Source organism: Convolutriloba macropyga, chromosome 6 (genome assembly GCF_964194025.1).
Source record: "Convolutriloba macropyga chromosome 6, txConMacr16.3, whole genome shotgun sequence".
Classification (NCBI taxonomy): Eukaryota; Metazoa; Xenacoelomorpha; order Acoela; family Convolutidae; genus Convolutriloba; species Convolutriloba macropyga.
Window position 1 is genome coordinate 73644616 of NC_134473.1, and position 144179 is coordinate 73788794.

General features: G+C 35.9%; 2 protein-coding genes across 5 annotated transcripts; both read left to right on the plus strand.

The window, feature by feature from the left end:
• The first annotated feature begins 39772 nt into the window (after positions 1–39772).
• LOC142340605 (solute carrier family 41 member 3-like) lies at positions 39773–110001 on the plus strand. The gene is made up of 12 exons (XM_075391292.1): positions 39773–39915; positions 40093–40287; positions 69397–69590; positions 74014–74193; positions 78696–78847; positions 81152–81368; positions 89215–89286; positions 96770–96917; positions 97539–97817; positions 99907–100178; positions 103308–103490; positions 109663–110001. The coding sequence occupies exons 2-12, from the start codon at positions 40134–40136 to the stop codon at positions 109843–109845; spliced, it is 2034 nt and encodes a 677-aa protein (XP_075247407.1). The 5' UTR covers positions 39773–39915; positions 40093–40133; the 3' UTR covers positions 109846–110001.
• LOC142340604 (solute carrier family 49 member A3-like) lies at positions 44534–55878 on the plus strand. Of its 4 annotated transcripts, none has more exons than XM_075391288.1 (12): positions 44536–45403; positions 45695–45889; positions 49158–49277; positions 49904–50062; positions 50490–50706; positions 50944–51023; positions 51091–51228; positions 51914–52030; positions 52639–52791; positions 54338–54495; positions 55037–55152; positions 55637–55878. In XM_075391288.1, the coding sequence occupies exons 2-12, from the start codon at positions 45749–45751 to the stop codon at positions 55771–55773; spliced, it is 1536 nt and encodes a 511-aa protein (XP_075247403.1). In that variant the 5' UTR covers positions 44536–45403; positions 45695–45748; the 3' UTR covers positions 55774–55878. The 4 variants fall into 4 exon arrangements, with proteins under 4 accessions (XP_075247406.1, XP_075247403.1, XP_075247404.1 ...); XM_075391289.1 differs by having other exon boundaries at positions 44550–45403; positions 45703–45889; XM_075391290.1 differs by having other exon boundaries at positions 44550–45400; positions 45703–45889.
• Positions 110002–144179: the final 34178 nt, after the last annotated feature.

Here is a 144179-nt window from a genome sequence, read left to right on the forward strand (position 1 = left end):
AGCATTGTGTTAATCCATTCGATAAGTCAGATAAAAAAATTAAAATTTGGTGGTCGTCATAAATAGCGATAAATAGTAAATAAGGTTTATTTCATTTGATATCAACTGGTGGAGATTGTAAGGCTTAAAAGAAAAGCTCATGTAGAAATTGTTAACGTATTTGTGGTAGGTTTCCACTAAAATTAACAAATTTGGAAGATGAATACAATAAATAAGATTACTATAAGTTTAAAGTGAAATTGAGCTGGAAATGTGCCATGAATGAGTGACAATTTAATTAATATGCAACGAAATGAAATGAACGGAATTAAAACTGGAAATGTGTCACAAATTAATGAATATGCAAAGGAACGAACTTAAATTTAAAGATTCACAATAAGTTTGAGATTTAGATAGCTAGTCTGAATCAAAGACTTTTAAATTTTTCGATTTTCTGCCTCAAATACGGACATGCTAACTTCCCGTTTATATTCCAAATAATCGTAATCTGGAGGAGAAGTGGTCTTGGGTCTATTCTCGGATCTTGCGTCTCTCTCGGATTTTTTCAAGTAAGTGGTTTTTTCGTACAGTACTTAATTGCCATACGCTTCACCGTGAGAGTATACACTTTTACCGTGAGATGGATTTCGCTTTGCAAAATGCGCATTAGTTTGTATATATGATTTGGCGGCGCTGAATAAAAGAGAATGAAGCAACTGATTTTGAATTAAGAACTAAGAAGAATAAAAATGAAGTGGTAGTAAACAAATGGAATCAGGTCAACAGACGTGTCAGATCACAAAGTGTGAAAAACTAATCAACTGATTAAAAAGCAACTTGAAGCGGGAAATTTTAACTCTTGACTAATGGTGAAATAAGAACGACGGACTAACCGGAATACGAACTAAATTATAAAATCGTTTCAAATTTTAATGACGTCTTCTTCGGGCGTCTGTTCTTCTGATCTGCTAAGACCCAAGCTCGCAGATCAGGAAGTTATACAGTTCCGATGATTGGCGATTAATATTTCTTCGGGAATTTGCTCAGCAGTTGATTGAACGGTTTCCACCAGGTTTGGTCGCCAAACAATTCCCACGTCACCTGCTCTACGTGGTTTTTTTGGTGATGACAAAGTTTCTGTGTCTTTAGAGGGGTGCTTAAACCCATAGGATGATGGGCTTCGACGGTTTTGACCTTAAAACCGTTTTCTTTGCTTATGACTATGAAGTCGACCGAACATGTTGCAACGCTGACGCTGGGGCATTCGGAGAGGGGATTATGAGTTCGCTTGGCGAATCCGGGTTAGTTACTTCTTGTTGATTTTGAAGTGCAGAAAATTTCGGCAGTTTGAGGATGCGGACTCGCTTGTGTTTCATATTCTCATCACCTTTCAGTTTTCAGGTGTGTTCCTTAATATGACTTTGGATCCGTTCCTCGACTAATTTTTCGCAATTACGCGGTCCTCGACGGTCATGATACACTTTTTGGTTTGTCTGGCTCTCTTTTTGAGTACCGATTTTTGCAATATTGCTTTTGCGGACAGTCACGATCGCTTTCCCCGGTTTTTTTATTGTGGAACTTCTCGGGCTAACTTTCGGGATATGTGATCCAAGTGCCAGCACTTCGTACAATCCTTCTAGATTTTTCTTTGACATGCTTTTCCACTGCATTTTACGGGATAGCTTCACTTGCACCAGGCGTTCCAATAGGGTTATTGGTCTGCACAGCGCGGTACGAAAACAATCTTGATTTGAGATCCGTGCTGTTCCGCTCTCGGTCATTAGTGCCTCTGGTTGCTGTTGTCATCACTTTCTCGAACTCGATATGGCTACTGTAGAAATTCTTCCACTTATCATCGGAAAGGACGCTTTCGGGTGTGACGGCGTCTGCATCTAAGTAACAGTTTATAGTTTTCTCGTAAGAGAGATTAGACAATTTAGGTGTAGTACAAATTACGTTCAGCAGGGTATTAAGTTTTCCACCAAAGTGTGCTTCAAAGGGCGAAATCTTCGTTGTTTTCTGTTTACATATTTGAAGTTGGCGATTAATGATCTTTAGTGCATGCTTTCTGTAGAACGAATTTGTAGCCGATTTTTTTCGTTGATAAATTTGGGTCTTCTGAATTTTCTGTATTAGTCTTTCTACCAGTTCAATAGCTCGATGATTGTTGATAGGAGCTTCAAAAATTTCAATTTTAATCTTGCAACAGAAAGTCTGTACTTGATGTCCCACAAGACATTTTGCTTGATCCAAACGAATGGAACGTGGTGTTTCTTGATTTTCAATATCCATGTCCAAAAAACTTTGTACATTAGGACATTTGTTTTTTGAAATATGCACGCAGTGTGGAATTCAGAAAAATGATCTATTGCTGCGAGGAAGTATGTTTTATGCCCTTTTTCTTCAAAGATAGCTCCACCAAAATCAATTTGTGTTTCCTGGTTCTGATAAGCACACGGTATATGAGAGTAAAATTGCTTAGCGGGAATTTTTGATTTAAGGTTTTTACCAATTGTTGTGCAGGGTTTACATTCAGCTGATCTGACGATCAATTTGTTATTCATGTAAAGCCACCAGCAATGTGTAGTCATACATATCTTTCCCCAGGTACCTGGTTGGCTTGCATGAAGATCATCGATAAGCGTTTCCCGCAAACCATTTGGTATTGCTATCTTTTCGTCTATGCAGACGCAATCGGAACGCACATGAAGATCCCGCCAAAACAGATCAACACACGGGTTTAATTTCTTTATTCTGTCTTCATTATTGGTGAGAATGCAGTCATGCACCTCTTTAAGGACAGCATCTTTACTCGTTAGGGACGCTATCAACGACTTGCTAAAAACTTTCCCTATTATATTGTCGAGGGATGTATTTGCGGACTAGGTATGTGCTGATGTTTGAGGACGCCGTTAGAAGTATTGGTGTAGTATGTGTAAAGGGTGGATTTGCTGTGCGGGAAGAGTATCCAGAACGATTTCTTGAAATTCGTTTTTTGGGAGGCATAATGATTTGATTTATTGAGTTTGAAATCGTTTGTTCAGAATTTTGAAGAAAGTTGAGATGTGGTTTCGAAACATTTTTAGTTGATTGATTTTGAGAGAGGGATTGGGCAAAAAGCACTTATTTTAGTCTTGGCGATTGAGTTATGAAAATAAGCTTTGAATGTTTATTAATTAGCGCGATATTAGATTGAACAGAATTGCGTTTCTCGCCTCGCGGTGATCATTACCTTCTGAGTTTTGCGTGAAAGCTTAGAGTGAGATTTATTTTGTTTACCGAGTGTGGTGTTAATTGGTATTTGCGACGCGGGGTAGGCATACTTAGAATTGTTTGCATTATAAATGGCATTTGTCAATGGATTTCTTTTATAGGAGATAATTGAAATTCATGTGTGTATAAGTGAGTGTTAAATGTGCTAACTGTATTTGTTGAATTCATGATATGTTCACTCTTAGTTGTGATTCGCGATGCGAGACGAGTCACAAATCGGTTTCTATTAATTCTTTTCTAGGCAGCTACAATGATTTTGTCTGTTGAGTTTGAATTAACTTGTTCAACATTTTGATGAAAAATGAGGTTTGGTTTGAAAACAATTTTAGTTGAGTGATATTGAGAGTTAGATTGGGCAAAAGTCATAGATTTTGTTCTTGGTGATTGATTCTTCAAAATATGCTTGGAATGTCTTTTAATCTGCGGGGAAATTAGGTTTAAAAAATTGCGTTTCTCGCCCCACGAAATACTTCACATTCTGACTTTGGAGAGAATGCTTGAAGTGAGATGTATTTTGTTTAGCGAGTGCGGTGTTAATTGCCATTTGCGACGCGGGGTAGGCATATATAGAAATTTCTGCATTACTTTGGTATTTGTCAAAGGATTTTTTTTGCAGGAATAAACCAAAATTCATGTGTGTAAAAATGAGTGTTAATTGTGCTAACTGTGTTTATTGAATTCATGACGTGTTTACTATTAGTTGTGATTTGCGGTGCGGAATCATGTGTTTCAGCAAATTGTGTAAATTACAAGGTAAAAGTCTATCTACTCAACGAGTCAGGCGGCTGTTGTAGGACTTATTTGATCGATTTCCTTTCAAGATCAAAAAGGGCGCTCTGTGATCTGTGATAACTTTTTATTGCTTATCATACAAAAAGTTGTTAATTTATTCAATAGACCAAACTGCACTTAGTAGTTTCTGTTTACTGACGCTGTATCTCTCTTTACAAGAGTTCAGTAATTTAGAACTAAAAGCGATCGGTTTCCGCCCGCCCACTGTTAATTGTTCAAGGGCAACGCCGAGCCCGGATTGGGCAGCATCACATTTTACTCGCATTTCAAGTTGCGGGTTGTAAAGACAATTTTCAGTTGCATTTGCAATGCGTTTTGTTATTTCAAAAAAAAAGAGTTTTTTTATTCAGTCCAAATCAATGTAGTAGATTTTTTCAATAATGGGCGTAACGGATGACTTATTTGGGCAAGATTCGGAAAAAATTTGCTTATGTAGTGCACTGAACCAAGAAAAGTACCGAGTTTCTTCACTGTTTTTAGTGCTCCAATTGACAAAATTGCAGATGTTTTACTTTCGATAGGCAATATACCCCATTCTGAGGTATGATAACTAAGCCACTCAAATTTTAAATTAGCAAAATGGAGTTTGAAAGATTAATTCTATGGTTTTCTGCTGATCCTTGCTTTCAATTAGAATATCGTCGAGGAAGCAATATGTAACTTTTAGTCCTATAAAGCAAAATTCATGGCCTTTGAATTTCTGATGGCATAGCTTTGAGACCATAAAATGCAGTTTGATATCTGTAGGTGCCTATCATATCACAGCTTGTTATATTGAAATTACAATCATCAGCTGTATCAGGGTCTAAACTTAACTGGCTGTACTCATTATTAACATCTAATGTAGAAAAAAGTGTGGTCCTTTTTGACGCAGGATCACTAATTTGTTGAGATAGGAATTTGAGTAGCGTATATACGTTCGGTATTTGATACTTGTTTTTGTGAATAGTTTTGTTGATTAATTTTGAATCAATTGCAATTTTTGTTGACTGGTGTTTTTCAACAGTGACTACAGTTGGTGAAATGAAATATTGGTTAGGGCATTTTTTATGTTTTTATACATTTTTCGACCAGCATTTTTTAATTCGTTATTAACTTTATCTTGTAAAATTTTTGGTTTGCGTCTCCCTTTTTGATGTCGATGTGAATAATTTTTGTGAACTTTAGATTTTGCAGCGTAATTTTTTCATTGTCCAATTCGAATTATTAGACCGGGAAATTAAAAGGCTATCTGTTCTTTAGAATTCGGAATATGGTGAGATGTTGTTAATTTGATTACCTTCTTCTGAGGAAGATTGTGTAACTGTAAGTCTTAACTGATCAAAAAGAACGCAGCCGAGGACGTCGCAGCTGTAGTTTGCCATCCGTTGCTAGTTTTTGATGCTTGGATTCTATCCTCAATCAGGATTGGTTCGTCTGAGAAGGTCTGCAATTGAGATTTTTTGTTTTTTCGTACACAGATTGCAAGCGGACTGATGTTAATCACTCGGGTCGCCAGTGACAGATATAAAACGATACATGCACTTCCGGAGTTGACAAGTAGAGTTGTGCAAATTTTACCAACTTTCCTGGGCGTGTTCTGGGGTTCCATTTTCTCGAGATCATTATGAATTGTAGCCAACATCTTATCATCGCCTCTACTGTAGTCAGATTCGTAAAATTTTTATAATTGCAGGACGTTAACGGAGTCCTCAGGATGGGTTCTTCATCTATGGTAATAACTGACCTTCCCTTTGGGTTGTGGGGTTTCTGTTTTTTTTGTTTAAGACTTTAGCGAAAAGGTTTAGCAAACCACCGTATTTGCAAGTTTTACCTTCTAAGATGCATTTGTCCCCGTGATTAGTGAGCCAATTTTCCCCACAATTTGAACAATAGAGAGGAAGGTGGATGCCTTGCTATTGAAAACTGTTCGAAAGTGATCAATTAGAAAAGCGGGTGCTGGGTGGATTTTGAATTGCATTTACGCTGGCCGGAAGGAGAATCTTGTTGTGTTGTTGAGTTTTAAGCTCATTTGGCATTTCGATTTTCATGTATATTGCTAACTTTATCGCTTTTCGCGGCTATACTGTTTGTTTGAGGAGTTCTTTTTGGATTTCGATTTCAATTAGAATGGTGATGAAACCTTCTCTGATCAGGGTTTTTTCTTTTTCTCAAAATTACAATTTTTGGCCAATTCCATTAGTTTTCCAGAGAAATGCTCAACGTTTTCGCCCACCAGTCGCTTTTTGATGAGATGAGGAAGACGTGTCTGTCAAAAGTGATATTTTTCGGTTTGATGAACGCGTCTTCTACAATTTTGCCGAATTTGGCCGTTTTTGGAGTGTCGATCATGATGTCAGGATTTTTGCAGTTAAGAATTGTGCATCCCTCTACGCCAATGCTCAGGTAGAGAAGGAAGACTTGTTTTTTGATCCGCAAGTGGCCAAGGTTAATCTCTGCACATTATCCCAAATTCAAAAAATTTTTCGCATTTTTCTTCTGCCAATTCATCTTTTGTTGTGCATTTCGGACATTGTGTTCCCGCTCTGATTGCGCTTAAATTCCAGTAAATTGCTTGTATATTGGTTCCAGTGGAAGCTCTACAATTTCGACTTTCGGGCCGAGAAATGTATCGAATAGGATGCTTTCTTCAGCAAACACGGCCAGTTCAAACTCTACCCTCCAATTCTCCAACCGATGGGGGTGGGTTGGGTGCAGGCTTATAAAAGAAGGCGTCGATTCCTAGTGGGAATTTTTTTGTTTGCTGGCTGCGCTTTGTCGTATTTCACTTAATTGGAGTCCGCCATGCGAGTAAACACTAATACTTTGATGTTGATTTCGCTGGTTGAAATATGTTTTTAATTTTGACTTGATTTTGCGGAGCGAATCAAAGAGAACGAAGCAACTGATTTTGAATTAAGAAATAAGTAGAATAAAAAGTGAAGTGATTGTCATTAAATGGGATCAGGTGAACAGACGTGTCCGATCGCGAGGCGGGAAAAACTAATCAACTGATTAAAAAGCAACATGAAGCGGGAAACGTAAAATAATGTCTAGAGACGAAATAAGAACTATGGACAAATCAAAAAATGAATTAATTTAAAACATCGTCTTAATTTGTACTGCACTAAATATTGTGAAAAATTAATAATAAATATACAGCTATCACACGTATGTTGGCCAATTTTTTCTTCATTTGTTTTCTCGTATGGAAGAGGTCTGTGTTGAGCGTGTTTCTCGCCGCTTTTGTGCCAAATTTGGCAATGTCGTTAATCCCGACTGTGACTTCAGGGACTCCGAGCACTCTGAAAGCCGTAGTTTTTGGAGAAGTGCGGGTCACTGCGCTTCAAGGAGCAAGGGAATCCCACAAACTTCGAAGATCTTTCTTAGATCGCTTTGTCACCTTCCTCAATAATTTCGGCTCCAACGATTTATCTGTGCAGGTAATCGAATTGGTGAGTTTTGGCTGTAACAAATATCTGGATACTGATTTGTTATTATAAACCCTATACCGTTGTTCTGCGTCTACTAGGCTGCGTGTAATGGCCTCTTCAATTATGATGTCGCTTCTTTCTGCCGAGACCCATCCCTCGCCATTCAAATAATCTGCTACTGGAACTGTATATGCGTCTCAATAATGATTATCAATTGGTTCATATGTTAAATTTGTTGAGTTTGGAGTTTTATTTACGTTACTAGTGGTGTTTTGGTTTCCTGCCAAAATGTGCTTGGAAAGGTTTTACGTTTGTTTTCTTTTGCTTACAAATGCGTAATTGATACACTATTGATTTTATTGATTCTTTTCTTGTGAATGTGTTGGATATATTTGCTAGTTTCATACAACCTAAGCACCGTTAAATAGAATGTATCAATCGATCTACTAATCCGATAGCTCGGTGGTCCTTTGCAGGTGCAGTTAATGCGTTTTTATTATGTTTGGAAAACTTTAACTATATTTCTTTCTAAACATTGAGATTGATCTAAATGCTTTTTTCGTGGTGCTCCATGAATTATATTGTACTCAGCAAAAATTTTTACATTGTTGAGACCGTTGGTTTTGTCGAAAAAGTCTACTGTTGGATATTTTGAGAAACGATCTATACAATCCAGAGAATATATATCTTGATCTCTTTCATTCGTAACCGGTCCTCCCACAATCTATTTGTTTTTCTTCATTAAGTTGAGAACAATTTTCATGTCGTTTCAATTTTGATGCAGGGATTACCGGTTTAAATTTCTGCCTATATCCGAATAGGGTCTATTGTTGGCTGCCTTATTCAATATCTCGCGATGCATGTAGGCCAAAAACAGTACTGGTCAAAGTAAATCTTTCTCCATTCTCCTGGATTGGTTAGGCGGAGGGAATCCCGAACTGTTTCCTATATCCACTTTGGATTCGCTACTTCTTCATCGATGCAAACACACTCCGACCGTACGTGCAGGTTGCGCCAGAATGAGTGCATACAGGAGTTAAAATCCTTGCACCGTTAGTCATCGTTCTGTAAGATTCAGTCAGGTAAATCTTTGAGGACAGCACTTTTTGCTGTGAGGACCACCTGGAAGCCTTTGATGAAAAATTGAGTCAAGTCATTCCCAAACACTTCTTTTTTAAGAGTTCAGAATTGGGAGTCGTTTATCCCTCGTTCGAAGAACGGGTTGTATTTACATTTTAATTTGGGTTGGATTGGAATTTCACTACATTTTAATTTCGATTTGCGGAAGAAGTCTCAGGTCACAAATATTGTTGCTCATATTAAGTTTCTATCTATGGATTTGTGCAGCGTTTGCGGAGAGAGAAATCAGCAACAGTTTTGTAGGAAAATTCAGGGTTAAAAGCTATTCAGAACTTTTTGTGTGCTGAGTATTAGTGGAACGAGGGGAATGCGCCTAGTTTACTGCATTAATGAGCTGTGATTGACAATTGGGTGGTGTGGAGTTTATATAAATTGCTTCAATCGCGTCACATATACGGGTAATTGTTGCAACCGGAAGTTCCTCCTCATTTAGGTCACCCAAATTATGAGACGAATATTATATGATTTATTAGATCAATATTGTTTTGTAATTGACAGTAAAGCTCTATGATCGGTAATGACAGTAAAATATTTCCCAATTATATAATTTTTGAAATATTACTCAGCAAAGACTACCCCCAAGAGATTTAGTTCATTGTTCATTGACACTATATCGTTCCTCATTGCTGTTAAGGAAACGTGATCCTATTGTATGCCAGTTTGTTGGTGATCGTTGTTCTAATGCAACATCTGAACTTGGGCAAGATAAATCGCATTTTTTTCCAGTTGTGGATTGTATTACGTTTTTTTGTTTGTAATTGCTACCATTTTCTAATGTGTTGATTTTTTTCATTATTCCATTCAAATTTCGTGTTCTTTTTTAAACGAGGACGTGGTGGATAAACTGGTTGTGACATTTTTGGAGTGGGTTTTCCCAAATAATGTACTGGGCCTCAGAATGAACGTAACTGTTTAAGATTTTAAGGTAGATTTACAATTCCTGAACTTTTTGGTTCTAATGGGGAGATGCCTGATTGATTAATTTTTTAGCCATTCTTTGCAAAGTGACACCTAAGTAAGTTTATTCTAAGGTTATCGTCGCCAATTTTTTATTACATTGATAGAATAACTTTGGAAGTTCCTCTTTAGTTCCCCGATTAAAAACAAGTTTATCATCAAGGAAGCAACGTTTCCTCTTAAATCTAACTGGAGTATATTCTATCACGTTTTGAAATGCCACTGGAATGTCATTCAGAACGTATAAACCGATTAAAAAAACCTCTATGTACCTGTACATTTGCCACCTATTATATCAAAGTTGAAATGGCGAGACGTTACTGGGTCGAAATTCCGTTGATTGTAAGTGTTTTTCATGTCAAGTGTTTTAAAGTATGCAGTCTTATTTGATGCGTTCTCATTTATGTTTGTTCGATAGTCTCTATTAGATTTTCAGTAATAGTCATCTGGTATTCCTTTTTATAAATAGACTTATTTAGTGTTTTGGAATCCAATGCAAGTTTTTTAGTTTCATATCGTTTCACAGTAATGACAATAGGAGATCAGTATTTAGTAATGGTTGAAGGTTAACTGGTACTCGTCGGCGTTTCTTGTGACGGATGTTTTTATGAAATGTCGAATTGAGAGTTTGTTTGCGATACTTAACGATAAGGGAGATCAGGGCAGGAAAATCAAGTGCTAATTGTTGCTTTTTTGCACTGAATTTTGATTAACATTTATTAATAGTTTCGATTGATTTACAGAGAGTCCTAGCTGAAAAAAAATATCACGTAGAGTGATTGGTCGATGATACTACGACTGTTACTTTAAAATTTTTAGCCGACGAGTCGTTGCATTTTACTGTAGTGTTGATGGCGCCAACTATCTTGATTACAACAATTGAGGATGTTTTTAAGTCTTGAATTCCTGACGGCTCTAAACACTAGTTTTACTTGTTGTTCATAACCACTGCAAATCGCGAGATTTTCATGGATAATTGTGCAGACGCTGCCGGGATCCACTAATGTTGTCGTCTCAATGTTGCCGAAATGTAAATGTACAATGATTTGTTTTACCTCCCCAAAGTTGACGTTCAAGGTAATCAGTCGCAGTCTGCATCGTAGAGATTGTGCTTCTTAGCACGCTTTTGATTTGATTGACTTATTAACCTACCGATGGTGACGTTCCTTCTGTACTGGTTTCATTTTTTATATCTTCTACATTGTTGAATCTAGGTTTTGTTTCATAGTGTTCTTTTGGTTTGGGCTTTTTGCGAAGTGATTTTTGAAAACACACTTTTTGTTTGCAAGCTTCTCATTGTGCTGGACAACTTTGGGCATAGCCAGAAGAGCACGTATAGCAGCAGCAAGGACATTGAATGGATTTGTATTTATTTGGATTAGTCGTGGGGTTGTTCCACGTTTTATGAATGTTGTTAGCCGACGGGTTAACGTTTGAACTGGACATCGTTTAGGCAGAGGTTTTCGAAATTATGTATTGATATTGTCAACTCTTTTTTGCATTAATGTCTAGTTCTAACGCTTTCTTAGCAGATTGTGAAGGTAGATTTACTTTATACGGATTGCGTTGCGTAGAATGTTGATTATATTCCTTTTTTCACAATGATTGTTCACTTCAGAATGATTCGCTTCTTTCCCATCAGAGTGGGAGTTTCCAAATGGGTTCAAACCCAACAAGGGTACTTTCTTTTGGTGGCGATTGCACCATTTGATACTCTGTTTGGTAGGTTATCAATTGTAACTCTAATGCTGCCTAATTCTGACGAACTGGATTCGGGGCAAAAATCCGTATTTAGATGTGACACTTGAGGTCTCTGCTCATTGAAATAGTAGTGGAAAGCTGACGCAAATTCACACAGAGAATTTACCTTGGAGAGCTGCTAAGCTTCCACTTAAAAATATTTTGCCCCCAAGAGTTAAAGTTCATAAAGTTAGAGTTGTTCCTGGACACTATATCGTTCTTCAATGCTGTTAAGGAAACGTGATGATATTGTATGCCAGTCTGTTGGTGATTGTTGTTCCAATGCAACACGTAAACCTGCGCAAGATAAATCGCATTCGAAACGGGTTTCTAGATGTGGAAAATAATAAGTTTTTTGGGTTTAATTGCTCTTTTTAATGTGTTGTTTCTATTTCATTATTCCCTTCAAGTTTGGTGTTCTTTTTTAAAAAAGTGCGTGGTGGATAAATTAGTTGTAACATTTTTGGAGTGGGTTTTCCCAAATAATGTACTGGGCCTCAGAATGAACGTAACTGTTTAAGATTTTAAGGTATATTTACAATTCCTGAACTTTTTGGTTCTAATGGGAAGATGCCTGATTGATTAATTTTATAGCCATTCATGTCAGAGTGCACCTAAGTAAGGTAATTCTAAGGTTATTCTGGTCGCGTTTTTTATTACATTGATAGATTAACTTTAGATGTTCCTCTTTAGTTCCTCGACTAACAACAATTATACCACCAAGGAAACAACTTGTCTTCTTAAATCCAACTGGAGTTTAATCCATTACATTTTGGAATGCTGCCGGCATGTCAATGAGACCGTATAAAGTGATAACAAATTACTTTCGATTGACTAACAGAGATTCCTAGCTGAAAGAAAATATCACGTACAATGATTGTTCGATGTCCGTTTTCTACGACTGTTACTTAACATTTTTAGCCGACCAGTCGTTGCATTATATTCTAGTGTTGATGACGCCAACGATCTTGATTACATCAATTGAGGATGTTTTTAAGTCTTGAAGTCCTGACAGCTCTAAACACTAGTTATTCTTGTTGTTCAGAACCACTGCAAATCGCAAGTTTTTCTTGGATAATTGTGCAGACGCTGCCGGGATCCACTAATGTTGTCGTCTAAATGTTGCCGAAATGTGAATGTACAATGACTTGTTTTAATTCCCTAAAGTTAAAGTTCTACGTAATCAGTCGTCTTCTGCATCGTAGAGATTGTCTTTTTTAGCATACTTTTGATTTTGTTGACTTGTTAACCTGATAACCTACCGATAGTGACGTTCCTACTGTACCGGTTTCAGATTTTATATCTTCTACGTTGTTGACTCTAAGTTTTGTTTCATAGGGTTTTGGTTTGGGCTTTTTGCGAAGTGATTGTTAATAATAACACACCTTTTGTTTGCACGCTTCTCATTGTGCTGGACACTTTTGGCGATAGCCAGAAGAGCATGTATAGCAGCAGTGAGGACAGGGGGTTGGTTTGTATTTATTTGAACTAGTCGTGGGGTTGTTTCACGCTGTATGGATGTTGTTAGCCGACTCGTTAATGTTTGAACTGGACATCGTTTAGGCAGAAGTTCCCGAAATTTTGCATTAATGTCTAATTCTAACGCTTTCTTAGGGGATAGTGGAGGTAGATTTACTTTATCCGGATTGCGTTGCGTAGAATGTCGATATAAATTCCGTTTTGAGCAATGACTGCTAACTTCAGAATGATTGGCTTCTTTTTCATTGGAGTGGGAGTTTTCCAAATGGGTTCAAATCCAACAAAGGTACTTTCTTTTGGTGCTGATAGCACCATATGATACTCTGTTTGTTAGGTTATCAATTGTATTTCTAATGCTGCCTAATTTTGATGAACTGGATTTGAGGCACAAATCCGTATTTAGATGTGGCACTTGAGATCTCTGTTTTTTGAAATAGAATTGTAAAGCTGACGCGAATTCACGCTGAGAATATGCCTTGGAGAGCTGCTAAGTTCCTCTTCGAATTATTATGCAGTCAAAATAGAATTAAAAGAACAACTGAACTTAGGATTAAGAAGAGAGTGAATTGTTAAAAAAAAAGGGTGGCATGATCAATTTTTCATCCTTTTTGGACGGAGGTAGTATATCCTCAGGTGAATAACTTACATTCACCAATATATCACACCTCAGTGAATTGATGTCAATTAATTTGGTGCAGAATTTCCTAATATACCACAGGCAGGTTCGCTCAATTGAATCAAGCCTTGAACTTTAAAAATTAGGTATTTCTGGAAATTAAAATTTTTCCAGCGCTAATTCCTTTGGGAAGTTTTAGCGAACTTTTTTTAGTTGTTTGTTTGGATCAGTTTTCATTCGTAACGCATTGGGTGAGTTCAGTTTTTTTTACTAGTAATTGATTTGTTTTTGGCTTGGAGTATTTCATCATCAGTGAAAAATTTAAAATTGCAAATTGTAAACATTTTTAAACTTTCTTATTTTGAAGTATTGAATCTTTGAACCTTTTGTTCACTTCCATCACTTAAACAGGAACATGTGCTTTTTTTAGCTTCCAGTGCTAATCAATGATATATTTTCAGTTTTTCTAAACCATTTCATTTTCAATTTCAAATTTAATGATCTTTCGTTTTGTTTTTTTAATTTTTACGATCCGCATTCTCCACATTCTAGCATGTATCTTGTTGCATGGTATTTCATTTAATATGAAGCACCAATAAAAATTTGCCGAATTTCTGGATAAAAATTTTGACAGACTCACGTTTCTGCTAGTGTTCTTGGGGACTCAGTTTTGGCATTAAACATTTTTTGCCGATGCGTATTTGTTTGTTTTTTGTCTTCTTTCATTGATTAACTTATATCTGCAGAAGTGTGAACACATTTTGTGCATGATATCTCCAATAAGTTATTTATCTATATATACAGCTTCCATTTCGATTATGTCAAGTTCCGATTAAGTCAAGGCTCAAACATTTCCCGAGATGTCCGCAATTGTAAATTCTACCAAGGTTTTTATTCTAATCTGCTGAGGTAGTGTTATTTTTAACACACAAATTATAAAAGATCGGCTGCAAATGAAGTTCTTTGTGAAGTTTCGGCGCTTCTAGTTGATGACTGGGTTTTCGTTTGCCTTATCCAAATTTCACTCTCACTGACAAGTGTCAAAAATTGAACCAAGGTGGCAGCAGTTTACTACTGAAACTTGTACCACAATAGTGCATATGAAATATGCACCGAACATGGTGTAAAGTGTTTCAGTTTTTTTGGTGCTTATAATGTACACTTATTACGGTCTTTTTAAACAAATTTTTGAACTCTTGCAATCTGCGTGGTCTCCATTATCAAATAATCTTGGTTTATATTGATCTAAAATTTCAATGTTTGCTGATTATTTCTTATTGCCAATCTTAATGTTTTCTCCCATCTCTGACGTTTCTTTCTCTCTCCCTCCGCATTTTAACTCTCGTTTTTTTAAAATCCTCGGGTTAATGAACTGGGCTCAAGTACCCTACTGTTGGATGACATTGCTTACGAAAAGACTCCCCTCTCATTGGGTGAGTTCAATAAAAAGTCGGGCTTGTTTCTCATTCATCTAAAGACTGATTCAGCTCAACACAAGCATCTAGGAAACGTTATATTCACATCGCGTCCCGCACAATCGGGTCGCTGATTAACGGACAAGTTCAACTAATTGCGCGCCAAAACAGCATATTAGCTGATACTCGTATGATGACAACAGAAAGTGACTGAACTGCTCTGTCGAAGGCAATGGATTGTCCCACTGACTGATAATTTCTGCTATCAGCTAACAACGACATGCGCAGTAAGGCCCTCTTCAGAGTCCTCGACAGACCACCCAAAGCTTCGATTGCCAGAGGGACGAACAAAATTCCTTGTTGAGCACAGCTATTTTCATAATGAGCATATTTTCGATCTTCAGCAGCTTCAATTGCATAGTCAGACTTCTCTGCCGCATGATAAATAATGTTCGGTTGCAGAGAGGAAGTCACGGTTATGTCTAGAGCTGCAGATTGGCCTAATTACGTTATTTGTCATCCCGATAAATGAATTCAATTATTACCCCATCTGTCCCCTCCCGACTGAAGGCCTAGGTTGACAAACACAGGTAAAAAACTAAGTCGGAGCCCAACGTTTTTTATGTGTTCGATAAAGAAAACTCGTTTGGACCAACAACAAATTGATGCTCTTCTCAATTCCTAACGCCAAAGAGAAAGCAACATTCCGGTAATGTTGGGAGTCACCGGCCACCCATGACATTAATGAAAATGATTAGTGATACACCTGCACGAATGGAGCCAATGCCGACAATGTGCCGGTCTCCGATATCGATACTGCATCTCCAACTGATCCACGCATCGGACGCACTGATAGAAGTCTCGAAACTAATCCCAACATAGCAGAAAGCGTCAGAATTGATGGTGAAAAATACTATGATTACTAAAACATTTCATTGAATTCTTATTTTTTCTAACTGTTTGTAACCAGCAAATACATTGTACTTATTCCCTAAATGATAAATATTCAGTAATAGTCCTTTGGTTATATTGTAAATTATTTTCAAGTACGCTGTAGTGCTTTGTCATCAAAGAATGGCAATGTCAAAAAACGAAAATTGTGTAGTAAAAACTTTCTTTTTTATACACACTGCCTGCAGTTTGTGAGATAAGATGCTAGAAGTTTAACAAGTTCGTCAACTATACCAAAATAATACAGCTTTTTAAAATACTTTTTATGTGCGAAATGGTTTAAAAAAACTCGCATTAGCGATATAATTTGTTCAAGAATGTTCAAATACACGGTAGCCTATCCCTTCTCAGAAAAACATAATTGCATTCATTGCAACTGAGTTTTCACATTTTGTTATAATTTGTCGAAGAAAAATCTTTTCCTTTGCTTTTGAAAAGCAGCAAAACAGGATAATCAGCCTGTAAGAAGTGACATCAAATTCGGCTCCTTCTTTCAAAAAGCATCTGATTTAGTCAATCATGCGAAAACTTGAGTAGCACCTTTTGTAAGGATGATTTAGAAAAATTAGATCAATTCAAAAAACTATTAGCGCGGTTTTTTCAAAATGATATTGCCAATGCTATCAAGGTCTTATTTTTGTTAGGAATAGGTCCAACGGTATAATTTTGGTAAACAAAATTTCAAATACATGTTGCAAAAGTTTAGAAACTAATTGTCCAAAGGTAAAGTTTCGCCGTTTGAAGGAGAGGTAACTTTGTGCTGTTACATAGGCTCTCGAAAATTTCCCGTTTGAAAACAAAGGGATCCATGTTACTGGGTTTTTGAATTTCAGTTTCATGTCTTTGAACGTTTTTGGGCACTCAAATAGTTGCTTTCTCGTCTCTCTGTTTTGTTTTAAGCATTTTTATGAAGCTTACGGGTCATTTGAGGCCTGAAATGGTGCATGTTGTGCCGCAATCTTTTGTAGTTTGTGTTGTGTGTTTTTCATTTAGCCAATTGCACAGTTGATGGGCTGATAATTTTTTGTTGCTGAAACAGTATTGGTTAAAAAAAATTTCGACTATCAAATCATTGAGACACTAAAAATGGGTTTTTGTGGAGACAAATTTTTCGTTAGGAGCAACTGGTGACACAATTCACTAAATATGACCATAGTTTGGACGGATAGGTGAGCTAATTAGGCTTAATTTTGCTTAGCCTGCCGATCTTTAATGGGTATTTAACGAAACATTAAGTAATTTGTTCCGGATAAATACAACGAGCAAAACCCAATTGTCTAATGCAAGTTAATCAAGCACTCAAGAATAGCATTTTCATATTAATAACTCACATAAATTAAAATTAAAACACACGCAAAAATTAAATCTCCTGAAATTATGACAGATGAGTAATTTTTGCTCTCAGTCGTTTAATATCCCAAAAAGCCGTGCGCATCATGTTCTCAGTCCAAATTTAGGAAGTTATATAAAGCGCCGTATTGATGCGACAAAGTTGGAACCATTTTGGTAATCTTTTCCAAAAGTAGGTAATCTGACTGTACAAAAATATTGTTTAGCATTTTGTGTTTCCAAATTTTTCAATAAGAAGTGAGCACCCCTCCACGACTTTTTTGCTTTTCATGTCTGTGGTGGTTTGATCATTTCTTTAGACATGATAATCGGATTAAATGAGTCCGTCGTGGGGCAATTCGGTTGGCAGCTATATTTCTGTGATAAAAAAAAATGTCAAATTTTTTGTCTAAATTATCATTCGCGTCTAAAATGACCAGACTTCAAGCGCTCGAGTTCAAAATCTTAAATTTGTTTTGAGTTGGTCAACGGAAATGTTTGGATTCATGGCTATCAATCATTTGCCGATGTTAGTTTGAGGCGTCGTTCTCTCTCCTGACATCGACGCTACTTCACTTTTGACATCGCGGCAGAAACACACTTAGAAGAATCATTGAAGGCTTCTCTTGCAAGAATTTTGTGCAATCAGCAAGAGTTAAGGCAACATTTGGAGAGCTAAACCGAACAGCCGCGGAGTTTACGCCGGTATTCAATGACGTTGTTTTCGAGAAAAAAAACAGGGCCACTGATGTTGGCCCAATCTTTTTTGGGGAAAAAACCCTCTGAGAGCGCAAACTCTATTTTACGTTGCTAGAATAACTTCTAAGCTATCAAAGGACCCAAACCACGCTATTTTATCTCACCTAGTTGTGTGTTTATTATAACTTATATGGCGCAATAGAATCCAATTTTCTCCAATTTTCTTTTTTTTGTTTAAATAAAGCTTAGTATGTTAATTATAAAAAACTTGGGTTGTATTTTTTTACGGTCGAACGCAGGATATTTAAGGCATCTATTGCTACTTGATAACCATCATTGTTCTTGTAAATAAGGCAAATTGCGCAGTTGCTTGACATTTACAGTGTAAATATAGATCTAAATCTCATTATTCATTTAACCCATCGGGAACGATTAACAATGATGTGTATGAAGATATTTATCTTAAAATTTGTCTTTACCAGTTTGTTTAGATAGTTCAACCGATTTGTATTTAGAATCATTAAAAGTGTTTAAAAAGCAATTGGCGCTGGGCTGGACTATAATTGGCTCGTTTCCTGTTTTTAATTAGTTTCATTTTAGTGAAATTTTTTTTTAGTCAGCATTAGTATCATCAATAACGGAAGCTTTTTTATATTCAGTAGGGGATTGAACAAAGTGTATTGCTAAAGATCTTGACAAAAGCAACAAAATCTTGAATTCGATTTGGTGGGGGAAAGCAAAAGAGAATCAATGGCCAGCAAAATTCCAACAGACACTGTTAAGCAGTTGATTGGAAGGCAACTGATCAAACCTGTTTAGAAAAAACAAGTTGAACTTGACAAGTTAATCTCAAGACTCCTCAACAAGTTCGGAGGCTACCTGACACAACACGAGTCAATGACAGCAGGAAAAAAGTTCTTATCAATACTTGATTGAGAGTTCCGACACTTCAGAAGACAACAGTTTTCAACGGAGGTTATTGTTAAGACCAAAGTGTTTCTGAAATTTTGATGTTGACACCTATTGTTACAAGAACAATATTTTTGGTATGCTTAGTTGACAAGTTACCACATCTACTTGGTGGCGCATTAGTTGTCGTTTTTCGGTAATATAAGATGCGATTCGACAGTTTCAGAAGATAACGACTCAATTGAGTACGAATTGTTACCATTGGAAAAAATTCGCGATCAGAAAATATAGGTACACAGACGTCTGCAACAACTAGAATAAGAGCAGCAATTATGTTTAAAACTTTAGCAAAAAGAGCACAAATGATGTCTGTAGCAATGTGAACGAGAACTCAAAAATGAACGAAGCAAAGTTAAGCAGAGGAACAGCAGTAACAGCTCCTGATTGAAGTGAAAGAAAGAAACTCAAGGTCACCGCAATCTCCCGTAGAAGTAGAAACCATTCGATCCAGCTGGAAACATAACAATGCAGAAAACTGGGTAAAATAAATATCCGCTAATGTAACTTACAATCCACCACTGTCACCAAATTTGTACATAGATACTCCAAAGATACTCAATAAAGAAAAATGAGACAAACTCTTCAGTTTTTATTGGAATGCTTATACAGTGTTCACAATATGTGAATATGACTTCTCAGTTCCAATTTGGGGGATAGGATAAGAACAAAGACTAGAAACATCAAAGGCAGTAAGCGTGATAGTTCAGCAAACAGAAATCTTTTAACATAAAGTTCAGCCCCACAGACCAACAACATATGAAAGCAGAAACCGTTGTCAGTACCGTGCACAACACTCGCAACAGATCAGCTGAGAGCCGGAGTAAAAGCACGTTGAAACAAACCCTAAATCTTTTGTCGACCAGTATTGCGAACTGGTTCCAGTTGATTGCTGATTATTTCAGAGTGGTCGGCTGTCTTTGATGCTGATGTGTGTCAGAAACAGATCAACGCTATTGATGAGATGGAGTGCGCAAAAACCAATCTGATGGGTCTTTTAAAAGCAACAATACCTTGTTGGGCAGTTTTCAAACTGTTCGGTGATTTGTCATCTGATTTGAGAGAAATAAAATGCAAGTCTTTAAACCAACTCTAATTCAAAAGGGAATGTACACATTTGCACTTATGGCCTCACAGCCTTACACCGAATCAATTTTCTAAATGAGAAGAGAACGCAGGTGCTCTTCTCATGCCAAAAACCAAACGTTGCCATGCTCTTGGGGAGTCTTTAAAACGGCTCTCTGTTTTTTGGTAACATCATACATGTACTGGATTATATACTGGAACTACTTCGAGAAACATTAAAACGAAAGAAAAAAGGTAACTAGAAACTATTTTTCAAATGTGGAAACTGTAACATATTGAATAAAATAAAAATCAATTGAACTCTTAAACGGCTGAAAACCCTCGATGTCAACCTAAGCTCTGTTCTACTACTAGTACTTCTACGTGGGGCCGAAAATTTGGCTTATGTCTATTTGATCTAGCCAATTGTCTTATGAACAGCGTGTTCATTCGAGCAAACACTGACCTAAATGTGTTCGGACTGGCTAAAAGCTGACAAACATTGGCTGGTGTGGCCAACACCCTATATTTGGGCAGTCTGATCCCCTTGTCAGTTACTCATCTTTTTCTGGCCAAACCCAATTTTTACTCGCGTACCTCATCCCGTGGAGAAATGTTGTGTTTAATTAAGACCAACCGTAATAGAGATGTATTTTTGCATAGTTGACCAGTTCATTGACAACTATGGCAGTATAAAAACTTTACCGGAAAAATTATTGGAATTTGCAATGTTTCCCAAATGGATGCATCGTGTAGAGAAACGGATTTTGAGCTCACATCTAGGTTACCGAGAACGCTTGAAAACATGTTGAAAATCATGATCTTCATTTCTAACTGTCGATAAAGAGGTGCGATTGACGTTTCAGTAAACAAAAAACAAAAGAAAAAGATGATACCAACAGAAGCAGGTGAATATAAAGTATCAAATCGAAACTAAAACCGTTGATGTCAATCTAAGTTCTGTTCTACTGCTTACTTCTACTTCGGATCAAAAATTTGGCTTATGTCTATTTGATCTAGCCAATTGTCTTTTGAACAGCCTGTTCAGTCGACCAAACACTGACCTAGATTTGTTTGGACTGGCTAAAAACTGACAAAATCTGGCTGGTGTGGCCGACACCCTATATTTGGGCAGTCTGATCCCCCTGTCAGTTACTCATCTTTGTCTGGCCAAACCAGTTTTCACTCGCGTACCTCATCCCGTGGAGAAATGTTTTGCTTAATTATGACCAACCATAACAGAGAACTTTTTGGGCATAGTTGACCAGTTCGTTGACATCTTTGGCAGTATTAGAAAACTTAGTAAGAAACAAGTTTAATAATGTTCCCTATAATTAAACTACTGTTTTAAATCGATTATTTTGAAATGCAACAACACTAGTTGTCGTTTGCCTGTTGCAGTTTACCTAGCACAAACCATTTTTTGACAATATTCAGATAAAGCTTCATTAGGGATTTAATACTTTCAGAGTTTGCAGTCATCAAATATCTAAATTTGCAGTCAACTATTTGATAAATGAGAACTAATAAACATAACTTTTTGGAGAACCCGAATTCAAAAAAGAAAAAAAGAAGCAGTCCAAACCTTTTGCATTTTTTTGAGGAGCAGTTGCGCTCACAAGGATCACGTTCAATATGTGCTTAGTTCACAAGTCGAAAGATTGAAAAATGTTGTACTCATTATACAACTTTTCTGTTGAAACTCCGTTTGATCAGTTTATGTTGCTACACGTCTTGTTCCCGATCCCAATGAGCGCCGAGAGAACCAATATTTGTCTTTAAATCCATTACTTTGAAGATCCGGAGCGTTTCTAACTATCTGGCAAAACAGTGGCGGAGCAAGCAAGAAATGTTTTTATTTCAAATTTTCTATACTGTCGGTTCTTTTTACTATAGATTTCAACATGAGTAATATAGTTTTTTCTACTTCAAACTTCGTTTTTCATTTTTTTGAATTCATTGACAATTGAACTCAAGATTGTTGAAAGACCATTGTACAATTTTGTAAGATGCTTGACTTTTTTTCTCTTGTCGAGAAATGACTATGAATTTTGTTATATTCCAGCCTCTTATTACTGACAGCACATGTTATTGGCAGCCTGTGCCCTATTAGCTTTTTGTTCTGTGATATCAGTTGCCGTGATCAAGGACTATCAGAAGCCTATTCTAGGTTGTTGCACTACTTTACCGAAAGAATTATTGAAATTTGCAAATTGATCCCAAATCGATGGTTTAATCAATAAAAAATTTTTGAAGAAAAGTTCACTTACCGATCAATATTTATTTAATACTTTTTAGATGCTTCCACACCTGTAATTGGGCATTTTCAATATCCCTTTCGCGTGTTGAATAATCCGCACAATGCTTTTATTCTGGCCGCCTTTACTCTGGCCGTTTTTTTGTCTTTTTAATCCGAAATCTGGCCCCCAAACAAAACAAATCTGAAATTGAAAATTACAGCATTGTGTAGAAAAATGGATTTTGGGCTCAAATCTAGATTACTTCAATTAGACTTCTACAACTTAGCTGTCATGTTGAAATCTATGATCTTTGTTTCTAACTGTCAATAAAGCGGGGCGATTGACGTTTTAGAAAACGAAAAACAAAACAAAAAGATGACACAAACAGAAGCAGGTGAAATAAAGTACCAAATCCAAACTATTACCGTTGATGTCAATCTAAGTTCTGTTCTACTGCTACTATTACCTCTACGTCGAATCAAAAATTTGGCGTATGCCTATTTGATATAGCCAACCGTATTATGAACAGCCTGTTCAATCAGGAAAACGCTGACGTAAATTTGCTTGGGTTGGCTAAAAACTGACAAAGTCTGGCTGGTGTGGCCGACATTCTATATTTGGGCAGTCTGATGCCCCTCTCAGTTGGTCAGGTTTGCCTGGCCCAAACTTGTTTTCACTCGCGTATCTCATCCTGTGGAGAAATGTTTTTGTTTGTTGAGAACATTTTTAATAGAGAAAATTTTGTACTTACTTGAGCAGTTCTTTGAAAATTTTGGCCGTATTAGAACGCTTTGCATGAAAAAAGTTAAATTTTGTTCTCGAGAAATAAACTGTTGTTTTAAATCGAATATTTTGAAATGCGACAATATTAGTTGTCGTTTGCCTGTTGCGCTTTACCTAGCTCCAACCAGTTTTTCGACAATTTTTAGAATTACAATCTAATACTTTCAGAGTTTGCAGTCATCGGATACCTACATTTGCAGTCAACTATTTTATGTACGACAACTAAAAAACGTATCTTTTAGGGTAACCCAAAATTCAATTAGAAAAAGTGAAGCCTTCAAATTTTTTGCGTTTCATTTGACGAGCAGTTGCGCTTCCAGAAATCACGTTCATTATGAGTTTACTAAACAAGTCGATGGATTGAAAAATGTTGTACGCATTATATAATTTTTTTGGAACTTTATTTGACAAATTTGTCTTGTTACACGTCATGTTTCCGATTCCAATTAGCGCCGAGAGAATCAACATTTGTTTTTAAATCCATTACTCTGAAGATCCAGAGGGTTTCTAACCTTCTGGCAAAACAGCGGCTAATCAAGCAAGATCTGTTTTATACTATATTTTATACACTGTCGTGACTTTTTTAATGTAAATTTTAACATATGTAATATATTTTTTCTACTTCAGTCCTCGCTGTTCACTTTTTAAGAATTATGGAAAATTTCACTCAAGAATGTTGCAAGAACCTTTTACTTAGTGTAAGATGCCTGAGTTTTTTTCTCTTGTCAAGCATTGACTATGAATTCATTTTATTTTGCAGCTTCTTATTACATTACATAGGGCACATGTTTTTGGCAGCCTGCGCCCTACTACGTTTTTTGTTTTTTGAAATCAGTTGCAGCGATCAAGGGCAATCAAAAGCCATTTCTAGGTAGTTGCACTATTTTGCAGAAGGAATTACTGAAATTTGCAATGGTTCCTAAAACGATGGTTTAATCAATAAAAATCGTTAAAATCTTCAGTTCTTTTACAGGAAAGTTCAATCAATCTTTTTTGGACGCTTTTAAAACTTTATTTGGTGTTTTTCAAATTTCACGTGGCGTTCTAAATAGTCCGCATAGTGCTTTCAGTCTTGCCGTCATGTTATTTGGTCTTTTTAGTCTTAAACCTGGCTCCCAAACAAAACAAATCTGCATGAGATTGAAAATTATAGCATCATGTAGCAAAATGGTTTTTTTGGCTCAAATCTAGATTACCGAGAACCCTTGAAGTCCAACCGACTTCTTCAACTAGGCTTCAAGTTGAAATTCATGATCTTCATTTCTAACTGTCAATAAAGCGGGCGGGGGTTATGAGATCAATGACTTTAGAAAACAAAAAAATAACAAAACAAAAACATGACATAAACAGAAGCAGGTGAATATAAACCACCAAAATTCAGACTAAACAGAACCGACAATAACCCTCTCAGACAAACGGAACTCATCTTCAACTACATATCTAGGACTTACACTGACTTTGGACAGTTTTTGAACAAAACAACTGTGAAGAACATATACTGAATTTTCTTTGAGAAACATTACAACGAAAGGAAAAATGTAACTCAAAACTAATTTTCAGATGTCTAAACTGTAAACTACTGCATAAATTAAAATTCAATTTAATTGTAAAACGGTGAAAAGCGTTGATGTCGAACTATATTCTCTTCTACTACTAAAACAACTACTACCACTAACTCGGGTCGAAATTTTGGCTTATATCTATTTGATCTAGCCAATTGTCTTAAGAGCAGCCTGTTCAATCGGGGAAACACTTCCTTATGTTCGGGTGGGCTGGCTAGAGATTGACAAAGTCTGTCTGGTGTGGCCTGCACCTAATATTTGGTCAGTCTGCTCCCTCTGTCAGTTACTCGAGTTTTTCTGGCCCAAGTCTGTCTTCACTCGCGTACCCCATCCTGCGAACAAGGTTTGTTTAATAGGATCACCCATTATAGGAAAATTGTTTGCATATTTGACCAGTTCCTTGACAAGTTTGGCTGTATTAGGGCGCTTAGTAAGAAACTAGTTATATTTTGTTCACTCTCAGATCATATCCATTTTTTTGAAATTTAAAAACGTTTATTACCAGTATGCATAGCTCCGACCTTTTTTAAAAAACTTTTTCAGATTAGGGTTCATTAACAATTTAGTACTCAGTTATCAAATTTCTACCTTTGCAGTCATTAAATTTCTATCTTTGCATTCGACTAGTTTTTAAATGAGAGCTAATGAACATAACATTTGAAAAACCTGAACTCAAAATAGAAAAATGAAGTTCTCCCAAACTTTTGCATTTTAATTGAGGAGCAGTTCCGTTTACCAGGATCAACCTCATAATGAGTTTACTAGATAAGTCAAACAATTGATATGTGTTCTGTTCATTATAGGAAATTTCTCTTGAAGTTTTCTTTCACCAATTTTAACTTGTTGCACGTCATGATCCCGTTTCCAATGAGCACGCAAAGAGTCAATACTTGTCCCTATAATCCATTCTCTTAAGATCTTGACTGTTTCTAACCCTAAGGCACAACAGCGGCAACTCTAGCAAGATCTGGTTTTTTGTATTTTTTTCTATACACAAACTCCTGTCTTTTTTAGATAAAGATTTAACATATAAATAAATTATATTTCTTTCTACATCAAACTTTGCTTTTCTTTTTTGTTAGTTCATAAAAAAATTCCACTAAGGAATTACTCAAGATCGTCGTACACGAGTGTAAGATGCTTGACTTCTTTTTTGTCGAGTAATGACTCCAAATTTTTTAAATTGCCCTGCTTCTTATTACAGAAAACGCATGTAATTGGCAGCATAGCTGTGCCATACTGCGTTTTTTGTTCTGTGACAAAAATTACAACAATCAGTTGCAATCAATGCCATTTCTGACTTATCGCACTACTTTAGCCAAGGAGTTTTTGAAATTCGTAATGATCTTTAAAGCTTCGGTTTAATTTAGAGTCAATAATCGTCTTAAAATCCAGTACTCTTTAAGAATTTGACTGTATTTATGCCTACAGCGGCAACTCTAGCGAGATTCGGTGTCTGTTAATCTTTTTTTCTATTTACAAAGATCTGTCTTTTTATAAGATAAATTTTGACATATACAATAATAATAATATATTATAATTCTTCCTACATCAAACTTTGCTTATATTTATTTTTAGTTCATCAACAATTCCACTCCAAAATTCTTCAAGATCATCGTACATAAGTACAACACTGACTATGTCTTTTTTGTCGAGTAATGACTACAACCTATTTAATTTTCCCAGCTACTTATTACAGACAACCCAGCTTCTTATTACAGGCAACACATGTTATTGGCAGCGTTACTTTTTTGCACTGATGCAAACACAGCAAAAAATTTGACCTTTTCCTTCAAATATAAAGAAAAAATCAAATGTCTATCACAAACTCTAACAATATTCAACTAGAAAGCCACGAGCATTTCAAGCTAAATCAACAAACTGATCCTTCATTACCATCCCTAACGGAATGGGTTCAACTGAAAAAGGAAACTTCATACAAATTATATCTTGACTTGCATCAAAGATTACAAAAAGACTTCTCCAACTTAGGCTTCATGTTGAAATTCATGATCTTTTATTCTTTCTGTCGATAAAGCGGGGGGTCATAATTTCAGTAAGACTTTAGAAAACAATATAAAACAAAAACAAAAACATAATATAAACAGAAGCAGTTGAATATAAACCACCAAAATCCAAACTAAAGAGAACTGAAAATAACCCTCTCAGATTAACGGAACTGCTCTCAAAGGATACATCAAAGATTACAAAAAAGAGAAATTGATTGAAAATGCTCCTTACTTATCAGTGACAACTGCAGGACAAAACATTGGAACAGTCATCCACTGAAGGGGAGTGCACAACCAACCATGAATCAAAATCTCAAAAAAACAGGTTTTTTTCAGGGAAGGTGAGAGATTTTTAGTTAAACCCCCCAAACAAAAACAATCAAATTTGGTTCTTGATAGCAGCATCTATGATAAATTAGAAAGTGATGCAACAATACCACTGGACACAGCTATCCATGCATACCGTGGGTCAACCACCAAAGAAAAAATAAAAGTTGTCGAAGGCAAAAAACTTAAAGCTTGATTCACGGTGGATTGTGCCTTCGCTTCATCCCTTGTATTGGATGAGTGCTCCAGTGTTTTCTCCTGCAGTTGTCGCTGATAAGTAACAAACACTGTTACTCATCTAGACGAATCAAACACTTTTTTAAAATTACGAAAAAGCTTTAATGATATATTAGATGACCTGTTCAGCCTCTAAAAGACAACTTCGAACCTGATGTGTTTGTAGTCTTGGAGGTTATATCGTTCAACGAAACCGACTACAATAGAGCACAAAACGAATTAATTAATGAGGTTAATGCTGCATTTAAAGAAAGATTGGAATTTCTTGGTGAAAATTTTGTATTTCTCAAGATGAAAGAACTAATACGCTCAATTCCGTCCTTCAACCCATCGATCAACCATTATAATATCCTCTATCATGACAATGTACATTTGAATTTCAATCATGGCCTTTCCTTAATAATTATCTTCTAATGTTTTTACTTCAGACATCTACTGGCATTTGTGATACTAATAAATTCACCAACAGGAGCTATAAAATGAATAATTGATTCCAAAAATGCGAGGAGCAGTACTGGCCTAATACCAGTAGAAACCCTAACGTTAACTTAAATAATCTCTACTGTTGCCAACTATGTTAGTACTGATGAATTTATAAACCTAATCAATTGTAATTTCTGTTGTGGTGACTGAATTGGGTCTGAAGTGTTGGATAAACTTAATGTTTTCTAACACGATATGTTTAATTATTTTAGGAAAAATGTTGTTGAGTTCTCAAGTGACTTCCTCTTTTCCCAGGTCACTTAACTCAATAGCAATTCGTACCAGATTTGGTAGGAGATAAAGTCAAGGAGCAAGAATTAATCTTTGATATCACTAGGATTTTCTGTCAAAAACTTTTTTTTTGGTTATACATTAATAGTATCTGGCTAATTGTTTTGAGGTCAGGATTTTTTGAAACCAAGCCTGGGCCAATTAAATCAATCGAGGACATATTCCTTGGTTGCCAAATTTAATCAGACAATTTAAAATTTCTTCATTGAAATTTACGGAGCTTAACAAGAAAACAACTTAATTTAAAACGCCTAATGAGTGATGTTAATGCTAATTGCATTTATGGTCTATCCGAAAGATGGCTAGATACAAATATGGACACTGACTTGATGAGCCCGAAAAAAAACTGTCTTGTTTTTCGCTGTGATCAGGTGAGTTCAAAGGGGGGAGGTGTATTGTTAATTGCTCCTAGGAAGTTTAACCCAAAACTACGCGTTAATCTAGCCTTGAAAAGTACTCTTTTTGATAATCAGTGGATCAAAATAACTTGTCCAAATAAATATTTCATGTAATTCAAAAAAAACGTCATTACGAAGAATTTCTATTGTAGTCTGCTAGATGAATTGATAGAGCAATTACTGATAAAAAACAATAATTATGATGGGAGACTATAATATCAATTATTTGGACAACAAATAAAATCAGAATTTAGAAACAATAATTCAACCGTATGATCTAAATGTGACTAATAAGTATCAGGCAACTAGAATTGAGGATGAATCGAACTCACTTATAAATTTCATTATTATTGAGGAAAACGAACCCCTTCTTTATTGTGAAATTTTTGACTCACCAATACAAACAGATCATTTTGCTTAATTAATTGTTCATGCCCAAACATTTAGCAAGAACAAAGTAACTAAAAAACAAATTTATGATAAACCGAATTACAGCACAATAAATATTAAAAGTTCTATCAAGTAATTAAATTGGGAAACAATTTTCAGTTTTGCAGTTCCAAGTGAAATGCTAGGTTCATTTGAGCAAAAACTTGTACAGCAAATAGTCCATCGTGCGCTACTCAAGACAATTTTTTTAAGAAACCACAAATCACAGTTTTCCGTTGCAAGTCGATTTATTTCAAAAAACACACGTAGCAAAAAACTACTTAGAGAGCAATACCTCAATTCAGAGTTTCTACACGAATTTTTCAAATTAAAAGCCGAAGTGTGCGCTGGCTATGAAAAAGATTTTGAGAAATTTCATAATCTGCTAATTGAAAGCTCAACCTCAGAACGCAAGAAATGAAATTGATCAATGAATAAGAAACTCCGTGAAAACGACATCTACGGTATACTCTTTTAAAAACTCTTTCAATGAAATTATTACAAAAAGAAACTAAAATAGCCAACCTACTTTATTTAAAACTCAGTACGTTAGGAAATTTTTTTAAAAGTAGGAACTATACTGTCGATCTGCCTATGGTGAGTAAAAAAACACCTTTCCTTTAAGTTTGTTACTAAAATTGAATGTATTAAAGCGCTTTTTGCTCTTGGAAAGTATAAGCCGATGGTTGCTTCTACCATTCCCTCATGGGCATTGCAAGATGCAGCTAGTCAACCAGCTGCGCCTATATTTTTTCTATTGAATGAATTTATGAAAAGAAAAATTCCCTGGCTGAACTTAAAGAAGCCAACATCACTCTACGTTTTAAAAAAGGAAAACTTGATGTTCCTATAAACTATGAACCAATTTCATTAACACCAGCATTAGCAAAAGTTTTGAACCTCTTATTAAACAGCAAAATGATGAATATGTTCATAAGAATGGCTTGCTTTCTAAAACACATTTTGGTTTCAAAAAAAATTTTCCACAACAGATGCGCTTGGTTATTGAACAGAAAAATTCAATGCAACAAAATCGAGAAAAGAAATTACTGCAGCGGAATTTTTAGATCTATCAAAAGCTTTTGACTCCATTAATCACGAGCACATTAAACAAAAGCGTTCCACTTTTGAATTTTCAATACCTGATCAAAATCTAATTAGGAGCTATCTTTCAAACAGAACACAAAGATTCATAATCAATAATGTTGAACCAGATTGGGTTGAAAAGGCTCAAGAAGTTCCAAAGGAAACAGTTTTAGGTCCTCTCTTGTTCAATCTATATGTTAATGATATCAACAATTGTTTGTCATGTGAAGCAGTACCATACGCAGATGACACAGTCCTATTAAGCTCTCAATATGAAGTTCTCAAATGCAAAGATTTGCCTAAGAAAACGTTAATAAATGTAAACAATTTATTAAATTACATCACATCAAGATTAATCAGGATAAAACAGAGTTTTTTATTTTCGGTAGCTATATTCCTCAAGACGAAACAACATTAAAAATTGGAGACGAATTGATAACATCGAAAGCAGGAATCAAATGTCTCCGTTTTCATATTGACAATTAACACAAATATCAAAAACAAGTAAAAATTCTTTTGTCAAAAATGGCTCAGGGCATTAAATGCCTCTATGCACTAAGGAACGTATTTCCCACTGTATAGAAAAAACTATTTTGAACTCTTTTATTCTCAGTCATGTTCAATATTCTTCTATATTACTTGCAGCTATCAATAAAAATCTCAAAGAAACTCTAGAAAAGCAGTAGAATTGGGCCATCAAAGCTTGTTTTCAAAGACAAAAGTTTGCCTCGTCCTAAGATATGAAAATGAATATTGGTATACTATCTATTTAGCTGCTTTTTGGTTGCAGGGTTGCCACTTACTGTCATAGCATCATGAATAAAAAGAAGCATGCTTTCTCAAGTTCAGCTTTGAATTTAGCAGCTGCAAGTTTTAATATAAACGTGCGAGCTCAGAAAATTTTTACTGAGACAATTTCAGTGCATGAAAAAAAAAGTGTTATTAAAAGAGGTATTCTGCAGCACAATTCTATTGCAACAAATAATCTGTCAATATTATGCAGTCTTATGAAGAAGAAATATACGCAGTTTTTCCTTAATGAAAAGAAGAAGGACCCGATGAAAACCCAACATGGTTCAATTAATTGGAAACATTTTAAGTTAAATTAAATTTCTTTGTTTTATATTGAATTTACGTTACTGTCGTCCCTCCCCGCCAATACAAGTGATTTCTGCATTCTGTCGAAATTTTTATTATTATAAATTATTAGTTTTCTGTGTTTATAATTATCAAGTTTCTAACCTGTAAATTTTGACTGAAATTGACAACAATTTACAGATATTAGGAGAAATAGTGTTCCTTTTTTACTGTGTCCTACGTTTTTTTTGTTCCATGACATCAGTTGCAACAATCAACTGCTATCAACCGCATTTCTATCTTATCGCACTACTTTACCGAAGGAACTTTGGAAAGTCGTACTGGTCCCTAAATCTTCGTTTTAACTTTAAAAAACTTTAAAAGTCCTTTACTTCTCATTCTGAAAATTGAAGCCAATGAATAATTTTTATTGGATAGTTCGACATGTCTGGCCAATAATCCATCCCGGGCCGAGGAATTTGGCCAAAATTATGTAAGATCAGCGGCAACTGGCGTTGATAAGTCGGAAAATTCACCGCAGTTTTCTTACATAATTTTGCGTTGAATGCGTTGAATTTAAAGACAAAAATTCAACGCATCCAGTGCAAATTTATGTAAGAAATGGTGGTGAATTTTCCAACTTGTCAACGCTAGTTGCCGCTGATCTTACATATTTAGCGTTGAATTTAGCGTTGATCTTACATATTTAGCGTTGAATTTAGCGTAGATCCTACATATTTATGCGTTGAATTTAGCGTTGATCTTACAGAAAATCAACGCGTAGAACTCTGGGTATGGGACTCGAACTACTGACCTCCTGTTTACTTGTCGCCTCTTCTACCATTGCGCCACCGTACCTTGGTTTCCATAAGAGCCGCAATCCTTATAAAGTGTAGATCTTACATATTTTGCGTTGAATTTAGCGTAGATCTTACAAATTTTGCGTTGATTTTAGCGTAGACCTTTTATATTTTGCATTGAATTTAGCGTAGAACTTGCATATATTTCGTTGAATTTAGCCTAGATCTTACATATTTTTCATTGAATTTAGCCTAGATCTTACATAATTTCAACGTATTCAACGCTTTTATCGTGTGAGAAGAACTGAGAAAAATTTAAAATTTTTTTAAATTTTGAAAAAAAATTGATTTCCTAAAATGGTCTGAAATTGTTTTTGCACCGTAAGAGAGCAAACTGTTATTTTTTGCTGACTTCATTTTTCTCAGTTGTGCAGTATAGGGGTCGAAACAGTAAAAAATATTAATTTTTCGAAAAAAAAACTTGAAAAGCTTTTGAAATCATAAAATGGTCTGAAATGGAATTCAAAAAAATCAACCTTAAATTTGTAAGATCCAAGCCAAAATTCTACGCAAGGTATGTAAGATTGGTGTTGAAAGCGTTGAATTCATGTAAGATCTACGCTTAATTCAACGCTAATTGTGTAAGATCTACGCTACAATTCAACGCTAAATTTGTAAGATCTACGCCAAAATTCAACGCAAAATATGTAAGATTGGCGTTGAAAATATGTAAGATCTACGCTAAACTCAACGCTAAATATGTAAGATCTACGCAAAAGTTCAACGCTAAATATGTAAGATCTACGCCAAAATTCAACGCAAAATTATGTAAGATTGGCGTTGAATGCGTTGAATTTATGTAAGATCTACGCTCAAGCGTAGATCTTATATATATTCAACGCATTCAACGCCAATCTTACATAATTTTGCGTTTTTTAGCGTTGACACCTCGGCCCAGGATACAACGGTCTTTTTTGTCTGTTCAATACCCCACCGTTGCGCTAAAAGTATGGCTTAGGTGTCTTTGACCTAGCCATTTGTCTTAAGAATAGTCTGTTAACTCTAGCGAACACTGACTTAAGTTTGTTTGGTCCGGGCCATGGTTGTCAAAGTCTGACTGGTGTGGCCAATACCCAATTAACGGCCAGTCTGGTCCCCCTGTTCGTTACTCAATTATGTCTGGCTAATACCCTCAGTCGCGGACCTCATCCTGGGAACAAATTTTGTGCAAAATTTAACCAATTCATCGTTGGCTGTATTATAACTCTTCGTGAGACATAAGTTAACTGATGTTTGGCGGTACATGTCTAATGTTTTAAAATGTGGCAACGTTAGTTATCAATGTGGTTAGCGGCTATCACCAACGTTTCTTTTTTACTCCGGTCATGTTTTATTATCAAATTTAAACGCTCAGAGCTTGCAGTCAACAATTTCCTACATTTGTACTCAACTATTTCATACATGAGAACCAATAACGATAACATTTGGAGACCCGGAACTCAAATCAGAAAACAAGAAGCACCCGAAAACTTCAATTGAGGTGTAGTTACAGTAACCTGGAGCACGTTCAGTATTTATGACTATTGTAGTCAAACAATTGAAAAATTTTCTTCTTGAATTTTTGTTAGACCAATTTTTAATTGTTACACGTCATGGTTTGGCTCGTTTCCAATGAGCACCGACAGATTGAAATCCAGTACTCTCAAAATCCTTGGGTCGTTCGAAAAATTTTAGCACGCACCTATCGATTGAAACGACACAACGAGGAAAACAACACAAACATCTTTGTGAATCGCTCCCTGTCGAAAGAAGAGCAACAGAAGAAAAAAGATTGTCTCACAAAAAGGTGGAAACTGATCTCCGAAGAGAATTACGACAAGACAAAATTCAGAATTATAAATCTAAAGTTCAACGGTAACGAAATCTCGACAAAAAACGATTCCCACGGCTATGACTAAATATTCTAAAGTCAGACAATATAACATTCCTCGCATTTAACAATCGGAGCCTATTGAGTCGTGAGAGAAGGACTACATTTGCTAACCACATAAATCTACTTCTCACTCACTTTCTTTATGATTACAGAAACTTGGCTTTACAGCAATATTCTAGACGGAACTATTTCTACCAAGCTTCACAACTTAGCGATCAGGAAGAAACCCCAGTCACGGGAAATCAAAACATGGAGGTGTTTTGATTGGCGTACGTTCTGATCTGGTATCAGAACAAATTTTTTGGATGGTATACCTGCAGGTATGCTCGTAGCTTGTATAGTCACAATGGGAGAACACCGTGTTCTTTTAGTCTGCTTATACCATCCGCCCAATGATAGCCCTTATTTCATGGCACACTCCCCTTTGAATATTTTGTTTGAAGACGTTCTCAAATATTCATCTCAGGTTACTTCTATTATTATCTATGGTGACTTCAATTTAGCTGACATTGATTGGAAAGTCTACTCCTCCGCTACTCCAGACAACCAAGCTTTTATTGACCTCATGATGGATAACGATTTGATACAGATAATCGACTTTCCTACTGCAGCATCGGGTATCCTAGATCTTATTTTTATCAGCAAAGACCTCTATGTATCCTCCTGCAAAGTCGGTGATGGATCGATTAACTTGCTCTCTAATCATTTCAGTATTTAAACTCAACTATCAATTCCCAATTTTGTCATTATACATGCGACCTGGAAAACCAAATGCTAGCTTTAGTTATTGCAACGCCGATTTTGTTAAACTCAATGCCCTCATAGTAACTAAACCATTCTCAGGAATTTGTTGGAGCAAAGTAAATGTTCTAATTGAACACTGGTATAATTCGATAAGATTAGTCATATTCCAGACAGTTCCACGGAGAAAAAGGCACAGATCTCAATTATCACCGTGGGTAATCTAAACTACTTCGAATCTGATCAAAAAACTTTATACTGTAAAACGTAATCAGCCTGGTAACTACGAGAAGATTAAATTGATGCAAAGATCTTGCCAACCAATTGTCGAACAAGATCGTGCTACTTTTGAAAGTCGGCTAGCAAATACAATATCTGCAAGCAAGCTTTTCAAGTACTTTCGAACTTTCGAGTCAACATGTATTCCTGCTTCTGTCTCTTATATAAATGAAATTGCCACTGATTCGAAGTCGCTATTTTGTTGCTGTTTGTTCTCCAAATTCTTCGCATCTACATTTATTGTATCTAGCGATTTTGTACTTGTGGAGGAGGTCGAAGTTGAAAACCCGTTGCTTGATTTCGACGTATCTCAAAGTAAAATTCGTTGTATATGTGAAAATCTTGATGCTACGAAAGCTGTGGGCCCAGACGGGATACCTCCAATCAATTTTAAAACGCGTGCTAAAACTATCAGCAAGTCCATGGCATCAGTGTTCTACAAAATAAAGCAAACGGGTGTTTTTCCTGTATGCTGGAAAAACTCTATTGTCAGTCCAACTTTTAAAAAAGGTTCTAAGGCGAATGTCCAAAACTACAGGCAAATATCACTCCTTTATTATCTCGAAAATTTTCGACCGAACTTTGTTTGATTCTCTTTATTGATACGCATCACCCTATTTCAGTGATTCTCAATGCGGATTCCGGAAGCAACGCTCTTGTATCACTCAACTACTAATATACCTTGAAAAAATCTACAATTCTCTAGATTCTGACGACGACATTCACGTCATTTACGCTGACTACGAAAAAGTTTTCGACAATGTCGATCATGGGATTTTGTTACAAAAACTATATAAAATTGGGATTCGTGGCAGAGTTTTTAAATTGCTGCAATCATACTTAGCGAACAGAACTCAACGTGTGCGAATTACCGGAACCTTTTCCGAAGAAATTCCAGTTACCAGTGGGGTCCCACAAGGCTCAATCCTCGTCAGCCTTCTCCTTCTTCTTTATATAAATGATTTGCCTCTCAACTGCAAGAATTGCCAGCCCCTGCTCTGCGCCGACGATGCGAAATTCATCTCAATCAACAGCTCCTCATTGCTCTTTCAGCTGGACTTATCATGAATTAAAAAGTGGAGTGATCATAACAAACTACCACCTAACGTTAAGAAATGCACCTATCTTGACTTCGGCAATACCACCAAGGCGTTTTTCTTTTCAAGCAACGAGATACAAAAACATATTGTGCAAAATGACTTGGGCTTGTTGATATCCCGAGATCTTAAATGGGCTGATCACATTAGAGCAGCATGTAATAAATCGATAGGTGTTTTATGCCTCTTGAAAAGGAGCTCGCCCCTTCTATAGTGATCCATAATGTATGACATGCTCATAAATTACATATTAAGCGCATAATTCGAAATTTTCATAAACAAAAAGGAGAACAAAAAGAGATGGTTACTAATAGTAAACCGGATTTTAACAATATAGAGAAAGCATCATAAATAATGATGGGAATCATCATAGAATTTAATCTTGACGGGACACGTCAAGGAATGTTTGTTCATGATGGGATTCGTCAAAGCAGGTAAACCTGTTATCTGTTAATTTAACTAACAGGGACCCATGCGGTAGAAAATAAATATGAGAAAATCCCACGGAGATTAACGAAAATGGGTAAAAATAACCTAAGATTAATTAACCATTGATAGGACTGAAACCAAAGAACATATTCAAACCTAAACCTTACACAGTCGAGCTGCCTCTCTTTAATTGCTTTACATCTCTCATCTTCACAAATCTTCTAATATTTACAAGCAATTGATCTAATTTTATATTAAACTGATTGAACTTTTACATTTGCTCCATTAAATTCAAGTCTGAAACTTGGAAAATTTTCCTCAGTAACTCCGAGGTTTAAAGTGCTTAGGAATAACATCCAACCCAAACCGTAACCGTTGACAGTGCACGGATATTACACTGGCGACAGAGATGGGATTACACTGGCCTCCTGGTGACAAGCCGCAATTAGCTTTGTTGAGTTAAATGAGATGCAACACAGAATCGAGGAACAACAAAAGAAGATTGACAACAGCGAAATGCTGGGAACAGCCGGGGCTCGGCTCGAAGAGGAGCTCCGGCAGTTAAAACTTGAAAGTCAAAGATTAGGTGATCAATTGCTGGAGACCCAACGGCAACTTGAATACGCTGGGAATCAGCGGGAGTCCTGCAGGTGGAAACATTGAAGAAAGAGTTGGAGGAGGTTACAAATGTAGCCGAAACAAAAACAAGGGAATGTATCGCTCTGGTGGACGAGCGGGAGTGCTTAGCTCGGGAGTTGGAGAATGACGAGATAGACAATAGAAAGCTGAGGGGTAGAGTAAAAACAGAGCAAACCTCAAAGAAGGTCATACAGAGGAGGCTGGAGGCGATCAATGCGCAGAGCCCGTTCAGTCGACCTCCAAACTTTTATGAACTTATATTCCTGCCACAGGGGGCCACAACCAGTACTATCCAGAAACATTTCAAAACGTTAGCAATGCCTTGTCATCCGGACAAGGGTGGTCGTGTGGACATGATCAAAATCATTCTTCAAGCAAAGAAAATTATGGAAGACGAAGAGGCCCGTAATATCTATGACAAGTACGGCATTGAAAAAGCACAAGAATATATGAACTCGAAAATAGACATTTGAAACTCTTGCTTTGTGAGTGAGTGGAACACTCACATTTTTCTAAGAGGGAGGCAGTATAGTGAACCATAATGTATGACATGCTCATAAATTACATATTAAGCGTATAATTCGAAATTTTCATAAACAAAAAGGAGAACAAAAAGAGATGGTTACTAATAGTAAACCGGATTTTAACAATATAGAGAAAGCATCATAAATAATGATGGGAATCATCATAGAATTTAATCTTGACGGGACACGTCAAGGAATGTTTGTTCATGACGGGATTCGTCAAAGCAGGTAAACCTGTTATCTGTTAGTTTAACTAACAGGGACCCATGCGGTAGAAAATAACTATGAGAAAGTCCCACGGAGATTAACGAAAATGGGTAAAAATAACCTAAGATTAATTAACCATTGATAGGACTGAAACCAAAGAACTTATTCAAACCTAAACCTTACACAATCGAGCTGCCTCTCTTAAATTGCTTTACATCTCTCATCTTCACAAATCTTCTAATATTTACAAGCAATTGATCTAATTTTGTATTAAACTGATTGAACTTTTACATTTGCTCCATTAAATTCAAGTCTGAAACTTGGAAAATTTTCCTCAGTAACTCCGAGGTTTAAAGTGCTTAGGAATAACATCCAACCCAAACCGTAACCGTTGACAGTGCACGGATATTACACTTCTTACCATGTCTGTTAAATTGAATCTTTTCAAATCCATGATTATTCCTGTTCTTATTTACGGCAGTAGTTGCTGGTATGCCAATATCGACAATTTGAAATCATTAGAAAAAGTCCAGAAACGGGCTCTTAAATGGGTTTGCTCGGACCGAAACAGTACTTACAAAGAGCTCCTGTTAATAGCTGGAATACTTCCCCTGTGATTATACATGCAATTACAAGATCTGGTCACTCTATCCAAATGTATGACGGGATATTTTGATATCGATTTTAATCCATACCTTTGTTTGAGGAATTGCACTCGTGACATCCGATCTTCACACGACGTTAGATTTGACCACTGCAAACCACGTAAAAGCCAAAGCGAGCAGAGCTTTTTCCGTACCGGTGCCCTTATCGACAGACTGCCAGCAACGATCGACATCAATAACCCCACTGGCCTAAAACAACGACTACTACGTGTTCTCTGGACTTCTTCAATGCAAATTACAACGAACTTGTCAGTGCGATGTGGAGAGTGTAATTTGCCATCATTCACCATCACGAAAGTAAAAGGGAGACGATCCCCGTGCCAGCAGATGAAGATATCTCCTGGCCGAATCCCAATTACTACTACTACTACTACTACTGTTTCTAACCTTGCGGCACAACAATGGCGACTCTAGTAATGGGAAGAGCTCTTATTTTTTATTTGAGCTCTTATTTTTACTTTAATGGTTTCTTCTGAGAATATAACGTAAGCTATAAAAAATGCGGATCTATTCTGTTACCCCCAGTGTTTTCTACGCCCCCAGTTACAAATTATATGTTGTTATATAGCACGTTACTAAAAAATAGCACTTGCACATGGGGTGTAAAAGATAAAGCCTTCTGAGCTGGGGAGGGGGCAAACAGCATAGATCCAAAAATGCTATGGTTTCGTCTCTTTAGGAAAATTTGATTGAGTCTGGCTAATTTCATTTATTTTGGCGTTGCCTATTTCACCCATGCTTTTTTCAAGCAAAATATTAAAAGGTTGAGTAACTGCTATCAATTTCATTAGTTTTGGCGTTGCCAATTTCACCCATGCTTTTTTCAAACAAAATATTAAAAGTGTTGATTTAATGCTCTTGTAACGTCAAACGTTTGTATGCACAGACAATATTTTGTCTGTGCATACATAAACCTTAAAATACAACCAAATCCACTCGTAACAAAATGGTTGCGCAGTACCAGAAAAAAGCGAAAAGTGCACGCTGAGTTTCCCGGATGTCTCCTTATCAAAAGAGAGTGGTCATCCATCGCAAAATTCTTTGCTGCATCGCTATTTCAGTTGATATCAAGATTTGAAGAAATGTTTACAAAAATTTAGAATTTTGGAGAGGCTTCCGAATCGTAAAATATAAAGCAAAATCAGTGTTTAAGATGCATTTGATGTAACGTAGAGCCGACTGAGGAAATGTGACAAAGATATCCTCCATTGAGCACATAGGTAGTAGCAATCGATAGGTTGTAATAAACTACAATAAATTATGCAACCAAATGAGCGCTTCAATTTCTGCCCGACAAGAAAACGGATAGCCAAGCTCGAATGTCGGCCTGTAACCATGCTACTACATTTTTCATGCCATGTTATTTTTTCAAAAGTTTGTTTCTGTTGACATTCACTGCTACTGTTTTGTTGATTGAGAAACCCTGTATTAATTCGTTTGGTTACTGAAGAGTTGACGCCCTTAATTTCATGACTCATTTTATTTCACAGATTCCAGGATCATTTCCTGTGATCACGGAGTAGTAAATAAATGATAATGAAGTTACGACTTATTAGTGGCGTCTGTAAATTTGTCTTTAATTCGACTGAATCTTATCAGATAGGTCAAGTGTGGGGGGTGTTTCTTTATTTGCAAGTAACTTTGCGTTATTATATTGATATATACGTGCGTTGTTCTTGGTTCAACTAAATCATTTTGCACCGAAGGTAAGATTTACTATTAAAATATTTTGGTGTTGATATTTTAGTAGTAGATTAAATTTTATTTAGCAGTTGATTTTTTTATTTAGTAGTTGATTAAATTTTCAGAGTAGTTAAATGTTAAGGAATTCAATTCAGCAAAAACAGCTTTGGAGTTTTTCATTGGTATGTTTATTTCTTATACTACTTCCGAAGTAATTTCTCTCGGCCTCAGAATAAACTCTTGGTTATTAATTTTGATAAACAATTTGCGGTTTTACTGTTGCATTAATTTCTCTGCTTAATTCCGTTTCAATATCATAAATTGCAAAATGAACTTAGTGAGACTTGTTTTTCATTTAGCCCCTTTGCTGGCTAATTGGAGACATTGCTATTCCTCATTAATGACAGAAGACTCTCGTGGCGTGGGTACTGAGCTACCTGAAATTTCAGGAGGGAGCACCATGGCAGGTTTTGAAGCGGTATCCTGCGACGATGGTTCGCAAGATGACATCGACAATAACAACATCAATGACGTAAATCAATGGAGCCGCAACAGTGAGTCAATCCATATTAAACAATTTATATTGGTTGAACGATGGTAGATTAGCCTTAAAGCTATTTCAAGACGTTTAATATTTCAATAAGATCGTGCGGGCAAAGTCGTATCCTTCTGATAGATCGTCCATTATAAGAATTATATAAAAGTATCTAATATCATTTTCACATAAGCAGAAAAGGGTTTATTTTTAATTGCTTTCAAAACAAATCTAATGCAATCATTATAGTGTGTGTCCTTTTCAATGGAAAATTTTAACCAGACAATTTTTGTTCTAGAATATTCTTTGGTGGTTTCAGCTATTTTACTTTTCGATTGCTTTTTTTACGCTTGACTACTCGTATGCTTAATTAATGGATTCATGAGAAATTAAGTAGCAATTCGATTGGCAAACACCAAATGCTCCAGCTTTTGGTGTTTGTTATTAATTAATATTAATTGACAGACAATTTTTAAAATAAGGGAGATGATGGCAAAATCGATCGCGACACTGCCTTTCTAAGCGATCTGATGTTCTTTTGAATGACCAATCAATCTCAAATAATTGATTGTTTGAAATCAATTAGCAATTGCTTTTTTGTTTTTCCGCAATATATCCCCTACCTGAATCTTGCAGAGAAGTGCAATTTAATTTAGACTCATTTGTATTGTAATTCAGGCAAGTTTTGTGCAGTTTGAATTATACAACAAGGTTTCTCCTTAGCACCCTCAATTCTCTTTTGGTGACAGATAAAGTGATTTTTAGTAACATTTGAATTGTTTTTTATTTGAATGAGAATTTCGATTTTCCTTGCAACCCAACCAATTGTTTATATAAGAATCGATTAAACAGCACTCTTGTCGTTGCCTCATTTTGTTTCTGAGTTGTTTCTTTCTTGCCGTCGAAAGTTGCTTGTCTCAAGTTAACACAGAAGTTAGTTTTTTTATTCTGAAAAATTTACTATTTGCATTCGGTATGGTAATGAATGGTTATTGCCCTCGAACGAAGTTTGAAGCAATTGTTGTAAACGTTTTTTCGCTTTACCGATTTGACATTTCGAGTGACCTTGACTTTTTTGTTTTGCGCGATTTCAATTTCTCTCCCTCAGAATTTTAAGCAGCTGCACTCAATTGGCGGCAGTTTACTACTAAAAGTCAAATTAAAAGTGCGCCAAAATTGGTATCATTTTTCACTTTAACTTTTTTTAGTGGTTATAATGGTATATAATAACCTCTAATGACGTCATGACGTCATTTGAAGCCCCTAAGCGATTTTATTTACCCCCCCCCCCCCCTCCGACTGAAGCAGGCTGCAATAGTTGTTGGCTCCCACTAGTTGTTGGCGAGCAATTCTTCCGACGTTAGTCGGTTATGTCTAGTATGAAGTTGTTGTCATGTAAAAAATATTTGACAAATTATATTAGAAATTAGTTACTTTTCGCATTCATCGTGTATTTTTGGTTTGCAGCAAAAGTTACAATTGTTTGAGTTGGTTTTGAAATCAAGCGTAAGTTTTAAAAATAGATTGGACTAGTTTTGATAATGGACAGAGCCTCCTGATTTATCTGTTAATTAGCAATACAACTATTGCTTTGTTGCACCTTCAATTCTATGTGCTTTTTAATTATCACTTGAATACGGCAGTCAGTAAACAAAAAGTAGAGTTCAATTGCTCTCAGTTGAGTTGCTTATGAGTTAATTGACCTTAAGAATATTATTCTAACTCGAGATTGTGATTTTAGTACCAAAATATTGTATAACGAGTATTCCGACCCCCAACATTTGAGAGCTCGTTGGAAGTAAGTCAGTTGTATTGAAAGTTTATATTTTTAAATTTTTTGATCGTGTCCATTGAGTCCAGATGGATCTACGGTTTATTTTGTATATCTATGAAATACAGCCTAATGAAATAAATGACAATTTTTAAATGCTCATGAGCCAGCTCAAGAATAAGCAATTATCGTAAACGTTTTTTGTCTTTTTTAAATGTAAACTTTTCGCATGACCGTGTTAACTTTTTCTTAGTAATTCTTCCTCTGTCGTTTGGTCTTCAAGAACGGGATAAACCCGAGGACATTGAATGTCTGAGCAAATCGGCTAGAGGATTAGTAGCATCGGGTATGGTTCACCGCAGCTGCTTAGCGGGAAGAATTTCCCAAGGTACGAAGAGCAATTTTGATTTTTTATAGATTTAGGAATCTTTCGGTCCCCTCTATTCTCCTGGCCCGCTTGATCTATCTGGAACCGTAAAAGGCAATCCCTGCCCTTTCGTTCTATAGCAGTTAGTCAGCGGTTGTTGGTTAGTTATAAAGTTTGTGGGATTGTTCATTTCACAGGTATCTTCTCAAAATTATAATCATTTTTTTTGTCAGGATAGTGATGAAACATTAAAAAACAAATCGAGTTTCCAGTTTCTGAGTTTATTTGAAGGGGCTTCAAATGACAGAATATTTTCCTCTAGAATAATTTTTGACTTCTCAAGTAACTTTTTCACGCACTTCTAGATTGAGTGATTTCAATTGCTCTCACTCCAAAATAAAGTTTGTTGTTCAATCAAAACCGATTGTTAGAGACTCGAAAACAAGTCCCTGATGGCCGAGTGGTTATACCTCCATCGAGGCAAAGGAATCGGACTCAGGAGGTCGGGGTTCGAATTCTACCGTCTACTGATGTTTTGGTACGCATAAAGAAAAGTTTATCGAGGCTACAGCCCTTGAAGTAAATTGGGCCGCCTGCCAAATTTGTTGCCTTTTGTCTCTTTTTGTTCATATCTGTACTACTTAGGTAGTGTACACTCTCGGAGGTTCCATGGGGTAAATTTATACCTAATTTGCTGTTTTTGATTTTAACGACTTATTTACGACTAATTCAATGACTTCAGGACTAATTTTCAACTTTTCTTAATTTTTTCATTTGTGTTTGTTTTAGTATATGCTCTGTTGACTGTCAATAGGTGTTCCGTCTATTGTTGTTTTTGTGTCTGCTCTCTTGGCTTTTGAAGTCTGTTTTTTTAATGAGACTAATGCTCAGGTTTTTAATGATTCTTTGTGTTGTAATTCAGGACTTGACATGCTGTTTTTTGTCGTAATATCTTTGTTATAACCATATGATGTCACGATCAGCTCCATTTTTTTCTACTAATTTGATCAATATTGACTGAATTGCATGCGTTATTTGTGAATTTCCGTTTTTAGTGGAGCTAGTTTTTGTTCATTCGCTTGATAAAATGTTCGACCAGTGTGACTTACCTCACTCTCAAAAATTACTTTTCCTCACTTTAAAAATGATTCTTTTAACTTCAGTTCAGAGAAATAAGGTCAACTGAGAGTGTGTCAATCTAATTTCAGGTTATTTGAGAGCAGCAAGTAGAAGCAGCAATATGTTTTAAAGATTCTTTTTAAAATAACCTCTCAACTAATTATTAAAATGAAGAGCAATTTCTTCCGGTTTTTAAGAGTGTAGATCTAGGACGCTACGTGGCCTTTGTACAAGAATTTGTGCTATGCTGGATTTTTTTGTAGCATTTGTACAAAAGACATTGGAATAATTGATATCAAAATGTTTATTGCTGTTTTGATTTTTATGAAGGCATTTTATTGTGTAAGGTTCAGCACAATATGGTTTAAATTAAAATTTAAACCATATTGTTCCTGTCACATTTTTGAGAAAAGGAATCCAAAGTTGGGAGCAAGAAAGTGAGATAAGGAAATTAAAAATTTAACATTTATCTCATCTCAATGTTGAATAGATTTTTTAAAATTTTGATTGAATACGGAAAATTTTGGCGTTTTAGCGTGAACCTTGACAGTTAAGATCATCAGCTTGAATGAACAGTCTGAGAACAAAGTGCTTTAACTTATTTAAAAAAATTGTTAATTGCTCGTGAACGAAGTTCTTAGAAATTATTGAAAACGTGTTGCTCTTTTTATGCAAATTTTTCGCTTGACCGTTTTTGCGCTTTTCTAAAACATTCTTTGATTTCTCAAGTGACTTTTTTACGCTTTCGTTCTTCATTTTTGAGTGATCGCTATTGCTCTCACTCCGAAATGAAGCTTGTTGCTAAAATAAAAACGATTGCTGCTTAGCAACCAACAGGGGCGGTTATCCGGGTTTTTCCACCCGCATGTCGTTCGAGAGCAATTCTTCCGACAAGTCGGTTTATGTTTGTGTCGTGGGTTTTGGCAAACTCGGGCAAACCTTGCGATGTATTGGTTTTTAACGGGAATTTTTGCTACAATTTAGCATTCCAAGGTGTATTACGTATATGAAAACATTGTTGATTGCAAAGGAGGTGCATGCATGTCTCAACAAGAATAAAATAAACGCCTTTTATGTATCTGAAATTGAAAGCGTTGCTTTGCTGTTTTTGCTTTTTTTTCTTTTAAACGCGTTGCTATTTTGGAACGAAACGTCTGCGGAAAAAACTGCATCTATAGAAAAATAAACCTCTTTTATTTAATACGTCAGTATTCATGCAGTGTTGCTTGTGTGTGTTGGCTTCATTGTTTACGTCGCCACAATAAGTAAAATGTGTTATGTATCTTGTCTTGAATTTAGAATTATAGTCTTATTTTGTTTTCTCTGTTTGAGCACAACTAGCCTTAGAAGCAAACATCACTTAACTTTAATGTCAATGAAATACTAAATTGAGTTCTCTTTAGACGTAACTTAGACCTTATTTAGCCTCTTATATTGTTTGAGAACGTTTCAGTTTATTTTACGCGATGAAACTATCGTTTCGTTAATGACCATTATTTGCAGAGTTCTCAAAGCATAGTTTTGAACTGGTGAACGTATCAACATTTGATCATAATATTTGTACCTAATGTGACCAGTTCTTCTCTAGAAATCATCGCTAATATTAGCATCGAGTAGAACATTTCGTAAGCCTGCTTGAATTTGAAGTCCATTCTTTGACTTGATTACTGACTTTTATTTAGCGAATGATACGGTGTGTATGTTTGTCCTAACAGTTTGCACATAATAATAATAAATATATGCGGTGACACATACTAACTATTTGCTCTTAATCGAATTCAGTTATTGCGTTGTAATTTTGTTACGACGATATTGGTTATTGTTTAACCTTGGAGTTCTTGTGTGTGAGTGTCCCCTGGAACGAGTAATATTGGAGTAGTTGGAACTGTTTCCTTGTTTTCCTATAATTGTACTTTTTTTGCTTTTTAACGACCTTGAGATCAAATTCCTTGGATCGTTCGCTTTTGTGTATGTGTGTGTTATAACTATGAGGTGTATAGCGTACTGGGGGTTTGGGGGGGGGGGGGGGCACAGACGGAAGAGATCCAATTCCATAATTGTAACAACTGCGCCAACTCTTATTGGACTACGCAAAAGATTATCAAAACATTTTTATATTCTCTCAAATTTGTGAGAAAAAAAAGATTTTCAAGGTGAAGAAGGAAACAGTTCCCTAGACTTCGGGCGTCAGTGTGACCTTTTAACCTCCAAAACGTGCAACGGATGCCTTTGAAACGTCGCAATTCAGTCTCATCGTCAGATTCCTCGCTGGCGCCTAACTCGACTGTTCCATCGGTTGTTCTGTCCAATAACAGTGACCCTAACTTGTCTGCCTCGTTGGGCACCATGAACCGCACTTCACAGGTTCCTAAAAGTCCTAGAAACCACACTGCTATTTTTATTTTGTATGCATTATCGACTATTCGCGGTACCCTAAATGCCTTCAGTGCTAACTTTGAGTGTCATTCTGTTCTGAGGCGTTCGCTGAGTGATTTTTTCACCATTCTTTTGGGTTGCACGCAAGCCGTTAATCCCCGAGCTTGTTTTATATAGCTATATAAAACGAAGCAAAAATATAACAAAACAAAGCAGTGAATGCCATTTACTGAACGAATTTATTATTATTATTATTATTATCATCATGACATTTTGCTTTGTTTTATATAGCAAATTGTCCTGATGATAATAATAAAAAATAATAATTTCGTTCAGTGAATGGTATCTGAAGAGGATAGTCAGTGAGCACCGTGAAGCTTTTTAACAACTGCCAGTCAAAATATAGTACAACAAAACTGCTACAGGTCAACACATAGCAAATCCAGAATTACAAAACATTTTATGTTAAGCAATTTTAAACAATCATCAAACGGTAAGGTCGAAAATGAGTTTTTCTAGAATCTTTTTTTCTTGTAGATGAAACAACGGAGTAGGATGATGTAGGATGAACGTAGAATGAAATAACTAAGGACAAACTAATTCTGATATAAAAGTGAGGATATGAAAAACAAATGGTTGGGACGTGAAGAATTACAAGAGTCCAGTAATTTTTATTACCGGGAATCCGCTCATCCTTTTTTAACGTCTCTTTCCCATGTTTCCTGCCTGGCCCATTCGACGGGATGTAGCCAGGTCCGACAAGAATCAAAGAGAAGTTAGAAAACATTTGACATGAAGATACAATAAATAAAGGCGATTTAAAAGAGGTGTTATGTAATATTGAGTATCAAAGAAGAGAATCTTTTAAATTGATTATAGTAATGATTTCAGTAAGAATCTTCGGTGTCGGTCAGAGTGCTGAACAGGATCTTTTTTGGTTTTGTGTTTCAATTTGAAAACATTAAAAGTTTCAAATTTTCATAAACTGCACATTGTTTAACTTTTTAATTGTTCTCGTAGAGAAGCAGTTATTGTAGACGTGTTTTTTATGCAAAATTTTCGCTTGACCTTTTTGACTTTTACGACCTTGACTTTTTACGTTTCGCATGATCTAAAATTCTTTCTCGATCACAATTCAAAGCAGCTGAACTCGATTGGTGGTAATTTATTACTAAAAGTCAAATGAAAACTGGTGCCATTTTTCACTTTAAATCTTAATAGTGGTATATGTTAACCTCTAATGTGGTTATTTGAAGCCCACTATTGATTTTCTGAGTCCCATTTAGCCCCCCCCCCCCCCCCCCCGACTGAAGGCTGCAATTGATTAGAGCTCCCACTAGTCGTTCGAGAGCAGCTCTTCCGACATTTAGTGGGTTATGTTTGTTGATGAATTGCTGCAAATTTTTAGAAAAAGATATCGATGGCGTTGTTTGTATCGATCCAGAATTTTTTTGGTAGTCATGGTTATGAAAGCGACAAAAGTCTCTCTCTCGTCGAAATCAAAATAAGAGAAATGCGGAAGTATCGAAAGTGGTCAAATCAGTTTTATCAATTGGTAAAAAAAATCTGTAAAAAAAATCTTACTGCAATAGTCCCATGGACTGAATATTGACAGATTCAAAAACTTTCTCATCGTCTCATTCCAAGAGCGTTTTAAGCAAAAAATGTTGTCAGTGTCTCTCCATTATAAAAATCTTACTTTGTAGTTTGGTTATTTTAAAATCAATAGCAAATTGATAAGAATACAGAACGTACAAAAATTTTTTTTTTTGAAGTTTACCAGACAATGAGCATAATCCAGCTAAACCATGAACTTCGATTATTAGTTTTTATCGGGATGATGTCTGTATATCTCCTGATGTATATGTATATTTTTTGATTTATAGCCAGATGGCTAAATTAACAATGCTTGACGTATTCAAAATTTAGATTCCCTTTTAATTTTGACGTGAAAATTACTAACTATTAAAAGAAATTTAAATTAGTTGAGTGAAGTTTTGTTTGCAAAGTTTAACCGTAGACGCTATGATATTGTTTTTGATTGCGAAGACTTTCTACAAATTGCACGACAGCTATTCGACAGCAAGCACAACAAAAATTTGTAAATTATTGAAGTGTTGAACTATTCAGCAGGTTTCTTCGAGATAAATGTTTTTGCAAAACTAGAAGACACCCGTGAGAACTCTGGCAACTTTGAACTTTATTAAAAGTATGTTAATTTTTCGGCATCTCGATTTTAGAAAATTTCAAAGCCAATGTCTACAGTTGATTCTATAGTCAATGTTTATGATCTATTTACTGTAAATTTGAAGTATCGAAATGCAGACAAAGAGGTCGCTGGATAATGTAATCTCAATATCTCAATATAATTCATTTGCAGATCTGCTTGACTATCAAAAAATTGCTATGCACTCTACTCTTTTTCATTTATTAAAATAAACAAGTAACTACTCTAACATTATTAATTTTTTTAAATCAGTATAATTTACTTAGTGTGCCATTTTCGTTTTTTTCAGAGGTCAATGTTTATTCAAAATATTTTGGTTGCCGAGAACATTAAAACTCAGCTCAAAATCTTGATAATATTTTGATAAGGTTATCAGAATGGCCGTTGAGCACCATTTATTTCATTTCAGGAAACATAGTACTTTTTTTTAAAAAAAAAATTGATGCATAGATTTTTAAATTAGAATAATTAACAGTAAAGGCCATTTTGAAATCTTAAATAACACAATTTTATTATTCAGAAATTTTACCTCAATGTCTATGTGGTAACAGCTCCAATCAAAGATCAAACATGTAATTTGGAGGCAAGATAATGAAAACTGAAGTTACCTTCCATGATAAGTTTTGTGTTAAAATGTTGAGAGTTTTTGATAAAAATTAGTAGTTTTTTCAGCTTAGTTTTTCTTAATTATTTCATTTAAAATTATATGCACGTATTTTAAAAATTGCGCGAAGTTTTACCTTGGAATAGAGAAATTTTTTGGTTTGAGCAGAGCTCTCTTAGTTTATGTCGATTTTTCCGCGTAAAACCTTAGATGTGAAAAATTATAAAATCAAAAGTGCTCAAATAGTTTGGCGAAAGTAGGTTGAATCTGAGCAAAATGTCCAAAATTGGGCCCAAAAGTGCCGATTTTCTCAGGTTTAAAAACTAACCTCTACCGACTAAGAATATTGATAAAAATAAGATCGAGAAGTGTCATTAGAATGCAGACAATCAGTAGAGTATTGACTGAGGGCTGGACCCTTTCAGAGCGATCTCCTTGGGGTCGACAGAGATGGTGGTCCGGTGTCTAGTGGGGAGTTCAAACAGTACAAGAGACGATGGATCCTACTCTCAATAGTCTTCTTCCTCAATTACACAAACGCCACTGTACGCATTGCATCATACACTTTTAGTAATCAGTTCAACTAGGATATGGTACATTTATTTTTTTTACTTAATTAATTAATTGTGGTTTCTGCGTAATCGCAGCGGAACAGCATTAGGCCTACAGTAGCCTGTTTTCAGCTGCCCTTTTTCTTATTATTCCCCACATTGCAGACTATTCTTTCTATGAGCAGCATTGCTCTTTTTTTGGTGACTATGGCCACTTTTTTCGTCTGAAACTTTCACGTGGTACCATCATTGCAGCCAACATTGAACAGGCTATGGTCAACCTGAAGCTATGGTTAAGAGGTGGTTAAGAGATTTATCGTATTATTGTTCCTAAATTGCGTATTAATATGCAGCAAGTGTTGGAAACTAACTAAATATTAGATCGGATTGAAGGCGACTCATTTGTTTCCTCGTTTCATTTAGCGTACATTTTTAACGCCTGTTTGGAGCAAACTTTCGAGCGTGTGGTTCAAAACCATTAGTTGCCCATTTGTACATTTTTTGATATGCCTTGTCCCAAAATTTGCAAGCATGAGGATAAAATCTGTGTAGCCCAAGCGACCCATATTTTTTGAAATTTTGATTTTTTTCTGGTCAAATTTTGGGTGGTTTGGTTGCAGATGTGGATCTGCTTCGCTCCAGTGGCTGACTCGACTGCCTCCTACTTCGGAGTCTCTCTCTCCTGGGTCAACATGCTCACCGCAATTTACTTCATCATATTCATTCCGTTCAACTTCGTCGGCACTTACATGGCCGAGAGATTCGGACTGAAACCTCTCGTAAGCACCTAGACTTTATTCCACGAGTAACATAGAATATTAGTGTGTAGCTTTATGATGCACAAAAGAGTCAATTTCTTATGAATTTTGAAATGCAAGACCGAGTTTGAGCTAAAGTGGAGAACGAAAATTTGGTCTAAGTTCTAGAAGCACTCGGCTAGACTATCACGGCTCATTGCTTCTCTTTTTTACATCTGAAATTGATTTTAAGACTGTCTTTTGGGTGTTAAATAATACGGACAAAATTTTAGGGGAAATTGTAATAAAAAATCTTTTTATCTCAAAATTTTGTAGACGATTTTGTAAGGTAAAATGTGGATCATGTTTTTGGAAAAATTATCGAGAAGCGTTCATTTACACAATAAATGAAAAATTAAAAGGACTCAAATTCTAATGCCCCCTCGCCAAATTGACTGTGCTTATTTAGATGATCTCAGCAGCTTTGATCAACATGATCGGAGGTCTGTTGAGGGTGCTGGCCATCTATCTGTTTGACGATATCCAAACTCAGTTTATAGTTCTCTTCATTGGCCAGTCTATAACTGCAGTTGCCCAGGCCTTTATTCTAATCCAGCCGACTAAGCTGGCTGCGTATTGGTTCGCACCGGATGAGAGAACTATCGCAAATGCAGCGGGAACTATAGGTTCGAAGCCTTCTTTGATCTATTTCGTGGTTTGTCTTAACTCCAACCTCGATTACGAAGAAAGACAAAGTTTTTTCGAATATTTGTTTCAAGCTTTCGAAGGAAAATCAACGTGATTTATTGTAATTAATAATAATTAATTTTAATGAGGCTATTGAGAACTTGTTTAAAATATGTGAGGACTTGTTGGAAAGCAATTGAATGCGCTTAAGAATTCTTGATTGGTTCGTTTTTTAGCCAATGAGTTTGGTCTTATGGTCGCGTTCCTGGCAACACCTTTCATTGTCAACAACGATCCGTCCAACGTCGAAAAAATGGTTCGTTGTTTTTCCTATAATTTGTACGTCTCAATTTCCAAAAGATTGGACAGCCTTTATTGTTCAGGTGCTAGTTTGGAGTCTTCCAAGTGTAATTCCGTCAGTTATCTGTCTGGTCTTTGTCAGGACAGGAAGTTATCCACCGATTCCTCCTTCGCCCAGTGGAGCAGTTGCTTCTATGGGGTTCAAGGACAGTATGAAACAAGTACGTTGTTCCATTGTCAAGGCGCTGGCAAATGACCAAATTGTCCAAATCTTATAACCCTTAAATTTTAACTTAATCTTTTCAGAGTTGAAGTGTCATGCTGGAGTCATCAATGACCAGGCGTGTTTTCGATTAGCATAATTTTTTTGAAAAATATTAAATCATCTGCATTAGACGCGTTAGTTTTCAGCTTAATTTATGGCTGCGCTTTTTATACGAATTACCGAGTGCCGTAAAGTTTGGGGGCAGCTTATAGGAGTTCTGCATAACTATATGTAATCATAACTTTGTGACGCACTGGTTTTTGCTGACTTTAATGTGACGGCTTTGAAGACGTTCATATGTTGTGTGCAAAATATATTAGATTCAGTAGTCTTAGCAACATTCTGTAATAACAGTCCAGATAGTATGTACGGTTAGAAGGCCAGTTGAGTTTCTAGTTTCAGTTGGGCTTGCGTATAACTGTAAGCGAGCATCAGTTGATTCGCTTCTCAGCATTATTTTTTGGCTTTCCATGTGCAAAATTTGAGCATGCAAATAAACATTCATCGTCGTCTGATCAATGGTGACTTCATTCTGACATCTCAATCCGTGAAAATGTCATCACCAAATTGCGGGACACATTTTTGCATGGAAAGGGCATTGTCTGGGCCATGATTGCTTAATTATATGTTTTGGTGTGTAGTGTCTAAAGAGTAAGCAGTTCTGGTACCTGATGTTGTCTTTTGGCACTGGACTGGCAGCCTTCAGTACTCTCATATCTCTCCTGGAACAAGTGCTCTGCGTCAACGGATACACCGACGTTTGTTCATCTTCTTTCATTTTGCTCTTATTTCACAACCAATTTTACTACTTTTTTTTAAAAAAAAGTGCTTTCTTAAATGCACTGTAGTTTTGTTTTAGAAAACGAGGCTGAAATATTCAGCAGGCGGATTTTGTTTAAAAAAGAATGCCATGTCCATATCGAAGAGAAAATGTATGGCGATTCGTCGGAAACGCCGGAGAATTTGTGTAGAACTTTATAATGAATGTAATATATTTTCACTTTTATAAGGCCTGATTTTTTCTAGGACTGTGCAGGATTTAAGTAACATTTTGTATGAAGAGGAAAAGCAGTTGATTTAATTGAACTGAAAATTGAAATTTAATGAACGATGACATTGAGAGCATTAGATTTTAATTTTTTTTAAATCTTCATGAGAACATTTTATGCTCGCATTATAGGCCATTTTTTACTAATGTAAGGTCAAATTTTTAGTTAAGTAATTTAATGATTTTAGAATTTTACATAATGTTATATTCTTAACTTTACATTGCCTCTTTTACCATTTGCATTTTATTCTTATGTGTATCGGAGGAAATTAACAATGTTCTTTTTTGAAGTTTTGACTCTTTTCTCAAACTTTGTAGACGTTTTCGGGGATCACATCTACTGTAGCTATTGGCTCTGGTTGTATCGGAGCGGCTATATTTGGAACCATAGCCGACAACACAAAGAAGTTCGACTTCATCTACAAAGTGTGCTATCTACTCGCCTGTCTGGGTATTGCTCTTTTTGCATGGGTTAGGGTTTTGCTTAACTTCCTGCTCCAATTTGAGACTGATGTTTCTTGACCTGGTGGAACATTATTTTTCAGTTTCTCAGATTTATAGGTTTTGTTTTTGTTCGTCGTGTTCATGGCTTCCTAATTGTCCTTGATCAAAAATGCCCAAGGGATTTACTGACCATTTTTCCTCTTTGCAGATTGGTTTGCGCTCCCTATTGGAATCTAAAAATGGAGTCAATGAGACCTAGATTCATTCGATTAGATTTTGGATTGCTCTGAAACTATTTTTGAAAATTTTGTTTGAATCGGTTTGGCTACTATCATAGAATAGCGATCAGGATATGGCTGGGTCATTTTTCGCTCGTGTTTTATTAGTATAACAAATGAGGTCATCATTTTTATGCTCTATGACAAAAAAAATGGTTATACAGTATGCAACTAAGTTTCGTCGAATATATGCAGTTTGCTAAATATTGTAATTTCGTCCTCAAAAACGGGATAAACAGGTAGCGCCCAGAGGGTATTAAGGGCTCTTAGAGCCTTACACCTTTTACCAGTCACTAAGAAGCGATTCACCAAGACTTTTGTGGAGACAATCTCAAGTGTTAAGGGCTGTTCTTAATCTTAAACTTTCGATCCCGCTCAGGCACCCCCTCCCACTCACCCCCACCCCACTCACCCCCCCCCCCCCCCTCCATCTCAGAATCCCAGCACGCCTCCACTCCACTCCACCCGGTGTTTTTACCCCTCTTGTCCACTCCGCTCACCACCCCAGGCTAGCATCTCTCCCAAGCTATGTATTAAAAAGCCAACCGCTCGCTGGTCGTTTGAGAGAAATTCGCCCGACGTTAGTTGGTTATGTTTTATCATTTTTTTTAAAAAAAAAACGAGCATTAAGCTTATAATTTTTGCTGAATTGTAGATTGATTTTTACTACGTTGTAAACTGAGAGTAGAATGAATTAACAGACCTAGATGCTTTAGATTGATCTTTTAATTGCTCTGAATTGAAGTTTGTAGAAATTATATTAGTCCTTCGAGTCTTTTTGTGCGTGTATTCCAATTTTTTGTCTGACTATCTGAATTTTTTTGTCCACAGTCCTCAAAAACGGTCTAAACAGGTAAAGCCGGGGGCACTACATGACTGAGGAGTTGTCTAAAGGAGTTACGCATGTCAGCTGACCTCTAAGCTGCAGCTAGCCACTGACGAAGCCAACCCTCGCCTGTCGTTTGAGAGCAGTTTGTTGGTTATGTTATTTCCAACTGTGACTGAGCGTTTTTCAACTTTTCTTTGCGTTTGTTCACCTGACGTTGTATTGTTACGTATGTTTTGTTCTAAAAAGATTGATGAATTAATTATCGAAAGTTATATCGGGCACCAAGTTCACCAGCAAAGTTGGGGCTATGGTAGCTCTCATCTCAATTTAAGCGGAATGAAGTTGTTTTGAATGAAGGGTTTTTAAGTCCCTAACAGTTTGTTCCACCAGGAATTGAAACATCAGATCTAATGATTTTAACTGAAGGCTCATTATTGATCTGAAGGAAACATGGATTGTTTCACAGGCTGCCTCCAAAAGTGACAATGAAGTATTTATTCTGCTGGGTGTGGGATGGTTCGGCTTTTTTGGCCTTGTTCTCTTCCCTCTGGCACTTGAACTGTCGGTCGAGTGCACGTACCCAGTGTCCGAATCTGCAAGCTCCGGAATCGTCATCCTAGCTGGGTAATTCAACTATCATCGGATACAATTTTTAAAATCTTTTCCAAGAACCAGGAATCATTGATGAACGAGTCTAGAACAGGTTGCTCTTATTTTCCACAACCTTAAAATGCTTGCAATCAATTCATTGTTGCAATTGAGAGATATTCGTGAAGTCGAGGAGATAATAGGTGAATGCTATTAATGATCGGCCATATAGATGACTAAGTGTGGCTTGATAGACGTTGATTGATAAGGGAGAATAACGCAACAGCTAATACTTTCAATGCAACCGTAAGCTTATTTTTGCATTCTGGAAACCATAGTACTGGCGTTCATCTATTAGAAGAGTCCAGAAGATTGTCAAAGTCGAAATCGCTACATCTCAAAAAAAACAAAGACCAAAAGAAAGCTGTCTCTCTAAACGATCTAGGTTAACCAGAACAATCGCATCATCTCAAAGCATGAAAAAATCAAGTCATCACTTGCGACACATTAGCAAAGTGCAACCCTAAGTCCAAGATTATTTCATACTGAGGAACGGTTGTTGTTGTTGTTTATTTAGTCAGCTGATTGGGATAGTGATGCTTGTGGGATTACCAATGTTGGGTCAGGACTTGACTTCGTATCAGAATGATATTCAAGTGTGTGCTGAAGGAGTTGACAAAAAAGACCTATGGAGTAATTTTTCATAATTCTTTCGGCTAAGGATGGTAGATGATTAATTGCTCTCAAACACAAACTTAACCTTTAATCGTTAATCTAATCGATAAATTTTATCGATTTCTGTTTTTTATCGTTAGCATCGTAGGCAGGGTAATCGATCAGCTGTTATCGTTTGAGAACAATTTGTCCGGCGCCTAAAATGATTTTATTCTGATTATATGGTGTTTTAAAGCGCAATTGTGCGGGCTAGGTCACCTAAACACTATTTATAGAAATTGCTTAGTGAGTAAAGAGATTAAGAAATTCGAGACTATGTTCAAAAAAAGGCCCGTTTAAAATGCCAAACGCATTATTATTCTGAATTTTTTGATAAGAATAACAGCAGCAAATGAATTTAATCGACGTTGATAGCCATCGCCTTCAGTCAAAGTCGCCGAGTAGTTGAGGTTCTAGTGAGAGTTTCTAGCCGCACTTTTGTAACCGGAAGCCATTGTTTCAGTTGCGAACTTGGTATTGTCGGCGTTCACATGTCTTGTCGGAGTTTTCACTGTTGTCTTTTTCAACTCTCCCGACAAGAGAATCAAAACGGAGGCCGCAGCTGCGTCAGTACTCTCATCTTCTGCAAACAACTGCTGAAAACTCATTTTCCTTAATTTATCTGTATTTTTCTTCAATTTCTTAGTTATGACCGTCTATTTCCTGTTTTAGTTCACGTTCTTAAATTCAATGTTGATTATTCGAGTGTTTTTATAATGTTTCTTAGTTAAAGAGGTGTGACCGATAGTATTTCAAACATTGTACCTTTTGTGTACCGGTGGCCAGAATTCATAAATTCATAGAGTTGAGAAAGAATTCCCTAAACAATAGTTCTTGGATACGACTTTGCCCGATCGCGCTAAATGAAAACGGTTGCGTAGAAACTGTGCAAGTGATAATACAGAATATACATGCACTTCTAAGCATGTGACCCGCCCGTCTTGTTGGAAAACAAATCAAACCTTGTCACTTTAGACCAGGTAACTCTGTAAAAACTCTATTAATTACGGCCGGGATCACGATGTCGGAACTTGAATCCGAGTGTAATTTTTTATTACACAGGGGTCCGGTTATTTGCAGCCAGTTTTTGAGCCCATTATGGAATCTTTCAATATGAAAGGTTCAAGTATCATTTTAAGTTGAAGCAATCTGTATTATCAATTGCTTCTACATGAATTTGGGTGCAAGTATGGGAGCTCTGGTTATCTTGTCACAAGATTTTGCTAACATTTGCGGATCTCAATTTTTTTTCCGTGGAGCAGTACTTCAATGTTACCTACACTGTCATTTTTGGTCTAGCTCTAACTATGGGAGAAATAGTGCTTATTGCGGACATTTTGTGCCATAGAAATATTGTTAAGCGTTCGACAAAGGTAAATTATTTGGCGATAACCAATTGTATTAAAAGAGATTGTGATGCTGTAATCTACTATGAGTGGTGGACTAAACGAGAAAATGATAATCAATTTGTCAATAATTCCAAATGGTAAGTAGTTGCGCTCGACCGAATTTTGACGCAATTGTTTTCTTTAATTTTGAACAAAATTGAAGAACGGAGATAGAGTAGGGGTTTTGTTTGTGCGGCTTTCTCAAAGCAGTGTTTTTAGCTCTAGTTCCAAAGTTTTCGTACAAAGTGATTTTTCTCGTAATTGTGCAACTGGGAGTATTTCTGAACGGTGGCGGTCAAGCAAGCCGATAGGCAAGCAAGCGGAATTTTGAAAATGAGGTCAAGTAAGCCGAAAAATTTTGGGATACCCGTATTTTAAGTGGCCCCTGGCGGGCCGGTGGGCGCGATTCGCGCGCGTCGTGGCTTCGCCGCGATAACCGGCCCGCTATTTCCGGATTACATCCCACAGCGGATGAGAGGCATGGCCATGGACAGCGGTCCGCTGAGGCTCGTACCCACTAGATGTCTAAAAATTGACGTATTTTTGTTTCTTTGGTGCATTGGAATACATAATGCATTATACTATGCGAAGTATTGATTGTAACGCTAACAATGTATTATTTCTGATAGATTACATAACTATTACATAACTTTCGGCTTAATTTTACTTCGGCTTCCTATGCATTCGCCTTTCTGACCATTTCAAGATTAAATTAGATATTCAGATGCTAATTTTGCTGTTTCAGACGCTTTTCCAGAGGTTTTTGAATTCTTTTTAAGTTTGTACTGTCTACGGGGAGTTAATACCATTAGTATTTATAGTGGGTATAGTAATCGTGTTTTCATCAATATCAAATTTAAGTAGTTTTTACCAAATGAAATTCAATTTATAATGTCTTCTGTCTATTTCTCTTGCTCTTAGTGCTTTTTAGGAAGTATTTTGTGTTCAACTACTAGTTAGGAACTAATTGACGGGTCATTTTTACAAGAGGAGAGAATTGTATGTTTGACAGGCTAGTCTTCGATGAACTAAGTGAACAAATTTGTAGGCGGTTTTTTGCTTTCTCCCTCTTTAAAGTGTTTTGGATATTTAGTTCTCCAATCTTTTCTTTCATTTCTTGATCTAGTTGTGTATCCTCCTCAGATTTTTTGTAGCGTTTGGCAAGTGATTTACTGAACAAAAACTGACTTGGTTTGACAATGCTCGACCCCCGCCCCCAAGGCTCACCGCACCACTCCGCTCACCCCCCCCCCCCCCCATTGCTCGCATACCCAAGACCCAGCTGGCTACTACCGAAGCCAACGGCTCACCGGTTGTTTGAGCGCACTTCTCCCTATGTTTGTTGATTATGTTGCTTATTTTTAATTGCTTTCGAACGAAGTTTGAAGCAATTTTTGTAAGCGTGTATATCCTTTTCAAAATTTTTACACGAACGATTTCTTCTAGAACATTCCTTCGATTTCACTTCTCGAATGGCTTTGCGTTTTCAAGTCTTTTTGATTTCAAGTGCAAGCATTCAGAAATCCAGTCTGTTGATATAATAAAAGAGAGTGAGATGAAAGTTTATAGCACTTTTAGCCTAGTGGTTACTGTCCAGGACGCTTCGTTGGGAGGTTGAGAGTTTAAGCCCCTTCCTAGTTGGATGTTTTTGCATTATTGAAGTTTCTGTAGCCTGTGCACCTTTCTAAATTGAATGATTTGCAAGTCGTTCAAGAGCAATTCGTCCATCGTTAGTCGGCTTGTTTCCTCAGTCAAATTGTATGGTAAAATGGAGTAAATTGACCGTTGATTTGTTTCACTTCCAGTATAAGTCAGGTTTTACTTCGAGTCGGTTATAACGTGGCTTCGTTTCTCAGGATTTAAAGACTGCTGCAGCGCGTGAAAACAAGTGTTTAGGTCAATCAAAAGATAGATGTAGAAATGATTTTCAAAACTGTCTGCTCAGATATATTTTGTGAGAATAAGAGTGAGATTGCAAAAGATTTAATGCTCTTTTTTGTGATTGTCAGAATAGTTTTTCGTGTACAATTGTTTCTTTCTGTTGATAGATTTTTTTGGGTTTGACCACTAAAAAGACGATACAAATTTTAACCGTCTGGTTTTACCCAATTAAAACAAGTACTTCTGATTTTTTAAATCCTTGTCTATAATTTTGTTCTTGGTATTTATTTTTGTTTTGTCAGTTTATCGGTATGAAATGATTTATTTTTATTTCGCTTTTTATGTAATAAATCAATGATTATACAGATCGTGTAGCACAAAATCTCTGGAGGGAAAATGATTTGAAGTTGCTACTTGTTGAGACTTGAAAACATAGCATTTCCGAATTTATTATTGCTCGTTTCTTTATTTTTGACTGCTTTTTTCCAATTCATTAGTGGAATTAAGTCATTTAAGTGAGTATTTGGCTGTGTCCTCAAGCAAATTTTTGAATCTTCTGGCTAGGATTTTTTGCCAATGTTTACGTCGACCATTTTTGATTTTCTGACGACAGTTTGGTCATTGACTTTCTGCGTTTTGCCAGATCTAATTTCTTCTCTCATTCACAATCTCAGACAGCTGAACTCAGGCGGCGGCAATTTAGTAAAAGTCAAAATGAAAGTGCGGCAAACATGGTTTCATTTTCTTAACTTGAATCATTATATTTGTGTAATTTAATACACCCCAAAAGTCATCCCCATTCCCCGCCAGATGCAGGAGTCAATAGAATCGAGACCCCCGCCAACATTGCGAGGACAGGTCGTTAGTAATTTTTAATTGTTAATCTTTTTTCTATATGTATTCTTTTTTAATAGCCGCGAAGCAATAGCGGCTATTATTGGGGACATCGTGTTTTTTACAATCCAAGAAATAGATTATATTGGTGCTCTGTCTTTTTTATTTTTGGAAGATGTTTTCATACCTTTCATGACTTTTGAGCTTTCAAAACGGGTTAAACAGGTAAAACTCAGCGGGCATCAAGTTTCATTAGAAACCCTTAGCCAGCCGTGTCAAGTAGTCCTTCAGGTACTGAGAGTGGTGAAGCTACTGGGAATGCCGTAATTCAAGGTTAAAAGGTCATTTCTAGGAGTTTTTGAGCTCAAAATGCTGCAATTTTTTGCATTTTTTTGTCGTTTTTCGGATTTTTGTTGGACCAGTCTGAAATTGAACCAGTCCGGAATGTTGGACCAGTTTGAAATGAAGTTCATGAAGGTCTTTTGCAAGACGTGATTACTTTTTATGGCCATCTTAAGAGCTATATGTATTGCTACTCCATAAACAGGGTAATTTATACTAATTTTTACAATTTTTAAGTTTTTTAAAATGTTTGTCATATTTTGAGCTGTTTCAACCCGTGGTGTCAAGAAACCTTCTCTGTGGTTTTATAATAGGTTATTGAATATTCGTCAGTGGTAATGGAATGGTTTTCAACATCCAAATTTCACTTATCTATTTTTTTCAATAAAGTTTCTGTTATTTATTGCTATTATTCAAGTTTCCAGACCCAGGGGGCAAGCAACTTCATCTAGGATTTGCTGATAGTTCACTGAAATGTTTTTATTGGCCCTTGATTGGTTTTCAACATATTAATATCAAAATTTTTTACCAATTTTTTAAATAAAACTTCCAATATTTTTCAAATTTTTGAAAATTTTTCATTTTTTTTTTGGTTTAACTAACCTGAACGGCCAAGGGATCTCCTCTAGTTTTTGAGAAAATGTTACTGCATAGTTTATAGAGGCAATGGGGAATGTGTTTCAAGATTTGAATGTCAAAAATTTTTGCAATTTTCAAAAATTTCTGAATCTGGCCGACGAAACTTTTCAAATGTTGCAGACGGGTTACAGTCAGAACTCCAAAGACAAAAAATGGTTTAGAACATAATTTCGAAAGTGGTTTTCCAGCCCTAATTTCGGAAGTTTTCTTTAAATTTTCACTTATCTGTTTTTTTTGAAGCATTTGTCATATTTCTCGAGTTCATCTACCTTTAGTGGCAAATTCATCTCTTTCAATGCTTTTGCGTGAGTTATTGAGTATATTGAGTTGTGTCATATATGCCCTTCAAGTTAAAAACTTGAGTTTTAGCAATTCTTTTTTTGTTTAGTTTGATTATTTTAGTTTCTCAACTTTTTGAGATAATTTTGTTTGTGCTTTGGCCGGCATTGTTCAATTGATCTGCTGGTCAGGTACAGTTTTTCTAAGTTTTTGAATCAATTCTTTGAATCAATTTACTACAGGACTTGTCCTGCTATGTTTTGTTAATTCGTCGTCTCCATCGATGATTCTTGCGACCTGACTTCTTGGAATTGACCTTTTCAATGACTTCATTGACTTCTAGTGCTTTGCATTTAAAATCTGTGTGCGTGATGTCTTTTATGCTTTTAGGTTAATTGCGTGACTTACCTCACTCAAAAACTGACTTCTGAACTCACTCATGGAACTTCAAATTTTACGAACATTTACTAGTTAAAGATCAATGGTGTGCATCTAAGTAGTGCCAAAATTATATGCCCTAATGCTTGAGTTTTAGTGTGGAGTTTGATTTCGAATATCAGTTTTGAAAAAGCTCTTTTAATGCTTTATTCTTGTAGACCGTATGTGTCATAAATGTGACAGTCCGAATCTAACCCAAAAAGGCTGGTGGCCTGTTAAAGGACTGGTGGACGTCTATCTTGTTTCTTTAGTTGTTTCAATTAATGGAAGGACACAAGCGTCTATCGCGGCTATTTTCCGGCAATCTGCCGGCTATGTTTTATCTTTTCTGCTATTTTGTCTAACGCGCACGCGTCTTTATTTCTAATAAACAATGGTAAAAGATGGCTCGCATGGTCCTCTGCGTGGCACAGAATGCTTCCCTGTTCGTTTTTATTTTTAACGACATAAATTGCGTGCGATCCATTGGGAAGAATATTGGAACAATATTTTTGTTTTCACAGTAAGTTTTTTTCAGCAGGTCGTAGGAAGATATCAATCTTTATTTTACCTGTGAAGCTATTAGCTAAGCGTAGCTTTATTTTGGAACTCTTGGTTTTTGAAATTTTATTGATATGATTTGAGAGTTGTCTTTTTGTTTTTACTCAAGTTTTGAAGAAGTGCCTTTCTAAGAAACGCTGTGAGTCTTAGACCCAAAAGGAAATGATAACCATCTTTTTGAAATTGGACAAGTGGTTACATTGTCAAAGTTGTGCGTGAAAGCAAAGCGTTTTTTTTCCAGCTGCTCTACAGAAATCAGAAATAGAAAATAGTGAGACAGAAAGTGGCCATTTTAAGTATTTTTTTTACAAGTTGTAGTTTACTCAGTTAAAGTGGTTTTTCTTACGTATGTTTAAAAAATAGTCAAAAATAAATGTCACATTCAGGAGACCTGGTGACCAATTCTAATAATTATTAGGCTTTTATTTGCAATTTGGAGCTAATGTTACCATTTTGCAGCTTTTAATGCATTTCGTTGTTTTGATTTTTTTTCTGTTGCTTGACGGTCTTTGGTGAGCTTTTGTGGCCTTCAGTCTTAAAGTGCTTTTTGGTTTTTGTGATTTTATTAGTCTATATTTTAGCTTTTGCTCAATTAAAAAAGATTAATTGAAGCATGTTAGCCTGTTTCATATATTTTTCAATTTATCTGCCTATTTTTAGTTGGTCCTACTTTTCAGATTATGGTCGTTTTTTGTAATGATACCTTTGCTGCCCATACCGTGGATAACATTATTTTCGCCCTGAAATTATATTTTTGAAATATTTAATGAAACATTTTTTTGGTCCTTGTGCCAAGGTCATAAGTTATTTGATGACCTGTAAACTTGGTGGAAAACTTGGTTGTATACCAACCGCTCCATGTAATCCCTGAAACACGAAAAAAATTGTGTATTGAAAATTTGGCAACCGTGGTAAGATCATGCAACAAAAATTTTGTATGGCGTGTATGGAACTATATCTGACTCTTGGATATGGTTGCCAAGAAAGGTCAACACGTCAAGACATGTATTTGGTTCAATTGCTGAGATCTGAGACTTTGACAACTTGTCGGTTTAACAAAACTGTCGCATTATAGGTTTATTTTGTTTTGAATAGACTGATTCCTTTGAGTTGGTCCACATGCCAGATTCGCCTTTTATTATTTTAATAGTTTTTGTCGGTTACATGACAAAATACCCAATGCCAAAATACCCAATTTAATCCCATGTTCGGTTGTGATAGTTTCATATCAAGTCCCACGGGCCGCTGAGGCATGGCCATGGCCCGCGAGGCATGGCCAAATGCTTTAATTAAATATTATGCTAAATAATCGTTCTGATAGTTTCAACGTTAGAATAAAATATTGGGTATATTTTGGGTATTTTGTCACATTGGGTATTTTGTCCTGACACCGTTTTTGTCCTTCTCAGTTATTGTGTTCAAGTGGGTTTCACTGTGTACGATCAATTGTTGAAGCCTTTCCAAGAGCAAATAAGTTCTTTCAAGTAGCATTGTGTCGTTTTCTCAAATACTTGTTCTCTCAAATACTCGTTGTTTGCTCGAACGGTTGTTTTTCAATAGTTTTGTAAATCTTTTGTGTTTTCAATCATTCTGTGTGGTACATTGGGTCGATATTTATTGTGACCGAATTTATTATTTTGCTTGATTTTAGTAAATGGTTTTGAAAAACTTCCCCGCATTTTTTGTCCATATTTAACGGTTTGAAGAAATGAATTCAGGTAGCAGCTATTAAATCAGTAAATTATTCAGTGGTGATCGTAGAATCTGATTTAGTTTAATCCATTTGATAGCTTCTCTCTAGTCTTTTATTGTGTTATGGTGCCAATTTTTAAGTCATATAGTCGGGAGGATGTGATTCGCTGTCGTTTTGCAGAAGTTCTATTTGAGCGCTTCGAGCGAATTTTTCTTTCTGCTTATGAAAAAAGTTTTTAATTTGAGGTATTAAGTTATTTCACATAAAAATTCAATTCGATTGAAAAAAAATATCAGGCAAAAATAAACTTAGCTCTCTAGGGCGAGGTGCAACATTCGAATAAAAAATGGAAACATAAGAAAATGTTATAAATTCCAGAAATTTTATATTCTAAGTTTGCTAAGCGCTACATTCAAAAGTTTTTTACCAGCACATACTGCTAGGTTCAATATAAATGTCTGTAAAGTATTGGGCTGCTTGAAAAATAATATGACCTTCTACGTGCCTTTTAAGAACACAATCAAAATAATTTGGAAAACGAATTAAAAACGGACCAGTAATTTTTACTAAGAGAATTGTATGCTTTTCAAAGAAGTATACTGCCTGTTAATTTGTCAAACATATTTTCATAGACAGCAGCACTGCAGGCGAAAAACTCAGTAGAAATCACTTTGAGCAAATAACTTTTGTTACTCGTTAGCTTACTGTTTTTTTTGCTGTTTTAACGTCATAAAAACCCTATGTTACTGTCTTCATGTTTGTTAACATCTTGATTTTCTCATATATTGGGGATGAAGTTGGTGTTGTTATAATGACAAGGGTTTAATGGTTGAATTCTTCTCTTGCTTTTGTTTCGTTGTGTTCGTTCTTCATCTCAAGTTAATCTGCAGTTTAGTTTCGCAACGAGGGGACCAGTGCGATATGGAACTGATGGAATTTTTAATCAACTGTAGAGAATTCTTATCGAAAACAAAATCAATCTGGCTGAAAATTGATGAAATAATCGATGCTTGCAATCATTGAGTTTTAGAAGTTTTTAAATGAGCTGCGCAAAAACTATTATACTGCTTCTATTTAGTGTATAAGTGTGTATTTATCTCTAAGTGTCTCCAGATCTTTAAAATGTAACTCTTGTCAAATCTAGATCTTGCCTAGTAAATTAGGCTGTCTAATTTGGCGCCAGTATATCTCAGCGCGAAGCAAATTCATTTGAAAAGGGCTAAAACGTATAATTGGACAACGCTTAACGAATTTTAAGATGTTATAAAAGAAGTGATTTTTACATAATTGTAACATAACTTTGCAAAGATATTTAAAACGAGCAAAATTTTCTCTAAATTTTTGAAGTTATTCATTAAAAAGCAAGTTTTTACAATTCCTTAAACTAATACAACACACGCAGTGATCCATCAATTGATGTTTTCTGTATTGGGCGGGCTGTATGACCCTTCTTACTTCTCTGGGGACACACATCGTTTGAAGCACCAAAAATGCTCTATATTGCTCCTGCCACACACACTAAAGAGGTTTCTATTTAGGGCTTATTTCAGCATACTTAATCGAAATAAAATGAATTTTAGCTTCCTATCACTCAATCAGTTTAAGCTAACTTTGGCAAAATTTGAATCCTGTTATTTTCGACTTGTAAATGGAAGCGCAAGATTGTATAAAACCCAGTTAAACAGCATGCGACCTTATATTACAGGATAACGGGGGGGGGGGGTGGGATATAAGGCGAAAACTCGATTAGGCGAACACCTTTTTTGAATACATTAGGCGAAAATTTTGAACTAAAGTTTTGTAGACATGAGGCGAATAACAACTAAAACACTCAGCACTACTTAATAATAAAGTATTTGACCCTTTTAGTTCAAAGATGTCGCCTGATGGAAACAAAAATTGTGTTCGCCTGATCGAGTTTTCGCCTAATATTCTATGCCCCCACGGTAACAATAAAAACGCGCGAAAATAAGTTTTTGACAGTTTCAATTCATAAAACGCGTTTTTCGGCTTCAAATTGGTTCAAAATCAATTAAGATTTTTTGCAATATTCTTGTCATAAATATTTGTTGAGAGTTACCAATTGCCAGTATCAAGACAAAGTTTTTGTTGAATTTTCTCTGATCTGAGGAGCAAAAAATAACAAAATATATTAAATTCATATTTATGTATTGTACATTAAGGCTAAGGTTGTTTCTCATAGTGGTTATTTTTTAAAATTGAATAAATTTTCTGTTTCTGTCTCTGCAATAAATTTGTTTCTCTGGGAGTGCAATTATTTGTCTATCTGTCTGTTTTATATTGAGTTATACCGTAAATGGAATCAGTCAAAGTTTGTTGGCCTTGCTCAAAGATTTTTGGTTTGGTGATTTTGTTTAGCGAATTGACGTGTCTGCGAGTTGACGAGTTTTTCCGGAGATTTTGTCACCACCATATGAGGTGGCGCTTATTTCAAAGCTGGTCTTTATTCATGTCTTCTTGGAGTTGCGACTGAATTATGTATGTGACTTCATTTTTCACTCTTAGTGGATCTTGTTACAATCCAACGGATTTTTTTGTATTGCTTGGCTGTTTTTTTAAGATCAGTTCATACCTTTTTCTACCTTTTCACCTCAATGACTTTTTCAAGTACATTTAGACTGATTTTTTTCAAGTCCAATTAGACTGGTGAGTTTTTTTCAGACTGCAGTAATAAAGGTAGCAAAAAAAGCGAGTAGGTATGAAGACTGAGTTTTTTTTCGAATTACTTTTTTTGTAATAAAGGTAGCAAAAAAGCGAGTAGGTATGAAGACTGAGTTTTTTTCGAATTACTTTTTTGTAAGTGGAGTGAGAAATTTGTGTTTGAACAACTTTTTGCTTTTTGAAAGCCACCTTTTTGTTGCGGCAATTTGACCACAATTTCTGATGTTTGTTTCCTGGTTTGTTTCCCTCCCTTTTATTGTACTGCTTCTTAGTTTCAATAATGACCAGTCTTATTGGCCGCCTAACGAGTCGTAATAGAAGCGATATATAATTGGTTTAAATTGATATCTAAAGGTTTTAATTGCCTCCTCATAACTTCTTTTCAAAAAACAGTATGCTACTGGAGCAAGAATTAATGGTTGGAGTCAATAGTTTCTGTCTTTCTTGGCTGTGACGCTATTTGTTTTCAAAAACTATTAACAAATTTTGAGTTTCGCGTGTTTTGTACTTTTTTTTGTCATATTACGCTATATTAATCATCAGATCAATCTGATTAATCGTCAGATCAATGACTGGTTGCTATTGAAGACTAAATATTTGATTTAATTGTTTCACTTTATAGCTTATGGTTTCTTTGACGTTGATTTAAATTGTTAAAAGCTATTTTTTTATTGTTTTTACCCATCTTTTATTGTATATTGTCCTATATTTTTGGTCTCATTATAGACAATTGGCATCGGTTGTTAATGAGGTACAAATTCTTTTTGTCAATGATTTCAATTGATAGCAGTGTTTTTGATGAGTCGAATTTTCCTTTTCTTAAAAAAAGAAATCAGTGAATTTTTTAGTCTCGTCTGTTTTTGTTGCTTTCCTTGTGGTTTTGGGGCTTGGTCCGAAAAATAACTTCTCAATTGGCTTCTAGCGCGGCAAAATTTGTGGCCAATTTATCGGTTTCAACTTTAAGCTATCTCGTTTATTGACTAAATTAACATTTGTTTTCGATAGTTTTAGTCCGAAAAATAACTGTTCTTTTTTGGCCTTCAGCACGGCGAAATTTGTCGCAAATTTATTTGTTTCAACTTTAAGATATCTCTTTTATTGACTCAATTAAAATTTGTTTTGATAATTTTTTAGTAAATTTTTTAAGATTTTTGTTTTTAAGTAGCACCGAACCTGTAGCTGGGGTTATTATTGGCCTTCTCATGTGTTTTTGTGTTTTCTTACTATCTTTCTGATACTGCAGATCTACGAAGCTATTGATGTTATTTTCTGGCAACCTGCCAGCTATGTTTGTTTATTTTTAGGCGAATAGGATCATGTGCTTTACTAACTATCGTAGTTTGATGTTGCTGGAAAAATTTTGATTGTCAGGTCTTTAGTTAAGTCAATGCTTTGGATTGTAATTCAGGAGTTGTGCTGCTGTGTGTTTTATTCGTGATTATGTTTTCGATCACACTTGCTTACTTGATTGAAGGCGATAAGGTCAACTGAGTATATTTCACTCTAATTGATTGCCTTTAGCGGCAGCTAATAATAAGAATACATAAGTTATAAAATTTACTCTAATTCAAACTATGGTATGTCGACAATTTGTAAAACAAATGAAATTTCTTCAGTCTTTTTCATCTTTTTGAGACCGCAGGTCTACGAAGCTATCGCAGCTGTTTTCTGACAATATGGCACGTATGATATTACGCTGTGGAAATCCAGCTTTCAAGGGCTTCAATATGGTAATAATCTCATGTTTCTAGAATGCTTAAAATTCGGAATTAGTTAGGTGGAAAAACTCCAGAAATGTATGACCATTTGTAAAGAAATTCAACAATGATACTTTCTTACTAAAATCAATAGCAGGAGCGAAATTAAGTATCCTATCTCTTAAAAATTTCGATTCTTCACATTCTCAGTCGGAATAAAGTGAATCGTACTAAACACAAACATTGTCTTTTTGATGCAGCTATCGCCAGAACAGTTATCCTAATTTGAAATGGCATTTTTTATTTGGCTGTCAAGAAGACTATCATTTGACAATTTGCTTCTTGCCCTCTGCCTTCTACCTGTCAAATGCAGAGGTATTATAGTCCAAGCCCAATCCAATTTATACCCAGAAGGGCATGAACTTAATTGTATTGAAAAATGGGAATTTGGGAAAAACTTTGAACATCAGAGCAACCAGGCACTTGTAATTGCTCTGTCGTTAACTGGGAGTCTCTTCCTGCATCACATCAAGTCGTTTCCTTTGAAACTAGGAAGCCATTAACATTTTTTTGTTTGGTGGGGAGTGAGGGGTTGAGTTTAGACTTCACAGTGTCTGAATGCGGGCGAGTGTAGGAAACATACAGGACACAAACCAAAGTGTGCAAATGTCGAATGGACGTGATTTTGGTTTTTAAATTTGAGTGCGGGGCGGGGGGGGGGGGGGGGGGGTAATAGATTTTTATAGTGGATTGCGTAATGGGTTAAAATGTTAGTTAACAGCACCCAAGTGTGAAATAATAACTGGCCTTGTTTTTGCACTAGTTGCGCTTTTGATGCGCTCATATCATATGTTCAAATCACATCCTGGGTTTTATGACCCGACAACCCCCCCCCAAAAAAATACTATTACCCTGAATGAGATAAGAGCCCTACTTTTATTTCTCGCAACTAACTACCGCTAAACAGGGTAATGTATATGCGCATCTGTGGCGTGTGTGCTCTAGTGTTGTCTAGTGTGTGTAATCTCAAGGGTGGAATATTTTAATTTGAATGCAAATGTGTGCTAATTATTATCCAGATGATTGCACTTCGTGTTCTACTTATCGCCTCGCAGTCCAATCCCCCCCCCCCCCTCCCCCCACGGCAACCCCACCACACAAACCCAATGAAAACTACTATAGTAATACAATACTTACACTTTGATAGTAGCCGTTCAAATGGTTAGAATAAATTTATTACTACCATTATTCTCATTATGCATAGATTACCCATTTGTACCAATGTGAAAAAAGCTGTATTAGAAAATTTGTGCAAAACTTTTGGACTTCCTGGCGTAAATCGACTGGAATTAAATTTATTTAAATTTTGACCCAATTTAGTCTTTAATGCTAAAAGTTGCTAACCATCTTGATTTGATTTAATGAATGGGGTTCTTGTGACGTACCCAGTCAAATTGGCCGCAAATTCTCTCAAATTGTTTTATTATTCAAGATACCAAGATTTACCAAATACTTATTGATGAAACTTCAAAATTCAGCAATTTGATTCAAGTCAAAGTCAATTTCCTTTTTATTTGGCGTTTAATTAGAATTCGAAAATTTTCGGGTTAAACTTTTACTTCTCAATTCTTTTTTGTCATCTGAATCAATAGAGTTTTTTATTCCACCTTAACGTTCCATTTATATTGAAATATACCATTAGCAGAATGCCAGATGAAAGATTTATTATTGCGAAAGTCAGAGTTCGATTAATTGAAATGAGCATCAAATTGTCGTTTAAAGCACAATTCTCAATAGCAAATATATTTAGATGCGGCGGCATCGTGTCTGCAAGAAGAGCTCTCGGCTAAACGAACGGGAACTGCTTATGAATCGACAAAAGGCGAAGACATATTACAACAAAGTGGTGGATTAGTGTATGAATTGGACGACGGTGCTCGCTTCCGTAGTCATCAGAATTTGTCTCCATTTCAAAATTATACAAATTCTGGGGAACAGAATCCGGTAAGCATTTCAAAAGACTAAATGATTTGGCTATACGACAATTTTATATTTTTTTTTCCTCACTATTTTTTTATTGAAAAAAAAATGTTAGAGATCGATAATAGTCCCAATTTTGTGGTTAAAGGATTTTCTTTTTTTTTTGGTGAAATTTTGAGTTTAAATTTTGACTACAATATTTCAAGATTATTTATCTAGAGTTCAAGCTCACAAAAAACTAACAGTTATTTAAAAAATGGCTTTAAATTTTTCCATTTTTGACCTTTTGGGCTTAATTTTTGTTTAGTTTGCCAATTTTAGATTTTTGTTTTTTTAGAACATTTTGTATTTCCTGTTTTTTCGATATCACGTTCGATTCTTTTTTACGCCGACATCGTTTTTATAGGTTTGCCAATGTTTTTGGGAAAGTTCCCAAAAAATCTTGAAACCGATTAGCTCAAAGTTTAGGCAAAACTTCATACAAATTTCTGTTTGAGCGAATTTTATGACAGTCTTTTCTGCGAAGGCAAAAAAGTTGAATTTGAAATAATAACACAGTTTGTTGATAGGTTGATTTAAAGGCGTTGCAGGTTTCAACAAGCAGTTGTTTCGTCGGAAGTCATGTCATATCTTACTGAGGATGTAAAATCTTAGCTGGTTCATTTTCATCTTAATTTTGATCCAAGTTGGTTGTTCAGTTCATGAAAATATTGAAAAGGTACTGTTTAGCTTTTTTGCCTGTTGATTCAATAGCGCATAATACATTCCATTTTTGTTATTTTTACAATCTGGACAGATTCTTTTTGCTGTTTTAAAAAACTCTCGGGCACATTTTGAAATGCCGAACGTCTGTAGTGCCATAATTTAAAATGCCAGAATTTCCCACTTAGCCAAAAGTAGAATTCCGTTGACTTTTGACCTCTTTAAACTTGGGCTCTTCGTGTTTTAAGCATGGTTAAGTGACTCGCAAAAGTGACGTCACAATTCTGACTTAATATCTCGAACTGCTTCGCGGTTCTCGATAAACCTCAGGAGTTCTCAGCGACTTCAAGCAGAGTTAATTAACCATTACTTCAAATTCAACCAGGATCAATTAAATTTTTCTTCAGCCTGTTTAATATATTAAAAAATCTGTTTTTCTACCTGATTCTTTTTAGACGACTCCTGTATTTTGCAGTTTTCACTCTATGCTTCAATTTTGAATAATTTTTGTAGGCGTTTCAAAGGCAGAAGAGATTCCCTTAGTCAATCCGCAACTATCAAAATTTGAAGCAGTTGGTAAGCAATTGGTTGATAAGCAGTTGTTTTTTGCTGGAGAAACGAAATCAGGTTTTTCACGATTAAGTTTTTTTGGCTGGTTATACAATTTTGTATCTTTTACACACAGTTTTCAAATTTGCAATTTTTTAGCTAATTCAGTTTAATTACAGTGGACAACTAGAGTTTTTAAGGTGTACTCATTAGGAAATCATGCAAGTTTTTTAGGTTAACGAACATTATTCTCTGTTTGAACCTTAATCTGTTCTTTTAGTTTGATTTAACTTTAGCTATTGCAAAAAATTTTTGGCCTATTTTTGACCCTTATTTTCAGTGTGCAGGTTGCTTCGAGGAATCAAACTTTTATTGATTTTTAATAAATTTTGTAAACTTTTAATTATTAACGAGAAACCACTTCCTTTGGCCAAATTCCGTTGGCTATGAATAATAAAAAATTAGATGAAATCTCTCAGAACAATGAGAACCTTTCGTCAACCATGTGAGAAAATTTTGAGCATTCAGGGCTATGCACAAACTTGCATGAAGTTGATTGTTAATTTTTGAGATCAGCTTGCTAATGCATAATACTTGCAATGCGTGACTCTGAATACGTCACTGAAAAGATCTGGTATTCGGATTGAACGACGTTGCCGTTTGAGATGTGAATCGGAATGGTAAAGTCACTTTAGCAGATTCACTTAACCGTGCGTGAATTTTGTGCTTTGGAACGTTTAAAATCTATAATCCGGCATTGCAGAGATCTGGCATTTTGGACTTTGGGTGTTGCGATGCAAGTTATCCTTTCAGTTGTTATTAATATCTGCCCTCATCTTTTCAGCCAGCTTTTATGTCGCTCTTATTTTTTTACAATTCAATAAGTTTGAATTATATTAGGACGTTGTCTTTTCACGACTCGAAGAGGAATATTGTAGAAATTTCTTTTTAAATCAATTTTATTGGAGAAAATGTGAAGCAGGAAATTAAATGCGTGAAAAAATTTGGAATGATCTTATGTTTGAGCGTAGAGCAAAAAGTGAGTGGTTTTTTTCTTCACACTGCTATTTCGAAAGCGAGAAATTTGTGAAAAAAATTGTGTAAACGATCAATTGTTTTGCTCACCTGCGGCTTTTTCGGAGATTCTTATTAAATTTTGTGTATTTTTGCGTTTAAGAGGTTTGGATTAGCTATATTAATTTTTATACTTGTATTGATAGGGTTGCCAAATGTTTTTTGTCATTAGTCTTAGTTTTCTGCTAATTTGAAGGTTTTCGTGTCTTTTTGTTTTTTTTGGGCTGCTTAGGCTTTTTTGGACCATTCTTTGGTTTTATTGCATTCAATGAGAGATGAAAAGACGCTGCTTGTTTGTGAGAATGGGTAGGTATCATTCCACTGCAGTTGATAGTATGAGAGATGGTTTTTTCTTGAGAAAATTGACAAAAGTAGAAAAACTTGAAACTGTTAGTCAGTTTCTTGCATTTCTATTTTTCTTCAAAAATAGACAGGTTTGTGAACTTATATAATGGCTTTCCTATTGTTGCCTCAGCGTGTTAATAATCTAAATTTGAACGCTTTTTTCTGAATGCTTTTTTCGAATCAATTCATAGTAATTTTTCAAAATGGGCTCGCAGTTTTTCGACACCCAACGTCAGTGAAAGTTAGGCTGGTGACTTGCTGGAGTAGTAAATGGATCGGAAAGCGTGTTATGTTAGGTCGTAAACTTTTTTACTGCTTTCAAAATGAATTTATAAAAACAAGTTTTGAAGGTTTTCACAGCTGTTTTTGAACTGAACCCTCCCCTTGCCACTCTAATGCGTCGCAATTGATGGTATTTAGTGGTTTCCTTTCATATCTAACGTTTTTAGTGACTTTGACAAAACGTGTTTTCAAAAGTTATCTCTGATGTTTTTTTTTAGTTTAAACCGTTTTCATAATTATTTTAGTTGGCCTATAACTTAATGTCGATAATTTCAGCTCTCCTTAGCTCTCTGGTGAGACATAATTGAAGCCATTTAACGCTGGCAGTTTATTTAACGAAGTTTTTAGCGAATTTGACCGTACTTGTTTTCAATTATTATCAAGGTTCTTCTTTAGGTTTTGCGTTTTATAGTCCTTATTGTTTTCCCTTCATTGAGTGTTATTAATGGATGGCGGATCTCAGTGGCACTCTGATGACGAGCAACTGAAGCAGTTTAGTGCTCTGAATTTAAATTTCTTGGTTTTAACAACTATGGCTTTATTTGGTTTCAAAATTTGTTACTGACTTCTGGAGTTTTGCACCTTTTTATAGTTCTTCGTATTGTCCCACTATTTAATTTCGATTATGACAGGTCTCAGTGCCTAATTTTGAGCCTTAATTAGCTCTATTTTTTTAAAAAAAAATGTGTCTATCTGTTTTAGCAACTTTTTGACGGTACTATCACAAAATTATGTGATATTTTCAGTTTTGCTCATCTTTTTGAGATCCATTTGTTCTTCAGTCATATAATCTTGCTAATGAGAGTTTTCCTTGTCTCTCTGATGCACTTTCGACCTATTTCATGTTTTCATTTTTGATTGGTTTTAACCACAGTTGTTCAAGAAATATCAATGAATTTTTCGGGCTTTTCCTGTTTGTTGTACTTGTCGTCGGTTATTTGGTTTTTTACTTGCTGTCATCAGTGACAGCTGTTATAGATTATTGGTTTTTAGTGAGTAGCTTATGTTTTTCACTCTCTAGATACTTTGATTTAAAATAAATTAGTTGTTTTTTTGAGTTTTGACCGTGATTGTTAATCTATTTAGTCTATAGTCTCTCCTAGCTTCAGTTTCGACTGGTGTCATTGTCTTTCTATTGAGACTAAGTGTCATCTAACTAGAAATTTCAGTTGGTTGCTAATGGTTTTTGACTTCAGAATATTCGTTTTGAAAAAAGTTAAGTGAGTTTTTGATTATTGCTGCGTAGCTCTTTTCGCTGCGCAATCCTTGGCTGTATTTAGAAATTGTTTTTGCTTTCTGTTAAGTGATAGTTTTGTGATCTAAAAATGCAATCAAAATAGCTTGCACTTTTTCGTGCAATCATTTTTTTCCCGTTTCTTTGAATTCCAAGGTTGCTTATGGGAATGAATGACGGCAGTTTTCCGGCAGTCTGCCTTAATCAATGTTTTACTATTAATCTCGCAAATGTTAACTTTTTCAATAAATAATTTTTCAGGCAACCCGAAGACGTAGGAAGATGAGTGGTAGTGATTATCAAACAGAAGAGCGGACGGGAGCTACTTTAGAGGACAACAGCGCGCATTCGTCGCAGTGCGAAGAACCACATTCTTCTTCACAAAATGAAGTCGAAATCGCCAGGAGCTTTAATCACGACGAAAAAGTGAAAATTGCAAAGGTTCGTTGTTAGTCAACTAGGATCTCTTCTGCTGTGACAAAAAATGAGTTATGGTACCTATAAGCTATGTACACCTGAAGTTTTTTTTAAAAATTATCAAAACAACATTTTGAGTTGAAATCTGTTACCTTTAAAATATATGTCATCCAGTAAAATATATGTCATCCAGTAAAATATATGTGATCCAGTAAAGTTTTTGGAGTTTTGTAAACGTTTAGGACGACGACCGAGTCAATTTGTTCCTGAGTTCCAACAAAAAATTCTAAATTTTCCCAAAAACTGATTTTTGTTTCATTTATTTTAAAACAGCTGATAAATTTCCAGTTAGATTCAGATCCGGACTATTTTTTGGCAATTCCAATGCCTCTCATTCTTTATCTTTGCAGAAAACGCTGAGAATTTTCGATTTATGTATTATGTACAGGAGCATTATGTTGTTGAAAAATAAGATCTTGAAAATATTTTTTTTCGGTATTTCTCAGAATTTAGTAAAGCGTTTACCTCGTTTAGCAAGTCATTGATAAATTGATTGCTTTGGCCTCTATAAGTTTAATCAAATTAAGTTTTATTGAGTAGTTAAACATTTCAATATTAAGTGAGATAGAAATTTAGTATCCTGATAATTGGCATCTTTGGCTATTGGCATCTTTTACCTTCACGAGGTGCTATTATTAAAGGTATAATTTTTTTTAAGCTTTGCAATTTTTCGTCTCTGATAACTAATATTTTAAAAGTGATAATGATAGTGCCTTCAGTTACGTAGCAAGATCTTTGTTAGTCTCTCTTAGCTTTTATTTTCTGACTATTCGGGTTTTTGTCGTCAAAAATGGGATAAACAGGTAAAGACTTGACGGCATTAAATCATTGAGCTTTTAATTGCTCTCGAACGAAGTATGAAGCAATTATTGCAAACGTATTGGTCATTTTTATACAATACTTTTGCTTCATTGTTTTGACTTCAAACAAACTTTACGCCTTTGACTTTTTCATTTTGCGTGATCTAAATTTCTCTCTCACAAGTGTTCGCAGCTGAACTTAAGTGGCAGCAGTCACTACTAAAAGTCAACTGAAAAGCCGAAATTGGTCATTTTTTATGCTGAGTTCTGTTAGTGGTTATTGTTGTATATAATAACCTCTAATGATGTCACTTGAAAGCCCCTGTAGTTCATTTAGTTACTACCCTCCTCAGGCTGCTACCGAAGCAGGCTGTGATAGATTCGAGCACCGACTTGTCGTTTGAGCGGAATTCTTCCGATGTTAGTGGATGGTGTTTCCTTAGAGCTTTACAAGGCGATAAGTGTAAAAATCATCGAATCTCCTGAGAAGACTTGGAATATGGTGTGATGGACATTTTTTATCGGTTTGGCCCCCTCTCACTCATCTACCCTAATTTTTCACTTGTTTCTGGCTCTCGCATTTAAGTTTAAGTTATCATACCTAAACCCCACTAGCTACTGACAAAGCCAACTTTCGGTCCGTTGTTTGACAACAATTCGCGCGGTGTTGATCAGTTATGTTTGTTTTTTATTTAACTCGGAAAAGGGGTGATCAAATATTGCAGATCGAGCTCATCCAGTCAGACAATTATTTAGAAACAATTGTACCACTGTTTGTTATTAATTAGTGGCTTCAAATAAAAAATGATTTATTTTGTTTTTTTGCTGTTTCATTTCTCATTCGCGAGTTGTGATAGCCTTTATTAGACAAATTGTCAAAGATTCGATTTTTCCGTTTTCGCTGATACCTCTTATCGATATGGTGGACTCCATTTTTGTTGCCCTGAGAGTTAATTTTTTGAAATTCTTAGTAAATGAGAATTATATTTTTGGCCCGAGGCATTTATAGGTATTTGAAGAATAATTTTCTGTAAACGTTTAGTGGAAAGGCCGGGTGACTGTTAAAGAGTTGTGTAGTTTTCTCACCCTACATTTTGTTAGTTTTTTCCCGTAGTCCATGGCTCGACAATAACGTTATGTAATTCTTGCTTTTAGGACTGTTCTTTTCGCAAAAAAATCTAGCCTTAATTGGTTGTCGATATACAAGGAAAATTAAATTTTTTTTCAAGGATTAATTGAGTTTTCTTAAGTTTTTCAGTTATTTCGTTCAAAGCGAAGGAAAACTAAATGTTTTGAAAACTTTCAATCTCATTTTTTTGGTCGAGAGTTCAAAATTTTGATGATGTCTCCTTGGCAATTTATTCAGTTTTCTATTGCTTTTATGGAGCCATTTTTGCATTTCTCCGCAAAATGTATCAATCGGAAAAAATAGCTCAACAGAAAGCTCCCAAATATTTTTTTGTTGGGTTTGTAAATTGATTTTTCAATTTGCAAAAAATAAGCTTAAACAAGATGTTGAAGCATTAACGAATATTTTTGAAGACCATTAGGGAAATTAATGAAATGATTTTGAAAAAAAATTGTCTTCTCATAGATTTCTGTGTATTTTATGCAAAATATTTGCTTGACTGGTTTGAATCTTCGAGCGACTTCTTGATTTCACGCTTGACTTCATGGTTTTTAGTTATCCAAATTGCGCTCTTTCACATTTTCTCGAGCTGTTTTGAGGATACAAAAATTGAGCCCTCGCAAGTCTTTGAGATTAATTCGTCCGTTATTAATCGGTTGTTCCAGAATGTGAACTAAGGATTGAATTGGTGTAACCAATTATACGTTACGTAAATTTGACCAAATCTTTGAAAAAGTGTGGCATAAATGTAGAACAGTGCTGCAGTTCGACATGCAAGCAACAATTTTGAAGTAACCTTAGCTAGAATTACGTAACCTTGATTGAAACGCGAACTTGCAAGTTTTGAAAATCTGACGGGGTAGAATTTAGCACTGCAGAGATCGTGGATTTTAAATGAATCACGCTCGAGCTTCAACTTTAGTTTCTTGCGTTAATTGCCACTTTTTAGTTGATAGTGATTCTAATTCAACAGAAAATCGAAGTGATTTTAGTAGTGGATTTAGTTGGGATCCGGCAATCTTTGGGCTTAAATTGCTCGTCCATCTCAATTTTAACGGAGTTTTTTTTACTCTTGATTGAACGTAATTAACGTCTTGTTTTTGGTGGTTTTTGAGGTAATTTTGTTGTTTATTTGTACTTGTTCCGCTTGAGAACGTCTCAAGTTCTAAATCTAAAGCACGGTTACTGCCTTTCAGTTTTCTTATAAAATGTAAGTTTTCATTCTGCATGTTGTTTCTCAACCCAGTGCTCAAATGTCTAGACGTAAGTGAGTGTGTCTGTAATTTGACGTTTTCTCGGTCATTTTTTTTGCTATCTAGATTTAAAAATTGATGTCATGTTTCGTAGAATAAAAATTCACAAGCGGTATCAATAATAAATGAGATATTAAGTTCTCTTTGACACAATGACCCCCCCTCCAAAAAAAAAAATTAATACTTGTCTATTATCAAATGGTACATATGATGTATTGTAAGAAACCCGGCTTTTACTCATCATTTAATTTTTCCGTTTAATAGTTCATCATTAATAGATTTCATGCATTGTTTACGGCGCTTTATTTCAAGAGGCGCTATAATCCCTAATTGAATGAGATCAAAGTGTTTCTGTAATGGAGTCTACTGTTTCTGTAGAACTATTCAGATATTGTTGGTGGGTGTATATTATTTGTACCCCCCACCCCTGGGGGGGGGGGGCAATAACGTAAAAGATCCAGCGATTCACGAATGAGTAATTTTAGATCTAAAAATATCCAATTTTCTGTCTTATGTCAGTTTTCCCTTTTTCCTTTTCGGTTTCTGTCGATCAAAAGTACTTATTTAAGTTAGAGAGCGGAGAGAAAGGCTTTAAAGTGTCATTTAAAGTGAGTGGACGGTTGAGTTACGATAAAATAGGAGCACGATAGTTAGTAACAATGTATAAATATTTACTGTGGAGAGATGTGTGTAATTTTGTGTGGACATTAATCGCTTTCAATGGAAAATTTACTGAGCCGTCACTTTTTGATCTTCCATCACAGTTTAAATCATTTCTTGTCTGTATTGTCTTATAGTCTTCGGTTTTTAGCGCCCTATTGATTGCTTGTGTACTTATTTAAAGAATTTTTAAGGTGGCTCAATTTTTGAGCTTTTCGTTCTACTGTTATCAGGAAGAAAGTTTTTGGTTGGGATTGAAAAGTTGGGCTCTTCGAATGAAATCAACGCTGGCAATCATCACGTGAGTCGAAAAACAAAATTTCAGACTTTCTCGAAAGGTAGCAAGGCACATTTGATCAATAACTGGCTAATTTGGAACCAAAAAGTTTAACGGGACCTTTTTTCCTTAGTCATTAGTTGCTGCAAAAAGTTAAATTTTCTCCGAGATTTATTATGTCCATGGCCTTTGTTTTGCGGTAGTCAACAATTATAGTTTCTATTTACGACTCCTACCAATCTCAATTACAGTAACCCACGGAATTCGCGCTCTCATAATAAAAATGTGCTAAATTTTTTTCGAATTAGCAAAAAAAAATTAGTTTGATTATAATTTTCTGCTATCAGGATGATGCTTCTTGCAATCTTATCGCCCAATGGTGTCGCAGAGCAAAGCTCCTTCTGATTGGTCAGCCTATTTCACCTCAGAAGGCCGAAAACATACGAATGAAATCTTCGAAAGGAGTCAAGTTCTTATCTGAAGAACAGCCAAGAATGACAGGAATCTAGCTGTTTTTGACTCTCAGATTCGGTCGGCCAATTTTATCTGTGATGTAATTAAGAGAAAACCAGAGTTGACAGATTTTTTTGTTGTTCATAAGCAACCTTTTAAACAAAGTCAACTTCGCAGACATTGTCTTGTTATAAAACGGGTATGCTGCAAAATGGCGTTCTAAATTGGGGGTATGGGGGGGGTACCGTAAGAAAGTCACCTGGAACCTTCAACCTTCAAATTTTATAGAAGCGATAAAACAAAGGGGTTGCTACTTATTTGCATCTGTCCACTACTGAACTTCAACATTACGAGCGGCTACAGGTACCAAATTTGGAGTAAATTTACTCGTTTTTATTACCACATTTCCCTTTCACTGTGTTAGTACATTGCGTGTGAAACATACTTACAAACTTCGCAGATCAAAAGGCGGTGCACTGTATGGAAATTCCAGTCAGTGTTTTTCACTTCTAAACTGGAAGTTGAAAAGTGAAAACTGCTTTCGACCGCAAAGTAGGTTTGACGTAGCGCAATCCGCCAAATTTGGCGTATTCAGTCAGGTTTTAATAGCCGCACAGCGATAGCTGGGGCTATTATTGGCCTTCTCTTGGTTTTTTATTTCGTCGTCGCGATTTTTGTTACTTTTGTTACAACCATATGACGTCACAATCACTTCAAATCTGCTTTTTGCTCATTCGTTCATGCAATTTCAACTGAAGTGCGTGTGTGACGTCATTTTTCGCTCTTAATTGAACGAGTTTTTTTGTTTATTCGCGTGATTAAATTTTTGGTCACACTTGACTTACCTCACTCTCAAAAATGACTTCCTCACTTTGAAGTTGAATTTTATTTATTTTAATTTACAGAGATAAGGTCAAATGGGTGTGTGTCACCCTAAATGAAGGTTATTTGAGAGCAGCTAATAGAGGCAGCGAAAACTTATACAGATTTTTAATCAATATAACATATCGGCCTTAATGAAAAGACGATTTTTTTTGGTCTGTCTTTTTTACTGATTTTTTGAGACTGCAGATCTACAAAGCTATTGCGGCTATTTTCTGGCAATCTTCCAGCTATGTTCGCATAATTTCAGGACCGAATATCGCGCTTTTACCGCTTGGAAGCAATAATCACTTTTAAAAAAGCCACATTCGCGTTTAAGTGAATAGTCCTGAAATAACCCCAAATTATTACTAGAGTTGACAAAGTAGCACGGAATAGTTGTAATCCATGGAATAACATCCACGGAGTAGCAATCCACGGAGCAGCACGGAATAGCTTAATCCACAAAACAGGAAAGCTTAAGATAAGAAATAGACGGGAACAAACAAAAGACCCTAATTAAGCGGCAGATTAATTGTACAATAATCCCTCATTTTAGTTTTCAAAATTGATGAATCTGCCGCCTGTTTGGGAAACGTAGATAATCTTTGTTAGGCTTATCGTAAGTGACTGGTATTTGCTTCCTTTCAAAATGGATTAAAATTTAGTGAATTGCCCTTACAGCCGAACGTATCTACTTTTAACATTTATTTGATTCTATTTTTCATTCTAAGGCTTTTAATTGCTTTGTGGAAACCACTTTAAAATTTAAGCGGTTTACCATCGCATTGAACTTAAATCGGTAGAGGAAAGCCCCAGTCACGTTCTTTGTAAAGATTTTTTTTTTCGATACCGGTAGACGCTCGTAATGAAACGTAAGGGAAGATCCTAAATTGGAATCTTAGGAAATTTTGTCACAAATTGAGCATTACTTCGGAAAACTTTATTATGCTGATCTTACCTATGGTTTTCAGTTTTATTAAATCTTTGTTTAAGCTTTGTTTGAGAGACGCATAATTGAGTAATTCCAGTACCTAACTTAAATTATTATTGTGTGCCATATTTCCTTAAAAGCAAAAACAGCATTTATGCGAGGACTCGTGTTTTTCTCCTGAGTACTCTGTCAGCTTTTGTGAATTTGAAGATTTTGTAAAAGATACATCAAATTCACAGTGTTCTTCATATGTTCTGTTGTTGGAAATATAGAAACTTTGTGTCTTTTTCGTGAGAAACTTTGAGTCTGCTTCTGTACGCAATATTGATCAATTTTGAGATCAATTTCTTTATTATTAAACGGTTATATTCCGAAATAGAATTTACAGCTGTTTTCATTTTTGTTAGTCACTGATCAGCACAGTAATTTTTGAACTCTGGCTTTGACTTTTGCGGGAGAAACGAAGTTTAGTACATAAAATAAATGCGTCAATAGGTAGTTCTAAATTGTGAAAGGGAATTTTATTGGTTCAAATAGAGTCAAAAACATATTCGAAGGAGGAGCGGAGGAGGCAGTCTGGCGTATATTTATCCAAATTGTAATACCCTTTGTGATAGCCGGCCTCGGAACAGTTGCTGCTGGGTGTCTTCTTGACAAAGTGCAAAACTGGTCTGTGTTCCAGTCCATAACTGAACTGTTCATTTTGGTGCCTGCGCTCGCTGGGCTGAAGGGAAATTTAGAAATGACGCTGGCATCCAGGCTGTCAACTGCAGTTAGTCATTATTTAAATTGAATTCACACGTAATTTCAACGTTTGTTGATATTCGATCCAGAGTTCTTTGTCTATCGGATCTTAAATATTGTTTACAGCATCCCAAGTGACTCAAATACGGAATGTAGTGAGACCTTTTCGAACCTACACTTTAAACAGTTTTCGGTTTGAACATCTTTCGGTTATTATGAGTACAAAAATAGTTGGATCTTTTCCGTTTGTGCCCCCCCCCCCCCCCCCAGTACGTTATGCGCCCCCAGATAAAAAGCACGTGCCATTACATAGTAAGTCACTGTATAAAAACATGGCACGTGCGCCTGGGGGGTGCAAATAATATGCACCCACTAATCTGGTGGGGGGGGGGGGGCACAAACGCAAAAAATCCAAATATTTTATCGTGAGCCTCAACTATGATGTCCCAATTTTTCGCAGTTTCTTACTTGTATTTGGGAATCTTTTCTGTCCCCCCCAGCTTAGTGAGTATAAATTTTTATTACCCCCCAGTCGCACGTGCTATTTTCTTACATAGTAACGTGCTATATAACAACATATAATTTGTAACTGGGCGTCATAAAAAACACTGGGCGGCGAAACAGAATAGATCCATATTTGGCGGTAGAAATATTAAAGAAAAAGTGGAAAACAAGGAACTTTTTTTGATCTGTGGATTTCATTGAGGAGTCTACAGTAAACATGAACTAGAAAACTAGTAGAATTGTCGACCTGTTAAATGAGTTGACGCAAAATCTGTGTAGTGTGTATGGATCCTGGGAGCGGTTGGCCACTCGTAGTTCTGCCGCGTAGAGGCGTCAATAGTTGACGATGATTTTGACCTGATGTTGACGATGCCCCTCCTGGTCCCCTAATCCGGGGGCCGCATGTCACTCATCACGGCGTAGATGCAGAAAGGTCGCCGCACCACAAGCAAGTTGTGGATAGGCTTCAAAAATTAATTACACGTTAATCATATTAACAGAAACAGTACAAAATTTATAAATAATTAGTCAATATTTACAATAAAGTACAGTTTAGTCATATAGGTGCTCTCCTCTTCAACCCAGGACGAAATCAATTTGGCAACTATGTATTTTAGTCTGAACGTATTCCTATTTTTAATTAGCTCGGTTATATAAGTCATGGATAACTATAATCTAATTGTTTCATCTGTTGAACATTCGAAGAAAAGTTGTTTAAAAGTTTCAAAATATTTTCCGTATTGGGTGTGTTCTAATATATTTCAACCATTTTTTGGTTTGTCCCGGTAATTTTTCAAAAATCGCAGATCGAGGACGTTTTTATCTAGTGGTGTCAATGTTTTGTATTTTCCAAATGTTTTTGACGAAGGACATCAATGTGTTCGAAAACTCTTGATCTAATGTATCACAAAAAGCGTGAGCTCTTTCTTCAATTCGACCATTAACTTATGAGTGCTGGGTTAAAGTTTGGTAAAGCTTTGATTGCGAGAGATTTGTTATGTCGATGTTCTTGTTTAAATAATCGATACTACAGCAGTCTTTCGTGATTGAAAGCCTATCCAACCCTAGTTCTTTAGCAAATATAAGAATGTTTCTATTGCTTAGCTTGAAGCAGCGGTTCTATGCCTAGAATGAAGAGAGCAGAAAGTGGACAACCTTGCCTTATACCGTTCTCAATTTGAGTAAAACTTGATAAATGGTCATTTAATTCAATGCATGCTTTCGTTTCCCTGTACAGGCTGTCAATCGTTTTCGTCAGGATAGATGGGCAGCCTATCTCATTCAATAATTCCAGAAAATATTCCCACGTCTATTGAAGGCTTTACTAAAATCTATTGAGATCATGCAGTTTGATCTGCCTAATTTTTTTTAGCCAACCAAGCTAGTGGAATGACTGTATTGATGCTGCGTTTTGGGAGGTAAGCAAATTGGTGTTTTTTTAGTGTTTAAGCAAATGAGTGTTTAACGGTTTTTTGATTTTAGATGCAGGAACGTGTGATAGAATTTTAAGATCGGTAGTAAGCAAGCTTATCGGTCAAGTTATCAACAGTACACACTGAGTTCAGTTTAGGTAGCATCTTTATAATAGAGATGCAAAACGAGTTTGGCACTTTCTCATTTTCAGCAATTGAGTTACAGAGTTTAGTAAGTTCTGGAGCAAAGGAATCAATGTTTCTCTTATATAAGTCAGAGATAAAACCGTCAGATCCAGACGCACTATGGCTATTAAGTTCCTCAATAGCATGTCTAACCTCTTGTTCACTAAATTCTTCGGAATTGAAGTGCTTTTTTGCTTTTCCGATTGCCTTACTGATTGTTTTAGAAAACTGGTGGATGATTTTGTTTTGCATCTCTACCTTTTCAGGTATCTGAGCTTGTTTCCTGTACAGAATACTATATGAATCAGTGAATAGGATAATTATTTCGTCAATATCCTCTGTTACTTTCCCGTTGTTGTTTAGAATATCGTTGTTGGCGTATATTTATCCAAATTGTAATACCCTTTGTGATAGCTGGTCTGTGAACTGTTGCAGCCGGATGTCTTCTGGACAAAGTGCAAAACTGGTCTGTGTTCCAGTCCATAACTGAACTGTTCATTTTGGTGCCTGCGCTCGCTGGGCTGAAGGGAAATTTAGAAATGACGCTGGCATCCAGGCTGTCAACTGCAGTTAGTCATTATTTAAATTGAATTCACACGTAATTTCAACGTTTGTTGATATTCGATCCAGAGTTCTTTGTCTATCGGATCTTAAATATTGTTTACAGCATCCCAAGTGACTCAAATACGGAATGTAGTGAGACCTTTTCGAACCTACACTTTAAACAGTTTTCGGTTTGACCATCTTTCTGTTATTATGAGTGCAAAAGTAGTTGGATCTTTTCCGTTTGTGCCCCCCCCCCAGTACGTTATGCGCCCCCAGATAAAAAGCACGTGCCATTACATAGTAAGTCACTGTATAAAAACATGGCACGTGCGTCTGGGGTGTGCAAATAATATGCACCCACTAATTTGGTGGGGGGGGGGCACAAACGGAAAAAATCCAAATATTTTATCGTGAGCCTCAACTATGATGTCCCAATTTTTCGCAGTTTATTACTTGTATTTGGGGATCTATTATGTCCCCCCCAGCTTAATGAGTATAAATTTTTATTACCCCCCAGGCGCACGTGCTTTTTTCTTACATAGTAACGTGCTATATAACAACATATAATTTGTAACTGGCCGTCATAAAAAACACTGGGCGGCGAAACAGAATAGATCCATATTTGGCGGTAGACATATTACAGAAAAAGTGGAAAACAAGGAACTTTTTTTTGATCTGTGGCTTTCATTGAGGAGTCTACAGTAAACATGAACTAGAAAACTAGTAGAATTGTCGACCTGTTAAATGAGTTGACGCAAAATCTGTGTAGTGTGTTTGGATCCTGGGAGCGGTTGGCCACTCGTAGTTCTGCCGCGTAGAGGCGTCAATGAGTTGACGATGATTTTGACCTGATGTTGACGATGCCCCTCCTGGTCCCCCTAACCCGGGGGCCGCATGTCACTCGTCACGGCGTAGATGCAGAAAGGTCGCCGCACCACAAGCAAGTTGTGGATAGGCTTCAAAAATTAATTACACGTTAATCATATTAACAGAAACAGTACAAAATTTATAAATAATCAGTCAATATTTACAATAAAGTACAGTTTAGTCATATAGGTGCTCTCCTCTTCAATCCAGGACGAAATCAATTTGGCAACTATGTATTTTAGTCCTAACGTATTCCTATTTTTAATTAGCTCGGTTATATTAGTCATGGATAACTATAATCTAATTGTTTCATCTGTTGAACATTCGAAGAAAAGTTGTTTAAAAGTTTCGAAATATTTTCCGCATTGGGTGTGTTCTAATATATTTCAACCATTTTTTGGTTTGTCCCGGTAACTTTTCAAAAATAGCAGATCGAGGACGTTTTTATCTAGTGGTGTCAATGTTTTGTATTTTCCAAATGTTTTTGACGAAGGACATCAATGTGTTCGAAAACTCTTGATCTAATGTATCACAAAAAGCGTGAGCTCTTTCTTCAATTCGACCATTAACTTATGAGTGCTGGGTTAAAGTTTGGTAAAGCTTTGATTGCGAGAGATTTGTAATGTCGATGTTCTTGTTTAAATAATCGATACTACAGCAGTCTTTCGTGATTGAAAGCCTATCCAACCCTAGTTCTTTAGCAAATATAAGAATGTTTCTATTGCTTAGCTTGAAGCAGCGGTTCTATGCCTAGAATGAAGAGAGCAGAAAGTGGACAACCTTGCCTTATACCGTTCTCAATTTGAGTAAAACTTGATAAATGGTCATTTAATTCAATGCATGCTTTCGTTTCCCTGTACAGGCTGTCAATCGTTTTCGTCAGGATAGATGGGCAGCCTATCTCATTCAATAATTCCAGAAAATATTCCCAAGTCTATTGAAGGCTTTACTAATATCTATTGAGATCATGCAGTTTGATCTGCCTAATTTTTTTAGCCAACCGAGCTAGCGGAATGACTGTATCGATGCTGCGTTTTGGGAGGTAAGCAAATTGGTGTTTCTTTTTTGAGTGTTTAAGCAAATGAGTGTTTAACGGTTTTTTGATTTTAGACGCAGGAACGTGTGATAGAATTTTAAGATCGGTAGTAAGCAAGCTTATCGGTCAAGTTATCAACAGTACACACTGAGTTCAGTTTAGGTAGCATCTTTATAATAGAGATGCAAAACGAGTTTGGCACTTTCTCATTTTCAGCAATTGAGTTACAGAGTTTAGTAAGTTCTGGAGCAAAGGCATCAATGTTTCTCTTATATAAGTCAGAGATAAAACCGTCAGATCCAGACGTACTATGGCTATTAAGTTCCTCAATAGCATGTCTAACCTCTTGTTCACTAAATTCGTCGGAATTGAAGTGCTTTTTTGCTTTTCCGATTGCCTTACTGTTTGTTTTAGAAAACTGGTGGATGATTTTGTTATGCATCTCTACCTTTTCAAGTATCTGAGCTTGTTTCCTGTACAGAATACTATATGAATCAGTGAATAGGATAATTATTTCGTCAATATCCTCTGTTACTTCCCCGTTGTTGTTTAGAATAGCGGATATTTTCTTATTAATGTTGAAGTCGGTTAAAAGATTTTTGAATGCCTTTGAGTCTCCGCAGTTTAGATCTAAGCAAAAAAAAATTATGGAGTAAAATTTGCTTTCATACGTTCAGTCTCGGCTGTTCGGATGTTATCACTTTCAAAGTTTTGTGTCAACAAATCCCTTCGCTGTTTTTGATCTTTAATGTCGAGAAACCTTAGACAATCTCTTAGCTTAGCTTTGCAGTTATCATATTTATTCTGGTTAAAATTCTTAAAGCTTATCTCAATTACACTAGAAATATCTAGAGAGTTCTTAGGATTATTTATGAGGTTATATCCTAATTCCAGCGCTTCTGTACGTAACTTGGTTCCTGGTTTTTATTTAATGTGTCTAGCTGCAGTATGTTATGATCACTTAGATGTTTTAATATTTATGAGACTTTCAACTAAGCTGCATTCGTTGTCGAGTATGTAATCAACGGGAGACTCTCTCTTGTTCTTTTTCTCAAGATTATTAGATTTTTTTGTGATGTTTTAAAACATCAAAGCATCCTAATGAATTAAAAGCATCACTAATTTGTTGGTGTCTTTTCAGCCTTCGTTCCCCTGCCCTTAATTGAGCTGTAGCCTCAGCAGGGTTAATTGTGTTGAAATCTCCTCCTATCCATACAATATTTTGAGAAAGGGGTTTGATAGTCTCTGTACTTGGAAAGGAGGGGTTAAGGTAAACTGTTCCAAATTTATATCTATTTTCCAGTGGTAAGCTACAGGTAATAGGAGCCCACACAATTTCTTTACCGATGTTTCAATAATGAATTGCATTTTGTAACGTGTTAAGATCGCCTGGTGATTTGAACTTAGCCTTTCTATTTTTGTTTCTTGCAGGGCAATTACACAGTTTGTTTCTTTTGTTTTGTTCTTAAATTGGGAAAGAAGCTCTAAAAATTTTAAATGGGATCCTAAGCCCTGACAGTTAAAGGAAACAAAGATAGCCATTATTTCAACATAAACATAATTTGGAGATTTTGTCTTATATAATTGATGGATGGTCTTGCTCAGTTTGTTTATTTTTTCATTTATATTCTTATCCAGGTTACTAGGTTTCCGCAGAACCTCGTATCTGCTGGGAGCCTCTATTGGTGAGATTTGGTTGTTGTTTATTTTTGCCGCTCGTCGCCCGATCCTCGCTGGCTTCCAGAACTCGATTCAGGAGTGCTGAAAGCTTCACTTTCGTCAATTGTGAAGGGATCGAAGTTATTGTGAGGGGATTCTTCGCGCGGGTTCGATTCCCGGCTTGGTGATCTCTGCTTGCGCTGGTTCGATTCTCGGCTTGGTGATGTTTGTTCACCTCTCGTACTGTGTTGGTTCAATTTTCGCCTTGGCGAGTTTTGTTCGTTTGGTTATACGCGTTGGTTCGGTTCTTGGTTAACCGCTCTTTTGGTTTTGTTCAGTCTGCACCAAGCTATATTATGACATATGTGCTGTTTATTCTCCGCTTCACAAAAAGTACAGCTATGCAGCGCTGGCGTGTGAGCGTTGAAAAGTATATCTAACCATTCAAACTGCCTTTCTACGCTAGCGGACTTGAATGAACATTCACGTAATTCCTTCTCGTTTGCTTCGTTCTGTATATTTAACAGCATTGATGCTTTGCCAGTATAGAAATCGCCTTGTGACAGTTTCTCTTTTTCGTGTAATAGGTTTGATAGGCTCGACGTCTGGAGGTAATTCAAGCTTCTCGATTAAAGTATCGTCGTCAAGCAGATACGGCAAGTTACTCATTCTCAGCATAACACGTTTAGGGAAACCGTTATAGTCCATACGCCAGAATTCGTCTGCCGTCGGAAACTTAGTTCAGTTCATTAGTTTCAGTCCGTTCGTTTTTAGTCTGTCCATGTTTTTGGCGGCTTCAATAGGCGCTATGACTGTGACTGTGTGAAGTCGCTTTTCGTTGATGGTAGTGCAACTTTTTTGAAAGTATTTTTTTGGCGGTTTACTGGATCGAAGGCCGATAGAATGTTACTCAGGGCTTCATTAGATGCTTTTTAAAAGGTTTGTGCGTTCTTTAAGTGCTCTCACTTGAAGGGTGGAATAATCTTCATTTTCAAGATGCTTTAACTTTAGTCTGCCTTTTAACTGTTCCAGAGGCTAAAGCCTCTGAGAACGTGCTCGGTTGCTGCTGCATTCAGGAGTTTGAAAGGGCAGAGCGCAAGAACTTATAATCAATGTTTTTTTAAGAAAATTAATGAAGATTTAATGAAAGGCTGATTATTACTTAAACAAAATTAGCGAAAGACTATAAAAATTCACTAGCAAAAATCAAGAATTTTAGCAAAAAAAACAAGAGCTTCGACTTTCATACAGTAATGAACTACTGAGTTTCCCGTTCATACACCCAACAAAGCTGCTGAACTAGGCTCGATTTATTTTACTATAATCACAACAATTAGCCACAACAATAAGTTGTGGATAGGCAGTCACACACTACTACTGCTGATATACCTATTATTATTATGATACAAATGCAATCTAGGGTACCAGTTAAAAACGGCAACAAGCGCCTGTATCCCGCCAAAATTACCCGCGAATTGCTGCTCTGTGCGACATCTACAACGACAACAGTTGACGCAAAATCGTTGACATTTTTCTCACGGTCTTGCTTTCGAGCACACATGTATGAAAACATGAAAGTTACCTTAGCTGAATTGATCAAAAACACGGCACAATTTTGCTTTAAAAGTTTAAGAGTTCTGAGTATGTGAACTGATATATTTCAGGCAAACTTGGGCATGATGGATTCCAGAAGTGGTCTGTGGACCATCATTGTTGACAATATGCTAATTACACAGGTAACTGAGCCCATGATTGAATTCCAGTTGAGCTACAGAAGTTATTTCCCCATATTTAGACGTCGACTTATGAAATGACCATGCTCAATGCTTTATATGCCTGAAACGACTTATGAAATGACCATGCTCAATGCATGCTCAATGATAAATCAATTAATTATTCTAGACCACGTTTTGAAAAAGTTGGAGGTGAAATTGCGGTGAACTGCTTTAAAAGTTTTTGAAAATGCTCCTTGTTAATTAAGAGCCTCCCCTATTATGTATCTAACAAACTTTTATGATTTAGCTGTCCTCATCTCAGGCGGCTATTATAGCGGCCCTATTTTTTGCAATTCAACAAATTGTTTTACAATTCAAAGAATTTTAATGTGTTCTAGTGAGGAGTTGTATTTTTTAGTGATTTGTTCAGTCATATGATGATTTTTGGTCGTCATAGTGAAACTGGAGTAGGATTTTTTCACGCCGAAACAGGAAGTGGAGCCAAAATGCGAGAGGTCATGCGACATGAAGTTTCTTCTGTAATTTTAAAATTAACCGAGGAAAGGGTGTGCGCTTTTTCGCTATTGGTTTTTTGTTTTCACATGGGACAATTTGTCTATTATTTTTTACTGTTTTTTGTCAGATTTTTTAATCGTTTTTTTCTAAGTGGTTGCCCCAGCCCATTCCTATTCATCCGTAGGTCTAATTTTTTATTTACTCTTGAACGAAGCTTGAAGTGAATTGTAAAAGTGTGTGTCTTTTTATTCAAGATTTTTGCGCGAACGTTTTGTAGAAAATTCTTTCGATTTGGGGTGACCTTTTCACGCTTGAATTGTTGAGTTTTTTAGTGTTTTGTATTGCGTGCACTGAGAAATTAAGTCTGTTGCCAAACTAAAACGAAGTGTGAGCGAAGACAGTACATAGCGTAGTGGGAAATTTTACCGACTCTTAACCAAGAGGTCGTGGGTTCCAGCGCGTCCCTAGTCAGAAGTTTCTGCATTATAAACATTTCACGAACCTGGCCTGTCGTTCGAGAGAAATTCGTCCCAGGTTAGTCGGTTTGTTTTGTTTGGTGATTGACAGTTCTTTGAATTTGAAGTCAGGTTTAAATGGTCCTTTTTTTCAGAAATTATTTTCGGTGTTGTGGCTCGACACTATTTAACATTCAAAAACGCTAATATTTTATTTTGGTTATTTTTCAAGGTTTTCCCGTTTTTGTTCTTTGTGTATCATCACGAAGTCTCAAAAAGGAATGTCACATTGGATTTTTAGTAAAATACAGATGTACCTATTTAAGGTTTTCAGTTAATTGTTACTGGCTTTTTTCAACTTTGATATTGTTTGTTTCATTTATTATTAATATGCTTCTAGGTTTTGTCAGCAATTCATGTTGTTGGCGTATTGGCATTTGGTCGCTTTAATGACAGTTTCCATTGAGTTTTTAAAACGGCAAAAGGTAGCCTATTATTTTCGTTTTTTTTTGTTAATTTTAAAACAGATTCCGCTCTGTGTTTAAAAAGACATGTTTTTTTTTAGTTTTGACATTAGTTGTTATCCCCTCTGTCGTCTGTTTGCTTAGTCACAATAATAGCCGATTTCACAAGCACTTCTATTGCGACAACTTTTGATGCATTTAATTTTTTTGTTTTACTGCTAATAGTTGGTTTGCTTGGACACCATTTTCTTCCGAAACGCTTTTGTCATTTTTTTAAAAGCATTTTCTGCATTTGTGTTAGTATGTTTAATTTCTCTCGATGAAATTATTTTGAAGCAATTGTTGTAAACATGGGGGTCTTTTAATGAAAAATTTGTGCTTGACCGTTTTTTTCTGAATCATTTTTTTCTATTTCACATCTCGAGTGACCTTTTCACGCTTGACTTCTTGATTTTAGCGTGACCTAATTTTCTCTTAAAACAACAGCAGTTGAAAGATAACCTAGCCCAACGACTTGATAGCCAAGTGGTTAATGTTTTAGTCTATTCTGTCGGAGGTCGGTGGTTTGAATCGGGAGCTTTTTGCATCCTTAAAATTGATCTAGTCCACAGCCCTCTCTGAATTAAATTGTCTCGCCTGTCGTTCGGCAGCATTTTTTTGACGCTAGTCTTGTTTGTGTTTGTCACTTGTCCCTTTGTGTTAAAAATGAATAGATTTATTTGCGTTTTAACGTTAACTGTATTGTGTTTAAAGATTTCAGTATATTATAACATGTTTCAATGTCTTTGACATTAAGAAGCAAGAAATCTTTTTCATTAAATTTTTTTTCTGCTCTGTTTTCTTTTGTGTCTCTTGGTTCATGTGCTTTACCGGCCATCAAAGGCTAGTCTTTGTAAAAAAAATTTTTGACTGGTGTTCCTGGCATGAATTCGTACTTCTGCCTCACTCGCTGTTTCAACTGAATGGAATTTATAATTCGTTTAGGAAATTGAGGCAATTACGTTTAAGGTCAAAGGGCAAAGTAAAAAAAAAACTCCGATCAATAATGCTAAAGCCCGGGGACTAGTATTTTGACTGTTTAAAAACTTAGTGGATTAACTGGATCAATACCCAAAAAAACCGCAATCATTGGATACAGAGTTACAATTATATGAGAGGCCAATACTAGTCGAGATAATTGTTTTGCTAAATATTTTTGGTTTCGTTTGTCTTTTATTTTTGTTGTTTCAAAATGAAGCTTCAGTTCCACATTGTTTTGCTTCTTATTTTGTGTGTAATCACATCAAAAAGGAACTGGGTCTTCAGTACTACACCAATAAGTCCTGAGAGGATGTCATCGTGCATGTCTAATAATAATGCGTATCCAAAAAAGAAGATCATTTTTACCTGCCTGTTAAGGAATTTTCTTTACTCCTTGGTTGTCATTAGATTTCTTTTGTTCTTGTGAGGTAAAATAGAATTTAACCCAGGGCCTTCTCTCATTTACACGCAGTTTACCGCCTTAATGAAAAAATACGACGATCAAGTAAAGTTTCTACATCAAAATTGTCAAAGCGTGCTCGGACAAAGGTTGCTCCTTAAGAATTTTCTATCTGACCTAAGTGACAGTTGTATTTCGGGCTTCTCAGAAACGTGGTTGAAATCAGTTAACGTTATTCCGTTTTGGTCGATACACTCAGAATACTTAATGTCCTTCAGATGCGACCGACGTACTGATCTTCAAGAAAGGCCGTGGTATTCTTTTGTTCGTTCCGAAAAAATTTCATCCAAAAGCACGAAATGATCTCGAGCATTTTGAAAGTGTTTGCGTAGAGTGTAAAATAAACAAAAAGCTCGCGTTGATAAATTTGGCCTATTGTCCAAAAAACAACTGATAATTTTTTTTGGAGGAACTAGCCCTGGGTTTTGATAGAGCAGCGGCTGAAAATAAAAAAAATTTCTTCTAGGTCAATACAACATTAATTACTTTAATATCAATGATTAGAAATCTTCTAGAAACTCAGATCTTGCCGTACGGTTTACTGAATTCAAATACAACTTTAGCAACAAGAGAAACATCAAGGAAGAAGGCGCTAATAGACTATGTTATATGCGAAAATTTTTTAAGTTCCGAGACACTAGACTCGATTCTCAAAAGTGATCACTTAGCCACACTTACTTTAATTGGCGAAACTGTTAAAAATTAAAAAGCTATCCAAAAAATGTGTTTCATAAAACAAAGTATTCTAAAAATGCTTTTTCCCTAGATGGTGGAAAGATAAATTGGAGATCATTTTATTTATCAGAAAATCCCGAAATCTTGTATAAAAACTTTCGTTCGTCATCGGAAACGGTAATTAAAAAGCATGCTCTACAAAAGACCGTTTTCACACGCCATGGCAAGCCTAAACTAACGCTACATCAACAATGGATATCAAAAAATACAGTAAAATTTTGCAAAGGCATCAAATAATAACATCAAAAATTCTTCGAAGCAGGAAAATGAAAAACATCTGCTAGATGTAATTCAAAACTTAAAAAGTGCAAGAGAAAGGTGGAATTTTATCGACGAAATCAGAAACAGTTAAAAAACACAGACAGAAATACCAAGACTCAAAAACAGTTTTGGAACGGTTTTGACCAATGGAAATGATATTGCCAATCTTCTCAACTATAAATTTTCAGCGTTAGGTGAATATTTTGGTTAAAAAAACAACAGTATCAATTCTGTAATAATACGGCACGCCACAGTAACAAATTTATGTTCAGGTATACTACAACCGAGGAGATATTTGATATACTCAACAATTTAAATGTTAAAAAACCGTTGGGTCCATCACTCATTCCAGCTTGGGTTTTGCCTCTGTTTTTTGTTTAACCAATTCTTAACTGAACAACTCTTTCCTGACGACCTTAAGCGTGCCCACGTGTTGCTTTTCTTAAATAAAGAGGATCCCCAAGATCCGATAAATTATCGAACAATTTCGCTTACTGGAGCTCTAGCTAAAATTTTCGAAATCTTTCATCGAGATCAAATATTAGCTTATTTAGAGAAGAATAAACTGCTTGCAACAACAGTTTGGATATAGAAATTTAGAGGAGAATAAACTGCTTGCAACAACACAGTTAGGATATAGAAAAAAGTGTCAACTACAGATGGTCTTTGATATTGCACTGAAAAAATCAGATATGATCTCAATAAAAAAATATCGTTACAGGAGCTTTTTTAGACCTCTTAAAAGCTTTTGATTCGATATCACATCTTATTCTTATGCACAAAACTAAACTTTTAGGTTTTAGTGAACAAACAAATACAATTCTAAAATCTTATATGGAAAACCGTGTTCAAAAAGTCAAATTCTCGAAGTATGAATCAAATTGGATAGCACTTAACCGTGGAGTACCACAAGGTACTGTGCTAGGCTCACTGCTTTCAACATATATGTAAATGATATGAAAGATGATACTGATGTGAATTCTAATATAATCCAGTACGACAATGATACTTTTATCTTTTGCCGTGAAAAACAATTTCTGAATCAAAATTACATCGTGAAAAATGTATTGCTGAACTCATTCTCTTTTTCAAGAAAAATGAGTTAAAAGTAAATGAAAGCAAAACCGAATTCATTATTTTTGGAGCCCCTAAAAGGAACAAAATCCAAGAAATAGTTGTTAACGAATGTACAGTTCTCGAGAAAAAAGTTGAAATACTTGGGAGTTCATATTGACTGTAATCTTTCTTTCGATGAAGAAATAAAATGTACTAAGAAAAATGGCTGTTGGCACAAAAAGGTCATTTACTCCATCAAAAATATATTTCCAGAAAAAACTAGATCTGCTCTGCTGAACGCTCTTGTTATAAGTCATCTACATTACCCAATTGTTCTTTTCTTAGGTCTTAAAAGTTCACTTAGAGTTACTCTAAATAAACAACTGAACTGGGGGGGGGGGGGGTGGGATAAAGGCATGTTTCAGTAGAACCAAATTTGACAGGACCACTGATCTCATGATCAAACACAAAATTTTACCAGTAGAATACCTCATAGAGTATCGGGTTATCATATATTTTATAAAGCTTCTAAAAGCAGATCTACCAGCTTTCGATGAACTCAAGTTAGCCACCCTAAGTGCTAAAATGAATGAGCGTACAAACAAGCTGTCATTGGGAGCAAACCAAAAAACAAATATATTGCAAAACTGTTTTTCATAAAAAGCAATTGACTGGTATGACGATTTACCTCTCGCCTTGAGGCGGCATATCTCTAAAAAGCGGGCTCTCAAAACTACAATAAAAATGATGTCTGGAATGAGTTTCTAAAAGACCCAACGGTTTCTGAATTGAATTCTTATCTCAAATCTTTCAAGTTCAATCTTAAATTGACTTCATTTTAGGGCGTCATTTATTCTTCTAAGAAATGTTAATTGGAGGATTAGCTTTTTTAAACTTTTCTCTTTTCTCGAAAATGTTAATAGTAGAATTAGCATTTTAAAAAATTTTTCTCAAAATTGTAATTCATCTCTCCTAATTTGTCGATATTTTAACACATTGTAAATTTAATACAATTTTAAACTTTCACAATATGTGACGTTTGTTTCATTTATACTTGTTAACACTACATTGCCTTTAAACTATGTTATGTATTTTATAGTTCATACTCAAAGGAATTAACAATGTTTTTCTTTTTTTTAATTATGGTTTTTATTACGCTAATAATTGTTATTAGTTTTAAGTTTTTTGTCCCCCAATTTAGAAGTTGATTTACCAATTCCCAGTGTTATCGAACCTAAGGACACTGCGACTCAATTTAGAGTTTTTTGACAATTAGAAATGAAAACTAACTGTTTCATTCTCAACTTCGGGTAGATGAGTCATTTACGGTTATTTCCGTGCAATCTGCCGGCTATGTTATATTATAGTAGCATTTGATACGCGTTGACTTTTAATTTTATAATTTGGTGGGATTTGCAACACGCGCGTTTGCAATTTAGCAACTCTTATAATCTGGAAAACTTTAAAGAAAAATGAACATTTTTCTTGTTTTCCCTTCTATTGTTTTAAAAATTACAGAATTTGTAAGATTGTATTTTAGGACTTTTTAACGGCCTTTTGTTTTTTATGGACACAAAATTTTGTGTCGTTTTGTTTACGAAACAAATATCGGGACATTCTTTTAATCTTGTAACTGGCCATCAAATGATTTTTCGTGCATCGTCGGTTCGCTTTTTCGTGCGTGCTTGGCTTTTGTTCGACCATTTTTTGGCAATGAATAGTTTTGTGCGAGAATAGTACCGTTTTTTTTCCAATTTTTTACGTTTAAAATTCTAAACATTCAAGAATTTTTGCAAATTTTGGGAAACTTTTTACTACTACGCCTGAAGTTATCTTATGCGGTTAGATAAAAAATTTAACCGATGCGCCATTATACTCTATTAATTTTTTTTTTGATCTTTTCGCTGGACAATACGGTTACCAATTAGAATAGTTGGTATAAGCATCTTGTATCGTATTGAAGGAGATAATGTGATCTCGTGTTCGGTTGAGATGGTTTTATATCAAACTTCACGGGCCGCTGAAGTATGACCATCGTCCGTGTGGCATGAGCAAGTCAACGAGTCTTACATTTAAAACTTGGTAAATACACTATACTTTCTTATATTCTAAGTTTTGGCCTTTAGGCATTATTTTGCTAAATAGTCGATATGATAATTTTAACAATAGGGTAAAATTTTGGTTATATCTTGGCTATTATGGCACATTTTGTGTTTTGGCATGTGTATTTTGTTCTGACACCCTCTTCTGAGCATTCATATTTAATTGCTCTCAAACGAAGTTTGTAGCAATTATTTTAGTCCTGTTGTTTTTTTCATGCGATTTTTCGTCTGACCCATTTGACTTTTCGTCCTCAAAAACGGGATAAACAGGTAACGCCCAGTGGGTATTAAGTTCTCTTAGAGCCTTTCAGCTCACTAGCCTCAAGTTATGCGATTCACAGAAACTGTTCTGGAGACGTGAAGGGCGGTTCTTAGAGGTTAACACTATAAGGTTGGTCGGTTAGTGGGTTATGTTTGTATGTTTGGTTGTTCTAGCTACAGTCGACAGTCGTGGGTCTGTTGGCGGCTGTGATAGCGTACATGTTGGCATTGGCTCAAAGTATGCACTTTCTACAAATGCACAATGCTGTCGTGCTTTGCTCTTCCTCCGTCATCACCTCAATCCTCGTCAACATCACACTAAGTAAGCAACAAGTTTTCAAATGTTTATTAAGTGCTCCCGAACGAAATTAAAAACAATTGTTGCCGTGTTTCCAAAATTTTTGCATGACCGTTTTATTCCTAAATGTTCGCCTGAGCAATTTTACTTTGTTAACTGACTTTTTCAGCTCTTGACTTTTTTCGTTTTGCTTGATCTATATTGCGTAGCCGGCTGAAGCAGGTGGCAATTAAATCAAGCATCCGCCTGTCGTTCTACAGTCATTTGGGAATTCGTGCGACGTTGGTCGGTTAAGGTTATTACTTGTCACTGAAATTCTACTTTATTATCATATCACTTCAGAACATGAGAACTCTTGGAACGCTGTTTGATGAAAAAGAGAACTTGAGTTCAGAATCTTTTTGGCATGCTCTGAAATTTGGGGTCTTTCCCATTATAGCCCCCCCCCCCCAACTTATTGGTCAGATAACCTATAGCCCCCCTCCCCCAATCATGGTAAATATACCATAATAGGGGGCTATATTTTCATGAGGGGGGCTATAATGGGAAAGACCCGAAATTTGATATGAAAAACCCTGCATAATACTTTCTAAAAATTATGCTACTAAATATTTTGTTTACTTTGACGATTTTAACACTTTTCAGGTATTTTGATGATCGCAGTGGTGTGTATGTCTCGCAAACTGAATCTGAATCCGGACAACATTGCGACTCCTGTAGCAGCCAGTCTGGGTGACCTCATCACTATCTCCATTCTGGCATTCGTGGCCTCCTTCTTCCACGAGACAATCGAGGAGCTGTTCTACGTCCAGATTGGCTTCATTCTGTTCATCGTGGCCATTATCCCTCTTTGGATGCATCTCTGTCATCGAAACCCCTCAGTCAGTGACGTCATCAAACAAAGCTGGGTTCCTATCATTTCAGGTGAAGCAAGCACGCGGTGTTAATATGACCTCTGGATTTTTTTTTCGTATTTTTCCTTTCATATTGTTCAATAGCCGCCGTTAGCCTCTCACGGCTGTTATTTAGGCGCTCTCCTTTTTACGATTAGAAGAGGAGTATTGGTGGAGCTTATTTTTTGACCGGTAATTTTTTTGGAGTGTATTTGATTAAACAGGAAGTGAAATGCGTGAAAACAAATTGCTTAGATCAAATTTCTGAAGAGTACAGAGAAGAGACAGTGGTTTTCTGTTCTAGCTATATTTTTGAGAGAGAGCGAAAAAGGTAGGTGTGAAAAAAATTCGTTAAGCGAGCGAAATTTTTTGATCACGTGCGGCATTTTCAGAGCAGTTTTTTTTAGTTTAAACTGCAACTTTTTCGGTCAAATATGTTTGACTTTTTTACCCAAACTTGTAATAGTGCGTCTGAATGCTTTTTTGACCATCCGAATCAAAAAATGATGTTATAGATTCACTTTTGAGTTATTTTTGCCATGTTGTAAGCTTTTTTAGCAGCTTTTGTATTCTTGTTCAATTTGTTCTAGCGTTTGGGGAGTTCTGTGGTTCATTTTTACTTTTTTGGTGTTTTTGGTTAGCTGGCCATATAATTGTTTCTGATTTTTTCGTTGTTTTTTGAAAGATAATTGAGTAAATTTAATCAATTTTTGACCGTTTCTGTCTCTTTTTAAATTTTTTGTATGTTTTTGCTCATTTTAAGTTTATCGCTAAAGTTTTCGAAAGTTTGGAGCCATGTTTGTAGGTTTTTCTCCTAAAAGATGCCATTGAAGGCCAGAGAGGGCACTTATCACTGACATAGACAATACATTTTTTTTTTAGTTTTTTTTCGGGATTTTTTCGTTCTTTGCATTTTTTTGTATTTTAGTAAGTTTTTACCAGCTGTTGGTTAAGTCCCTGAACAGAAGTAGTGATAAAATTTATTTGCCAAATAATTGATGGGAAATAGCATTTGTGGATAATTTTGTTCAAATGTTTTTTTCGAAAAAATGTTTTTTCTACATTGTCCTTCATTTTTTTCCTTTACTCGGTTTTCTCTATATGATCTATTGTGTTGTTTTTTCTGTGAATTGCTGTCGTTTATTGATTGTGAACTAACTTTTTCAAAGAGTTTTTGTCAGTAGATGTTTTGGAGCCGCAATTCGTCATGAAATTTTTATCAGTTTCTTTATCAGTTGTCAGCGAATATTGCATTGCTAATTTGCCTGATATTGTTTCAAATGATTCAAATAATCAATTATGAGGTTCATCACGCTTGTTAGGGTAGTCAAATTTGTACTCCGAGTCGTTTCCGGAAGCCTTCCGACTATGTTTTATTTTAATTCGCTTTTCCTTTTGATTACGTTTTTCGTTTTACAGAAGTCACTATTTTCACTATGACTTCTGACTTACTTCACTCACTGTTTAAATTGAATGGGTTTAAATTCTGTCCCGTATTGAATTACGTAATGTAGTGAATACGATCAAAGTCAATAGAGCAGAATCAAAAGAAACGGGATAAAAATGTGAAGCCCGAATATTAAGTCATAATGCTTTAGGTTATCAAAATTCATTCGAGCGTTTGCTAGCTGGCATCTGTACTTAATAGCCTTCAGTTTAGAAGCTGAATGAAGTGTAATTGTAAAATTTAACCAATTATGCAGAATTTACACACCAAATAAGAACACTCTGACACTTAGAAAAATTCTGTCAAATTTTATCTCTTAATTTTTTGTCTTTGTTTGTTCCCAATGTGCGTCAAGCGTTTCAACAGCGGCTATTTTCTGGAAATTTGCCAGCTATGTTTACTTTTTACGCATAACCAATTGTTGTTGAGGGGATGAAAGAAATGGTAATAGCTCAAATGTTGAATACCCATTAAAAGGTTTTCTTAAGTTTGATCATTTTTGTACAGGTTTTTTTTAAAATTATGTATAGTTTTTGTAAAAACTTTACGAGATTAGTGGGAGCCAATATTTGCCGATATTCAATTTTTAATTAACATTGGGAGTTTGTTCCTTTTTTCAGCTGTTATTACTAGTTTGTGCTCAGTTGAACCGTAATTTTTTGTTTGCTTCTAGCTATGGTCATCAGCTCAATGGGTGGTCTCATTCTGGACAAAGCTCAAAAGGGCTTTAAAACCTTTGCAGCCTTCAGTCCAGTCATCTGTGGCATCGGTGGAAACTTGGTAGCCATCCAGGCATCCAGAATATGCACTTACCTTCATGCACACAACTCCAGGGGTAACTCTATGCACTACAAGACTCTGAGTAATGAGAGCGGCGATGATTCAGGGAATGGTCACAAAAGTGAGAGTACCAGTTGTGAGGATGCAGAACAGACTTGGTCTCAAGTAAGTCTGAATTTTTTATTAGCTGGTTGGCATTTTTGCTAGTGCTATGCTTTTTGCTAGATACCTGCAGGTTGAGGGATCGATCCATAGACATCATCATTTGACATCAAATGAAATATGGTTTAGCATTATAAATTCTCATGATGTGAAGGGGGGTTCCTAGAGTTTGACACCTCTCCTTTCAAAAACCCCATTATGTGTTGATATTTAAGAAAACGACTCAGTTTGTCAAAAAAGCATAAAGTCTGAAACGAATTTGACAATCCGACTGGTCATCAATATAATCAGTGCTGCAGAATTTTGAAACTAGGATCAAATAGAATTCTGTTGATTGGCGATTTCAGACACATTTTGTGCTTTGATACACTGTCCCGAGGTTTTATTTGTGACTGCCTTGGTGACATTTGAGAGAAATTTCGCCAATGCACGTCAGCTGTGGTGTGTTTGAGAGCTTACAATTTTTGTTTGATGGACAATTATTACACTACCAAGAATAAGTTTCCCGATTTTTCCCTCATTGAGTTACTACTGTATTTTGAAGTCGTATTTATTAATTGCTCTCAAACGAAGTTTGTAGCAATTATATTAGTCATGTCGGTCTTTTTCTAATGCGATTTTTCGCTTGACCGATTTTTCGTCTGACGCTTTTGACTTTTCGTCCTCAAAAACGGGATAACAGGTAGCGCCCAGCGGGCATTAAGTGCTCTTAGAGCCTTTCAGCTCTGTTTCAGCTCAAACTGTTTTGGAGACTTATATTTATGGTTTGAAGAGCGGTTCTTAGAGGTTGAAGACACCCCCACTGCTGACCCACCCCGCACTATTGTCCCCCACCCCCTCCCACCTTGCTGTTGCCCCCACCCCACTGTTGCCCCACCCTCCCCCATCAGCCCCCGGTGCAACCTCCTCCCCCGTGGCTAGCTACTGACGAACAACCGCTTGCTAAAACGCAAATCTATACTATTTTTTTCATTTTCTTTGAAAATTTTTGACATTTTTTTAATTTTTATCAGCCCTAGGTGTCAAGGAACCTCCTTTATGTTTTAATAATAAGCCACATAGTTTCTAGCGGTAATGAAATGGTTTCAACATTTTAACATCACGAATTTCAGCATTTTTTTGACAAAACGTGCAATTTTTTTCAAATTTTTTGACACCTTTTTTTTCTTTATTGAGGTCTTTCCGGTCCCAGGGGGCCAGAAAACATCCTAAGGGGTTTATTAATAAGTTACTGACAATTTTTTTTGGCCATGGAATAGTTTTTCATTTTTTAATTGTCACAATTTTTAGCAATTTTTTTTATATAACTTGCTTTCTTCAAGTTTTTTTGAAAATATTTGTCGTTTTTTAGGTTTTTTCAACCTCTTCTGCGGTTTGAAAATAGGTTACTGTACAATTTCTGTGTTATATATATCATTATTCAGGTCAGAAAACCTCCGTTAGAGATTGATAATAAGTTGCTGGAAAATTTGTGTTGGCCATGGATTAATTTTTAATTTTTTAATATCACAAGTTTTAGCATTTTTTTTAATTTCTCCAAGTTTTTAAAAAATTTTGCCATTTTTTAAGTTCCTCTAGCCTCAAGAGCCACGGAACTTCCTCTAGGGTTTGATAGTTTGTTACTGCATAGTTTATAGATGTAATGGAATGTTCTTCAAGATTTTAATATCAAGAATTTCAGCAATTTTTTAAAATATTTGCATTTTTTTATGTTTTTAATTTTTTCCAGCAGCACAGGCCCTGGGACCTGCTCCAATATTTGATAATAGGCTGCTGTATAGTTTTTAGAGTTAATGGGATGATGATCAACTTTTTTTATGACTCCAGTTTTTGTCAATTTTGGATAAATCTTCAATTTTTTTGGAAAATTTTTATGTTCCAAGTGTGTGGATCTTTATGAGCCTGTGAAACTATTTCAGGCTTAAAACAGGGATACCGAATTTTAATCTCTTAAGTTTAAGCAAGATTTTTGTTAAAATTTGCAATTTTCAAAATTTTGTTATTTTGTCCTTTTCTGAGTTTAACGACTATTACTTGCCAACGAAACGCGTCAAGTCTCGGCGATGGGTTACTTGACAGAACTTTCGACACAAACATTGTTTTTAGCTTCTTTTTGTACTGTGAAGTTGAAAACTTCTATTTTGAATTTTGCCTTTTTCAGTTTTTCTATATGATTTATTTACTAACAAGGCTAGAAAATTAGAAGTTGCAGAGTCGAATACCTCATGGAAAATATTCTTGTCTCTTTCTCTCTCTCTCTCTCTGTCGTTTAGGGTTTTTCGTTCTCTTTCTCTCTCCCGTTTTGTCTCTCTCTCTCTCTCTCTCTCTTTCTCTCTCTCTCTCTCGCTCTCTCTCTCTCTCTCTCTCTCTCTCTCTTTGTTTATGCCGCACTTCAGCTGCTGCTATGTGGCGTAATGTCATCATCTCGGATCCTCATTAATAATTGTAGTAGTAGAATTGTAGTTATAGTAGAATTGTTTTTTTAATCATAAATGACCTAACAGTCTCTTTTTAGGAAGTAATTGTTAATTGCTCTCAAATGCAATTTGTAGCAATTATATTAATCCTGTTTGTCTCTTTTATGCAATTTTTCTCTTGGCCGTTCTTTCGTCTGACCCATTTGACTTTCGACTTCAGAAACAGGATAAAGAGGTAGTCACTAAACCGTGGCTAGCTGCTGACGAAGACAACCGCTCGCCGGTCATTTGCGAGCAATTCGCCCGACGTTAGGCGGTTGTGTTTATTAATTGCTCTTGAACAAAGTTTGTTGCAATTATTGTAAACATTGTAAACGTGTTGGTCTTTTTTAATGCAAAATTTTCGCCTGACCGTTTTTGCGCTTTTCTTCTAGAACATTTTTCGACTTCTAAAGTGACTTTTTCACGCTTTCGCTCTTCATTTTGAGTAATCTCTATTGCTCGCACTCCGAAGTAAAGCTTGTTGCTAATATAAAATCGGTTGCAGCATAGAAAAAAGAAGGGCCTGATATCCGAGTGGACAGTGCATATGGTTATGGAACGGGAGGGCGATGGTTCGAATCCCGGCGGGGTAAAATGGTTTCCCACCTGCCTGCCGTTCGAGAGCAATTCTTCCGACATTTGTCAGTTTATAGTTTATGTTTTGAATTAACAGGTGAACAGGCGGCTACTGACGACATTTAACTGCAACTCCAATCCACATTACAAAAGTGCGGTGGTTCTGCTGGCTTTAGTAGTGCCTGGTGATCTTCTGTTTGTGGCTCTGCAGACCAAAGTGTCATCTCTCAACCTACCAGTGCTCTTTTACGCCATCTTCTGCTTCGTATCATTTCTTCAGGTATCAATATGAAGAGTTATCTTGATCTTCGTAGTTGCAAGCGCGGATCTATTCTGTTCTGCCCCCCCCCCCCCGTGTTTTTTTCACACCCCCAGTTACAAATTCTATGTTGTTATAAAGCACGTCACTATGTAAAAAAACTAGCACGTACGCCTGGGGGGAGGGTAGAAATATAAGCCCACTAAGATGGAGGGGGGGGGGGGCAAACAATAGATCCACAAGCGCTTATTATTGCTACCAACAGTCTAATAAAACGTAGCAGTATTAGTCTAAATGCTCAGTGTAAATCAGCTTAACTGTCAATAATTAATTTTTCTTGCGCTGAAAATTGAATTGAAGCGCATCGTTACGTGGCCAATGTCCGAAAATTTGACGTTTTATGGAAGCGAGTGACAAAATTTTGTCATCATTTTAAAAATTTCGCGTAGCCATTTTTTCGCGTTGAAAATTAGTTGCTCAAATCGTGGCATTATAGTGTAGAAAATGCATCAATTTTGTCACTAGCCCAATTTATCATCAGTAATTAATTGAGACTCGATTTAAAGATGCATTGTTCTTGTGGACAATGATATGGCTAATTGTTCCGACCCCCACTTTAGTGGGGAGGAGGAACTATATACTCAACTGGGGTTTTTTTTTGTTCAGTCAATTTTGGCCGATCGATATATTCATCGTAGAGAATCGTGAGTGGCATCATTGAAAAGCCCGTCCAGTGTAGAATACGGAATTAAAAAGATTTTTTTTATTTTCGTTTTTTACAGGGAGTTATGGGGGTTTAAAGTTTTGTTTAAACCATTCGACTGTTTTTGTTCACATTTTCAGTATTTTTTGCTAAAATTGGCACAATTTCGCTAATATAGTTCAAAATAAGCTAAAATTTTAAAAAATTTGCAGAGTGTTGTTGCTACCGTTAGAGATAGAAGTGCGTTGCTGAATTGTTTGATTGAAGTTTTTTTGGCCAAAATTCAAACTTTTTTTAATCAAAAATGGCACAAAATATGCTTTTATGGTCCACTTTGACAAAGTTGACCAGTCTTAGTGACCTAGAAACCTTAAAACAGACTCCCTAATCTCAAAAAGAGCGCTAGTTGCAATTAGGTGCCGTATTCTCGAACTAAAACTGCCTTTTTGCAGATTTAACTCTGTATTTATAGAAAATGCATCGTTCTTTTTTTTAATATTTGAAGAATTCCACGCAACAATTGGTCTAATTCGCAAACACTTGGAACACTTGGTCGGTTTGCTGGGCGCGCGACAAAATCAGGGAGAGGTTCGACAATATCATGGATTCTTAGAATCAGAGACTTTCTGGTTTTTTTTTTGATGCTGCCTTTTTTCCAAAAATTTTGCTTTTGTTTTTTTTAATGTTATTTACTGACAATGTTTTTATTCACGGCTCCGTTAATGACAGCTCCAATTTACGTAAATTGAGGCCGAATGTAGATACAGTTTCTTTTCAGAGAACCAAAGCGTTTTTATGGCTTTGAGGAACAGTTTTAGTAAAATTTAAATGAATTCTTGTCTTTTGCCTTCAATTGTTATTCTTTTGGCAGTCTGATTTTTAAGTTTAAGCACTCAAAGATCTAAATTTTTTCCTCAAGAGGTTGCAAGTGAACCTTTTCTATTCATTTGGTTGTTACCTAATGTCTCTTATGTTATTTATTTTGAGGAAATTCTGTGGTCAATTTTTTATATTATTTTAGTCAACATTTTGTTTATTCTCAGTAAGTTCAGGTCAATCTTTCCTCCTTATAGAATAAAAACTAATTTTGTGGCCGATTGTTTTAATAGAAGGTTTTCTTGCTTTTGGTACTACGAGTCTTCATACAAAATTTTCTGATTTTTGTGCATAATTTCCCATTTTTTCTGTTGTTTTTGTAACATTATTTAACGATCTCACTGAAAAAAGCTCAACAACATTTTAAACTGAACATATTTTTTGTTTTCAAAACATATGGTTTGAAGGGCTGCGACACCGTTCTCTTACAGAAATGGTAGAGTTTTTTTCTTTTGCACTTTATTTGTTGTTAATTTTTGTTGTCATATGCCAAATATTGTGTAATTAAAGGTTTCAGTGGCCAACTATAGATAAACAGATGAACTTAATAACTGATATCGGTAAATAGCTAATGGTTGTTTTGACTTTCGATTTAAATTTCTGAAAAAAGAGTAATAGTATTCTTCAACTTATCCCTTTTTGTTCTGGTTTGCGTTTTTTTTCGTATTATTCATTGTTGTATCTTTTTCGTAATTTAGCCTCATTATTTAGAGCTCTTTTTAATGTTTTGTTGAATCAAACAATAATTTTCCTGTTGTTTAAACGTTTTAAATGATGTCTTCAGGGCTTAGACAATTTGTTTCAGAAGAATTTCGTGAAATTTAGATGTTTTTCAGTTTTCGTGTTTCTTTTTGTTGTTATTTTGTGATGGTCGTTTTACAAAAGACGCTATGATGGTCAAAGGAGACGCAATTGAAGATGTTATATTCTCGCGGTTAATATCTTATAAATTTAATGGCTTCAAAACTGTGGTTTCGTAAAGTTGTTTCTGAAACTTATTAGTTCAGCTTATATTTAATTTTATTTTATAGTCTTATGATCTAGTCTAATTAAAAACAGTTGTAATTATTTTTCGGAGTAGTTGCAAGACAAACTGTCTACTCTTTTAGTCGAAAGCTTTTGTTGGCTATGAATTTTGAAAATATTTGTTTTTAATAAAAAAAAAAGAGATTTTTGAGATCTGCCAATTTTGTTTCTGTTAATTTGTAGCTAAGCATCTCTATATACAATTCACATCATTTATCTATTGAAATACAGTTTGCTCTTCGTAACGGTTTTATTGTCCTCAATTGGTCTTTCTTCTTGGAACAACCAGTTTTCATAAAACAAATTTTCGTGATTTTGCATATTTGTCCCTTTTTTGTAGGTTTTCTGTAGGTTTTTTTTCACAGTGTCACAATATTTGGCGTCATTTGATTTACATATTTTGTTACCTTCAAAAAATGCAAGAGAAGATTTTTATTGTTTTTTGTGATCAGCTTAATATTTAATTGATTGGGGGGACATCGTTTTCGTGCATAATTTTTCGTGCAAACTTTTAGTTTTTGCCTGTTGTCGTTTTTTTTAAACGTATGACATATCCTGGATAATGAAAGGCCTCAATCGCTCCCTATTAAGGTATAAAAGACTCTCTCATTGATTTCATTTGATGCGTAATGTTTCTAATCAGTTCGAATTTAATTCTTTTTTAAAAAAGCAATGTTTTAATAAACTTTGCCCCTTTTGCTCATTTCTGGTCGACTTGTTGCCAAGTCGCATTGATGAAAAGTCCCATATTTTGTTCCAAAAAGTGCCGGTTAATCTTTTGGTCGTAATTAATATTTGTAACTATTTGATTTTTATTGCCGTCTTTTATGGTAGTCATATTATGGTAGCCACAGGTCTCATAGGCCCTCTAGAGTAGATTGTTTTATTCTTTTAGTAGTTTGTTGAACAATATGTTGATATGTTAATTTTTTTAATCTCTTCCTCATTTGGTAGCCAATTAAGCGAAAAATGTAGATAAGCAGGGTCGGAACTTAATGTGCGATCGCACATTACCGAGCCTCCTTGTTGCAAAACTGCTTATTATCTTCTTAATCCACTATTAATATCGAGAGGGACATTTCTGAAATTAATCCCTGATTAGGCTCTTTCATTTTGCTCTAATTGACACTATCTTAGTCATTAGATTCTGAAACCGCATTCAAAGATGACACGTGGAAATGAGTTACCTATAGCGTGGAAATCCATGACAAAATATTGCCACAATTCGTCACCCTAGCTCCCCCCCCCCCCCCCCCCAAAAAAAAAAACACGCATCATGGATAATGGTGACGTAAATAACCAAACTTGAAGCAATCTGAACTGACTTTGCTCAATTTAAACAATTTCCATACACGCTCACAGCCCTAATCTCAAAACATGATCGGGGAATATATTGACAAAATCGAGTAAATTTACCCAAAAAATCCGAGATTAGTCTGCGAATGCACTCTGAAATTTTGAATTTTGCGAGTCGTAGTTCGTCCAGCTTCAGCTATGTTTTAGTACTCGGCTATCATTGTGTCCCAGTGCTCAAAGCCTCAATTAATTTTAAAGCCATTGTATTGGTAGGCTATATAAAGATGCAGATTTTTGATTGGTTGAAAGATGTTTCGCAAAAATATTTATAGAATTTCAATGATATACTGATCTCACTGTCTTGTCCCTGCTGACTCGAATTCAGCTGATTCAATGAAACTTGCCTAAGAATTTCGTTTTTTTTTTCATTTTTTTTACCGGCGAGAACTCGGAATAGAACCTGGCAAAAGATTTTATTAGAAAAACAATTGCCCGAAATTTCAATCCGCTGTTAGTTTAGCAATGTAATGGCACTGACAGCACCTCATAAAGTATATAACAATAGGAATTCAAAGGAGATGTATCATCGGTTCGAAGTTTAAAGACTTTAAATTGTTTAATTGGTCTCAAACAAAGTTTTTAGAAATTATTTTGCGATCATAAAGCGTTATTAGTCTCCAAGTGTACAATTAACCAAACGCTCTCAGAAGTCATTAAGGGTGGTGAGAAGGACGTTTTTGGCAGTCTGAGCAACCTAAAAATCCCTTCCCCCTGATTTCATCACTCCTGACACCTTCTAACCCCCCTAACGCACCCCCCTTTCTACCCCCCCCCCCCCCCCTGATTATTAAACAAGGTTTTTGTAATAGCCCGTACCGAACTCCAAGTGTAAATCAGTACTGGGCAGTTGTAAATGCAAGTCTCCCATGTAATATGTTTTACTCGCTTTCTCGCTTTAACTTTGCTTCTTTCAAGCGTATATTAACGGCTGAAGACTTGACCCAAGTCTGACCATTATAAAATTAGACTGAACGCAAGTCTGACAAGTCAAAAAAGTGACATAAATCAGTCTATGATTCAGTAATGATGAGTAATTGCATTTATACTGGCCCAGTCCTGAAACGCACTTAGAGTTAGGTTTCGGGAGCCTAGTTTTATGATGCGCTCTTTGTTGTTAAATACGTATGCAGAAAAATTCTGTGCCGCGCTCAGAATAATATGAGCCTTCTTTTATAAAAAATGTTTTCATTAGCAGAAGTAATGAAGAAACCTTTGGGGCAATTAAATAGGAAATTACCCATTTTTTCATTGCCTCCTCATTTCTGAATTTGATTTAAGTTTGGCAATTTTTGTGTATTCCGAATCGGTAATATGAGCGAAAATGTTAGCTGCTTTAAGGCGTGCAGGTTTTAGTATAGTCAGCTATCGTCTGGCAGGCGTCTACTATATTTTGAGAGCAATTCTTCAATAGGTTATAATTCTGATATCCAATTATGTTTGCGGTGCATGCCTCATCGATGTACGAACTTCCCAAATAACTGCCTCTATTTTGCAATCAGACGCTCCTTGGACGTCTTGCAGTCCGTCCAGCTGAAATCAAAACAGATAAGAGATCTATGAAACCCTAAATCAAGAACTATGTTTTGATGCAACGTACAGTAATTTTTGGCTCTATTCTGCCCCCCCCCCCCTCCAGTGTTTTTTACGCCCCCCCCCCCCACCAGTTACAAATTATATGTTGTTACATAGCACGTTACTATGTAAAAAAATTAGCACGTGCGCCTGAGGGACGTAAAAGATATAAGCCCACTAAGCTGGTGGGGGGCAAAACAGAATAGATCCTTATCTTTTTCTATGGGTTCAGAAGTTGATTACAGTTTGTCTTTTTTCATCTAAACTAGCTTATGTTCAATTTAGAAGGTTATCCACTCCAGAGGTTATCAACTTCTTTGTTTTGGATAAAAAATTTCAGCAACTTAAAATTTCGGATAGACGAGAGGCGTTTAATTGCTCTTGAACGAACTTCATAGCAATTAATGTAAACGTGTTGGTTTTTTTTAGGCAAATTTTACGTCTTTGTTCGTCATTTTTCAGTGATGGCTATTGCTTTCACTCCGAAGTAAAGCTTGTTGCTAAAATAAAATCGATTTCAGCATAGCAAAAAGTAGGGACTGATAGCCCAATGGGCCTTGCTTCTGGTCAGGGAGCGGGAGTTAACGCATTCAGACAGCTAGTTTCACTCTGCGAAATCGAGTTGGCTAAACTGACGATGTTATTGACTATTGCTTTCAGGTGTTAATATTGTTGATTGTGGCTGATTGGGTTGTTCACGTGATTTGGAAGCTGGGAGACGACCCGGACAATTGCAGTATTCCCTACCTGACCGCCTTCAGTGATCTATTGGGGACGGGGCTGCTCTTACTGGGCTATCTCGCCCTCGCATCTGCAGCCGATAACTATGATCGAACTATTTGAGGAGGTCGCTAATCGTATATCAGTAACTTAAACAGAGATTGTGTTTCAGACTATGGAACCCCAACCCAGTTTTGGTCAATAAAAGGGAACTGGTATGAAAGCTGCGCAAAGACGCGTAAATCTAGATCTCACGATGATCAACGAAAAATAGCTAATTATCTGTCCAACACTTTTTTTCCGATCAATATGACTTTTTAAACAAAAGTTGTGTTGTTATCTGTAGCTTTTCGAAAGTTTAAAATTTTCAGAGACAACTGGATTTCTTTTTGTGAACAATTCTGTGGTTTTTCTGTTTGATTTTCCTTACTTCTTCGTTACCCAGGCTGGGAACCCGCAGTGGACACACATTGTAACTCAGACTAGAGATTATGAAACTAAAAAACGGGCTGAAAATGTTTTTTTTTCAAAAATGAAAAACAATCAAGTTGTTCAATTTTTCCGCCGAAAGTAATGCCTTAAGCTTTTTTAATTGCGTTATTGGTCCCACGTTTGTCTCAATCTTTTCCTCGGAAATATTTAAACGCCCGTAGACTATCAAATGGAATGTTTATTAGGTTGGACATCGCTGATGAGGTTGAAGTAAAATTCGCTCGAATTTCGTCATCTTTGGTCTTAGAATGTTCCTACCCAACATATTCATTCTCGACTATTTCAGTTGCTCTCAGAGGAAGTTTGAGGCAAGTATCGTAAACTTTTGTTTTTCGCGTGACCGTTTTGACTTAAGCGCGGACAGGTAAGGAGACTAAAAAAGTACTTTACACTCTGCCCAAATTATTTTCTGATAACAATCAACACAAAAGATTACTGAAAGATATTTAACGGAATTATCAGTCTTAGTAAAGAAAAATGAATTTTGTAAGCTCCTCCTTCCCTGTCAAATAAGATGGCAGATCTCGTTTTTTTTCGGTTCCTTGTCAACCTTGAGTGAATAATTCCGTTGGCTTTTAACTTGCTGTATAATTTAGCACCGCGCTGTCGGATTGGGCGTCTTCGTATTCTAGTTTCAGGACAAGGTTAATTCAGCAATTGCCTACTTTTTCTCTCGTATTCCACTCACAACATTTCAGTTTAAAAAAATTACAAAACGATTTTGTATGCTTTTTATTGAATAATGATGAAATTTTCCAAAGGCATCTTTTGTTATCGGTTTACGAATCGCTTATTTATGAAATGCTTCATCGCAATTATTGGTCTTTGTTCTGAAGTAGATACTTTTAAAAATCTTTTTATGAACTAAGTAAAGTGATTTAGAGAAGACTAGCTGCTACAGTATTAAACTAAAGCACCGTCTTTGATGAAAGGAACGACATTAGTAACAATATTTAATCAGTTGAAAGCGGGACACGAAATATCTCATTTTGATTAGATTCCCCTCTGTTTAGACAGTCTCTCAACCTAAATGATGTGACTTTGAAAGCAGAATTTATAGTCTAATTGTATAATTAAATATTTGGAAACAGGCTCTTTATTGATAATTCCATTATTTAACTTGAAACAGTGATTACAAGTATTGGTTACAAAGCTTCGTTGAGTTTTTTTTCAAATTAGGTCCTAGTTTGTTTTTTAGCCGTATACAGAGCTTTTTGAGATCCTGTTGAATGTCTTTAAAAGAGCAGTGAATAGTATCCAAATTTGTATGCTCAGCGAAAAGTATGGTCTTCAAATTTTTTAAGACAGACGATAAGTCGTTATTTTTTTTACAAAAAGAATAGGACTAAGAATGGATCCGTTTGTTACAACAGTTGATTTTAACCTGCTAACTTGCACGCCCATGTTCAGATCAACACATTGTCTTCTTTTAAAACGGTAGAAACTGCAACAACTAAGGCCATTTCCTCTTATACCTTACCCTTCTATTTTTTAACTCAAAATATTGTCATTAATTTTGTCGAAGTCCTTTTTTAAACTCAGAAATAATTAAAGTAGTTTTGGGCTTCTCTGTAACCTGAGAGTTTCTGTGAGCCAGAATAAAGTATCAACTGTACTGTATGTACATCTGTATCCAAATTGCTTTTTATAAAACATATCGAATTTTTCTGAAAAGAAGTACAGTCTGTTTTATATTACGTTCGTTGAGTTTACTCATTACGTAAAATAGTGATATCGGATGATCATTGTTTTCGTCTAAATTTATATCCTCCTCGTGCAAAGGAAAAACTGAAGCTTTGTTCAGTTGAGCTGGAAAAGTTCCCTTTAAAAACGAAATATTTATTAAAATTTCAAGGTGCGGTGAAATTACGGTTTGGGGCACTTTGATTAATGTTGCATATGTCAGCAGTAGTTATTATTCATTTGGAAGTTTGTTTCTCTAACTTTTACAACAAACGAGGTTTTTTTTGTCACAGGAACACCGAACGAGTTGATGGCGGAAATCTCGTAATCTCTGCGTTTGCGTTTGCCAGTTCGATAGGGTTTGATTTTATTTATTTGCAAGATGACAGAACAAGAAAAGTACTGCTGGTTCTTCTTTTGTCCTAAAAATCACTTAAAAGTTTTGTTGTTTTTCTTAAAAATTTCGATTAGAGGCCTTAAGTAATGGTTTTGTTATAGAATTTTTTTCTCTTTGCAATATATCGAGCAATGGTTTAGAGTCTACCAAAGACGCAGTATCTTGTTTTTGTCTCCAAAATTTTCGAGCTCTTTCTTTTTGTTCTCATTTTCAAGCCGATTGCAAAATCAATTGGTGTTTCTTCTCTTTTTGAAAATTTTCATTGGGCAAACAGATCATTTACTTCCAAAAGGTTTGGTTGGACTACTCAAAAGTCAAATTTGCATCATCCTGTAAATATATAATTTTTTTTCAAGAGTAAGCGCACTGATAAGAGTCAACAGATAGTCGCCTTCAGCGTGTTTATCACGGTTAAAGAGATCCAATTCATCGTAGTCAGGTAATAACTTGTTCCTAACTTTGTCCTTATCAGTTAAACCGGTCTCACTTAGAAATACGACAACTGTTTGGTTCTCAAGATCAAAAACCAATTTTCCCAAATCACTCAGATGCTTTCTGATTGATCTAGGATTTACTTTTAATATACACTTCACGAACTTTACCCGAAAAACTGTTTCTTGTTTTAGATTTTTTCTAGTAGCGACTGTTAGCGATGACAGTAAGATGATTTGATAGCTTAAAACTGTTGCCACGTTTGTTCGGAGTTTGTAAATAGCTTGTATAGGTTTTTTGGTAATTTCTATTGTCTACGCAGGGATTTTGTATTTTTCGTGGCTATAGAAAAGATTGGTCGTGGCTGTGCATTTTGGTTTTTGAAACATTCAAAAACAGCGTTAATGTCATACCCGAAATCGCTTCCACCTTCATAGTCCTTGTTTTTCCGAACACGACTAATCAACAACTCCTTAACATGGAGAAAATTTTTGATCAAACTTAGAAGAATTAGTCGAGCTTTTCTGACGTCATCAAGAATAAGAACGTTTTTTAAATTGGCATTACCCCTAAGAGCTTAGTTTTTCCTCAGCAATTCAAATTATAATTCATCAATTAAATCTCCCTAAATAGGTTTTATAGGGAAGACAATGTGCGAATGAAATGTACCGTTCTCAAATGGTGCGTTGAATTCTTTTGCTACCGTTGCAGTAACATCAGCTGTCTCTGAGTAGGATTCTCTTCCACGTTTATCGGATACATTTACTGAAACCCCCAAAACCTTGAGATTTTACCAGCTGTTATAATCTTTCAGTAGATCTTTCCGAAGCAGGGTTCAGTAGAGCTTTCCGAAGCAATAACTTTTTTATTTGTTCGAATTCAAGTTGTTGACCGTCTTGCGCATGTATCCATTTTTTGATGAACAATATTGTTTTGTTTTCGTTTTATCTTTAGGATACGCTTGCTTAATGATTTTTCAATACTGGAAACAGGTGTTCGAATTATTGTCGCTTCAAGAGCAATTTCAGTGACCGGGCCGAGGGAAGCACATGCTCTCCTTGACCCACTAAATATTGGCATCTGGTCAGCCCTAAGGGTTGGAATTTGCCTCCAAATTTTAGGTAAGGAATATTTTCTTCGAAGTTGGGACTAGTACTATCTCCTGACTTTTTGGAATGTGTCAGTACCGGTAACTCATCGAAATGGGTTCTAACTCCGAGGTTGTATCTTTTTCGAAGTTCTTCTAAGAGAAATGAACGGCTTCAGTGTTGGTATTAATCGTTGTAATCTTTTTAATTATGAACAGAATGCCGCAATTATTGAACAGAAAACAGCTTCACAATTAGTTGTCAGTATGTAAATACAAAAAATATTAGCTGTGGCTGCTCCAAGATCTATGACACCTCAAAAGTTGCCGAGATAATTTATAATCAAAAAGTTTTATAGGAATTCATAAGGAAATTCCGCGTAACATAGAAGGGGAGAAATGAACAGTGCGGCTTTTAAGTGGTACAAACACAGCTCAACGAATAAAATAGAGCAACCAGTGACACTGTCAGTATAGAAAACATATAGTTAACAGATTCGAAACATTTAGTCTTACAGCATCATCCACAACATGTGTAACGAACAGGTTGACTGATAAATTAATGACTTCTTATCAATGCGAGCGCTGCAATGTATGAGAAACCTCAAAAGCTGCCTCAGAGGTTACCAGGGGAAAAGAAACTAAGAAATGTGAGTCAGTTTGTATTCAGCAGCCAACTGTACCCGTTTGTTGCAAAAATGTCTGAACCACGCGTTAAATATTTGACATATTTTTTTCCGTTTCGTTTCCTGCTTTTCTATCTGTTTGAGAACAATTTGAGGAAAATTCGCAAGAAATACGATTCTATTTTGGAGCACGGGTGGATTTGATGTAGCTCCTCCTCTTGCTAAAAGCAAATCTGCTTTTTTTGGAACGAAGATTTCGCTGAACGCTAATAACAGCAGCAAAATCAAGTGCGCATAAGGTATCAAACAAATTAGGCACCAAAACATATGTTAATAGCAAAGGCCTTGTTTTATTTTTAAGTAGCTGCAGCACTTTTGCGTAGCGCTCAAAGGTTTACTTACATTGCTTCGAGGCGGAGCAATAAAATTGTTCAACACGTACCAATTTTCTAAATCATCGTGACCATTTACCGGAACACGTATCACAGGGTTTTTATTCTTCCTGGGTTTTTATTGTTTGGGTTAAAGTTTAAGCCTGACTCTCCATGCGTCTTCACCAACAGCACTATCATTGGCCTCGCTGGCTCATCCCTGAAGTAGATCGAGTGATAAACTTATCAAATATTTCGCCTTAATAAGTTTATCACAACAATTAGGCTTAGTTTTGACTGATCTAATTTGCTTTCTCATGCATAGTTTTGAGGAACTGAACTCAAAGGGCGTTTTTTTTCCTGCCAAAATCAGGTTAATGTGAGTTCAAGTCAAACGAGCGCCGAAATTATTGTTTTTTGTTCCTAATTTTTAGAGGGTTGGTGTCACTGTTCTCCGGCAGTGATTCACTAATAATCCACTTAAAGACAGAAATGGATCATCAGTTCTTCATCACTATTTTATAGTGGCCATAGACAATTCACCAGTGCAATTACTCTCGGAAAAAAGTTGATCATTATTGGCGCACTGTTGATGAATCTAAAGACGTGTACAAAGAAAGCACCAATTGCCCAAAATTGTTACATAAACTCTGTGCATGGCTCATTTTTAGGTACGGTTAACAAGCCAAGTGCTAACGGGTCTTAAAATACAACTCAAATAATGTCTTGGAAGAACTGAAGAAACCTGGCTGAAAAAATAACAGAACCCAATATAATAATGACAAATAAAACGTCAACAAAACTCACACACACAAACACACACACACACATAAAAACGCGCACACACAAGCACTGCAATTAAAGTCGTTGAGAGACAAGAGTGCAGGGAAGACGTTTCTTGATTTAAAAAACTAAGTATTTTGTCAATTTTTTTCCGCACCTACCCGGGTTGACCAAACTTAGCAACCATAAAAGGGACCATTATGGTCCATAAAAGCCATAAAAGATTCACTTGTATGAACTGGCTAGGGTTTTGAAGTTTTCATTATGGCCCCTTCTATGTTTGGTATTGTTTTAGCAATTATAAAAGAGGTGAACCGATTTGTTCATGACATTATCCTCAGTTTATATTTGCTGTGTTGCAATTACGGTCAGCTTTATGTTAAATAAGGTACCATTATTTCCCGTTTTAAGGTTGATAAGTTACCATAATGGCCCGTTTTGGTGGAAAAGTTACCATAATGTCCCGTTTTGTGGTGGATTTAGAGAAGACTAGCTGCTACAGTATTAAACTAAAGCACCGTCTTTGATGAAAGGAACGACATTATTAACAATATTTAATCAGTTGAAAGCGGGACACGAAATGTCTCATTTTGATTAGATTCCCCTCTGTTTAGAGAGTCTTCCAACCTAAATGATGTGACTTTGAAAGCATAATTTATAGTCTAATTGTAAAGTTAAATATTTGGAAACAGGCTCTTTATTGATAATTCCATTATTTAACTTGAAACAGTGATTACAAGTTTTGGTTACAAAGCTTCGTTGGTTTTTTTTTCAAATTAAGTACTTGTTTGTTTTTTTAGCCGTATACAGAGCTTTTTGAGATCCTGTTGAATGTCTTTAAAAGAGCAGTGAATAGTATCCAAATTTGTATGCTCAGCGAAAAGTATGGTCTTCAAATTTTTAAAGACAGACGATAAGTCGTTATTTTTTTTACAAAAAGATTAGGACCAAGAATGGATCCGTTTGTTACAACAGTTGATTTTAACCTGCTAACTTGCACGCCCACGTTCAGATCAACACATTGCGTTCTTTTAAAACGGTAGAAACTGCAACAACTAAGGCAATTTCCTCTTATACCTTGCCCTTCTATTTTTTTACTCAAAATATTGTCATTAATTTTGTCTCAGTCCTTTTTTAAACTCAGAAATAATTAAAGTAGTTTTGGGTTTCTCTGTAACCTGAGAGTTTCTGTGAGCCAGAGTAAAGTATCAACTGTACTGTATGTACATCTGTATCCAAATTGCTTTTTATAAAACATATCGAATTTTTCTGAAAAAGAAGCACAGTCTGTTTTATATTACGTTCGTTGAGTTTACTCATTACGTAAAATAGTGATATCGGATGATCATTGTTTTCGTCTAAATTAATATCCTCCTCGTGCAAAGGAAAAACTGAAGCTTTGTTCAGCTGAGCTGGAAAAGTTCCCTTTAAAAACGAAATATTTCTTAAAATTTCAAGGTGCGGTGAAATTACGGTTTGGGGCACTTTGATTAATGTTGCATATGTCAGCAGTACTTATTATTCATTTGGAAGTTTGTTTCTCTAATTTTTACAACGAACGAGTTTTTTTTGTCACAGGAACATCGAACGAGTTGATGGCGGAAATCTCGTAATCTCTGCGTTTGCGTTTGCCAGTTCGATAGGGTTTGATTTTATTTATTTGCAAGATGACAGATTAACAAAAGTACTGCTGGTTCTTCTTTTGTCCTAAAAATCACTTAAAAGTTTTGTTGTTTGTTTTAAAAATTTCGATTAGAGGCCTTAAGTAATGGTTTTGTTATAGAATTTTTTTCTCTTTGCAATATATCGAGCAATGGTTTCGAGTCTTCCAAAGACGCAGTATCTTGTTTTTGTCTCCAAAATTTTCGAGCTCTTTCTTTTTGTTCTCATTTTCAAGCCGATTGCAAAATCAATTGGTGTTTCTTCTCTTTTTGAAAATTTTCATTGGGCAAACAGATCATTTACTTCCAAAAGGTTTGGTTGGACTACTCAAAAGTCCAATTTGCATCATCCTGTAAATATATAATTCTTTTTTCAAGAGTAAGCGCACTGATAAGAGTCAACAGATAGTCACCTTCAGCGTGTTTATCACGGTTAAAGAGATCCAATTAATCGTAGTCAGGTAATAACTTGTTCCTAACTTTGTCTTTATCAGTTAAACCGGTCTCACTTAGAAATACGACAATTGTTTGGTTCTCAAGATCAAAAACCAATTTTTCCAAATCACTCAGATGCTTTCTGATTGATCTAGGGTTTACTTTTAATATACACTTCTTTCTTGTTTTAGATTTTTTCTAGTAGCGACTGTTAGTGTTGACAGTAAGATGATTTGATAGCTTAAAACTGTTGCCACGTTTGTTCGGAGTTTATAAATAGCCTGTATAGATTTTTTTGGTCTACGCAGGGATTTTGCATTTTTCGTGGCTATAGAAAAGATTGGTCGTGGCTGTGCAGTTTGATTTTTGAAACATTCAAAAACAGCGTTAAAGTCATACCCGAAATTGATTCCACCTTCATAGTCCTTGTTTTTCCGAACACGACTAATCAACAACTACTTAGCATGGAGATAATTTTTGATCAAACTTAGAAGAATTAGTCGAGCTTTTCTGACGTCATCAAGAATAAGAACGTTTTTTAAATTGGTATTACCCCTAAGAGCTTAGTTTTTCCTCAGCAATTCAAATTATAATTCATCAATTAAATCTCCCTAAGATAGGTTTTATAAGGAAGACAATGTGCGAAAGAAATATACCGTTCTCAAATGGTGCGTTGAATTCTTTTGCTACCGTTGCAGTAACATCAGCCGTCTCTGAGTAGGATTCTCTTCCACGTTTATCGGATACATTTACTGAAACCCCCAAAACCTTGAGATTTTACCAGCTGTCATAATCTTTCAGTAGATCTTTCCGAAGCAGGGTTCTTTCCGAAGCAGGGTTCAGTAGAGCTTTCCGAAGCAATAACTTTTTTATTTTTTCGAACTCAAGTTGTTGACCGTCTTGCGCATGTATCCATTTTTTGATGAAGAATATTGTTTTGTTTTCGTTTTATCTTTAGGATACGCTTGCTTAATGATTTTTCAATTCTGGAAACAGGTGTTCGAATTATTTTCTCTTCAAGAGCAATTTCAGTGACCCGGCAGAGGGAAGCACATGCTCTCCTTGACCCACTAAATTTTGGCATCTGGTCAGCCCTAAGGGTTGGTATTTTCCTCCAAATTTTAGGTAAGGAATATTTTCTTTGAAATTGGGACGAGTACTATCTCCTGACTTTTCGGAATGTGTCAGTACCTGTAACTCATCGAAATGGGTTCTAACTCCGAGGTTTTATCTTTTTCGAAGTTCTTCTAAGACAAATGAACGGCTTCAGTGTTTGTACTAATCGTTGTAATCTTTTTAATTATGAACAGAATGCGGCAATTATTGAACAGAAAAACAGCAATAAACCTGGAGCACTTTTTTTGCTTCTCAATTAGTTGTCAATATGTAAATACAAAATATGTTGGGTGAACCTGCTCCAAGATCTCTGACACCTCAAAAGTTGCCGAGATAATTTATAATCAAAAAGTTTTATAGGAATTCATAAGGAAATTCCCGGTAACATAGAAGGGGAGAAATGAACAGTGCGGCTTTTAAGTGGTACAAGCACAGCTCAACGAATAAAATAGAGCAACGAGTGACACTGTCAGTATAGAAAACATGTAGTTAACAGATTCGAAACCTTTAGTCTTACAGTATCATCCACAACATGCGTAACGAACAGGTTGACTGATAAATTAATGACTTCTTATCGATGCTTCTCGAGCGCTGCAATGTATGAGAAACCTCAAAAGCTGCCTCAGAGGTTACCAGGGGAAAAGAAACTAAGAAATGTGAGTCAGTTTGTATTCAGCAGCCAACTGTACCCGTTTGTTTCAAGAATGTCTGAACCCCGCGTTAAATATTTGACATATTTTTTTTCCGTTTCGTTTCCTGCTTTTCGATCTGTTTGAGAACAATTTGAGGAAAATTAGCAATAAATAGGATTCTGTTTTGGAGCACGGGTGGATTTGATGTAGCTCCTCCTCTTGCTATAAGCAAGTCTGCATCTTTTTTTGGAACGAAGATTTCGCTGAACGCTAATATCAGTAGCAAAATCAAGTGCACATAAGGTATCAAACAAATTAGGCTCCAAAACATATGTTAATAGCAATGGCCTTTTTTTAAGTAGCTGCAGCACTTTTGCGTAGCGCTCAAATGTTTACTTACATTGCTTCGAGGCGGAGCAATAAAATTGTTCAACACGTACGAATTTTCTAAATCATCGTGACCATTTACCGGAACACGTATCACAGGGTTTTTATTCTTCCTGGGTTTTTATTGTTTGGGTTAAAGTTTAAGCCTGACTCTCCATGCGTCTGAACCAACAGCACTATTGAATCATTGGACTCGCTGGCTCATCCCTGAAGTAGATCGAGTGATAAACTTATCAAAATTTCGCCTTAATAAGTGTATCACAACAATTAGGCTTGGTTTTGACTGATCTAATTTGCTTTCTCATGCATAGCTTTAAGGAACTGAAATCAAAGGGCGTCTTAATGCCAACATCAGGTCAATGTGAGTTCAAATCAAACGAGCGCCGAAATTATTGTTTTTTGTACCGGTCTAATTTTTAGAGGGTTGGTGTCCACTGTTCTCCACCAGTGATTCACTAATAATCCACTTAAAGACAGGAGTGGATCATCAGTTCTTCATCACTATTTTATAATGGCCATAGACAATTCACTAGTGCAACTACTCTCGGACAAAAGTGGAACATTATTGGTGCACTGTTGATGAATCTAAAGACGTGTACAAAGAAAGCACCAATTGCCTAAAATTGTTACATGAACTCTGTGCATGGCTCATTGTTAGGTACGTTTAACAAGCCATGGGCTAACGGGTCTTAAAATACAACTTAAATAATATCTTGGAAGAACTGAACAAACCTGGCTGAAAAAATAACAGAACCCAATCTAATAATTACAAATAAAACGTCATCAAAACTCACACACACACACATACAAACGCGCACACTCAAGCACTGCAATTAAAGTTGTTGAGAGCCAAGAGAGCAGGGAAGACGTTTCTTGATTAAAAAAACTAAGTATTTTGTCAATTTTCCTCACCTACCGGGTTGACCAAACTTAGCAACCATAAAAGCAACCATTATGGTCCATAAAAGCCATAAAAGATTCACTTGTAAGAACTGGCTAGGTTTTGGAAGTTTTCATTATGGGCCTTTCTATGGTTGGTATTTTTTTTAGCAATTATAAAAGAGGTGAACTGATTTGTTCATGACATTATCCTCAGTTTATATTTGCTGTGTTGCAATTACGGTCAGCTTTATGTTAAATAAGGTACCATTATTTCCCGTTTTAAGGTTGATAAGTTACCATAATGGCCCGTTTTGGTGAAAAAGTTACAATAATGGCCCGTTTTGTGGTGGAAAAGTTACCATTATGGACCGGTTTATGACTGATAAGGTAGTATTATGGCCCGTTTTATGGCTGGCTAAAAAAGATACTGTGATTTTGTTCAATAAGATTGAAATCACATTGATAATTCCTCAAAAAGACGAGAAAGTTAAAAAAAACCTCCAATTACAAAGACGTATGCCCAACTGGTTTTCCAATGAAACCAATCACTTCTTCCTACAATAAATATGTGGAACGGCACAATTTGACTGAAAAAAAACCAGTAGTGCTTCGTAGTTCATACACCTCACATATATGGTTGGAACATAAATCACCGTATTATAATACTTTTTTAAAAAAGTATTATAATACGGTGAAAGTGATGACCTTTTTTAAGAAGCCTCAGCTGAACTCAATATAGTAGCACAGAGTACAACAATGAATAATCAAAAGGCTTAATCTATGCCGCTAGACTAGTGAAAGCAAAAATGTTTCAACCAACTAGGCATTGAACCAGTGATATCCTGCGTATGAGGACAACTTCAGTCTTTTGAAAGGAATGAGGCGATTTTGGTGGAAGAGAAGGAAAATTTTTTTCGACAACAGTATCTCGACGCCCTCGAACATAAATGAAACGCACGCATTGCTGGCGTTCACTCTCGCAAAACTATTGTAAATTCAAATTCTTGATCCTACACGTGTCAAACCGATCGATGTCCCCATTATCAGGCTCAAATGATTGACCGTTCCACTGATATTTGCCTTAAGGAGATGATTTGCTGACTCGAACAATATTGCAGAGGTAAACCATAAATGACCAAAATTCTTCACCTGCCAAGAGAGTTGATTTAGTGAGTGCATTTGAGCGGAGAAAATGTCTAGTCTGTAATTTTCTGCAGTAATCTGATGAAACTTTTTGATTAGTCTGTCGGCTTCATGGGCATAACGACTCGATGAAAGAAGCAACATCATATTGAATCTCAATGACGGAATCGCTCGTAAAGACTCGAAGACAATAATCCACGAAGAACAATAGGTCCCACATATATAAGCCAAACTTTAATTTCGTTCTGTTTGAAAAATTCAATTTCACCCAAAGGTCGCAACAGTAAGAGCATGGCTACGAGAAGTTATAAAGACTTCTTTTATTGTCGGCAAAAAATAATCTTTATGCCACGAAGAGAAGCATTGTAATTGGCAATTTTTCTTTTGAAGGGGTCTTTAATTATATACAAAAGCGATTGTTCAACGTCCAACAAATTTTGATGCATATAATTAATTGGCGCCGACAGAGGAAGATTGGGAATGATTTGAAAAATTTAGGCAGGTCCCTTGACTCCCTTGAAGGATACGGAATTGCATCATTTTAACTTTTGTTGGTAGGAACAATGCTGTAAAGTGGAGCGCATAGAAAAACGTTAATTTGGATAAAAGATGCTTCCTTTGATTGCTTTTTTTGACACTTAACGTTAAAGAGAGTGCAGTCGTAGTGAGCGTTGATTTGTTTCCTGTTTGAGATAGAAGATTTCGCTGGAAGATGTCCTACCAATGCAACTTTTTGAAATCTAATCTTCCACTGCGTTCCTATGAAGGAACAATGGAGGGAATAGTTCAACTTGTTTTTAATAACTTGAAGGAAATAGACATTAGATTTAAAAAAAATTTTAGAAGTTTTTTTTGACTAAATATTTATTTTACAATACCTGAATCATAACATCCCAAGATGGCTTGCCAGACCTGAACCACAACCGTACCAGGGATATTTTTGGGAACATACACTTCCTTACAGGAGGCATTTTGGCTATGACTTTTCAGAGGGGCCAAAGACTGCTTATTTGAATTGATCAAAGTTACACCGTCAGAGTTCATAAGCAAGAATAGATTGATTGTATATCTATCTGTCACAAAGTTGGTGATAATTTAAAATCTTTCCCGCATTCTGTAGAAAAAAAAAGTTTTCAATGGTTTTCAGATGGTTATCAACAATATTTTTGAGTTCCTTTGTGAAGTCCAGTTGCCGCTTTTTTCCTGTTGCCGCTGGCATCAATTTTTTTTTTCGGATTTGATGATACTTGTTTCCGGTTGAACTGTTTTGGAGCTAGAAATGTTCTTGTTCTGATCAATTTGAACCAATCTACTTCAGCATCCGATTTGCCATGCCAAGAACTATTTGCAAACACAATAAAAAATTCTGTGCTAGAGCCTGTCAAAGAAAATATGTTAACAGAACCACTGCTGTCTGAAGAGATGTAATCACTGTTATAACGCTCTGCCGACGCCAGTATGCTTACATTGAAGTTTATTGTCTCTGCTGCACTCTGAGGAGACGAAATACAGTGAACTGGATAAGCTTCGTTTTGTGAACTGGAGGGTTTGTCAACACTAGAATCTTCGATATCGTCTGAGTTCGGATCACATTCATGCGTGCTTGATTCCAAGCTCGAATTGGTATCAGGAAAGTTTCGTATTTCCCAATTTTCTCTTTTTTAGTCTTTGATGTTTTTTAGATGAACAGTATTTTCCGGTTTTGTCGGTATATCAAACAAGTTCCTGGAAGAGCAATTCGCTTTGAGTCTGTCAACGCTTCAGTTGAAACCACCGCATGTAAATCTTTGTAAGGATACTGACAATTTTGATTGCCGTCTCCAAAGAACCTTTGGGAAGAATAAAAACTGTAATTTCATCTCCGGAATTTACTTGCAAGATTTCTAGTTTAATCGCGTTTCGTTTACCAGTATCAAAAATTGTATACTTGCAGTTTGGTCGGCAGCTCTGGTTTGCAAACTGAGTAGCCCCAACCATTATCCTATCGAACTTACAGAGTTCAGTCTTTTCAAATAGTGATTTGTCGGCCGAGCAACCTACTAACGCTTCTGGCATTTTTTCGACGTAGCCAATAAGTGATGGCAGATAGTTTTCAAAAAAATTACAAGAGGAATGCAAGCAGTGCTTGCAGTCGTAGAAAAGGCCATATTCAACAAATTGGTCTGGCCTAAACGTAAAACAAGCATCTTTGGCCACAAATCAGCAGCATCGAAGTAGTGTTTTACATTGAAGTTTGAAATCCGATTTTAAGCGTTAGGCGTAAATCTCGCTTGACCACGTCTCTACCGTTGCCTTACTTCAAGGGAACTACTCTGAGATTTGGTCACATGGGCATCGGCTAGAGCAATTGCAATACATCTGAGCATACTTCTGGAAAACTGAACCTCAAGTAAAATCTGTTTAGGTGATGATGAACAAGCTAAATCAATGAGGAAATGATTTCTGTTCAAATAGAACAAAACACATTAAAAAGTTGTTTCACGTTTTCCATGAAATTCAGCATTTAGATGAAATTAGTAATTTGAAATGAAGCGCCAATTTCAAGAATAAGAAATGCTTTGTGAAGGTACAACTCCAAAACTTTGTGATGGGACATCTGGTCTGCTGATTTTTGCGCTTCCTTGTGAGCAAAACATAGGTACTTCAGTCTGACAACAACTGAAATAGAAAAAAATACAAAAGTCTCTTCGCGATATTTGAAAAAGGCTGATAGTGCAGAGATATCTTTTTTTCTCGGCAGAAAATTAAGTTGGGAATTTGCAAATTCGAATCAGGATTCATATGGTAAATGTATCCTGAGCAGATTTGTGCACTGAAAAATGTGAAAATAGTCAAAGATTACCTGCGAATGTCCTGCGGTCTTCTTTGGATAAAGGTGCCCTGAATTCACGTCTGCCTTTCGACCGAACAATAAAATGGTACTTCAATAAGTAGTTTTCTGCCGCAACAAACTTTTTATCGGCTAATTTGCGGGCCTATTTTTTTCGGCCTCAAACCCCCCTACAACAACAATTTTCCCCAATCCACAACACTTCCAGATGCTCAGTGACATTGTCAACTTCAGGCTTTTCACCCCTCTCTGTTTTATTCATAACATTGAAGATTTCTTTGTTATTTGCTTTTTTCTAAGCACGGAAGCGTTTGAGATTAGTATTGTGTGTCAGTAAATTTTCATCAGTCCTCTTTTTGAAATGATCAAGATATTGACGCTCCAGGTCAAGAGGAGTTGATTGCAGATGGCAATCATTCATCACTTCGTCGTCGCAGGACTCTAAAAAGTCTTTGGCCCTTTTTGTTGCTTTTCTAAATGTTATAAATTCCTTCGCAATGAGGGGAATAATTGACTCAACTCATAGTGACCTCAAAAATGTCAGTTATTTCAGTTATCGGAATTCTGACTCAATGTGGTCACAAACTGATCAGAATGAAATGTCACAGTTTTCTTAGCAACTTGATTTCGTTGAAGTAATTTTGTGATCTGAAATTTTTCTTTTGAAAAACAATCAGTAGAACATGTTTTTTTTTGCAGCGATAAAAAGTACACCACAGTCACCAACGAAACAAGGCACTTGTTACTTCAGAGGTTTGTATTATCAGCAGTTGTATTGCTCTGGCACAAAATTTTGCTTAGTTTGTAAAGAGAAATAGAGGGGCAATCGAAACAATTGCGAAAATCTTTGAAAAGACTTTTTTTTGGCAACTCCTCAATAAGTTGGGGAGTTGCTTGGCTCCGGGAAATAACTGTTTCCTTTTGGCACCATCTTGGTACCCCGAATGGCTTCAACAACTGCATCGGTACCTATGAGCTGAAATTTCTTTCACCAGTTGAATTAAATGGTTTGTTGAAGAAATTCATTGACAGTTATCGTACCACATTCGTTTAGTTATATGATTGCAGGAAAGAAAGTATGGTGTCAATGGAAAATCAAAATTATTTAAAGGATTTTTCCTCCAACACAGGATTGCACGGAACTTTACCTCCAGTTCTTCTCACTTTGCATCCCAGCACCAAGAAGACTACCAGAGGTAGATCCGCCATTGCTGACTGGGAAATCCATCAGGTTTCTTCCCAAAACATTACTAGCTCCAGTTAGTTTTCTCTTGCTTCGTGGCCTTCATTTGGGATCGAACTTCTTGCAATATCATCCGTATTTCCTCAAGAATTCAGGATTTCAAGTATCCATAGCCTCGCTGTCTTCCTCCTCTCTTTTCTATAGTGTTCAGCACTAATCTCTGACAATTCCGAAAACTTTTGGTACATGAACTCCATTACTTCACTGTTAGTAACATGTCAGTTGGTTTCTGGTCCCGTTAAAAAATCATTAAAACTCGGAGAATATGAATTAGTCAATGCTAAATTAGCCAACCTAAATAGGTATTATGGTCGAAATTCTTTTCATTAAAAATGTTCCGCGACTAAATTATCAAAAAGTGTTAACTTGATCGCAAGAACGAAACGAATTATTTCACTCCAACATTTGATGAAGCGTTTCTTGTCTCTATAGAAATAGGCGTCTTGCTACAGGACAATCCAAGCTGAAGGCTATGCTCAAGCAACTCTCTTCTTTTCTTTTCCTGTTTTGTGATGTTTGGTTTTCGGAGCGTCACTATCAGGGTTTGGGCCAGCTCTGTCTACACCATTTTCGTTCTCGCCTGATGAGGTGTCCAGTATCGGGGAACAATTACCCTTGACGCTGACAAAACAAGCAAAAACTTACAACTCTTTACGAAACAGCTAAAAAACATGTTCAATTTTAGATTATTGATAGTTTCCGCGGCAGTTTCTACAAAATTTCAATTTCAGCATGAAAACATTACCGCAGACTGCTATTATTGGCTGCAGTTGCATCGATCATGTTTTTTCTCTTCTTGTTGTGCACCTCAGTCGCTGCATCTTGTTGCACACGCTTCACTATCCTGACGAAACTTGCCGTAAACTCTCCATCCTCAGTTGTCTTAAACTTGAGGGTTCGGGGCTTCTTCATTGTCATTTTTACCTCAAGAGAGAACCCTACAGGCCACAAGGAATCGTGGCTGGTGAGTGTGTATGGCTTGGTATCAACTTCACTGAGAAACCTTCAAACCACTTTGGCAGTCTTTCTAGTCGTTTTGCTATCGTCAATGTTGTGCGCGAGCTTCATTCCTCTGTTTTCACCCTGCAGGCTTGTAAGTTCTTTCATTTGGGAGTTAACACTAGATTGAGAACACATGATTCTAAACAGCCAGAAAAAGATTAACAATCCTATTAGTTAACTGACAGTTTTCGAAAAATTTTGGTCACCGTTACCAAAAGTTTTTGTGCCACGTAAAAAACTCAACTTACAAAGTTTCATACAGTGCATGCTTTTTTGAGTTCCTGAAATCAATGTGTACTAGCCCAAGATATCTTCGAATTGCTCGTGGTGCACAACATATTCTACACAAATCTGTGAAAGCTTGTTTCAGAGCCTCTGAGACAACACAACTTCTGCCAATAAAGGAAATTAAGATACCAAAACTGTAAACGTCCGAACATTCTTCGGTTTGCACGTTTCATTCCTGTACTCGAATTTGCTTGAGTTTCTGATTATCATCCTTTCTTTCATCCGAGTCTTAAATAAGTTTACATTGAAAACTCGAAAGGGTCGCCTTACCAGAGTCAATAGTTTTGGATGAGTCTTGAGAGAAAAGGTTGTTACTCGAATGAGATGCGTGTGGCCCAACTGAGAACCCAAATCTCTCACGATCAAGACCTTTGTGCTTTTCATTATAGCCATTATAAACATATATGAAAGCAAAAAAATTTTGATGCCCATAAGCTGGAACGTCCACTAGTTATTACAAAAACGCCCTCTAAGACTAGGTCATGCTCGCCACCTTTTTTGACTTTCCTTGTAACATGCTGAATTTTTGTCTTGTATCAAAAACCACAAGCATATACATCACCAAAACATCGTGAACTAAGATATCGGTCAAATCGAACAGTGAAAATACTAGCACTAAAACTTTTAACGCGTGGTATGCGTTTTGCAATTTCGCTTCTGTGAATTCGACCATCGCGGCTCTTTTTTGTTCAGTAGGATGAAGTGGAAACGTACAAAAAGTTTGACTTTGGCTGAGGACACTATAAAACCAACTATTTTCTTTGTTCAGAAAGTTTGTCATTTTTAGACGTAAAATCCACTAACTTTAAATTAAAACTTACCTCGAAGTCAATTTTTTGTCTCTCAATTGACACTCCAGAAGTTTGTTTTTAGTTACTGTCAGGTTATAGTTTACTTGCTCTAAATCACTTGTCAGTCTGATGTTGATCTTGCGGAGTAAACCCAATCGTTCATCAGTGCACTTCTTTTTTCGCTCGTTGATAGCTGCTTGAATTCTATTTCCTCTTTTTCTATTGGGTTTTTCATTTTCCTTGGTTTGATCTTCTTGCTTTCTCATGATGTTCTAAAAGTCGTATCAAAAGATAACTTTGAAAATAAACTATTCAAAAACAGTGCCCTGAATTTTTTTAAATTTATGGATTAAAGCAACCTTCATAATAAAAATAATTTTACTCCAATCTATAAAGTAGACAGAGTTTTGATTGAACCCAAAGTGGAAAGTCTTGGACGGACAGACGTGATTTCACAAATGAGCAAATCCGAATCACACTACATACAGAGAGTAAAGACTAGAGAACTACTAAAAACACATGAAAAACAGAAAATTTTTACTTGATGTATATCTCGAGAAAGATTTTTTACAACTTTAGCCACAACAAATCCAATATTAAGTTTAATATTTTAGCCGCACATGTCAATTAATGAAATGTTGCACGAGAATATATTCGAAATTGCGAAAAGAGGAAAATATAAAAACTTTAGAGAATTTTTTAAAATAGGACATTCAAAATTTCCAAGTTTTGTATGAAAAACTAACGTTCTTCCTGGGTGAACTGTACCTAAAGTTCGTTCTAATTCAGATTCTATAGACACCGGGCATCTTCCTTAACGTTTGTACCGTTTGGTCAGTTTGAATACCTCCTTGACAGGATAAGAAAGTACCTATTTTTAAAAAGGAAAACTGCGAAACTCCTAAAGCCGCATGAAGGCTTAACTTTCTTCCTAGGCAAGCTTTACAAAAATTTTTTTCAGATTCGTTCCCTAAAATTACTAGACATCTCCCATTCCAATTTTAGTTTGATTTACACAACTCTATGACCCACTCAAAAACACTATATTTCCAAATTAATTATATTGAGAAATCAGAAATTTCTGTTTACAAATTCAACCTTTCTTCTGAAACCCATGTTCTAAACAATTTTTTTGAAGATTCACATTTGGTTTGACTGGTGTGTTTGCATTTTCGAAATTAACCTATAAATCCTCATTAAATTAACATATGAAAATTTTTCCCTTGGCAAGCTATAGCAAAAATTCTTTCTGTTCTAGACTCTACTTACACATGGGAAACTCCACACCAAGTTTGGTTCGATTCGGACAACTCTTTGACCCTATCCAAAAGACGGATTTTTAATTTTCAATAAGAGAAAAAATCGCAAATTTCCTTATAAAAACCTAACTTTTTTCATAGGCAAGCTATGGCAAAATTTCTTTCTGTTATAGACACCACGTACACATGGTATACTTCCTACCAAGTTCGGTTCTACATGAACAAATTTTAGAGAAGACTTTTAGAGAAGTCTTTTTTTCACTAAAAAGAAGACTTGTCAATTTCTGCAGCAAGTTTACCATTTTTCCTACAACCCATCCAGTACTGACTGTACTTTTTCAGCCGCAAATAAGGACAATACGTATAGGTTAATATAATTTAAGCGTCTTGTGACGCAAATTGTAAATTCTACTACAAATTAAACTTTTCCTGTGAAACCCAGCCTTCAAACATCAATGTGCAATTCTTCTCTCTGCAAAACAATTTTGCCCCAAGAACACTATCAGAGGTAGATCCTCCATTGCTGACTGGGAAATCCATCAGGTTTCTTCCCAAAACTTTACTAGCTCCAGTTCGTTTTCGCTTGCTTCCTGGCCTTCACTTGGGATCGAACTGCTGGCAATAGCATCCGGATTGCCTCAAGAATTCATGATTTCATGATTCATGAACTCATGATTCATGAACTCCATTACTCCACTGTTAGTAACAGGTCAGTTGGTTTCTGGTACTGTTAAAAAATCATTAAAACTCTGAGAATATGAATTAGTCAATGCTAAATTACCTAAATAGGTTTTATGGTCGAAATTTTTTCCATTAAAAATGTTTCGCGACGAAATTATCAAAAAAGTGTTAACTTGATCACAAGAACGAAACAAATTATTTCACTCCAACATTTGATGAAGCGTTTCTTGTCTCTATAGAAGTAGGCGTCTTGCTACAGGACAATCCAAGCTGAAGGCTATGCTCAAGCAACTCTCTTCTTTTCTTTTCCTGTTTTGTGATGTTTGGTTTTCGGAGCCTCACTATCAGGGTTTGTGCCAGCCCTGTCTAAATCATTTTTGTTCTCGGCTGATGAGGTGTCCAGTATCGAGGAACAATTTTTTGTGACGCTGACAAACCAAACAAGAACTTAGAACTCTTTACCAAACAGCTAAAAAAACATGTTGAATATTAGAATTTTGATAAAGTTTCTGCGGCAGTTTCTACAAAATTTCAATTTCAGCAGGAAAAAATTACCGCAGACTGCTATTATTGGCTGCAGTCGCATCGATTCTGTTTTTTCTCTTCTTGGAGAGCACCTCAGTCGTTGCATCTTGTTGCACACGCTTTACTATCCTGACGAAACTCGCCGTAAACTCTCCATCCTCAGTTGTCTTAAACTTGAGGGTTCGGGTTTTTTCATTGTCATTTTTACCTCAAGAGAGAATCCTACAGGCCACAAGGAATCGTGGCTGGTGAGTGTGTATGGCTTGGTATCAACTTCACTGAGAAACCTCCAAATCACTTTTGCAGTCTTTCTAGTCGTTTTGATATCGTCAATGTTGTGCGCGAGCTTCATTCCTCTGTTAACACAAGTAATCGTGGCTGGTGAGTGTGTATGGCTTGGTATCAACTTCACTGAGAAACCTCCAAACCACTTTTGCAGTCTTTCTAGTCGTTTTGCTATCGTCAATGTTGTGCGCGAGCTTCATTCCTCTGTTTACACAAGGAATCGTGGCTGGTGAGTGTGTATGGCTTGGTATCAACTTCACTCAGAAACCTCCAAACCACTTTTGCAGTCTTTCTAGTCGTTTTGCTATCGTCAATGTTGTGCGCGAGCTTCATTCCTCTGTTTTCACGCTGCAAGCTTGTAAGTTCTTTCATTTGGGAGTTAACAATAGATTGAGAACACATGATTCTAAAAAGCCAGAAAAAGAATAACAATACAATTAATTGACTGACAGTTTTCGAAAAATTTTGGTCACCGTTACCAAAAGTTTTTATGCCACGGAAAAAACTCAACTTACAAAGTATCATACAGTGCATGCTCTTTTGAGTTCCTGCAAGCCAATGAGTACTAGCCCAAGATAACTTTGAATTGCTCATGGTGCACAACATAATCTACTCAAATCTGTGAAAGCTTGTTTCAGAGACAACACAACTTCTGCCAATAAAGGAATTAAGATACCAAAACTGTAAACGTCCGAACATTTTTCGATTTGCATCGAACTTTTTCTAGCATAAGTTTAAATGGAAAACTTGAAAGGGTTGCCTTACCAAAGTCAATAGTTTTGAATGAGTCTTGAGAGAAAAGGACGTTACTCGAATGAAGGTCTAGATGAAGAACTTGACGCTCATGCATAAGGAAGTGTGCTTCAGTTATCTCTATGAGGCGTGTCACGCATTAGTTTTCCAGCTTCTGTGATGCGTGTTGCCCAACTGAGAACCCAAATCTCTCACGAACAAGAACTTTGTGCTTTTCATTATAGCCATATGGGAAAGCAAAAAGATTTTGACGCCCATCAGCTGGAACGTCTACTAGTTGTTACAAAACACGCCCTCTAAGACTAGGTCATGCTCGCCACCTTTTTTGACTGTCTTTATAACATACTGAATTTTTGTATTGTATCAAAAACCACCAGCATATATATCGCCAAAACAGCGTGAACCAAGATATCGGTCTAATCGAACAGGGAAAATACTAGCACTAAAACTTTCAACGCGCGGTAGGCATTTTGCAACTTCTGTGAATTCGACCATCGCGGCTTTTTTTGTTCAGTAGGATGAAGTGGAAACATCCGAAAAGGTTGACGTTGGCTGAGGACGCTATAAAACAAACTATTTGGTTTGTTCAGAAAAGTTTTTGTCATTTTTAGACGTAAAATCCACTAACTTTAAATTAAAACTCTCTCGTCTCTTTGCTATTGTGTTTAGCACTTATCTCTAACAGTTCCGAAAACTTTTGGTACATGAACTCCATTACTTCACTGTTAGTAACATGTCAGTTGGTTTCTGGTCCTGTTAAAAAATCATTAAAACTCTGAGAATATGAATTAGTCAATGCTAAATTACCTAAATAGGTTTTATGGTCAAAATTCTTTCCATTAAAAATGTTTCGCGACTAAACTATCAAAAAAGTGTTAACTTGATCACAAGAACGAAACAAATTATTTCACTCCAACATTTGATGAAGCGTTTCTTGTCTCTATAGAAGTAGGCGTCTTGCTACAGGACAATCCAAGCTGAAGGCTATGCTCAAGCAACTCTCTTCTTTTCTTTTCCTGTTTTGTGATGTTTGGTTTTCGGAGCCTCACTATCAGGGTTTGTGCCAGCCCTGTCTAAATCATTTTTGTTCTCAGCTGATGAGGTGTCCAGTATCGAGGAACAATTTTTTGTGACGCTGACAAACCAAACAAGAACTTAGAACTCTTTACCAAACAGCTAAAAAAAACATGTTGAATATTAGAATTTCGATAAATTTTCTGCGGTAAAAACTCTCCATCCTCAGTTGTCTTAAACTTGAGGGTTCGGGTTTCTTCATTGTCATTTTTACCTCAAGAGAGAACTCTACAGGCTACAAGGAATCGTGGCTGGTGAGTGTGTTTGGCTTGGTATCAACTTCACTGAGAAACCTACAAACCACTTTTGCAGTCTTTCTAGTCGTTTTGCTATCGTCCATGTTGTGCGCGAGCTTCATTCCTCTGTTTATACAAGGAATCGTGGCTGGTTAGTGTGTATGGCTTGGTATCAACTTCACTGAGAAACCTCCAAACCACGTTTGCAGTCTTTCTAGTCGTTTTGCTATCGTCAATGTTGTGCGCGAGCTTCATTCCTCTGTTTTCACGCTGCAAGCTTGCAAGTTCTTTCATTTGGGAGTTAACAATAGATTGAGAACACATGATTCTAAAAAGCCAGAAAAAGATTAACAATCAATTTAATTAACTGACAGTTTTCTAAAAATTTTGGTCACCGTTACCAAAAGTTTTTGTGCCACGGAAAAAACTCAACTTACAAAGTATCATACAGTGCATGCTCTTTTGAGTTCATGCAAGTCAATGAGTACTAGCCCAATATAATTTTGAATTGCTCGTGGTGCACAACATAATATACTCAAATCTGTGAAAACTTGTTTCAGAGACAACACAACTTCTGTCAATAAAGGAAATTAAGATACCAAAACTGTAAACGTCCGAACATTCTTCGGTTTGCACGTTTCATTCCTCAACTCGAATTTGCTTGTGTTTCTGATTATCATCCTTTCTTTCATCGGAGTCTAGCATAAGTTTAAATGGGAAACTCGAAAGGGTTGCCTTACCAAAGTCAATAGTTTTGAATGAGTCTTGAGAGAAAAGGACGTTACTCGAATGAAGGTCTAGATGAAGAACTTGACGCTCATGCATAAGGAAGTGTGCTTCAGTTATCTCTATGAGGCGTGTCACGCATTAGTTTTCCAGCTTCTGTGATGCGTGTTGCCCAACTGAGAACCCAAATCTCTCACGAACAAGAACTTTGTGCTTTTCATTATAGCCATATGGGAAAGCAAAAAGATTTTGACGCCCATCAGCTGGAACGTCTACTAGTTGTTACAAAACACGCCCTCTAATACTAGGTCATGCTCGCCACCTGTTTTGACTGTCTTTATAACATACTGAATTTTTGTATTGTATCAAAAACCACCAGCATATATATCGCCAAAACAGCGTGAACCAAGATATCGGTCTAATCGAACAGGGAAAATACTAGCACTAAAACTTTCAACGCGCGGTAGGCATTTTGCAACTTCTGTGAATTCGACCATCGCGGCTTTTTTTGTTCAGTAGGATGAAGTGGAAACATCCGAAAAGGTTGACGTTCGCTGAGGACACTAAAACAAACTATTTGCTTTGTTCAGAAAAGTTTTTGTCATTTTTAGACGTAAAATCCGCTAACTTTAAATTAAAACTTACCTGGAAGTCAATTTTTTGGCTCTCAATTGACACTGCAGAAGTTTCTTTTTAGTTACTGTCAGGTTATAATTTACTTGCTCTAAATAAATTGTCAGTCTGATGTTGATCTTGCGGAGTAAACCCAATTGTTTATCAGTGTACTTCTTTTTTCGCTTGTTGATAGTTGCCTGACTTGTATTTCCTGTTTTTCTTTTGGGTTTTTCAGTTTCCTTGGTTTTATCTTGTTGCTTTCTCATGATGTTCTAAAAGTCGTATCAAAAGATAACTTTGAAAATAAACTATTCAAAAACAGTGCCCTGAAAATTATTTTTGTGGATTAAAACAACCTCCATAATAATAATTTTACTCCAATACTAAAGTAGACAGAGTTTTGGGTTGAACGGAAAGTGGAGAGTCTTGGATGGACAGCAGTGATTTAACAAATGAGCAAATCCGAATCACACTACATACAGACAGTAAAAACTAGAGAACTACTAAAAACTCAGGAAAAAGAGAAAATTGTTACTTGATCTATATCTTGAGAAAGAAGATTTATACAACTTGAGTCACAACCAATCCAATATTAAGTAAAATTTTTTAGCCGCACATGTCAATTAACTAAATGTTGCACGAGAATATATTCGAAATTGCGAAAAAAGAAGAAAATATAAAAACTTTAGAGAATTTTTTAAAATAGGACAATCAAAATATCCAAGTTTTGTATGAAAATCTAACGTTCTTCCTGGGCAGCTGTACCTAAAGTTCGTTCTAATTCAGACTCTATAGACACCGGGCATATTCTTTAACGTTTTTACTGTTTGGTCAGTTTGAATAACTCTTTGACAGGATAAGAAAATACCTATTTTTAAAAAGGAAAACTGCGAAACTCCTAAACCCGCATGAAGGCTGAACTTTCTTCCTATCAAGCTGTACCAAATTTTTTTTCAGATTCGTTCCCTAAAATGACTGGACATCTCCCATTCCAAGTTTAGTTCGATTTGGACAATTCTTCGACCCACTCAAAAACACTATGTTTCCAAATTATTTATTTTAACAAATCGGAAATTTTTGTTTACAAATTCAACTTTTCTTCTGAAACCCATGTTCTAAACGACAACTTTTAGAGAAGACTTTTAGAGAAATCTTTTTTCACTAAAAAGGAGACTTGTCAATTTCTGTAGCAAGTTTACCGTTTTTCCTGCAACCCATCTATTACTGATAGAAATTTTTCAGCCGCAGATAAGGACAATACAGTATAAGTTAATATAATTTATACGTCTTGGGACGCAAAATGTAATTTCTACAACAAATTCAACTTTTCTTGTGAAACCCATATTATGACCAACTTCTTTGCAGATTCATAATTGGTTGGACTAGCGTGTCTGCGTTTTGCACCAAAGAGCGGCAGAAAGCAAAGATTAACGAAAACACGGACTTTAAATAATTTTAACTTCCTGACAGAAATACGTAATTTCCACCACAAATTCAACTTTTTCTCTCAAACCCATAATGCGACCAATCCTTTTGCAGACTCGCAATTGATTGGACTGGTATGCTTGCGTGTTGTACCAAAAGCGACAAAAAAGCAATCTTTAATGAAACCATCGAGATTGTCCTAAAAACAGTGTGAGAGTCTAACTTCTTTACTAGGCAAGCTATACAAAATGCTCGTTCTAATTCAGACTGTATACACACTGCGTATCTAAAATACGTTTGGATCGATTTGGATAACTCTATGTTCACTCAAAAATACTATATTTCAAAATCAATTATATTAATAAATCAGAAATTTCCGTTTACAAATTCAACTTTTCTTCTTAAACCCATATTCTGAACTGTTGTTTTGCAGATTCATTTTATTTGAATGGTGCGCTTGCATTGTGCACCAAAGTGTCAAAAAAGCAAACTTCTACGAAACCACTGGGACTTTACATTCACGCGTCATGTATGCAAATATCCAATTTCCACCACAAATTCAACTTCTCTTCAAAAATTCATATTCTGACCATTTCTTTTTCACATTCACAAGTGATTGGACTAGAATGATTTCGATCTGCGCAGAAAACAGGCAAAACGCAAACATTAACGAAAAACTGAGACTTTAAATTTAGTCGTTTTGTACGGACTTATGTAATTCCCACCACAATGTCAACTTTTCTTTTAAAACCCTTATTCTTACAACTGACATGCCAAGTTTGTTTTGATATGAACAGTTCTATGACCCAATCAAAAATCTGCATTTAAAAGTTAATTATACTAATTAATCTCAAATTTGAAAACCCAACTTTTTTTACCAGGCAAGCTATAACAATTTTTTTTCATTTAACACTCTACGTAACAGGCGATACTCTATACCGAGTTTAGTTCATTTTGGAAAACTCTTTGGCCCAATCAAAAACACTAAATTTCAGAATTAATTATTCAAATTTATTCGAAATTAACCTAAGAAAACCTAACTTTCAACTATTCTTCTATAACTCATATTGTGTCCTATTATTTCACAGATTCACATTTGATTGGACTAGTATGTTTGCCTTTTGAGACAGAAAGAGGCAAAAAGTAATCTTTTAGGAATCCACCAGGACTTTACGTCTAAGTGTCCTGTACGGAAAAACGGAATTTCCACCACAAATTCTACTTTTCGCCAAAATCTAATATAGTGGGCTCAAATCACTCATTAAATCGGCAGTAAAAACTATCGAATTACTAAAAATTGAAGGGAAACTCGAAAAATAGAAGTCCCATAGAGAATACTTTTTCAAAGTTTTTGAAAATGAGTTCAAATTAAGAGTGAGGATTTGAAAGTTTAAATAGAAAAAACTGCTTTGCATAGCTGCTACCAAGCCGTCAGGCCAATGCCAGCATTGGTTGATTTCCAATCTATTAACTGTTGAAATGCACACATATTTACATGTAAAAATACAAAAAACTAAACCTCAAGATGTTTCGTAGATTTCTATCGATTCCGATTTGAAGGCACAGTGTTCTTGGAAATTGAAGTCCCTTCGCGAAAAGTCATGAAGTTCTTATATGAACCTGAAAAGTTTTCACTTAAGTAGAAAAAGCTAATTTAAATGAATAGCACCTTTTTTGAAAAATTAGGACAATAGCGAAATTGTCCCAGAAGTCGTATGAGAGCGTAACTTCTTTACTGGTTAAGCTTTAACCGAGAATTCAATCTATTTCAAACTTTATACACATTGGGCATCTGCCATGCCAAGATTGGTTTGATCCGAACAATTCTATGACCCAATCAAAATTCTGTATTTAAAAATATTATTAATTAATCGCTAATTTAAGTATGAGAACCCAGCTTTTTTACAAGGCAGTCTCGAGCAAAAACTTCGTTTTACACTCTACGTAACAGGAGACACTCCATACTAAGTTTAGTTCAATTTGGACAACTCTATGACCTAATCAAAAGTACTAAATTTCAAAATTACTTACTCGAATTAATTGGAAATTAATCTCAGAAGACTAACTTTCAACTTTTTTTCTAAAACTCATATTCTGACCAACTATTTTATAGATTCACATTTAATTGCAGTATTATGTTTGCCTTTTGGGACAAAAAGTGGCAAAAAACTGATCTTTTCGATCCACTGAGACTTCAAATTTAAGCGTCCTGTACCGAAATATGTAATTTCCACCACATTTTCAACTTTCTCCAAAAACTTATATAGTGGGCTCAAATCACTCATATACAGTAGAAGCTAACGAATTACTAAAAACTAAAATGCAAATGTAATTTTCTCATATTACCTATATCTCAGAAAATAGAAGTCTCATAGAGAAGACTTTTTTTGAAGACGTTAGAGAAATGAGTTCAATTTAAGACTGAGATTTTAATATTTACATAAAAACTGCTTTTCATAGCTACTAAAAAGCCCTCAATCCAATGCAAGCAGGAGAATCTGGTTGTTTCCTGAACTATTACCTGTTGGCATTGAGGCATACATGTATTTACATGTAAAAATAAAAAAACAAACCTCAACAACCGATTCGTAGAATTCTATCGACTCTTATTTGGAGTCACAGAGTCTTCTCCGGAATTGTATACCCTTCCTCAAAGTCATTGGGTTCATATCTGAAGCTGAAAAGCAATAACATTAGTAAAGAAAGCCAAATTTAATGAAAAGCATTAATTTCAAAAAAAATACCACAACGACATTGTCCTAAAAACATTGAGAGTCAAAAACTTCTTTACAAAGGCAAGCTATGCCCAAAAACTCGTTCTAATTCAGACTATTCACACTGGGCATCTCCTATGCAATCTTTGGTTTGCTTTGGAGCATTCTATGGGTGAATCAAAAAACTATATTTCAAATTTAATAATTCGAATTAATCGACATTTTCTCTCTGAAAACCCAACTTCTTTTCGAGGAAAGCTATGGAATTCCATTTTTGATTTCATTAGTACTTACTGCTATTAGTATTTCGTTTCTTTTGAAAAGATGGAAAAGGGTAAAATTCCTTTCACAATGGTTGAAGATTTTGAAGAGGTTTGTTCGAAAACTTGCTAGTAAAGAGTTTGTATGATCTAATGCTTGTTTGAAGTGTGTTCAAAACTGATGATTTAATGAAAAAATGCTGATTCACCTGTTGGCGCGAAAAGAAAAATTGATCAGAATTGCGTAACTCATGGACGTTCTTTTTTGGTCAGAATCTGGTTTTGCGAGGTTTTCAAAATTCAGCAGTTTGCGCAATTGTGATGTCTTTCCGCTGTTTTTTTATGTCACTATTTTCTTCACCGAGGTTAAGAAATTTGTTGTTAATCGTTCTGCTTCTTTCCATTTCCTAATCATATTATTAACATAGTTAACAGCGGAAAGTGTTGCATTTCCGTTTTGACTCCCCAATTTGTTACAACCACCAAGGGAAAAAGATTCACCTGAGGCGAGTCCTAAACGAAGAGCCATTATTCCTGCTCCAATGTCAGGCGCCATTCTTTTTACTCGTTTTTCTCTCGTTTTGGGCGTAGTGGGAGAAAGTAGCTTCTCAGTTTCAATAATCAATTTGCGAAATCAAATTTTGCTCGATTGTGCTCAGTTTTTGTTGAATTTTAAATCTATTGTATGCTATTTTTGTGGGTGTATTTAAGCTGGTATATCTGAGTCGGCATTGTCCAATTTTCCTAAAAGTTTTTTGGCTGTTTCGTTCAAGTAAACAGACAATGTTGCATTGTAGGGTGGAAACTGTGTTGGGAGCTGCAAAATTTCGTCAGAGATCAGGGGAAAAATGTACGCGAATTTCTAAACTAAAATAGCTCAATGGTGAACTTGCATTATACTGTCGCAGCCTATTGGGAATAAAGAGTGAGTCACTTGTGTCACTAGATTCTGCTCGTCGAGGCGAGGCAATTCAAAAATTTCTTCTGGAGTATAATGTCCATGCCATTGATAAATGACTTGTCTCATTTATCTTGGGAGTTAATCAAAGAGGCCCGAATTTGAAATTTTTGAGTCCATTGTTTGTCCCTGTTCTTCTTTTTTAGTTTAGACACATTTCGTGGATTTTGAACAAATGTACTATCAATGGTAACCAATTCATTTTCTCAGTCAAATGAATAGGCTTCAATTTTGTTTGTAAATTGATTAACTAAGTTGACTAAGTGTAAGATAAGAGTTTGGCTTGCGCATTGTTCTTGATTATGTTTTTTGCATCTTCTTACTCTTTGTTAACAGTAAAACTGTATCTGTTGTAATCCATTGGTTGACAAGTTTGAAATATTAAAAACAGATTTCTTTGAAATTGGCAATATAAATTAATTTTGTGCCGCAAAAGTCAGTGGTTTGTTCGAGATCTGAATTTTTGCTTTAGTTTCTGTGAAATGAGGTGCTGTGCTGCCGGCAATGAAAACAGATCGAATCTCGGAATTTGTTTCTCGAATAAACGCATTTGGTTAAAACAAGGTGAGATATTATTTCAAAAAATTATTGGCATTCTATATCGTTTGCTCAAAAAAATTTTTTTTGAGACGAATTGAGGCGAACTTCAATTCTGAACTTGAAGTGGTTGACCAGAGTAACTCATAACATTAGGCATAACCCTTGTCCCCATTTTGTATGCTTGTTGTATGCATTGATAACTAAGATTGATACTTCAAATCAGAATGTTTTACTTGTTCTAATCAACTGCAATTACTTTGATAAGCAAAATAAATCTCGTGACAAAACTTTTTCTCGTTTGTGTTCCACGCTAATCATTAAACGCGGAGTGTTGTAGCTACTCTAGTTCAACCTCATCATTCAAAGGGGGTTAGTTGCCTAACCAGTGAAAGATTTCAACAAGGTTTCAAAACTAGTCTTTGGAGATACTAATTTTGAAATATCAATATTCAACCAACTGTTTTGCAATGAAATTAACTTGATCTGCTTTATTCCAGTTTTATTCTGTTTTTTTCCCGCAGTCTTCTTTCGTTCCTTCTTTGTGCTTTTCTCTTCTCTCCCTTTTGTATCTGACTCGCTTTCTACTTTTTTTTAGTCCAATCAGTATTGTTCAAAAATTTTAGCTCTTGAAAAACAGAACATAAAATCTAGACTAACCACTTCACTTAAGGCCAAATAATATGCGATTGTTACTATTCTGTTTGTTCCTGAACTGCGTCAAAATATACTAAGTGAAGGGATGAATTTCCGGATCTTTTCCGTTTCTGCCCCCCCCCCCCCCCGGTTAACGGACTGCATTTTATTTCCACCCCAAAGGCGCTCGTGACGTTCTTCAATTGCTCTTAAATGGAGATTGTAACAATTATATCAGTGCTGCGGTCGTTTCTGTAGGCGATTTTTCAAGTTTCTTTACTAATTTCTAAACATGTGATTCATCAAAACTGTTTTGAGTAGACATAAATTCATGTGAAGGGCGGTTCTAAATTTTGTCGTCTAGTTCAACCTCATCATTCAAAGGGGGTTAGTTGCCTAACCAGTGAAAGATTTCAACAAGGTTTCAAAACTAGTCTTTGGAGATACTAATTTTGAAATATCAATATTCAACCAACTGTTTTGCAATGAAATTAACTTGATCTGCTTTATTCCAGTTTTATTCTGTTTTTTTCCCGCAGTCTTCTTTCGTTCCTTCTTTGTGCTTTTCTCTTCTCTCCCTTTTGTATCTGACTCGCTTTCTACTTTTTTTAGTCCAATCAGTATTGTTCAAAAATTTTAGCTCTTGAAAAACAGAACATAAAATCTAGACTAACCACTTCACTTAAGGCCAAATAATATGCGATTGTTACTATTCTGTTTGTTCCTCAACTGCGTCAAAATATACTAAGTGAAGGGATGAATTTCCGGATCTTTTCCGTTTCTGCCCCCCCCCCCCCCGGTTAACGGACTGCATTTTATTTCCACCCCAAAGGCGCTCGTGACGTTCTTCAATTGCTCTTAAATGGAGATTGTAACAATTATATCAGTGCTGCGGTCGTTTCTGTAGGCGATTTTTCAAGTTTCTTTACTAATTTCTAAACATGTGATTCATCAAAACTGTTTTGAGTAGACATAAATTCATGTGAAGGGCGGTTCTAAATTTTGTCGTGACTGTGTTATACAGATTTAGTCCACGTACTGATTTTTCACGGAAGAAGAATTCGGCACCACAAACTGAACCCGGAAAAACCAAAAAAATAGAGCAAGTTAACAAGATCACTCTCTACAAATTGTGAACATAGTAAAGAATTTTACTCTTAACTAAAGTAACCAAGTTTTGATGAAAAATTTTCTTAGAATACTCTTAGGAACCGTGAGGTCATTAGAGTACCATTAGAGCAATGTACTGTCTTGTAAGAGTACGATAAACTGAAACGATCGGAAAATTTTTTTAAGAACTACGTTTTGAAATATTTGTTCTAGTAATTCAAAAATCCTTGTTCTTATTACTCGGACTCGCTTGGAGCTATTCTAGCAATTATAAGTCGGCACGATGTTATAAAAGAGAAGACTTGATAAATAGTTCTACTAACTTTTCCGTAACTCCTACATTTTTTTCGCTCCGTTGTTTAATAACGCCTTTATTAACGACATGCCCCTTTTCACTTTGAATATATTTTTGAGGGGGAATTTTTTGTGAGGAATGGTCTTTGCAGGTCTATCATAATCGACTGGGCTCTCTTGATAAAGTTTCAAAAATTGTAAAAGAATGGTTTAATGTTGTACTAAATTGCATATGTTGCTTCGTATATAATTTAGCTTAGATATCAGAAAATTATACATTTTATAATTATGAATTATTTATTAGTTGTTGAGATTCTTATCTGACTATGGTTAATTTACAGTTGAATCTTTGCTTCTACAAAAGTTGAGTTTGTCAAAAATGCGAGCATCTGCAAACACGTGATGATTTGTATGCTTCACTAATTTTGCGATGAACGTATAAACTATGTCAATTTCCCGATTTCTCAGAAACCTCGCATTGTAAATTTTTAGCTGATCAAACTACCGTTATCCTCCTTTAAAGTTTGGTCTGTAGGAAATATTCACTTGTCTGATTATGATGTTCTTTAGGGCCCCCCTTCGAGTTACCTCATTGGTGTTACAATAACGTCGTGGATGATTTACCCAATACAATCTAGTGCTGTTTGAAGAGGTTATATTGAACAGATCTTTATTAACGGGTGACTTGTGTTAGGTTCTAAATTACTATATCCAAAGATATTAACAAAAACTACAAAACCATCTAAAGCACAGTAAATGAATAAAATTGATGTTTAATTGCTCTTGAACGAAGTGAGAGGGAATTATTGTAAACGTTTGTGTCTTTTTTATGAAAAATTTTTGCTTGGCCGATTTTGCGCTCTCTCGAATGCGTTGGTCGGCTTATTATTAGCCGCACAGCAATAGCTCGGGCTATTATTGGCCTTCGCTTGGTTTTTTTTACAATTCAAATAATTTGAATTGTATGGGGGAGCTGTCCTTTTTTGAATCTGTTCAAACATTTTCATGATTTTTGAAGTCACATTGGAGTAGTAATTTTGGTCACGCCGAAACAGGAAGTGGAGCGATAAAGCGAGTGGTTTTGCGGCGTGAAATTTTTTCTCTCTAATTATAAAGTAGAGTGATAAAGCGGTGTTTGAACAAAAAATCGCTTTTCGCCAGCGTTTTTTTGTTCATATACGGCAATTTCACTTTGATTTTACCTGTTTTTTCGATTTATTGGATCGGATTTTTTTCTAGATGGTTTTTCCAATCCATTCATAGCTCATTCTAGGCCTAGTTTTTGTTAGGCCTAGCGGACTCTATATCAAGGCGTATTAATTCTGAGCAAGTGGGATCTCGATTAGATCCCGTTGAACTGTCCGACTCCGAGACTCAGGATACCACAAAATACCACGTAAGTTAAACAGATGTTTTCGAACATTCGGAGCACACTAGTTTTGTTAAACTAACTTGAGTCAAGTTGTAGTTTTTCGCGGCTCAAATCTATTATGCGACAATCTTAGTTTTCATTACGCTAACAAGGTTTTATGATTGAGGAATACGCGTAGAAGGAATGTTTGAGGAATACGAGTGGAAGTTTTTTTTCTTGAATCAGTTGTTTCAGAAAAATTTTGAGTTAAATTTTGGTTCCCGAGTAGTTCCTCTTTTTAGTTTTGTATACTTTTTTAATATTTGAGTTTGATCAGTAATCATTAAATGAATTATCAATAATTTGATAGGACTAATTGTCGATAAATCTTGTATGCTTGAATGAGGAAGTGTTCAAATAGGTACCTGCTGCCGAGATATTCGCGGCTTTCTGGGCTGTATCAATTTGATACATTTAATTTGTTTTTTTTCCAGGGGCCATTTGCTAATGCCGTTTGATTTTTGAACAACTTTCCTGAGCTTGAATTCTGAAAAGAGCGGATGGCTTTCTGCCTTTTTCAATCTTTATCAGTGTTGCTTAGTCATTAATAGCCGCCCTCATCTTCTCAGCCGGCTATTATAGCGCTCCTAATTTTTTACAATTCAAAGAATTTTTACAATTCAAAGAATTTGAATTGTATTGGGGCGCTTTCTTTTTTTAAGATCTGTTCACACATT

Bases quoted from the DNA above. Each gene is read 5' to 3' on its own strand.
- LOC142340604 (XM_075391288.1), top strand. From the start codon at position 45,749: ATGCCTTTGAAACGTCGCAATTCAGTCTCATCGTCAGATTCCTCGCTG. The intron at 49,278-49,903 runs GTACGCATTGCA...GTTTGGTTGCAG, and splicing joins TCAATTACACAAACGCCACT to ATGTGGATCTGCTTCGCTCC. The intron at 52,031-52,638 runs GTTTGTTCATCT...CAAACTTTGTAG, and splicing joins GCGTCAACGGATACACCGAC to ACGTTTTCGGGGATCACATC.
- LOC142340605 (XM_075391292.1), top strand. From the start codon at position 40,134: ATGACAGAAGACTCTCGTGGCGTGGGTACTGAGCTACCTGAAATTTCA. The intron at 40,288-69,396 runs GTGAGTCAATCC...AAATATATTTAG, and splicing joins AAATCAATGGAGCCGCAACA to ATGCGGCGGCATCGTGTCTG. The intron at 103,491-109,662 runs GTATCAATATGA...TATTGCTTTCAG, and splicing joins GCTTCGTATCATTTCTTCAG to GTGTTAATATTGTTGATTGT.